The 144,179-nt window shown below is 29.1% G+C and overlaps 12 protein-coding genes and 3 non-coding genes across 15 annotated transcripts; 7 read left to right on the forward strand and 8 right to left on the reverse strand.

Moving 5' to 3' along the window:
* Positions 1–8,849: 8,849 nt before the first annotated feature.
* Positions 8,850–9,456, forward strand: LOC124943839 (transcription factor bHLH155-like). Its single transcript, XM_047484300.1, has 2 exons — positions 8,850–9,294; positions 9,379–9,456. The coding sequence occupies exons 1-2, from the start codon at positions 8,953–8,955 to the stop codon at positions 9,454–9,456; spliced, it is 420 nt and encodes a 139-aa protein (XP_047340256.1). The 5' UTR covers positions 8,850–8,952.
* A 722-nt stretch (positions 9,457–10,178) lies between these two features.
* On the reverse strand, positions 10,179–10,252 carry TRNAV-AAC. Its single transcript has one exon. It is a non-coding gene; the product is annotated as a tRNA-Val (tRNA).
* Positions 10,253–14,955: 4,703 nt separating this feature from the next.
* Positions 14,956–18,314, forward strand: LOC124941710 (probable serine/threonine-protein kinase WNK6). Its single transcript, XM_047482059.1, has 7 exons — positions 14,956–15,681; positions 15,767–15,804; positions 15,892–16,119; positions 16,207–16,427; positions 16,508–16,665; positions 17,245–17,605; positions 17,681–18,314. Exons 1-7 carry the CDS (start codon positions 15,598–15,600, stop codon positions 18,070–18,072), a joined length of 1,482 nt encoding a protein of 493 aa, XP_047338015.1. The 5' UTR covers positions 14,956–15,597; the 3' UTR covers positions 18,073–18,314.
* Positions 18,315–21,548: 3,234 nt separating this feature from the next.
* LOC124941310 (oligopeptide transporter 7-like) lies at positions 21,549–26,839 on the forward strand. The gene is made up of 7 exons (XM_047481611.1): positions 21,549–21,794; positions 21,906–22,396; positions 22,475–22,572; positions 24,630–25,199; positions 25,259–25,514; positions 25,583–26,020; positions 26,361–26,839. The coding sequence occupies exons 1-7, from the start codon at positions 21,758–21,760 to the stop codon at positions 26,709–26,711; spliced, it is 2,241 nt and encodes a 746-aa protein (XP_047337567.1). The 5' UTR covers positions 21,549–21,757; the 3' UTR covers positions 26,712–26,839.
* Positions 26,840–28,915: 2,076 nt separating this feature from the next.
* LOC124942432 (molybdate-anion transporter-like) lies at positions 28,916–32,792 on the reverse strand. The gene is made up of 8 exons (XM_047482944.1): positions 32,404–32,792; positions 32,150–32,294; positions 31,901–32,069; positions 30,952–31,222; positions 30,182–30,450; positions 29,875–30,090; positions 29,365–29,473; positions 28,916–29,282 (listed from the first exon to the last, which is right to left on the reverse strand). Exons 1-8 carry the CDS (start codon positions 32,552–32,554, stop codon positions 29,227–29,229), a joined length of 1,386 nt encoding a protein of 461 aa, XP_047338900.1. The 5' UTR covers positions 32,555–32,792; the 3' UTR covers positions 28,916–29,226.
* Positions 32,793–42,629: 9,837 nt separating this feature from the next.
* LOC124943840 lies at positions 42,630–43,607 on the reverse strand. The gene has a single exon (XM_047484301.1). It carries the CDS (start codon positions 43,605–43,607, stop codon positions 42,630–42,632), a length of 978 nt encoding a protein of 325 aa, XP_047340257.1.
* A 1,740-nt stretch (positions 43,608–45,347) lies between these two features.
* LOC124942557 (2-keto-3-deoxy-L-rhamnonate aldolase-like) lies at positions 45,348–46,466 on the reverse strand. The gene is made up of 2 exons (XM_047483084.1): positions 45,901–46,466; positions 45,348–45,837 (listed from the first exon to the last, which is right to left on the reverse strand). The coding sequence occupies exons 1-2, from the start codon at positions 46,393–46,395 to the stop codon at positions 45,487–45,489; spliced, it is 846 nt and encodes a 281-aa protein (XP_047339040.1). The 5' UTR covers positions 46,396–46,466; the 3' UTR covers positions 45,348–45,486.
* Positions 46,467–49,325: 2,859 nt separating this feature from the next.
* On the forward strand, positions 49,326–49,406 carry TRNAL-AAG. Its single transcript has one exon. It is a non-coding gene; the product is annotated as a tRNA-Leu (tRNA).
* Positions 49,407–51,451: 2,045 nt separating this feature from the next.
* Positions 51,452–51,532, forward strand: TRNAL-AAG. Its single transcript has one exon. It is a non-coding gene; the product is annotated as a tRNA-Leu (tRNA).
* A 9,211-nt stretch (positions 51,533–60,743) lies between these two features.
* LOC124942556 (2-keto-3-deoxy-L-rhamnonate aldolase-like) lies at positions 60,744–63,210 on the reverse strand. The gene is made up of 2 exons (XM_047483083.1): positions 62,459–63,210; positions 60,744–61,279 (listed from the first exon to the last, which is right to left on the reverse strand). The coding sequence occupies exons 1-2, from the start codon at positions 63,122–63,124 to the stop codon at positions 60,899–60,901; spliced, it is 1,047 nt and encodes a 348-aa protein (XP_047339039.1). The 5' UTR covers positions 63,125–63,210; the 3' UTR covers positions 60,744–60,898.
* A 1,061-nt stretch (positions 63,211–64,271) lies between these two features.
* On the reverse strand, positions 64,272–66,469 carry LOC124942601. The gene is made up of 5 exons (XM_047483133.1): positions 66,289–66,469; positions 65,997–66,218; positions 65,841–65,920; positions 64,721–64,796; positions 64,272–64,623 (listed from the first exon to the last, which is right to left on the reverse strand). The coding sequence occupies exons 1-5, from the start codon at positions 66,397–66,399 to the stop codon at positions 64,504–64,506; spliced, it is 609 nt and encodes a 202-aa protein (XP_047339089.1). The 5' UTR covers positions 66,400–66,469; the 3' UTR covers positions 64,272–64,503.
* Positions 66,470–74,786: 8,317 nt separating this feature from the next.
* Positions 74,787–77,283, forward strand: LOC124941802 (methionine gamma-lyase-like). Its single transcript, XM_047482154.1, has 2 exons — positions 74,787–75,581; positions 76,577–77,283. Exons 1-2 carry the CDS (start codon positions 74,816–74,818, stop codon positions 77,155–77,157), a joined length of 1,347 nt encoding a protein of 448 aa, XP_047338110.1. The 5' UTR covers positions 74,787–74,815; the 3' UTR covers positions 77,158–77,283.
* Positions 77,284–93,133: 15,850 nt separating this feature from the next.
* Positions 93,134–95,550, forward strand: LOC124941570 (endoglucanase 1-like). Its single transcript, XM_047481911.1, has 6 exons — positions 93,134–93,358; positions 93,618–94,040; positions 94,165–94,257; positions 94,353–94,514; positions 94,596–94,707; positions 94,802–95,550. The coding sequence occupies exons 1-6, from the start codon at positions 93,161–93,163 to the stop codon at positions 95,296–95,298; spliced, it is 1,485 nt and encodes a 494-aa protein (XP_047337867.1). The 5' UTR covers positions 93,134–93,160; the 3' UTR covers positions 95,299–95,550.
* Positions 95,551–98,892: 3,342 nt separating this feature from the next.
* Positions 98,893–100,766, reverse strand: LOC124943841 (NAC domain-containing protein 43-like). The gene is made up of 3 exons (XM_047484302.1): positions 100,586–100,766; positions 100,236–100,504; positions 98,893–99,582 (listed from the first exon to the last, which is right to left on the reverse strand). Exons 1-3 carry the CDS (start codon positions 100,755–100,757, stop codon positions 98,893–98,895), a joined length of 1,131 nt encoding a protein of 376 aa, XP_047340258.1. The 5' UTR covers positions 100,758–100,766.
* A 24,798-nt stretch (positions 100,767–125,564) lies between these two features.
* Positions 125,565–128,351, reverse strand: LOC124941965 (glucan endo-1,3-beta-glucosidase 11-like). Its single transcript, XM_047482357.1, has 2 exons — positions 127,126–128,351; positions 125,565–125,927 (listed from the first exon to the last, which is right to left on the reverse strand). Exons 1-2 carry the CDS (start codon positions 128,272–128,274, stop codon positions 125,856–125,858), a joined length of 1,221 nt encoding a protein of 406 aa, XP_047338313.1. The 5' UTR covers positions 128,275–128,351; the 3' UTR covers positions 125,565–125,855.
* Between the last annotated feature and the right edge of the window lie 15,828 nt (positions 128,352–144,179).

Genomic DNA, 144,179 nt, shown 5'->3' on the forward strand with positions numbered 1-144,179 from the left:
TAAATAAAAATTATACAATAAAATTATATAAACGAATTTTTTAATATAATATATTAAATTTATATATTATTATAAAGAAATAATCTTATTATTCTTATAAAATATAGTGAAAAAATAAATATATTGGTGATTTAATATATTTAATTATGTTTATAGTGTTCGAGGCAGAATCGGGGTGAAATCGGGGCGGGTTGGGGCGGGGGACACAAATACCATCCCCGTCTCATCCCCATTCGATTTCAGAAAAAAACCGTCCCAAACGGAATAATTCAGTTCGATTTTCGCGGGACAATTTTAAATTGTCATCTTAATATCTAATGATTTGATTCAACTAAGCGAAACTCAAAATGAACCAAATGTACATAGGACATGAGATGTGTATATATGTAAAGGAAATTCCTGAGTATATAGAGAGGAAGAATTAAAATGGAAGAAATTTAATAAATATAATTAGCGTATATAGAGATGAAGAATTAAAATGGAAGAAATTTAATAAATATAATTAGCTAGGGCAGGATATGAGGTAAGCCTAATAAACTCACGGGTTATAGGATAATCCATTTAATAAAAAAAATATTTAGTTAGGACAATCAATTTTATTTTTTCCCATAAGTGGATGGGACAGCCCAATTCTGAGGTCGACGCTGAATATAATAAGGAGATACTAGTTGACGAAGTAAAAAAGATTATTGAGAAGAAGTTGACAAAGATCGCCAAATGTTGGTTTGAAAGTGCATCATCAATTATGACATGAAAACTAAAAACATATATGAAAATGTCGCACCAGATTTCAGTTCAAGTGGATCTCAATTCTTACATGAACTTAGATCTTGAAGAATGAGATTTTGGGACTCTTCACTCTTGTGTTAACAATTTTAATTTGTATTTTCTTATTAATGATTTGATTAATTAACACGTGTTGAACTTATCATGATTTGAATTATCAATTTTTGTTTTTTTTATTTTTTATTGTAACTTTCTAATTTTTTGTGATTTCTAATTATTTAAAACAAAAATAATTTTAAATAAATTTGAAAAAAAACATTCAAACTCAACCCAGACATAATTTCATATGCTACAAGTACAACTCAAATTGGATAAACTATTTTTAATTATTATTCATATTCAAATATCTTTTAGGGTAGAGAGTCTCTGGTCAAATATAGTTATGTTTCATTGTCTTTATGCGGAAAAAATGGTTTTGAAACTGTAAGTAGTTCATAACTAGGTCAAAATAAGTGTAGTTGGTAAAAGAACATTCATATCATGATCCATCCTAATAGATTCATTTCATTACTTTTTTCTCTTAATTTCTTTTATCCTACAATTATTTCTATTCTTCCAAATCAATTTGATTTTATCATGATATTCACTTCAACTTAAGGTAAATATCAAACTAATGACGTTTAATTATTCTCTTAGAAATCATTTTTGTCACTTAAACTACTTAATTTTCTAGGTTTTATAGGGTTAGAGATGGTCGATATGTATCATCATGTGTTAGTGGTCCTATCTAAAACTACAAGATTAAAAAAGGTTGATATTGAAAGACATAATTATAAACCAAATATAAAAGGAGAAATTGTAAAGAAAAAAAAAACAACAAACAAACAAAAAGATAAAGCAAGTAATGAAATGAATCTCCATTTTTTAAGCTAGCAAATGATCATGAGTCCCTTAACCTAATGCCGTAATAATGATTGCCTAACGTTAATAGAACAAACACATTCCATCAACCTGTCGTCGTCGTCTCGAAACCCCTCCATTAATGGAGGCCAGCCAAGTTTCTCCATCTATCTTTAATTAAAGTAAAAGGGAGGAAACTAATAATAATAGTTACATAAATTTAATTGATTGAGGTTAAAAATCTTTACTTTTTTTTACAAAACAATAATTCATTAGTACATTCTCTTACATTCTTACATTGTCGTTACGATTAACGACGGTTAAACCTATTTGGAACCTATTTGGAACTTATTGTAGAATAATTTGAGAATAAGTTTCAACATATTGAGTATTTGTAGAAACTTTCATTTTTGTGTTTGATTGAGTAACTTGGTTTGATAAATAATTAGTGGTTCTCTATCCCATCATTATGTAGTGAATTATATGGTTGGAAATTCTTACGAGTAATATTGTTATTTTGTGGAATTTGATATTCCTAGCCTCCCTAAAGTCCTGAGTTTGAGTCCGTTAGGCAGCAAATTTTACGCTTAGTTAAGTGTGTTTGCGTACTTATGTTATGTACTTAACTCGCGGTCCCATTTTTTTATTTCGTGGAGTTTGCATCGATGCTTTACTTGATTGTGTTAAATGAAATAGTTTTTGGCATTGTCTCGACCTTACCCAAAAAAAATATCATGATTTTATGGTCGAATTTGATGGTTATATGTTGGAGCCGCTGTGAACGTCACTTTAAGGCTAGCGACTTTTTTTAGTTTCAAGTTGGATTGTATCGGAGTTCATAGATGATTTGTGATAGTTAATCTGGGTGTAGGTGTTGATTATGAGTAGTACTCTAATAACATGGTCTTGACTCCACATTTCTTCTCATTCTTCGTTTTCGATTTCTTTTTAATTTTTTTTCCGTCAATTTTTCATTCATTCTTGTATATAATGAATTTGGTTTAAAATAAAATAAATGAAATATAATATTAAAATAAGGAGAAAACAAAATATTATAATGTGTTATTTTAATTCGCTTTATTTATTTATAATTTGATCCAATTTATTAATTAAATTGTTCATTTATATATATGTTTGATAGTGTAAAACTAGGTTAATTATTCTCACTAATATCATTGAATTTATAGTTTAATTTTGTAACTTCGCTATAATTGATGAAGCATAAGCTTATAAATTTGTCCAAACTATGTCTTGTCTTGTTCAAAATAGTACAAACATAAACTAACCTTTTATGCGACATAACAATTAAGGAGAGAAAGAAAAAGATGATTACTTTATTATATGTGAGAACAAGTCAAGATTCGCGGCCAAAATGGGGAGATATTTGGATGGATTAATTAATGGATGGAAAGCTAATATATTTTATTTTACTTTTTAATATTGAAGCCTCCTTCCAAAAAATAGTTTAAATTTAAAATTTACTCGGGCTAAAAAACTCCTGCCCATGTAGTTTAATTAGTATGTCATGACTAATACTCTAACTTAACTTAAGACGTTTGAAGTAGAAATAGAATGTATGACCTTTGATTTTTTAAATCATTTCACTCAAATTAAATTAGTGAGTTAAGACAGCTAATAATATTTATCTTACTAAAAACATTATGTGTAAATTTAAATCATCATTCTTTTGATTATGTAATTGTTATGGTGCAATTTAAATCATCCTTCTTTTTTTGATTATGTGATTGTTAAGACAGCTAATAATGTTCCATGCATCACATAATCAGCAGTTCTTGATGTAAATACTATATTTCAATTCTTGCATGTTCTTATAGGAGTTTTATTACTAGTATTCGCCCTGGCTAGTTTCTGATTATGTGTCAAGATCATCATCTTGTCCAAATTGGTCCATGGTACAGGAACTGAGGGGCAAAACAAGCGAAATAAGAATCCGTTCAAATACAATGCAAGCACAAATTACATTCCTAAGGTCACATTCTCCTCCCACCTTCGGATTCAATAGTAGACATGTATGTTAGGTGAACTAGATACATTAGCGTGTTATGAATCTTATTTTTTGTATGAACGTTTTATTTTTGATACCTATGTTTTATAGATAATTGTTATCTAGTAATATTGTTGATTTTGGTATTGCTGATATTTGATATGGTTGATATTTGGTATGAACAGGGAATAGAAAAAATAAATATTTAAAAAAAAAAGACTATCAATAGTTTTACCTATAACGATTGGTTTTACCTTTTTTACCAACAGTTTTACGTATAATTGTCAGTTTTATTTTTTTACCGACAATTTTACCCATAACTGTCGGTTTTACCTTTTTACCGACAGTTTTACCTATAATTGTCGATTTTATCTTTTTACCGACAGTTTTTGGGTTATCACGACGGTTTTTGGAACGTTGTCAGCGAACTTTTACCAAAAATTTACTAGCTGTCGGGATAACCCCTTCCATTTTACCGACACGGGTAATACCGAGAGATGCCGACGGATATTGAAGTCGTCGTATATAACTTAATACCTGACAGTTTTATGGGTTTTAAGGACGGCTAATACCGTGGTAAATCCCCTATTTTTTGTTTTAAATAAACTCTTACTCATAAATTCAATCACACAATTAATTAAGGATTTTTTTTCTAACAGAGTAGGAATCAAATAAAGTGAATGTTATATATATCAAAAGTATATTAATTTGTCTATGTAGTAATTAATTAATAATGTTAGTTGACTTTCATGTTACAACAAGAAAGTATTGAAGATGAATGGGCACTAAGATGACAGTAATTAAATGATGCACTATACTAGTGCTACAATTTTCTCATCAATACTAAAATTGTATTTAACTTAACCCTTTGTTCATAGGATTCTTTGCAAATCAACTTTACTTTTTTATTTTATTTAGAAAGATATATAATATGACTCGTGAGTTCAATTTAGAGCATTTTTTAATGAAATCAAATCTTAGACATTTTGGTATCTTAAGATAACCATATTTACACCGGTTTACAATATCTCTTTCAAAAAAATATATCGCAAAATTGATGATCAGACGTCCTCTCCCCGCTCTCCCATGTAGAGTCTACGGTTAATGAAAGTGGCGCATTTGGATGAGTCGGACCAATCAACTTTAAGACATTTGAAAATTTCGGCTATTCTTCCTTGGTAGATTCCCTTAAGTCTAGGGTGACGAGGTAGAAATTTGCTCCTATTAGGATATAAAAGAATAGATTCAAATCAACAATGTGACTAATTATAGAATATTAGGTTAATACAATCATTTATTTTCTAAACATAATAATCTAAATAAATAAACAATGTAATATAAAAATTAGTTGTGAAAACTTATATGTTGAAGAAGGTAATTCTAGTATATATATCTATCATTAATTAATTTTATATAATCAAATGTTAATAGAAATTTTTAATTTAGTAAAGAAATTATGATTAAGGCACAATATCTAGTTTTGATCCTGCAATAAGTGGTTACCATTAAAGAATTATAATAAAATGTTTTCAAATAAAGCAAATTGATCCGGTAATAAGTGACAACTAAATAATTAATTTTAAATTAGAGTGCTTTGATATAAAGCAAAGATTGATGTGAGATAAATTAGTATATTATTTAATTAATTAAGACTAATATATTATTATAAATGTTTTGATATATCATATCAGTCCAAGTTCCATAATTTTTACGGGAACATTGTTTATAAAGAGTCTCGTTAAAAAAGAAAAGATAAATATACTATTTCATTATTTAAAAAAAAATATAGGAAGATACCAAAAACAAATATTTATTATAATAAGGGGAATTTTCATACAAAAATTAATTTTAAAAAGTATGATAAAATTATAATTATTTACCTAATTAATTAACTCATTATAATAGTTTAAGTTTCAAAAATTGTTCTTTAAAAAAATAAAATTTATTTTTATTTTTATTTAAAACATATTAAATTAAAATAAATGAAAAATTATCTCTAAGTTAAACAACTAAAATCATGATGTTCTATTCTTTATATATACTTTTATTTTAAATAAAAGTATAATTAATTATTACAAAAAGACAAAGAAAAAAAACTGACATAATGATAAACAAATTTTGAATATATGTAGATCAGACATAAATTTGCTTCATTCAAAAGGTATTTAGGTTTATTTTATGTGATTTTTAATTAGACTATTTATTTTATTAAAAAAAACAGATTGGTACACTAACATGTTTAAAACTAATATATATATTAAATTTTAATTAAGATGAACTCTAAAATTCAACGAAGAAATATTATTAAATTTATTAATATATATTATTTTTTAAAAAAATTAAAAATAATATTTCATATAATAAGATATTAAAAATATATATTAATTTATTTATTTTTTGTCCAAACCCAATTTGGAGTTCCAAATAGGAATATAAAGTCAAACAGCCCAATGATATTTATGTTTTTTTTTGTTAGCAACTTACAAATATTTAATAGTTCACATCTTTATCTCCCCACCGCCCAAGCTAGCATTAATTCATTATATTAAACTAGTTTTTTTTTAATTTGCATAAAGTTTACTATCGATTTTATGTCTTCACTTTAATCTACATACTTTTCCATATCAAATGTATAAAAATAATGACTTAAGTATTTTTTTGACTTTGTAGTCCAAACCCTTTGTTCTTATATATGTTTTTTTGTTCATTTTGTTAAAGTGCTCTGGAATTCGATAATTTGCATGTTTTTGTTCTTAAATTTTTGTTTTCATTTTTTATTCCTCTATTATATTTTACGTTATCATTCATTGCATAATGACCAAATATTTTGTATCTTATTTTCTTTATATTATGTTAATAAATAGTAAAATTTTGTAAAAAAATAAATAAATGAATAATGAACTTGTACATAATAATTAATCATAATAAATGATAAAATTTAACTATGTTATCCTATGCCTATAATAGGATGAGAAAGAATATATTGGATTAACTCATTTCTCACCTACCCCACTATATTATGATGTTTTCTAATCTTCTTTTTACAATTAGACAAATACAACATAATGAGGCATCAAAGTTGAGGTCATTAGGATGTCTTAGCCATCGAGGTCATGTCTAGATCCAAGAGGGTCTGGGCGTCGCACTAATGTTGTCTGAAAATGGGTCAAAAGCGTCACACTAAGGTGTACAATTCTCGAGTTTTACCTGCTTCTATTCCTACCTAAGTGGTTTCATTTTATAGAGATGCCTATGTTTAATAGGGAAATTATGCTTTCAAAACAAAAGTCTATAAACAAAAAGTTTTTTGAAAAGCATTAGCCTACAATATTGCTAGTTGGGGGACATTTTTCACTTTCACGGCACCTATCGAAATGTCCAACGTTCATTATCAATACCCGAATAAAGACAATTTACATTAACATCCTCGATATTCAATAAATATTATTTTAAGACGTAAAATTTTTATTTTTATTTTTATTTGGATTACATCATCTCTCATTGTTTTGCATTCAAATGTGTGTAAGATTGGAGTCATGCTTAAATATATTTAAAGGCTATGTAATTGTTGAAACATATGCATCAAATATAAAGAAAAATAGTATTAAATATTTCACATATTGTAAATTAACTTCTGATATATAAATATTTCCATTAAACAAACATTGTTTTGCAAGAAAGAACACCAAAAGTAATTAAATCTATCTCAATAGTAAATAATTATAATAAGTTGAGATTCCATTCCAGATTTTCCACAAAACAAAATTAGTTTGAATTGTAAAAATAATTATAAAAGATAAAATGGTTCGTAATTAGTTAGTGTGATATTATTAGTTTAATAATATGTGTATTATATATTTTATTTATTTATTTTGTTTATAAAGGAGAATTAGGGTAATTTGGTAGGTATATCAAAAATGTTTATTCATATTATATAGTATACCAAAAAAATGCATATGAAAAATCATACTTACACTGTATCGAAATATTTTGTCGATATATCGAAAATTCGATATTGTATCAATATTATATCGTTCATTTAGGAAAAAATCGTGTAAAATAAAATAGTACTAAAGTTATAAGTTAAGACATCATTGTTTTATTGAGAAAGAAGTGAATTTATTGATGTTAGAGAGTAAATAAATATTTTGATAATTAAACCTCAAATATGTTAGAAGTGGAAAATGAATTTACTATAATGTATTAATTTAAAATTAAGACTTAATTACTTATAAATATTATATATATGATTTATAATTAAAATTTTGAAAACTCATCCAGATCATTTTGATTTTTTACCATAATATATCGAATTTTTCAATAAAAATAGATATTTTTGATATTTTAGGTAAGATATATATTATATAACTTAAGTAAAACTTGTTTAATCTAGGTTTTTTTTTCTTTAAGATTTTTATCATTTTTTATTATAAATTATCTTTATCACATTAATAACATTCTAAGTTTTAATCATTAAATCACTCCTTTAATCAATTAAAATATTCTTATTTTATTTACATTAAATTTAAATTTTAAATACAAAATTACTTTCTTTCTTTCTTTTTTATCAAAAACAGATTTTTTTTAAAACCCAAAAATTCAATATCAAACAAAATCTAGAGCATTCTTTTAATAAATAAAAAATTGAAGACTTTTTATGATTGAGATGGCATGCATAAATGTGGAAAGATCATTGTCCCTTGAAGCTCGGAGGCGCCCATCAAGGAAAAACCTACTCTTCGAAATCGTCATACCTTCAAACTTACTTCACTAAAAAGGATCTATCTTTCTTCACCTACCCATTAACAGATTCAGAATTTTGAAATCGTCTATTCGATCTGTGAAATGGGTATTGCAATTCGCGATTCATCTCTTCAAAACAAGCTCACTACACTTTGCAAGAACAATGGATGGTCTTTCGCTGTTCTTTTGTTCTTTGATCATCGAAATCCTTCGTAAGTCTCCAATCCCTCAATTCCCTAGTTGCAATTCCAAAAACTGATATGTATTTTCTTGTTTAGAATCGTTGGTCAAATCGAGCACAAATGGGTATTCTCAGATGATGATGGTTTTATGAATAATGAGAATCTTGAATTTCAACACCATTTTGAGAAAGGAATAAAGGTAAAGGAATCTATACTGTTGTTCTGTTTGTGATTTGAATTGACAGAAATATGATTTCATCTATTTTCATTTCAGACAGTTGCTTTAATTGCTCTAGAAACTATTGGATTGCAGATAGGCTCAATCAAGAAGGTGGGTTTTTGTTCTTTTGGGTGTTTCAATACTCAACAGGATTATAAAGAAGAATTTGTTCTTCAATGTTTGTGCAGATTTATGAAACGAATGAATTTGTTGATCGGGCTAAGAGATTTCTTAAGGAGATAGAAGATGATGACACATTTTCATCTGTAAACAGTTTGATTTGTAATTCAGAACTATTTCATCCTCAATTTACCTCATTTTTCGATCAACAAAACATGTCATCACAAATAAACGAAGAAAAACTCGAAGATTCAATGGGTGTAAAGGAAGAAGAGATCATCAAGAAACGTGGGACTTTGTTAAGAAGTGTCAAGAAAAGGGATAAACAAAAAGGGACTCGACAAAAGCTTCGCGAAAGAATTGCAGAGCTGAGAAAACTCATTCCAAATGGTGGAAAGGTGACTTCATTTTACCTGTTGTAATGCATTGCCTTATTTTCTTTGTTTATTGAAGAGATACTAAAAATGAAACTTGTGTATCAGATGAGCATTGATTCTTTGTTGGTTCAAACTGTTGAACACATGTTATTACTTGAAGGTGTGACAAATCCAAAGAGATAGAGGTAAAATTATCTCGATTTTATGAAATTTTCATTAAAATCTATAGATTTTATATCTTCGGAAGTAAAAAAAATACCAATTCCATCGCCCATTTGAAGATTTAAGTTGGAACTAACTCGTTCTCTATGTCGCTTTTGTCTTATGGTTTTCAATTTTTTTTATTAATCTAGATGAATTATGAATTCGAGAATTCATTTCCTGAGACAGCAGAGACAGTTTTGAATGAGAACAACAAATCGGGCATTCTTTGTTGTCGAATTTTGCTTAACTGGTAAGAATCTTACCCATTGTTGCATTTTCTTTTGGAACAAAATGTTCAATAATATGTTTTAGTAATTTAATTCAATTATACATAGAACAACATTTTAAATTCAAATAATCCAAATAAAAAAGATTGATGATTTGCAGGAGAAGAACAAGCGCCTAACCGCGACTATACCTATCTCCTCCCTTCATCGGCTCGAGGGCTACTTTCTCGATAGAGATTATTACAGTTGCATTTCTGTAAATGTGTAAAGTTCGAGTTAACTGAAAATTTTAAACAAGAAGATATTGCTACTTTTGTTTAATTCTCCAATTAACCTATCTAATCTGTAATTTTAAAATTGAATAAAAGCTCATTTTGCTAGTAAAAAGTTTCAATTCCATATTTTCTTTATAAAATATAATTTATTTTATAACAAACATAAAAAAAAAATTAAGATTATAATTCAAAAAAGAAATGGCTTCGCCCGGGTTCGAACCGAAGACCTTCAGTGTGTTAGACTGACGTGATAACCAACTACACCACGAAACCTTTGTTTTAATTTAAATAAATAAACCATTTTAGACTCATAACTGTACCCTTGACAATTACAAAATTTTAATATAAGCCTCAAACATTTTATTTCTTACTTTTATTTATGTACATTTGAAATCTCACCTTTTGAACATAATTATTTTAAAATATAAATTCTTAACATAAAAATTCAAATTATAAAGTCATTAATCAAAATAAAATACTTAGAGTTTTTATTGTTTGAAAAACTAGAATTTAATACCAAGAAAAGAGTAGCATAATATGGCATCAAATTCTTTATTTTGTTTTTTTTTTATCAAATTTAATAAATCTATCTGTATTTATTAAGTTAATATATTAGGAAAATCTTGTTATATTTTTAAATTATTTTAGCATTTCCTTGTATTATATATATGTGTGTGAAATTTAACAAATACAACTGGAGATTTTTAATTCTAAAAATTGTATTTCTATAGTTTTTAAAATTTTAAATAATGAATATGCTATATATTTAATAGGTATAAATAAACATGTTATATTTTTATGCATATAGTTATGGTCATTACTTCAACTAGCATGAATCCCGTGCATTTGCGCGGATGAGAATATATATAAAATATTATTTATTTATAAATATTTTAGATAAAATTAAATTTCATTTTAAACTTAATATTAACTTATATTTTATCCGTTCGACACCCACTTAACCCCTAAATTGACCATCATCTTGTGACCTCACACTTTCAAATGCTCGTCAAACCAACCATTAATTCCAACCTCACACCCGACCTCCATCTCGTGACCTCAAACTTTAAATGCTCACCAAACCAACCACTAATTCCGACCTCACACTTTCAGATACACAAACCAACCACTAATTCCGACCTCACACTTTCAGATGCTTATCATTTGTTTAAAAGTTGCGCCACCATATATTATAGTCAAGAATACATCGTTGAAAATATAAATTTGCATGTTTTGGGATTCGAAACTTGGTCTTCCACATGAAATGTGAATACTTAAACCGCTAGATTACATATGATTGTTGAAATAATTTTATTATTGTGTGTATGCATATTTATTTTGTATTTAATATTTATTAACAATTAGTTAACCACCACCCGACCTCCATCTCATGATCTCACACTTTTAAATGCTCGTCAAACCAACCAATAATTCCAACTTCACACTCGACAAATCACTCACCACCTGACCTTCATCTTGTGACCTCACACTTTCTTTCAAATGCTTGTCAACCCAACCACTAATTCCGACATCATACTCGACAAACCACCCACCACCCAATAATTCCGACTTCACACTCGACAAACCATCCACCACCCGACCTTCATCTTGTGACCTCACACTTTCAAATGCTCGCCAACCCAACCACTAATTCCGACATCACACTCGACAAACCACCCACCACCCAATAATTCCGCTTCACACTCGACAAACCACCCACCACCCAATAATTCCGCTTCACACTCGACAAATCACCCACCACCCGACCTTCATCTTGTGACCTCACACTTTCAAATGCTCGTCAACCCAACCACTAATTCCGACATCACATTCGAAAAACCACCCACCACCCAATAATTCCGACTTCACACTCGACAAACCACCCACCACCCAATAATTCTGACTTCACACTCGACAAACCATCCACCACCCGACATTCATCTTGTGACCTCACACTTTCAAATGCTCGCCAACCCAACCACTAATTCCGACATCACACTCGACAAACCACCCACCACCAAATAATTCCGACTTCACACTCGACAAACCACCCACCACCCAATAATTCCGACTTCACACTCGACAAACCACCCACCACCCGACTTTCATCTTGTGACCTCACACTTTCAAATGCTCGCCAACCCAACCACTAATTCCGACCTCACACTCGACAAACCACCCACCACCCGACCTCCATTTCGTGACCTCACACTTTCAAATGCTCGCCAACCCAACCACTAATTCCGACATCACACTCGACAAACCACCCACCACCAAATAATTCCGACTTCACACTCGACAAACCACCCACCACCCAATAATTCCGACTTCACACTCGACAAACCACCCACCACCCGACTTTCATCTTGTGACCTCACACTTTCAAATGCTCGCCAACCCAACCACTAATTCCGACCTCACACTCGACAAACCACCCACCACCCGACCTCCATTTCGTGACCTCGCAATTTTAAATGCTCGTCATACCAACCACTAATTCCGATATCATACTCGATAAACCACCGACCACCCAACCTCCATCTCGTGACCTCATACATTTAAATGCTCGTCAAACCAACCACTAATTCCAACATCACACTTTCATATGCCTATAATTTGTTTAAAATTTTGCATGTTCTGGGATTCAAACCCTGATCTTCCGCATGAAATATGAACACTTAAACCGCTAGACCACTTATGATTGTTGAAATAATTTTATTATTTTGTGTATGCATATATATTTTGTATTTAATATTTATTATCAATTAGTTAATTTTTATGTTAACATAAAAATTATTTATATTATTATATGGATTAATGTGGTGCATGTTTACTTTAAACATTATTATATATATATTGTTATTATTAAATATAAAAATAAATATGTTATGTAATATTATATATTTTAATATAAAATTATTGATAAAAAAAAATTATATTATTAATGAGAAAAAAATATAAATATTTATATGGTAAGAGAGAGTAAAAAAATACTTAATAATTAAATTAAGAGAGAGAAATATATATATATTAGGAAAGAAATTATATATATATATATATATATATATATATATATATAATTATTTGGAATATAATTATTTGGAGAGAGAAAATAATTAAGATAAATAATTATTAGGAAAGAGAAATTACCTTATTTGTTAATGATTGTGGAGAGAGCGTGTATTACACCTCAACCATTTTAAATTAAGTGTTATTAGATATATATAGATTTACAGTATTTTTAATAATAATTGAATAATCTTGTAAACATTTTTTTTTCATTTTAAACTGTAAAAGTTATTTATTATATGAATATTATAGAATAATCGCACACATTTGAATCCGCAAAATCACAACTTTTTAATTGTATAATAATGAAACTAGTTAATTATAATTATAATCCTAATCTAATAAATAATATTTTCCCATGTGATTGAAATAGAAATTACACAAATCTAAATACAAGATGCTAGCAAAATTATTTGACTTTCACACACACAAAAAAGTTGCTTTTTAGATTTTATGTGATAAGTAATTTTTTGAGATTGTTTGTTTAAATAATTTTTAATTTTTAATTTAATTCTTTAAGAGATAAAAGTACATTTATAGATTAATAAAAAAATAAAGATATAACTAGAGTTAAAGTAATTTAGATGCAATTTGTTTAATATTTATTGATGAATTGCTAATTGAATTTAGAATTCAAAATCATTTGTCATAATATAAAATATAGAACAAAAAATCCACAATGATAATTATAAGGGCTAGTTTAATATTGGGTTATTTTACTTTTAAAAAAATCATCCAATCAAATCTTATTTTTTAATTTTAATCAATTAAAATAATTTATTTTAATTTATAAAATTTAAATATAAAATATCAATATAATTCAACTTTTTTATATTCAACTTTTTAAAGTTCAAATAATCTACTTTCTTATCTAATGAACTTTTTTTAATTAATAAAAATCTCAATTAACCCCAAATTGTTTAATTAAAAAAAAACTAACTCTTAAAACTTGTTTGATCATGGATTTTAGAATTTTGACACTTTTTAAAAAAAACAATATTTAATAAAAATAAGTAAATTATTAAAAATAATTGTACAATAAATTATTAAAATGTTATTTTATATTTAAAATTTAATAAGTATATTTTATTTTTTTTAATAATGAATTAAGTGATTTAATGTCTAAATTAATAATATAAAAAAAATAATCTAATAAAACCAATATTAAACCAGCTTTATTCAAAAACAAGTAAAAATAAAAGAAAAGAATAATTCCACTCATTTGTTTCTACCTATTATTTTAATTTTTTATGCACATTACTTGACTTATTTTTAAAACTTTAAGTTATTTTTTCAATTTAAATAACTTTTGAAGGTTTAATACTATAATTAAAAAAATAATCATCGATAACAAAAACTCGTAATTTTGATACAATATATTAATAATTAAATTGTTAAATTTAAAATATTAAAATATTTTATATTTAAAATATATATTTTAAACTTTTTTATTAAAAAAAAACTAAATTTCTCAAAATAAGCATTGTTTTTATAAATAATTTCAAACCAAACCAAATTTAGGGATATTAGAATTTGTGTGTACATTTTTTTATTTAAAAACTTACTTATCATATACTTTATTTATTTCCAACTAAAGTTCAATATATTAATTAAAATACTAATTCAACCAATTAAAAACTTAAATGACATCATTTTTTTTACCAAACATAAATATATTTTTTAAAATATTAAATCATAATAATTCAATATTAGTTAATAAAAACCCTACTTGCACAACCACACACAATTCCAATTTAGGGTCAAGACTATTTCCATTTTCAAATTTTTATTTTGATTTTAATTGAATTTATTTGAGAATTTATAGTGAAAATTGTTTTGATTTTATAAAAAAAGTGAGTAAAAATAGAATTAAGAAATGAAGTCAGAGCTTATGAATTAAGCCACCGGCAGTAGGATTTGTAGAAATTTCACGCAAACTCCCATTTTTGATAATCATCCTCTTTCCGTTACCAACCTAATTCAATAATCACCCATTTCTGGTTTTGAATTTCTCTCACAAACCCTAGAAAGCTTTTTCTATCCAATATGACTCTGCTTTCGATTTTCATCTTTCTCTTCAATCAACCCCCTTTTTCATAAGGGTTTTTTTGTTTTGGGTTTCATTCATCTAATTCTCGAATACCCATCAATTTTTTTTATAGATTCAAAGATAGATATGGGTTTCATTTTGACTTTTCATATATGATCGATACAAAATTGAGGCTAAAAGATGGACATTTCGGAGGGACTTGACGAGGAGGGTACGATGATGTTCACTGGTAAACAAGAGAGAATTGTCGGCACCTCAAACAATAAGATGGATTTCGTCGGATATCAATTTTGGTTTCCGTCTTCCATTGATTCGTATTCTGTTGCTTGTGAGGCCTTCTCCGAATGTATCAAGTTTCTCTAACTCCGAAGTCCCGATCTGAGAGTGCTGCCGACTTTTTTTCTTTTCTTTTTTCTTCTTTCTCTGTCTCTGTGTTTGTGTCTGTGTCTGTGTGTGTGTGTGTGGTTGTTCATTCTTCTTCACTCAGGAAGAAGAAGAAATGCTGATTGGTTCTGGGAAATTGATGCATGATCCTGATGAGGGTGAAATAGTTGAGAAATCTCCAAGTGGGAGATTTGTTCGGGTATGATGATGAATCTTTCAATTTTGAATACTAAAAAGTTGAATTTATAAGTAAAAGACTGATCTGTTAGATGTACTTCTTTCAGTATAATGAAATTCTGGGAAGAGGGGCCTTCAAGATTGTGTATGATTTCATATGGGTATCTTCAATTTCTGCTTTATTTATCTATCTGTTCGTGTTTACTAAGTTCATTTGATTGTTATGTTCTAGATATAAGGGTTTTGATGAAGTTGATGGAATAGAAATTGCATGGAACCAAGTGAGTCTTGATGATGCTTTAAGAACTGCTGAACATTTAGAAAGACTTTACTCTGAGGTTCATTTGTTGAAGACACTCAAACATGAAAACATCATCCGTTCTTACTGTTCTTGGGTAGACAATGAAAGCAAAACTATCAACATGATTACTGAATTATTCACATCTGGAAGTTTGAGACAGTGAGTTTTTTTGCTTTTTAACTGTTAAATAAATCCCTTTTTTTTCGTGAATTGTTTGTCTTAGGTTGGTTTCCATTACAATTCTAGATATCGTAGAAAGCATAAGAGTGTTGATATGAAGGCGATCAAGAACTGGGCAACACAGATTCTTCACGGGTTGAGTTATCTCCATGGGCATGATCCTCCTATCATTCATAGAGATTTAAAGTGCGATAATATATTTGTTAATGGGAATAATGGGGAGGTTAAAATTGGAGATCTTGGTTTGGCTACTGTAATGCAGCAGTCTACTGCACGGAGTGTCATCGGTTAGGTTTTTTTTGTTTTGTTTTTTCTTTCTGGTTTGTGTGGGTTATAGGGTTTGTAACAAAATTCTTCATGGCTACAGGTACTCCTGAATTCATGGCTCCTGAACTCTATGAAGAGGAATACAATGAACTCGTTGACGTATACTCATTTGGCATGTGCGTGTTAGAGTTAGTTACGTGTGAATATCCTTATAGTGAATGCAAGAATCCGGCTCAGATATATAAGAAAGTCACTTCTGTAAGTTTCTAAATGTTATTATCATTTATTATACGAGTACAATGAACTGCTCAAACTGAACCAATCTTTCAATTGATGGTTGAAGATTCTGAAAACCGTTGCCTAGATGAATATTTTGTCCCAAACAAAACATCACTGTGGCCTTTATTCTAAACCAATCTTAACTGGTCTTATAACCAACCGAGCTGAACTGGTAGTTTAATCACCAACCGAATGTTGAAGATTTTGGAAAATGGATAGACAATGGTTGGGATGAATTTTTCGATGAATAAGAAGACTCAAACAAACCGATTACAACCCACCACTATATTTCTTAGTGACCTATTTTATTTAGTTTCCTTTCATTATCAAGTAATCCAAGCTTAAACAGTCCAATTAATTCCTCTCATGTGAGACTTTGACTGTCGAAGAATAGCTTTCAACCCTACTCTGTTTCTGAGTGGCCTTTTAATAAAGTCGATTGCTTTGAATAACCTACCAAACCGAACCGATTGTACAACCGTCGGAAAAGCTGATGACTCAACCAAACAGCTTATTACAATCCTACTATATTTCTGAGTGGCCTTTACTTTTTTTCAGGGTATAAAGCCGCTAGCTTTGAATAAAGTGAAAGACCCCAAAGTGAAAGATTTCATCGAGAAATGCCTTGTTCCAGCATCCATGAGATTATCTGTTGAAAAGTTATTGGAAGACCCTTTCCTATCCATTGAATCAAAAAAGGATTCGCCTTTTTCTTCCAATTCATTATCGTCGGAGACAACTTCTTCTATGATGGACATAGACTCAAAAATCAGTAAGCTTTCGATTAGCACTGAAACTGTACTTGCTGATTCTGTTCTAGAACTCGAGAAATATTTGGGAATGAACAAATACGTTATAAAAGGCGAGAAGTACGACGATGACTCCATTTCATTAACCCTACGTATGGCCGACTCATCCGGTTAGTATTGTAAATAGAAATAAACTCTGCCATCTTGTTTTTCCCTCTTTCAGATAATAAAGTTACTTTTTACAGGTCGGATAAAGAACATACATTTTATGTTCAACCTGGATTCAGACACATCTGTTTCTGTTGCGGGCGAGATGGTGGAACATTTAGAATTGTCGAACGAGGTTGTGGATTTCATTGTCGAGTTAATCGATAGCCTGCTCACGAGAATGGTGCCTTGTTGGAAACTGGCTTCTTCTGAGTCTTTCGAAGTTTATACAAACGACGATATATCTTTAAGGAGTTGTTCAGCTGTGATGAGCGAAGTAACCAAGAATTTGGAGCTGAAGGAGGAGCTCGACGCGATAGAGGCTAACTATCACGAGTCGCTACTAGAACTCGCTAGGATGAGAGAAGAGGCGGTTGAGAATGCGAGAAAGAGGTGGATGTTGAGGGAGGGAAAACAACTTATTGCGTGAGGATGAGCAGATTGACGGTAGTTATTGTTTCAAGTTTCTTTTGTGTGTGTTTTTCTTCTTTTAGTGTATAAATGCTACTCTTGATCTGTAATATGGATTATGGAGTAGCTCTTTACAGGGGATGTTATGGTTTTCAATTGATTTATGTGTTTGAAGTTTGAAATTATCATTCTTCAATTGTCAATGTTCTTGACAATATAGTACAGTTTTTTAAGGAATCCCAACTATGGATTTGTTTGATATTTTGAGTGATAATTAGTTGGTTCTTAATTTAAATGATATAAAAAATTATTTGATAATACTTTATGATTTTCATATGAATTTATTTGAAATTATTAATATCAAACTTGTGGGGAATGATATATGTCCATTTCTATCAGTTTTTTAGTGTAGGACCAGGATACAATATTATTGATTGCAAGATACCAAAAATTGTTAAAGTTAGTTGGCTTCTTAGGCATTGTTTGATTTGAATTTAATTTTAATATATGTCATTTTGATATATATTTTTAAATATTTAATAAAAAATAGGCTGTTTAAGATAAATTATTAAAATGTTTTTTTTATAGTTAAAATTTTAATTTTTTACCAATTAAGGTTATTTTGATATTTTAGTTAATTAAATATATTTACGGGTTATAATGATAATAATGTTATCTAGAATTATTTTAAAAAAATAAAATACCATCAAATTAGCTCTTTGGGCAGGTTTGATGTAGGTTTATTTGAGATTCTTTTGAGATTTTATTCCATTTTTATAATTTTTCTCTATCAAATCCCTGTCATTCAAATAATGTAATTATTCACTTAATCAACTAAAATGTATTTATTTTATCTTTAAAAAATACAAAATATTATTATAATAATTTAATAAATTAAAAACTCAAATAACTTTTTTTTTTGTTAAGTTTCTTTTGACAAAATTTTAAAAATTCTTAAAAAAAAAACAATATGAAACAAGCCCAAATTTGTGCATTTGTTCATTTTTATTATTAAAAAAAAATTGGGAAGTTAATAATGGTTAGACTCTTACTTCTATTTTAGCGTTTTTTTTTTGTTGAATAATAGTACTTCATATATATACTAACTATTATAGTTTTTTTACTTTTTTTTTTTGTATTTACTATTATATTGATCTTTTAATATTTTTTTTAGATGTTTAAACGATAAAAAGTTAAGTTGAAATCATTTAAGAATTAAAATTTACTATTTGAATATATTTTTATTCATTATGAACAATACAAATATTTGCAAGATAGTGCAAGTGAAAAAAAAATCATTTTTAAAAGACTAAAGAATTTATGTTTGATTCTAGTTAAAACATTCTAAATTGAAATTGAAAGAGGCTAATATGGTAGATGTTGTATTAACTTGTTTTTTTAGAATAAACTTTGGTTTATAATAAAACAAAAAAATAAAAATAATCTCATTTTAAAATAATTGGAAAATGTGTCATCATATTTTCCAGACATTTATTCTTTAAATTCTAATAAGTTAATTAGTCAAAACATCGGATGCATGTGTTTATATTTCATGATCATATTTTATAGTAAGTTAGTAAAATATAAAATATATTAATATTTAAAATATTATAAAAGAAAATAATATAAAAATATCTTGTCAACTAATTTTTTGAAAAATGTTGATAGGGGTAAGTGAAGCCACGAAGGCAAGAACGGTTGGTGGACCTTATTAATTTGGTAGCGGACAAAATTAACACATTTTGCTATCAAATTTTAATCACTAAAATTAACATTTTTGGCTTAATTTTATTCCAATTTTAATTTGGACCTCATGTTTTTATTTTTAAAATTTTATATTATTTTCTTGTTATTATCATTTGATCGTCTTATAATTATATCATATTCTAGTTTTATTTCAATTAGAGACTTAAATGTTTCGCCCTTAAAACAAATGTTTTACTACTTTTCTTTTATCCTTAAAATCAATCAAAATTTTGATGTGTAAATCAAATTAGGCGATGAATAACAATAATAATAATGTTGCCTAACATAATCATTATAGAGATATTTATGACAATATCTAATACTCCATAATAAATGTAGATGCGTGAAAGTCTCACTCTCAATATTAGTTTAATTTGACTTTAAATATGAAAATTATGATTATATAAACTTGTGCAATAATTTTAGTGAATAAATTATAACGTATAAATAAAATTAAATATTTTTCAATGTTTATTGAATAGGGGTCTATGTAGGGCTTTATCTCACTTCGAAATTTATTTATTATTAAAATTTTATGATATAAATGTGAAATTACTTTCTAATTTTTAAATTTTTTAAATTAAATATATTATTTATTTTTATCTAATTAAAAAAAATAAAACTTATATTTATCTACTCTCATTTTATAATTATTTTTTTATTATTTATTTAAAACTATCAATTTTTTTTTTCAAACTCACCTAAATTCGTACATGGTCGCATTCTCATAGTTAGTTTGGTATTTAAATATTAATAAACTTATATGACCCAATATATAAACTAGAGCGAAATTATATGTGAAAAAAATAAACCATTTTGTTTTTAAACCTAAATAATTTTTCTTTTGCAAACACATTTTAGACAAGAAATTGAGTTCCACAAACTTAAATTTTTGTGTGTAAGTATAATATAATATAATAGTGTTAATCAACAAATTATTGAGTAATTGTAATATTATTGCGTATTGTTATTCAGGTCAATGCATTTTACCAAAAAAAAATATATAATAATTTAGACAAAAGAGTTTAACAAGTTAGCTCAAATGGTTCTAACAAACATCAAAGCTCTCTAGACTCCTTAAATTTCTAAAAAAAAGGGTCCATGAAAAAAAAAAAAGTAGTGTTTTTTATATCATCACCATCTTAATCATTTTTTTTTAATTTGAGAAAAAAAAAATCAAGAGTAATTTTATTTTTATTTAATATAAAATATGTAATTAAATTATACAAAACTTATGTTTTAAGTGAAAAATTGAAAAAAAAAAAATTAGAAAAGATAATTGATTATTTTTTAACCAATATAATTGATTTTTGATAAAATAAGAAGAATGTAACATATTAATTCAAATATACTATCACTCTCTAACTACATATTTTAGTTACCATCCCAATTAAAGAAAAATAGTCGAACTTTCAATAATCGTAGAAATCTGATGCGTATCATACATAATACTATTATTATGACGTTTTCTGAGATTTGTTCATACAACATTGTGGAAGGAGTTAATCATTATTCTCGAATATTTACGAGCTCGATAAATTATTATGTATCGATTTTTTTTATATTTATTTATTTATTTATTTTCATGTAATTAAAATTTTAATTTTTAATATATATTAATTTTTTTTATTAATTTATCATATTATAATAAACAAAGAATAATGATTAAATCTGATGATTACAAATTTAATTGAGAGAAATTTATGAAAATATTAATTGATACAAATAATTTAAGAAAAGAATCTCTCCCCCAAGCTGTCATCTCTCTCAATCTCTCTCTCTCTGGTTTTGGTTGGTCAGAGAGAATCAACCTTTCATGCCTTGGATTCTTCCTGCATTTCCATTATCAGATTCACAGAATTGCACTGAATCTTTCTCTCTCCCTCTCTCTGTGTGTTTTCCTCCAAAAATCCACTCCGATATCACGATAGACGACGAGTACGGACAGAGAAACCGCCATGGATGAATCCGTATACGAAATAAACGCACCTCTAAGTAAGCTCCTGATCCATTTCTCCATCCATTGTTTGTTTCTTTGTTCGTTTCCGATTTGATGATAAAATCAGTAAATGTCGTATCTAATAGCTTTAATTTCAATTTAATCAGTAACGCAAGATGAAACACAAGAGAATCCATCAACATCGAGTTCAAAATCCACCGAATCATCAGAAAATTCACCAGTTCAACAAGTCGCACTCACCGTTCCAACAACCGACGATCCATCTCTTCCCGTTCTCACTTTCCGAATGTGGATTCTCGGAACTCTATCCTGTATCCTTCTATCGTTCCTGAATCAATTCTTCTGGTACAGAACGGAACCGTTAACAATAACCGCAATCTCAGCTCAGATCGCGGTTGTACCTTTAGGTAGATTAATGGCAGCAGGAATAACAGATCGGATATTCTTTAGAGGAAGTAGATTTGAATTCACGTTGAATCCAGGTCCGTTTAATGTTAAAGAACATGTGTTGATTACGATATTTGCTAACTCCGGCGCCGGAACTGTTTATGCGATTCACGTCGTCACGGTTGTTAAGGTGTATTATAAACAGCACATCACGTTTTTTGTATCTCTCTTGGTTGTTATAACTACTCAGGTTAGTTTGTTTGTTTGTTATTTTTCTAAACAGGATTATTTGAAAATAGTTGTTTAGGGTTTGAAATTTGAATGACAGGTATTAGGGTTTGGATGGGCTGGTATTTACCGACGGTATTTGGTTGAACCGGCGGCTATGTGGTGGCCGGCGAATCTTGTTCAAGTCTCCTTATTCAGGTAACTTAAGATCTCTTCTTGTTTATAATTTCATTATTATGTGCATATACATGTTTATTAGCTAATATTTTACAATAGTTGACTAAAATCCCAATTAAATATATTAAAATGGGAAACGTGATTCTTACTGAAAATGAAATTTTATTGATACCAACTTATTTGTTTAATAAGAAAAACTATGTTAAATTATCATTAGATTTGTGTTTTTGGAGTTGATTTTAATTGATTAGTTGTGGATTATAAATTGTTGAATGTATATATTAGATATTCAAAAAATCAAACAGAGTCATGATGAAGTATAATCGAGTAGTTTACTAAATTTATCTAAAAAAATCAACTAAACAAATAAAATTTTGATTTTTAAAAATAGTCAACTATTAGTTGTGAGTTAAAATTATACTCCAATCAAAGCACAATAACAAAGTATTATACAATTATAATTTAAATTTGGAGTAGAAATGATAGATTACTAAAGGGAGACTATTTAAATTTTGAATTTTTTAGTGACAGATTAACGGGTTTAACAAGATTAATTTGAAAATGATTGGTTCCAGGGACGGATCTATATAGGGGTTCGTCCACGCCCACCCAAAAATAAAATATTTTTTTTTTGGGAAAAATGTAACATTATTTTCTAATTTTAAAAAAAATTAATATAATTCATTATTTATTTATCTAATTATAAAAAAAAAAAAAAAAGTAAAACTTATATTTATCCAAAATTTTCTAATTATTTTTTAAGTTCACATAATAATTTTAAGTTCACATGATATAGAGTTTAGTGTGAGTTAGTATGTAAAGTCAAACACAAAACTTTATAAAAAAAAAATTTATAAACGTGTTTGCAGTGTATTTGAATATTAAATATTGATCCAATTTTGATACATTTATTTAATAAGGTTAAACGTGTGTTGCAGAAAAGAAAAACAAAATTTACTTTATCCTGGATGTGACGTTATAGAAACATTTACTTTATTTTTTTTTTTATTTTTTGTTTTCTTCAGAAATTGAAATAATTTTTTTTTGGTACTGTATTTTAGGATTATTACAGAATTTTTCTATTAGGGTTGGGATTGAGATTTTTTAAAAAATCTAGAAGGAGAAAATAATAATGATTGGTGATGATTTTAAGAAATTGATGATTATTTTTTGTAAAATGACTTAAAGGGTATTGATATATAAATAAAATAAAAAATAATAATTTAAAATAGAGAGTATTTTAGTATTTTGGTTAATGAAATGAGTGATGTAATTGTTAAAAAATAATTAATTAAAAAATTAATTTTGTTTAAGTTTTTAAAATAATTCAAAGAAAACAAGGCCTTAGACATTGGGTTATGTAATAATAACTGAATTTGTTTTTGTTTTTTTGTTTTTAAGATTAGTTGATAATATTTTAGATTTTTTTGTTAAATTTAGTGTGTTAAGATGTTAGGATTAGTCAACTACTTCATAAAATTTCATCCCAACTGTTTAAATCGTCTTTGGTGGTTTTGGATATAATATATGTTTAATCCATTTTATCAATTTTAATCTTTAAATATTATTTCAAAATTCATTTATAAATCAAATGCAATGATAAATAAGAAAAAAAAATATAAAAAAGGAAAATCTTGAAAAAAACTTTTTATAATTGTGAAAAAGTATTTTTTTAAAATAAAAATTAATTTTAAGAGGTTAACACTATTACCATATTCATAATTAAATTTAAGACTTTTATTCGATTGAGCAAAATTCTTACTATCTATGGATTAGTTGAAACTAAGTTTGTATAAGAAAACATTCATAAATGTTAGTAAAAACACTTTTCTTGTCAAATATTTCATATCTTGATTTAAATGTTATAATTTTTAGTTATAATTTAACTATATTTATAAATTTATTGTTGTTTTTTTGGTCTAAACCTTTATTCAGATAAATTTAAACTCTTGTTAAATAGTAATTAAGATTTACTAGAGATAATCAAACTAAATAATTTTTAAATTTATTAGTAAGTAAATATTCAATTTTACAAAGTTTATTATGAATATTGATTTGTGACTTCCCTATTGAAACAGAGCATTGCACGAAACAGAAGAAAGGCCAAAAGGCGGGTTAACACGAACTCAGTTCTTCCTAATCGCTCTCGCTTGCAGCTTCGCTTACTACGTTTTTCCCGGCTATCTCTTTCAAATGTTAACCTCGTTTTCTTGGGTATGTTGGATATTTCCTTCCTCGGTATTGGCCCAACAACTCGGGTCTGGTCTTTACGGTCTTGGGCTTGGAGCATTGGGCTTTGATTGGTCCAGTATCTCATCATACCTTGGAAGCCCATTAGCAAGCCCATGGTTTGCCACAGCCAATGTTGCTGCTGGCTTTGTCTTAGTAATGTATGTGTTAACTCCAATAACTTATTGGTTCAATGTCTATAAAGCCAAAACATTTCCCATATTCTCAAATGCCCTTTTCAAGTCTAATGGTACCAAATATAACATATCGAGCATAGTCGACTCCAATTTCCACCTCAACCTTGAATCATACGAAGAACAAGGACCTCTTTATTTGAGTACTTTCTTCGCAATGACTTACGGTGTTGGATTCGCTGCCCTCACCGCCACGATCATGCACGTGTTTTTGTTTCACGGAAGGTAAATCGTGAACATTATCTTCAAATTATGTGAATTTCTCTAAACAGTTAGTAATACAGGGAAATATGGGATCAGACTAAAGCGAGTTTGAAGGATAAAGGAATGGATATACACACGAGATTGATGTCACGATATAACCAAGTGCCGGAATGGTGGTTTTGGGCAATGCTTGTGGGGAATATTGGTGTTACAATATTTGCGTGCGAGTATTACAATGAACAACTTCAATTACCGTGGTGGGGTGTTGTCTTAGCTTGTGCCATTGCATTTGTCTTCACTCTTCCTATTGGAATTATCACCGCAATCACAAATCAGGTACGATGTATCATTCGAGTTTCAATATAGATATAACACATACTAATATTTATTTGAATTGTGAATAGTCGCCAGGATTGAATATCATAACAGAGTACATAATAGGATACATCTACCCAGGATATCCAGTTGCCAACATGTGTTTCAAAGTATATGGATACATAAGTATGTCACAAGCAATCACATTTCTTCAAGATTTTAAACTCGGTCATTACATGAAAATCCCACCAAGAACTATGTTCATGGCACAAATTGTGGGCACTCTCATAGCCGGGATAGTTTATTTGAGCACTGCATGGTGGTTATTGGAAACAATCCCAGATATTTGCACTTCCGATTCTTCCATTTGGACTTGCCCATCCGATACTGTCTTTTACGACGCATCTGTCATATGGGGATTGATTGGACCGCGTCGTATATTTGGCGATCTCGGCACTTATAGTGCTATCAATTGGTTCTTTCTCGGCGGTGCTATTGCTCCAGTTATTGTATGGCTTGCTCATAAGGTAATTGTCACTTTTTATCATACACTCCTTTTTTTTTTCATATTGATAGTAACTAAGGGAAATCTTGACAATAGTTTTGATCATAGTAAATTAAAATAAAAAACAATGAAACAATACAAATAAGGTTGAAAATAATCTAGATTATAATTATTTTTAAAAATTTACTTTAAAAGCATGATTGTCACAAAAACATTAGTTTCTATTGCAACATATATAATAAAACATTATTCAAATATTAAAATAATTGAATTTTTTTTATTTTGAATGTTTACCCTATATACCTTATTTGTGTTACTAAGTTTATCTCGGTGAGCCACGTTAAACTTGTGTCTTTCTTTAGGCGTATCCGGAGAAGGAGTGGATACGGCTAATAAACATGCCGGTATTGATCGGGGCAACGGGAATGATGCCTCCGGCGACGGCGGTGAATTACACGACGTGGGTATTGGTGGGATTTTTATCTGGATTTGTGGTTTATCGATATCGACCGGAGATGTGGAGGAGGTATAATTATGTGTTGTCGGGGGCTTTGGATGCTGGTTTGGCATTTATGGCGGTTTTGTTGTATTTATCTTTGGGATTGGAAGGTATTGATCTTCAATGGTGGGGGAATAATCTTGATGGTTGTCCTTTTGCCACGTGTCCTACTGCTAAAGGAGTCAACGTCCAAGGTTGTCCTGTTTCATCTTAATTTTAGTAGTTGAAACAATTCAAGAACATTGATTTTTTTTTATATTTAATGAAACCTGTGTAAATTATTATTTGTTTGTTTGTGTACTATACTCATGAACACATATATTTGTTTTCAATTTTTCACATAATGTTGTTTCTGTACTTAAATTGAGAAAATGAATCTAGTAAAATTAATAATAGAACAGTATTATAGTGATTTTTAAGATAAATAGGGAGTAAAAATTAATAAATTAAATAAAATTATGTTTATTATCTCAAATGCATTCCAATTTATTTGGTATTTTATAGAACTATAAATAAATGACTTATGAGTTTTTAATTTTCTAAAAATAATTGAAAAATATTTGGAGATTGAGAAATTTCTCTTCATTTTGTTTTTAAATTGACTATTGTAGAAAATTATTTATTCTTATCTATAGGATTGACCATGTAGAGATTTTATTTACTTGGATTTTAAGTTTGTCGAATTTTCTAAATAAATAGATAACAAAATTTAAAGATGGAACCGGTGTCTTTGAAATGTTAAGTAAATCTAATTTTCTTAGTACTATATTTAATATAAAAAAACTCAATCTGCTAATTTAAATAGTAAGAGTGGTTCACTTATATCACTTAGGCCTGGTTCAGTATGTGTTTTTAAAAAAAATCCATACAAAATCAAATAAGTATTACTTTATCTCTTTTTATTCGTTACATCACTCAAATCATTAATCAAAATACTAAAATACCTTCTATTTTAAATTATTATTTTTTATTTTATCTATATATATTAATACCCTTTAAGTCTTTTTATTAAAAATAATTATTATCTCCTCAAAATCATCATCCATCATTATTTTTTTTTCTCTCTAAGTTTTTAAAATAACCCCAAACCGAACGAGCTCTTAGTCTAGAGTCTCTAGACATATTACTTTTTCATGACTATCTTATAAAGTTGGAAAATTTATAAATTAAAAATAAATATAATATTTATAAGGACTAATAAAATTATAAATAATTAAATGATAAGTCTTGTATTTACATGAACAAAAACGGGAAATTTGATGAGATGATCCTAATCACTTTTTGACCGGCGCATAAAATAAATGCGTTGGTGACACCTTTTTTTTTGACGAAAATGTCCCAATTGTGAGACGCAATCGGATGCGGTGTAAAAATTTTTATTTTTTATTTAAAAAAAAAACTCGTCTCGCGAATATCGGTTGCGTCTCGCGATTGAGGACGTCTCGCGACATGCGCGAAATCGTTTAAAAAAATGAAAAGGTGTCACCAGCGCCTTTTATTTTAAGCGCGGGTCAAAAAGTCAAATAAGTGAATCATTATGATCATTTCGTCAAATTTTCCACAAATAACATATTTGTTTCGAATTTTTAGTCAATATTGGATTGTTCTGTGCTTCAATTGAAAAAAAAAATATTGTGTATCTAAAATTTAAAAAAATTATAATATATTTGTGTTATAGTGATTTATTTAGATAAATTGACAATAAAATATAAATTTATTATCTGCATTCCAATTTCCTTGGTATTTTGAAGAACTACAAATAAATGTTATTTGTGTTAAATTTCTAAATTTTAAAAAATAACAATAGTAATTTAAAAATATTTTGAAATTGAGAGACTCTCTTCATTTTATCTTTATATTGACTATTGTATAAATTTATTTATTCTTCCCTATAGGATTCTACAATACAGGGATTTTATTTCCCTAGTTTTATAGTTTTTATTTTTTATTTTCACAAATATGGAAATTTTGCCAATGAAATTTTGGTATCGAAATTGTTATAATCTTATAAACTAACTCTATCTCAATTGAAAAGAGTAATTTTAAAAGATCAAACATTACGAATTCGAAATCTAAAATTTAAGTCTCAAAAAATAACGTTAAAATTTAAAAGATCAAACATTACGAATTCGAAATCTAAAATTTAGGTCTCAAAGAATAACGTTAAAAAAACAATATATTTGAGGTAAAAATGTAAAAATAGCATTATCGATGAACAAGCTGAACCATCTTGTAAATTTTCCCGATTTAACCCACGGTGAGTTTTCACTTTAATCTAAATCTACTCATAAACTCGACAAAATAAACTCAAAGAGTTTGACTACCTTACCTTATGATTAGTAATTTAAATACTCTTGGCCAAATGAAAAAAGAAAAATTAACTTTAATAGATGCACTATTATTATGAAAGGGAAATGTAATAAAACTATATTTCCTTAGAAGAATAACAGAAGATTGTTCAGCCTTGTCTATTAGTTACCCAAAATTAAGAATATAAAATAAAAAACAGAATAGATTTCAGAAACTAAAGCCTATACTAATAATAATGTCTCAAACCCTAATAAGCAAAGTTTCAATATTAATCCAATACAATTGCTCCATTTAAATCTTTACCCTCTTAACACAGATGGATAAATTAAATAAATCATATGATTCTACAATTTATTTGCCATTTTCCCGAAAAACGTGTTTCTTCGTTGTTGTTGTCGCCATCATGACATACCCGTAGTTTATGGGTTAAACGGTTCGTCCTCTCCTAGATTGGTCTCCCTCCATTCTTGAGGCTCTGTTCGAATATGCGAAACAAAAATATGAATAATAATATCTAAATTAAATGAAATGAAAATGTTCGTTTTAATTGGACTTACTTGGCTTTTGAATTTCGGAAATCACCATCAAACGCTTCTGCAATATACACGCGACTAGAAGGAAGAACGAACACATCCCGAACATGAACATAATCGGGAAGGCATCAACCTTAAAGAGAAAAAAATATGTTACACATTGTCAGAATCATGATCCAAATAACCAACTTAATATCTTTTTAAAAAAAAAAATTAATTTCAATAAATTACATCAAATAAACAAGTTTCCGAGCATGTTTATAAAAAAACTTTACTTTTATTTATGTTTATAAAAAAAACTTTACTTTTATCTGTCCTATCACTTAATTTATTAACTAAAATATTAAAAATAATTTTAATTTCAAATTCAAAAGGAAATTTCAGTAATTTAACCTACATAATCCCCCAAAACCTATTTATCATCAAATAAGATTTTAATTTCATGACTTAAATTTTGTTCAAATAACCCTATGCATGAAACAAGTTCTAATAATATGAATGTTTAGGGTTTTAAGGATGAAGTATTTATCTTACGTTGTATAGCACGACACACACGAAGATGTTGAGAGGTATTCGGAAGAAGTTCATGATCGTGCTTCGAGCCTCTTCGGGAATATATTGAGATCTCATCTTCATGATTGACGGCCAGAATATCCCCACACATGCCTCGAAAACGCAGAATCCAATAAGCTGGACCGACCCTGAGAACGTTATGCTACCACCTTTCACACCCGTAGATGGTAACAAGAACTGTTTTCATACATAACATAACAAACCACATTATTCCTCTTAGCAAAAAAAAAACAAATTATTGAGATTGAAACAAATTATTGAGTCTTACACTTGTTAAGACAGGAATAAAGAGAGCCACAGATGCAATACCGAACACGAACTGCATATAGCTCTCGACTCTGAGAGTCGATGAAGGAGTCATCAATCTGGATGCGGTTGAGCTTCCCAACATCGAAGCCATCATGAAAGTAGCAAAAATAAAACCATGAGGAATGTCTTCTCCGTTTGGACTAAGAGCCGGGGTCCATAGGAATACAAACGTGTACATTGAACCTTCGAATAATGATTGGATGGCACCGAGCAATGCGATTTTTCCATCTAGTTCAAGAAAAAACACAAAGTTAAGGGTGGAATACTGAGTTTTTATTGTCAATCTGAAACATAAATGCTGAATTAATCAAATTAAAATATCTAAATTTTAAGTAATTGGTAATATAACTCATCTCATAAAATGTGGAGCTAATCTAGGTTTTGGTAAAACTCATCAAATGAATTGATTTCAAATAAGGACTTAATAATATAGATTAACTAACAAGTTGTACTATGAAACACTGTCTAAATTTGTTGTGCTAGCTTATTACTCCAAGATAAAACATAAAACAAAATTCAATATATTTTTTTTTTGAAAGGGAACTTGAATGTTCTATGATCTAAAACGATCCTAAATAACCAGACAAGTTTGGTTGTATGAGTTCTTACGTAGAAACTTTAAATGTTTTATAAATACATCTTTCTCTTTGGATCGATGTGTGTATGTATGATGTCACACTTCTATCGCAGCCAACAAATCTTTAAAAACAGTTGGTTCAAGAGATTAACCTGAGGCAATGATGACTGCGGCGTCCTTGAATTGTGTAAGAAGGTCCTTGTTTTCAGAAGGGTCGCCATAATTCTCAGTCCAAGATGACATGATAATTGCCATCCCAACAGCAAGAAAACAGGCAGCCGCATCAAAGGGAGCAACGGGTCCAAGGGTTAATGTCTCAACAAGGAGATTCCCAAACAAACCAGCCAAAATTGCAACCAACCCATTGCCAAGAAATATTGCCTTTGAGAATGTCACTGACAGCCATTGTTGATCATAACCTCTCTGTACAAATCAATCAAAATCATATATAAAACACAATGATGACAATGACCCTACTCACAAAAAAACATTATCAAGATCCATACAATCTAGATGAGAAACTGTCAATAAATTTAGAAATAGTCAAAATAAGTTCTTACTTCATCTTGTAAAAACACTTATGTTTCAATATCTAGATCATAATTCAGCCAATACATTCTAAATCTATGTCAGCCTAAGTCCAGTTTCCAGATGAGAAATCTAACGACCAATATAAGATCTTCTTCACCTTGTAAAAGCACTTATGATTCTATATCACGATCCAAATCCATACAAGAAACAACCAATAAAAACACAATGATGACAATGACCCTACTCGCAAAGATCCATACAATCTATATGAGAGACTGTCAATAAACTTAGAAATAGTCAAAATAAGTTCTTCACTACATTCATATAACACTTCATCTTGTAAAAACACTTATGTTTCAATATCTAGATCATAATTCAGCCAATAGATTTCTAAACCTGTGTCAGCCTAAGTCCAATTTCCAGAAGAGAAATCTAACAACCAATGTAAGATCTTCTTCACCTTGTAAAAACGCACTTATGATTTTATATCAAGATCCAAATCCATACAAGAAACAACCAATAAATTTCTAAATTCCAGGCATCAAATACATTGATAGAAGAACACTTCACCTTGTTGTGTTCAGCAACTAGCCACGATTCGAATGCGGAAAACAATAGAGAAGTGGCGATTCCTCCCAAAACTCGGCCAACCATTAAGACCTTATATTGAGGAGAATGCTTAGTGATGCAGCTTAGTATGTAAGTAATGCAGTAAGTAATACTTGCCCTCTTCCTTCCCCTGAAATTTGTTTAACCAAAATCAAATTCCTCATTTTTCATTAAAGAAAACAAATGAAGAAAGTGTTAATATTTATTTACTGTTTATCAGCTAGAGATCCAACAATTGTTCCAAATAGCATTGAAGATCCAAACCCAGCTATAAAAAGCTGTCCAATCTCTCCTTTTGTGAATCCATACACACTGTAAAGATAATACACATACGGCCCCTGCAACCAATCACCAGCTGCAGCAAAATTCAAAATTTTTAAACCAGATCTGATTGTTCGAGCCACGGATCCAAACAATTCAACTCAGATCTGAAACGGAAATGAAAGAAATGATAGAATGCATACCCATCATAAGAGAGTAAACAACAAGATAATTGTTCTTGAATGAATTGAAAGCAGAGGAAGTATTGATGCGATCTTTGCTTGTCTTGCTGAGCTCCAATGCAAGAACAATCGCTCCAAATCCACCGAAAACAAAGTAGTAAAAGAACTCCATTGTTGATTCTCTGTTTTCGAAGATGAATCAATGGATCGATCGATCTGGGTATCGGTAGAAATATATCAAGTGTGAATCTTGTGTATAAGTAGTGCGTGCCAGTGCCTTGCTTAAACGGTCGTTAGTAAAAAACTATAAATATAATATGTGTACGTGTAGAGGGAAGAGAGTGGTGAGAGAGTAACGTCATCTTCATCCCTTCGATAAGGACTGGTCAATTGATTTCCATTGCAACCGACGGATTCATCTTGGATCTGAAGCCCCTTCTTCTTCAATTTAAAGAACCAATTTTTTATTCAATTAAAGTCAATGGATTTTTTGGATTTTGATGCTTTTAACCCTTATTCTATATCTTGATTTTTATAATTATTTTCTGAATTTTTGTGAGATTAAAGATTTTATCAAATTGTTAGAATTAGGTAAATGAAAATTAATATTTAAAGACTATTTTATTCTTTATGATATCATTTTCTAATATGTAATGAAGTTAATGATAAGATTTATAAACTCTCTGTTTAAAATGTTCTCGGATGGATTCACATTATTAGTAAGTTGATCGATATGTGTAAGAGAAAAATTGGGACACGCCAGCGAGCGAAATAGAGATAAATGGTTAAGAGTTGGGATAGAAACACTAAGTTTTTTCATGGAATCTTTAACGCGCAAAAGAAATTTAATATGATTAATTTGACCTCGATCGATGGGAAATTCATGAAAGTGAACTAGAAATCTATGCGAGTGTTGTCAAATTTTATAAGTTTGTTTGAGGAGTCATTTAAGATCAGACATAAACTGAATGATATTATTTTTTATTCAACTAATATAGCGTAAAAACATATGTTGAAGGCTTATTTTTCGACGAAAGAGGTTGATGAGGTCATTAAGGGTGCAGAAGTGATGAAGCATCGGTCTGCGACAAGTTTTTTTGGTATTTTTTAAGAAGGCGTGACATTTTTTAAAACTGGAATTATAGAAACAATTTATCATTTTTCATTATTTGACAAGAGTTAGAACTATATTTTGATATGTCTCATTCGTAAAGCTTTATGGACTATTGATGTAAAGAACTTTAGGTTTATCATCTCGTTTTGTCTTTCAATAAGTTTGTTGCAAAATGTTTGACCAACATGTTGCAAAGGGTGTTAAAGAGAGTCATATCTAGTAATCAGATAACGTTCATCAAATGTTAACAAATCTATGATGTCGTATTAATAATCAATGAGTACAATGACTTAACTAATTTAGGAGGTGACAAATGTGTTTTTGTCAAGTTAGACATTGAAAAAGTGTATGATCATGTCAATTGAGAGTTTTTGTTTGCTGTAATGGACATAATAAGAATGACTGCAAAATGGATTGGTTGAATTATATTTACCTCTCGATGGTTAAGTTTTATGTCATTGTTAATAAGAGTTCTTAGAGATTTTTCGAGAGCTCCCGATGGATTAGACAAGGTAATCCACTATCTCCTTTCTTGTTCGTCATTATTATGGAACCCTCTAAAAAATGGTGTCTTTCGCAGAAAACTCGAGACTCGTCTGTGGAGTGAGTTGTGGGTTAAGAAGATATCATTTTTTAATATCACATTTGTTTTTCGCTATTGACACGCTTTACATGGTTCAAGATACCTACATGAATATTAAACACCTTTAGGATATTTTATGGTTATTCGGTAAATGTTGCGGTTTTTGAGTTAATCTTAATAAGTCATACTCAGATTCTGTTTCGAATAGAAAATGACGAGGTTGGAAAATGTATTGAGTTCAAAATTTGTGGTCTTATGTCAACCTATCTTGGTATGTCATTGGGTGCTAAATTACGATCTAAGGTCTTTTAGGACCCGATTATCACTAAAATTGAATGCAACTGTCTAGATGGAAAATCAAAATAATCTCGAAAATGAGTTGGTTAATCATCATTAAGAGGGTGTTGTCTTTTATGCCCACATATATGATGTCTCTATTCATTCTCCATAAGAGTGTAGCGGTGAAAATGAAGAGAATAATATATGTATTTATGGGAATCTTCTAACTCATCGTTTTATTATATAGTTAGTTGGGATAAGGTTAAATGTTTTAAAGATCAAGGAGGTCTAAATATTCAAGATTTTGTTTCTTTAATAAGGCTTTTCTATCAAAATTGTGTAGTAGATTTGCAATGGAGTCAAATAGTCTTTGATCATCGATGATCATATGTAATTATGGTCATGATTGATCTGGTTGTTTCACTAAAATGTCTAATTATCCAACGGGGTATAGAATTTGGAGACAAATTTATTCTATGTGGAAAATTTTTGTGAGCATTCTATATTCATTGTGGGGGATGGTTCTTCGATCAGTTTCTGGGATGACATTTGGTGTAGCGTCAAGAGTTTAGATACGACGTATCCTAAGATTACTTCCATTGTTATATGTAAAAATATCACAGTAGAAGGCATGTTTGACCACCGGTCTAGTGGTTTCGTTAGCTGAATTAGATATATAAAGAAATTAAACTTATATTGGTTTTATTCTATAATAATGTTTTACTTTTGATAGGACACAAACAAGTGTCCCCGTCTGAACAAGAAGATATGCGTTGACAAAACTTGAATAGTTTTCATGTGGGACATTGCTACAATTTGTTCGCTAATATGATTACATGTCATTTTTATTGGGAGAAACATTGAGAGTCAAAGATTCAATCCAAGATCTTGTTATTTGGATAAAGCGTTATTCACGGTGGTATTTTTACAAATGATATGTGTATGAAAAATGTTGTATTATGGTTAGTCGTATGTGTCACCAGAAAGTTAAATCGACAACTCACTTACTTTTATATTGTCGAGAGTGACTAGTATTTGAAGTCTTTTGTAAAATATTACTGAGATTCATTGGGTAGTTGCTGAAAAGTTTGGATTAATGTAGCCGATATGGCATGCCTACATAATTGAGTTACCTTTTAATTTTTTTTGGGTGAATATCTCATTGGAGAGAAATCGTCAAACTTTCAATGATCGTAGTCGTCCGATATGTATCATTCATAATGCTCATCGAGAAAAACGATTAACTCCCTACCGACTTTCCAGAACGAGTCTCAAAAAGTGTAATAATAATATTTACGAGCTCGATAACCTATTGAGTAACGTTTTTTAATGTTGTGTTGTGTTTAAACGATTTTTATCATTTTTAATAAACATTTTTATAAAAAAATAATTTATAATACTAACCAATTAAGTTATTCGCATCTTATTAAATTAAACTAAGTCTAATTTAATATGCGTTTTATTTTAAAAATGAAGTAATTTTATATAATATTTATGAAATGAATTTATATCAAATTAGGGAGCTTAGTATGTTGTAGTATTTTAAGAATAAAACAACTTAAGCATTAACAAAAAAAAAAAATATATATATATATATATATATATATATATTTAATATTAATATAATTTAAGTTTTGCAGACTCTCATTTCTAATTTGACCGTCCATTATTCATGAATATCAAATATACAATCATACTTTTTAATCATCACATTAATCAGATATAGTCTTTTGATACCCGATAAATTGACATATTAGTGTCGGATGTATGATTGATTCAAATTACTGAGTATTTATTTTATAATAACAATTGTTTGAATTTGTTACTATGTTAATATTTTTTTTAAATATAAATTTGTAGATGTATTTCAATATGCAGGGATGCTTGGTACGTGATTTTTGTACTCAGAAATGAGAAAGGGAATAAAATGAAGTGTTTAGTTGATGAGTTTCATTCCTCTAAACTTCAAGAATTAGCAAAGCTATGAGCAGTTATAGAGAGGGATTGAAGAATAAGAACAAGAGATATTGAGAGAAAAACCCGTAACGGATTTGTGATTTTATTATCTATTTATATAGCCACAAATCCATTATAGGTACCAACTGTGCTAAAGAGGTATCTGAACTAATTTAAATACAATGTGTCATAAACTTTATAACTGACACTAACTAACCAATATATTGTTGTAACTTCTATTAACAAATAATACAATTAGTTAACTCAAGTTAACTAATATTAAACACAATTAACTAACATAATAATAACTATTTCTTCTACACTCCCCCCTCAAGATGAAAATCTTGTAGTTGAAGTTTCTGTCTAAGATTTAAGAATTGATTTGTTTCAAATGTCTTGGTGAAAATATCTGCAACCTGCATACTAGAAGGCACATGTATTAGTGATATAAAACCTGACTTGTATTTATTCCTAACCACATGGAAATCAATATCGATATGTTTCGTTCGTTCATGAAACACCGAATTTTCTGTAATGTGTATGGCTGCTTTGTTATCACAATGAAGTGCAATCGGCAAATCAACCTAAATCTTAAGATCATTAAGAAGATATGTTAACCATTGCAATTCACAAACTGTTGCAGCTAAACTACGGTATTCAGCTTCAGCTGAAGAACGCGAAACAGTTTGTTGTTTCTTTGTTTTTCAAGCTACAAGTGAATTACCAACAAATATACAATACCCTGTTAATGATTTTCTAGAATCTAAACAAGATCCCCAATCACTATCAGAATATGCACACAATTTAACACAATTATTTGATGAATAAAATACTCCTAAAGATGGAGTTCCTTTCAAATACTTGACTACTTGTATAGCTGCCTCAAAATGAGATTTAAAAGGTTTGTTTAAAAATTGACTTAGTTGTTGAACACAATAAGCAATGTCGGGTCGGGTAAAATTTAAATATAATAACCTGCCAACAAGTCTTCTGTATTGGTTAACATCACATAATTCATCATTAATAGGATCATTAACAAGCTTTAACCCTTTTATCATAGGAGTTGTTGCAGGTTTAAAAGTAATCAAACCTAGATCAGAAATAAGATCCAAAATATACTTCCTTTGGTTCACATGTATACCTGTCTCATTATGTATGATTTCTAATCCTAAGAAAAACTTAGCATTACCAAGATCCTTAATGAAATATTTAGAATCAACAATACTCTTAACATATTCAATGTCTTGTAAAGAATTACCTGCCAACAAGATGTCATCAACATATAATAGTAAACATGTAATTTGTTCTTCTATTCTTTTAATGAATAGACAATGATCATTTTCAGATTGTAAAAATCCAATATTTGAAAGACTTTTAGAAATTTCAGAATGCCATTGTCTTTAGGGGTGAGCAAACGGGTAAATCCAATCCGTATTACCCAACCCATATTCAACCCAAATTAAATTTACCCAACCCATAATTCAACCCATATTATTTACTAATATGGGTTGGGTATGAGTTGGGTAACCCAAATTATTTTTATTTTATTTTTTATTTAACATGTATTTGACTCATTTAACACATTTTTATTCATTTAACACGTTTTTCACGTTTTTAACATTTTTAATACGTTTTCACACGTTTAACACGTTTTGACACGTTTAACACGTTTTTGGCACGTTTAACACATTTTTTACACGTTGAACACGTTTTTTTTTATGTTTTTGGCATGTTTAACACGTTTTTAACACGTTTAACACAATTTTGACACGTTTTTTCATGTTTTCGACACGTTTAACACATTTTGACACATTTTTGACCGTTTAACACGTTTTGACACATTTAACATATTTTCACATTTTAGACACGTTTCACACGTTTTTCACGTTTTTGGCACGTTTTAACATGTTTAACACGTTTTCCACGTTTTTGACACGTTTAACATGTTTTCGACACGTTTAATACGTTTTTCACATTATTGACACATTTTTCACATTTCTGGCACGTTTAACACGTTTTGACACGTTTAACACGTTTTCCACGTTTTGAGACGTTTAACATATTTTTGACACATTTTTCACGTTTTTGGCACGTTTAACACATTTTGACATGTTTAACATGTTTTTCACACATTCAACACGTTTAACACACTTGACACGTTGGAACACTGTTTTCATGTTTTGACAAGTTTAACACGTTTGACACATTTTTCACGATAACGACACATTTAACACATTTTGACACATTTTTCATGTTTTTGGCACGTTTAACACGTTTTGACACATATTCCACGTTTTTGGCACGTTTAACACGTTTTCCCCGTTTTTGGCACATTTTGATGCGTTTAACACGTTTTTGACACGTTTAAGATGTTTTCCACATTTCTGACACATTTAATACGTTTTCACACGTTTAATGTCAAACGTGTGAAAAACATATTAAACGTGTCAAAAATGCCAAAAATATGTTAAACGTGACAAAGACGTGTTAAAACTTATCAAAAACGTGTTAACGTGCAAAAAAATATGTTAAACATGTCAAAAATATGTTAAATGTGTAAAATGTGTTAAAATGTCAAAAACGTGTTAAACGTGTCAAAAACGTAAAAAACGTGTTAAACATGTTACAAACGTATTAAACATGTTACAAACATGTTAAACGAGTTAAGAATGTGAAAAACGTGAAAACATGTTAAACATGTCAAAAACGTATTAAACGTACCAAAATGTGAAAAACGTGTCAGATATTTCAAAAACGTGTTTAACATGCCAAAAACGTGAAAAACATATTAAATGTGTGAAACATGCGTTAAATGTGTGAAAAACGTGTGAAACTTGTTAAACATATCAAAAACGTGTTAAAATGTTAAAAAAGTGTTAAACGTGCCAAAAACGTGAAAACCGTGATAAACTTATCAAAAACGTGTTAACGTGTTAGTTATGTTAAAAACGTGTTAAACGTGCCAAAAACATAAAAAAAATGTGTTGTATTTGTCAAAAACGCGTTAAACGTATTAAACATGTCAAAAACGTGTTAAACGTGACAAAAACGTGTTATTAGTATGAAAACGTGTTAAATATGTCAAAAACTTGTTAAACGTGTCAAAAACGTAAAAATGTGTTAAACGTGATAAAATATTAAAAACGTGTGAAAACGTGTTAAACGTGTGAAAAACGTGTTAAACATATCAAAAACATGTTAAAATGTCAAAAACGTGTTAAACGTGCCAAAAACGTGAAAATCGTGTTAAACTTATCAAAAACGTGTTAACGTGTTGAATTTGTTAAAAACGTGTTAAACGTGCCAAAAACGTTAAAAACGTGTTAAACTTATCAAAAACGCGTTAAACGTATTAAACATGTTAAAAACGTGTTCAACGTGACAAAAACATGAAAAACGTGTTATTAGAGTGAAAATATGTTTAAAATGTAAAAAACGTGTTAAACGTGTCAAAAACGTGAAAATGTGTCAAAAATGTTAAAACGTGTGAAAAACGTGTTAAACGTATGAAAAACGTGTTAAATGTGTGAAAAACGTGTTAAACGTGTGAAAAACGTGTGAAAAACATGTTAAACGTGTGAAAAACATGTTATAAGTGAAACGTGTTAAAAATATTATAAACGTGTTAGATATGTGCAAAACGTGTTAAACGTATGAAAAATATGTTAAACATGTCAAAAACGTGTTCGACTTAAAGTTGGAAGATGATTAGTTTATATTGGATTAATAATAGAGAATTAAACTAAATTTATATAATTTGGGTAATTTGAGTAACCCTAACCCAACCCAAATTAAACTCAACACATACTCAACCCAACCCATACTCAACCCAACCCATATTAACCAACCCAAATTAATATTTTGGGTTTGGGTTATGGTTGGGTTTGGGTAAACCCATATTATGCTCACCCCTAATTGTCTTGAAGATTGTTTCAGTCCATATAAACTTTTATTAATTTTACATACTTGATTTGGAAATTCACACTTTAAACCTTCTGGAATAGACATGTACACATCTTCATCAAGACAGCCATGCAAAAAAGCATTATTTACATCAATATGATGCAAATGCCATTTATTTGCAGCTGTCAAAGCAAGTAATAATCTAACAGTGACATTCTTTGCCACTGGTGCAAAACTTTGATGAAAATCAACACCATCAATCTGATTATATCCCTTTGCCACTAAACGAGCTTTGTATTTATTTATACTACCATCATCATGAAATTTTGTTTTATAAATCCATTTACAACCTATCTTTTTCTTACCTTTGGGTAATTGTGTAAAAGTCCAAGTATTATTTTTAATCAAAGCATCAAGTTCTAACTCCATTGCTTCAATCCAATCTGGATTTGAAGCAGCTTGTTTATAGGAAATTGGATCATTTGATTGATCAATATTTCCTAAAAAATCTGTATAAGCTAGATCATTACATACTGTGATGAAAGGAAATGTTGTAGGTAATAAATTTTTAACATTTTTTTTCAATACTTCAGCATGATTAGTATAATCCTGCATCCAGGATGGTGCATGTGAAGTCCTAGAACTTCTTCTTAATGAACTCTCTGGTTTATCAGATGGCAAAGATTTTTTAACTTGAATTTCATCAAAAATTTCAAGTGGAATATTTTCAGTTTGAATGTCAGCAGAAGGTTCAATGATATCATTTTTTTGATGCTCTTCTATGCTTACATTTTCAATTTCATCATAGAAAAAAGATGGATAATTAATAAATTTCTTTTTAGTAGAATCTGATGAATTATTATCTTTCATGAATGGAAATATTTCCTCATGGAAGATCACATCTCTAGAAACAGTTATAATTCCAGTTTCTAATTCATATACATTATATACTTTTTTATTCATGGGATATCCAATAAAGACACACTTATTTCTTGATTTTTGAGGCAAAACATTTGTAACATAGCATAAGCATCCAAAAATTCTAAGAAAATTATAATCTGGATTAGATTTATTAAGCATATAAATTGGAGAATTTCAATCATGTCTTTTCATTGGTGTACGATTAATCAAGTATGTTGCTGTGAGCAATAAATATGGCCAAAATTTGGAAGGCATATTAGAATCAATCATGATAGATCTAGCTACTTGAACTAAATGTCTATGCTTTCTTTCTACAACTCCATTTTGTTGTGGAGTGTATGCACATGTTGTTTGATGAATTATACCAAGATATTTGAACAAATTAGAACACCTATTATTTATAAATTCTGTTCCATTATCAGTTCTAATAATTTTAACTGTAGTTTCATATTGATTTTTAACAAGTGTAAAAAAAATTGTTGTATTTTCTCAAAGACAAGTGTTTTGTCAAACATTAAATAAATCCAAGTACACCTAGAATAGTCATCAACAATTGTGAGCATAAATGAACAATCTAAAATTGATTCTTCTCTATAAAGCCCCCACAAATCAACATTAATTAATTCAAAATTTTTATTTGTTTTAGTAGTGCTATGTGTGAAAGGCAGTCTGTGTGATTTAGACAATGGACAAGTGAAACAATGTTTATTGTTAACAACATATTTTGGAAAAACAGTTTTAATCGTTCCATCCGAAGGATGTCCTAATCTTTTATGAAGAATATGAGAATCAACATCAACATTATTACTAAATTGTTCATTCAAACTACAATAAAAAATATTGCTTTGAGAGTTAAAGGAAATTTCATCAAATATGTCATTGGTAAATTTATCATCCGGGACGAAATAAAGATTCCCTATCATCTTTCCAATTTCAACAACCGATGAAAGCTTATGGTCCTACAAAACACATATTGAATTTGAAAAAATACAATCTGTTTTGTTCTCATCAACAAGTTTGCCAGTAGAAATAAGGTTATACTTAAAATATGGTGCAAATAAGACTTCATTAAGTATTATTCTATTGGAAATTCTAACTGACCCTATTTCATCTATTGATTTGCAAGATCCATCTGCCAAGTACATTAGTCTAGGTTTTTCTAGTTTTCTAACATTATTCATTAGATTTTTATCATTACACACATGACAAGATGCTCCTGAGTCAATTATCCATTTATGTTTATCGCCTATTGAGTTATTGCTACTCATGTTAAGTTCAAACAGAAACGTATGAAAACTTTCATGTGTGTTAAGATTAGAAGACTTACCTGCAGATGTGCCGCTTGAAGATGCTCCAGCAGCCTGCTTTCCTTTCACATCTCTCATACTTTAGAGAAATTATTTATACATATTGTACTCTTCAATTGTTGCATCAGCATAGACATCTTGATCAGATACATTGTTAGTAGCATTGACTCTCTTTCTCTAGTTTTCATTCTGTCTTTCTTTTGGTTGTTTCCACCAGTCCGGGTAACCGACTAGTTTGAAACAGTTTTTCTTTGAGATGACCTTTTCCTCCACAGTGATTGCATATTGAGTTCTTGGACTTAGATTTGTCCAGATAGTTCCTCCTATCATTTCCTTCCCTGACGTACATAGAGCTATCTTGTTGAACACTTCTAGAATAGTTATTCTTTTCCACATTCTGCAGCATTGTAAATGCTTTATACACAGCTGGCCACGATTCTTGCATTAGAATCTGGTCTTTGACATAATCATAATGATCATTAAGTCCCATCAAGAATTGTAACAACTTGTTTTCTTCGTCGTCTTGAAGCATTTCAGTTTCAAGAAAACATCCATCACAATCGGTTTTAGTTCCTCCACACCTGCATCTCCTTACTGGCTTCAAACTAAACATTTCATCCCAAAGAAGTCTAACCTTGGAGTAGTATTCCTCTAGATCATTTCTTCCTTGCTGTAAAATAACAATGTCCTTCTGCAAATAATATCTTCTTGGACCGTTATTTCCTTCATATCTAGACTTCACTTCCAACCACAGATCACGACTGGTTTTAGTCGATTGAAATCTTCTTTGTAGTCTAATATCTATGGTGTTCATTATCCACGCTCGAACCATTGAGTCAACAATTCCCCATTGTCTTCCATCTTCTTGATCAATTGGCCTCGGAAACGTTCCATCAATAAATCCAATTTTAATCTTAGCCGGTAAAGCAAGTTGAATACTCAAACACCAACCAAAATAGGTTTCTCTAGTTAAAACCGCTGTAGTTAGAGTCAAACCTGGATGATCTACTGGATGAATCACTAACGGATCGTTGTTATACTTTCTTTTGACTGAACCTGGTTGTTGATGAGTAACTTGAGGTTCATTGACCGTAGGAAAAGGATTTGTACCATAACTAGGGTTAGGACTTCCGCTGCTTGTTTCGTCTCTGAAATTCACCATATTAACGTCGATTCTCCGATTATGCTCAACGTTAGATAAAAAATGGCTCTGATACCATCTAGACTTCAAGAATTAGCAAAGCTATGAGCAGTTATAGAGAGGGATTAGAGAATAAGAACAAGAGATATTGAGAGAAAAACCCGTAAGGGATTTGTGATTTTATTATCTATTTATATAGCCACAAATCCATTATAGGTAAAAAAAACTCCCAATTGTGCTAAAGAAGTACCTGAACTAATTTAAATACAAAATGTGTCATAAACTTTATAACTGACACTAACTAACCAATATATTGTTGTAACTTTTATTAACAAATAATACAATTAGTTAACTCAAGTTAACTAATATTAAACACAATTAACTAACATAATAATGACTATTTCTTCTACAATTCTAGAACATTGATTTATTTCTGGATACTCAGGAATCATCCGTTTCTCTCTAAATTGGGAGGAATGAATCTCATTCCTTTGTAATGCATTTTTTCTCCCATGATGTTCACTCTCCCACGTTCTCTCTCATAATTATAATTATAATATTATATATATTTTTTCTTTTATAATTAAAATAATAATTTATTTTAATTTATTTATTAAAATAAATTATTTCAATTATTTAAATAATATTGAGAAATTATTTCAAATAAAATAAAATTAATAAAATAAAATTAATATTTTAAAATAATTATAATAATTAATAATAATAAAATTATTTTTATATAATTAATTTTTATATTATATATTAATAATAAAATTATAATAAATTAATTAAAATATAAAAACTTAAAAATAAAATAACAATTTTATATAAAATAAATATTGAAAAAATATTAGAAAAATTAGATATAAAATATTTTAATAAATTCTTTTATTAAAACTGTTATGCAATATTATAGTATATATTATTAAGTAAAATATTATATTTCATTTAATTAATTATTAATATATAATATTTTAAAAAATTTATCTTTATCAATAGATAATTTTTATTTATAAATAAAAAAAAATTGAATCATTCAACTATGTTTTATATTTTTTTATATGTATTTAAATATATATATATATATATATAATTAATATAATAAAATATTAGATATTTATATTTTATTAAATTAGAACACACTTCAATATTTTAAACAATTATAATATATAAATAATAATATTTTATATTTTTAATTAAATAAAATATAATAAAAATATAAAAATATTAATCTAATTCAATTACAAAATAATATTAATAATTTCTCTCTAATATATCTAAACATTAACAATGGAATGAAAAATATCCAAATAAAAATATCACACTATCACTAGTATTGAGAATATTAATACTCATAACTAAACACTACAGTTCTATCAATCATACTAATTCTCATTCCACATATCTATCAATCTCATTTCTATTCCGATTTATTTATTTAAATCAAGTGTCCCCGTAATCACTCTTAAATCAAATAAATACTAATTTTCTCTTCCATTAAATGTTGTTATCTTATCCTATTAAATTTAACATTAAATTTATTTAATACTAAAACATTATTAAATTAAAATTATTTAATAAAACATCATCTCCCTCCATTATAATTAAATTATATCTCATTCATCAAGATTAAGATACATCTATTACATCAAATTCATCTCATGGCAATGTTTTAAAGGAGAGTCGAGATATTTGTTCTCTCAGTTTATTATCATTATATAATAATACATCTTAAGTATTTTTTATCAAATAAAACTTTATTTCTTTTCAATTATTAAAAATTAAGAAAAATTGAAATAGGAGATCCTGATAACCAACAATCTAAATTCTAGATAAAAACAAAAAAACATGATTCAGCAAGACAAGGATAGGATACCAAAACTATCATCATCATCTTCATCTATTCACCATTTTTTCCGGTGTCCTTTAAACAAATCTTAAACCTCTTGACATCTTCGACGGCGGCAGCCCTGAACATGCCCAAATCAGTGGCACCAGAAACCATATGATAGCCTCTTCCCTTAATAGCTTCAGGGCGGTCGTGAGCCATGGCGAATCCAGCCAAATAAGCTTTTCCACCGCCGAGCACCGCCTTCTCCGCCTTTCTCAAAACCTCCTTCACTTTCTCATGACCTGGATTCGATAAATAACCCATGCTCGCGCTCAAATCCAACGGACCCATTTGAATACAATCAACACCCTCCACCGCCGCTATCTCATCTATCTTTGTCGCACCCTCTTCCGATTCCACCTGCCGCCGGACAAAATCATAATATGTTCATCGGATTTGCTTTAATTATTAATGTAAAAATACCTGACACATTATAAGAAGATCATCTTCATAATTACTAAGATAACCAGTATCAATCCCATAAGCAGATGCACGAACAATAGTATGAGCAGATCCTCTAATTCCTTTAGGTGGAAATCTGCAATAAGAAACAGCTTCTCTCGCTAATTTAGGGTTATCAATCATAGGAAACATAATCCCTTGAGGACCCAGATCAAGAGCTTTCTTGGTCCAAGTAGGACAACTTTCCGGAAGTCGGAGAATAGCAGCAGTTCCGGCGGCGGCGAGTGCATGTAGACAATGGAGTGCATCGGAAACTCCTCCGTGGCCGTGTTCCATGTCGACGACGACGTAATCATAGCCGGCGAGACCGGCGATTTCGGCGATTGTTGGGGAGAATGAAAGGAGGAAGATTCCGTATAGAGTTTCGCCGTTTTTGAGACGAGATTTGAGAGATTTTGGAGATGAGATGGTTTCTGATCCATTTGGGGCGGAGGATCGGATCGTCGTCGTCAACATCCCTTCGATGCTTGAATATTGGATCTTGAAGCCAGTTCGAAATTTAAAGAACAATTTTTTATTCAATTAAAGTCAATGGATCTATTGGTTTTCGGTACTAGCTACCTTATTATATATTTAGAATTTTATAACTATATTTTATGAATTTTTTATATAACTAGCATTTTTAAAAAGTTGAAATAAAAATATTCACATCTTTTCGTAGTTTGAACTTCATTTAACTTTTTCTTCGTCAGTTCACCGACCTCCTACCTTCATTTCTCGGTCAATCAATAATATTATTTCTTACCTAACAGTATTTTCATATTACTAATATCGTGACATCACTTATGCATCCAACAATCTCAATAGTAGCAACATCTTTTGCTCTCATTTTTGACAAACTAACCATCTCATCATATCACTAACCTCTTTACTACGATCTGTTTAGTAAATAACTTCTTCGATAGACCGATAATCTCATTCATATATTTAACCACAATATTTTTTATTTTCCAATTAATCTCTCATTACTACTCTCGTGACCTCACTCCGAATATTTTGTACCTCAACCATATCATATCTTTACCACGACCTCTTTAACCTCACTTTGGTAAACTAACCACCAATTCAATCGACCTCTCATCTCGTGACATCACTTTCACACTCTGGTCAACAAACTATCTCATTCAAACATTTAACCACCAATATTCTTTTTCCTAATGGACAACTCTCATTACGAATATCGCGACCTCACACAGTTTCATACGTCTCTTATCACTCGCCAAACTAACCACCAAAATCCCAATTGACCTCTCATCTTGTGACCTCGTGATATTTTGCTACCGACCTCTTATCCCTTGGCAAACCACATCCCAATCTCAATGTTACCAACCACTTATCACACGGTAAAACACATCTCAATCACGTTTTCATAAATCTTTTATCATTGACAAACTAATTTTACCGCCTTTTATCCCTCGACAAACCAACCACAAATCTCAATCACATTTTTACGCATTTCTTATCCCTTGGAAAACCAACTACAAATCTCAATCACACTTTTACACGCTTCTTATGCCTTGGTAAACCAATCACCAATCTCAATCGACCACTAATCTCGTGACTTCATGATCCTTTGTTAATGACCTCTTATCTATAGGCAAACCACATTCCCATCCCACTTTCACAAGTCTTTTATCATTGGAAAATCAATTTTACTGGTCTCTTATCCTCGACAAACCAACCAAAAATCTCAATCATACTTTCACACACATTATTTCTCGACAACTTAGCCACCAATCTCAGTCACACTTTCACATGCCTCTTATCCATCGGCAAATTACCAACCACCAAATCTCAATCGACCTTTAATATTGTGACCTCACAATTCCCCAATCTTTTATCGCTCGATAAACCAACCACCAATCTCAATCGACCTCTCTAATCTCGTGACCTCACGATCAATTGTTACTAGCATCTTATCCCTTGGCAAACCAACCACCAATCTCAATCGACTTCTCTAATCTCTTTATCTAAAAACCCAATGTTACCGACATTTTATCCCTCGGTAAACCAACCACTATTCTTAATCGACCTCTAGGTCGATTGAGATTGATAATTGGTTTGTTAAGAGATAAGAGAGACGTGTGAAAGTTTGCTTAAAATTGATGGTTGGAGGATAATGAGGTCGCAATAATGATATGGTACGTTCATTGTTGGTACTGTTGAGATGGTTGAGTGCAAAAGTGAGGTCACGAGAAATAAGAGTAAAAAGTCGAAGAGGAAGTGGTCAGTGTTGATGAGAAAAAAGTTACATAAATATTTTCTTATCAAATATGTTATTATTTTTTTTATGAATAACAAAAATAACGATGCATGAGAGGAGGAAGACGATCACTAGACTGTCTCAACCATTGAAGCACCATCATATTCAGACCATAGATGTTGACGACGAAAAGGATAATGAAGGGGATGAAAACAATAACGATGACAACCACAAAGAGGTGAGTATTGTTAATATAATTTTTTTTATCCTTGCGTGCAAGGACATTATGCTAGTTTAATTAATATTCTTGAACTATATGTACTAATTACTAAAATAATGTTTTATATGATGTATATTAATGGTAAAATTTATTATACATTATAAATACTTGTATTAAGATATATATAATTAATTAAATATATCCAAATTTGAATTTTGGTAACAAGTAAAAGTTATAAATTAGCTTTCAAAGGTAAACATCCTACTAATTATTGGAGGTTTAGTCATCTGGTAAATTAACTTTAAGGGACTATTTGAAAGCCTAAAGTGTTCATTTATGAAAATACATATTTTTAATATTTTTATCCACTTTGAGTGAGTAAGAATATATCAACAATTTATTTCTTCATTAATTAGGTGGTAAGTGTTGTTCTTAAAAGAATAAAATTACTTCGATTGTCACTTAGAACACTTTAAGGTTAAGAGGAGATAATGTTACCCTCCTACTTTATATTAGTTATCTAGTGGTTAATAAAATAAAAAATATATATATATTACCGATATTGTGGATGGGCATTTAAAATAAAATCTTACATTAAGTTAAAGCATATGTGGTCCGAATGGATTATGGCGGGATACATTAACAATTGATGTTGGGACGTGTGGTTTGAGGCGATGAGATTGGTTTCGTATTAAACATTTGTCTTTCTTCTACTTATTTTATTGTAGATCATTTGGTTAGACAAAAATCCTAAACCGTTTAAATTAATCTATATGAATTATCGACAAAGTTATTATCACGACACTCTCACTCTCGGAAGCCTAATAAAAAAAACTTGTGTAATCAAAAAAGATTTGAAATATTTTGATTGAATTTGAGACAATGTTGTAAGGAATTGATTTGGTCTTAGACTATTTGTATGTTATTGACACAAAATAGTTTTATAAAAAAAAATGTTAACAAGTTGATATGGCCGAGTTGGTCTAAGGCGCCAGATTAAGGTTCTGGTCCGAAAGGGCGTGGGTTCAAATCCCACTGTCAACATATTCCTTTTTTGAAAAAAAAAAATAGATGGATATTCCAAACCACCTTGGGGTCTTGGGTTTGAGCCTGTCAAGCGGAAAGTTATGTGCTTGGTTAAATGGCTAAGTATGTTTGCGGATTATGTGGTTAACCCGCGGGGATTAGTCGTACTCTAAAGGAGAAACGGAAACCAACATTCTAAAAAAATCATATAATGATAGAAATTCATATAGTCCTTCATGTATCTTAAAAGTTGTTTTGTGAGAGTCATTATGATTCATTCTAATTTGGTGAAATTCTACTGTAAGATCAAGCTTAGAATATATTCGATTATATATGCTTAATCTGCGGGAATTAGTCGTACTCTAAAGGAGAAACGAAACCCAACATTCTAAAAAAATCATATAATGATAGAAATTCATATAGTCCTTCATGTATTTTAAAAGTTATTTTGTGAGAGTCATTAGGATTCATTCTAATTTGGTGAAATCCTACTGTAAGATCAAACTTAGAATTTATTCGATTATTATATAATTCATCTAAAAGCTCCTCTATAATTGGAATAGAAAATGTATTCTTAATTGTCATATGATTTAATTTACGATAGTCAACGCATAAACGCCAAGTGTGATCTTTTTTCTTAACCTGAATAATTGGTGCTGCAAAAGCACTATGACAATGTTTAATAATTCATTGTTCCAACATTTCATATATTAATTTTTTCATATGGTCTATGTGGAGGTAATCTTTTTAGTTCTTGAAATAGTGTTTGGAATTTGTCCAGCATGGAATCAAGTTTTTTCCTTAGTTAAATTATATTTATTGTTTGTGGCTAAGGAATTAAAATGATGTTTGAAATGATCATTAATAAGTATAGTAGTGGGTCTTTTATATTTGTAAAAAATATAAGCTCCTAAAATACTAAAGATTTCTGCATCGGAATTTCCTATAAGAGTGACCCTACTATTTTTATGTTTAGTCATAGTAAATTAACTTTAAAGAACTATTTGAAAGCGGAAGTGTTCATTTATGAAAATACATATTCTTAATATTTTTATCCACTTTGAGTGACTAAGAATATATCACAAATTTATTTATTCATTCATTTAGTAGGAATTTTACTTTTAAAAAAAAATAATATAATCCACTAAAGTATTTCACGTGATAAGAGTAGTTCATAAAAGCGAAAAAATTATTTTGATTCTCACTTATCACACTTTAGGTTAAAGTGAGATCATATTAACATCCTACTTTATATTAATTAGTTATCTAGTGGTTAATAAAATAAATTATATATATTACTGATTTTGTGATGTGCAATTAAAATAAAATCTTACATTAAGTTAAAGCCCTATAATTTGCTTAATTTTTTATTTATAATAATTATTGTCCTGATATCAATATTTGAAGTCTTAGGACTTATTCGGTCTAGGTTATTTAAATAACCTGAAGAGAGAGGAAAATGATTATTGGTGATGATTTTGAGCAGATATAATATAATGTTTTTGGTAAAGGATATTGATATATATAAATAAAATAAATAATTATAATTTAAAATAAAAAATATTTTAGTATTTTGGTTAATGAATTGATTGATTTGAAAAATGAGAGGGGGAGTGAAGTGACAATTGATTTTGTTGGGTTATTTGGAAAACCCAAATCTGAACAAGGTCTTATATGTGGTCAGAATGGTTTATGGCGGGATACATTAACAATTGATGTTGCGACGCGTGGTTTGAGGCAGTGAGATTAGTTTCGTATTAAATAATTGTTTTTCTTCTACTTATTTTATTGTAGATGATCATTTGGTTAGACAAAATCGTAAATCGTTTAAATAATCAATACGAATTATCGACAAAGTTATTATCATGACACTCTAGGAAGCCTAATCAAAAAACTTGTGTTGTCTTTCTGTTAGTAGCTTATTTTATATCTAGGAGCTTATAAACAAAAAGATTTGAAATATTTTGATTGAATTTGAGACAATGTTATAAGGAATTGATTTTGTGTTAGACTATTTGTATGTGATTAACACAAAATATATTTATAAGAAAATATGTCAACAAGTTGATATGGCCGAGTTGGTCTAAGGCGCCAGATTAAGGTTCTGGTCCGAAAGGGCGTGGGTTCAAATCCCACTGTCAACATAGATTTTTTTTATTTTTTTGAAGATATTATGTCCAATATCTTCTTAGTGCATAAGGGTTCAATTCCCACTATCAACATAATTTATTTATTTTTGAAAAAAAACTAATAAAGCTAGTAATTTTCTTGGTTCATTATGTCCATAATCTTCTTAGTGAATCATTTCATTTCAACCTAAAATAATAGTGCATAATTGTAAAAATAAATCTCCTCTTCTAGCTTGGAAACAACAAGAGGTGGATATTTCCAGCCTTCTTGAGGTATTGAGTTCAAGCTTGTCAGGCGGCAAGTTATGCGCCTAATTAAATGGTTAAGTGTGTTTGCGGGTTATGTGCTTAACCCGCGGGAATTAGTCGCATTCAAAGGAGAACCGGAACCCATCGTTCTAAAAAACTATAAAAATGATAAAAATGAAATTCATATTATTTAGAATAAGGATATTTTGTAACATTAATTTGAGTGTGAGATGAGAGTATTTTAAATAGCTCATTGTTGATTGAAACTTGAGTTTAGTATGAGATGAAATTGGAATGGAAAATGTCTAACTAAAATACAATACACAACATTTATGAGGATATTTTTCATACTACTTGATTTCGGAAAACCAACTCTAACTTGATGTATATGTTTCAGAAGCATCTTCTAAAATCCTACTTTCAACATATATATTTTTTCGGCCAAAAAAAATAAAGATAGAAATTTTCTTGTTTTATTATGTCCATAATCTTCTTAGTGAATTACTTCATTTCAATTTAAAATAATAGTTTCTGCATTACTATAAAAATGAATCCCCTCTTCTAGCCTAACGAAAACAAGAAGTGGATATCTCTAGCTTCTCTGAAGTCTTGGATTCAAGCCTGTAGCCGACAAGTTATGCACCTGGTTAAATGGTGTAGTGTGTTTGCGGGTTATATGCTTAACTCCGCATGGATTAGTCGCACTCCAAAAGAGAAGCGAAACCCAATATTCTAAAAAAATCATAAAATTATAGAAATGAAATTCATGTTATTTAGAATAAGGATATTTTGTAAAATTAATTTGAGTTCCAGATAAGATACGAGTATTTTAAATAGTTCATTGTTGACCAAAACTTGAGTTTGGTATGAAATGAATTTGGAATCGAAAATATCTAACTAAAATACAATACACAATATTTTTTAGGATATTTTTCATATTATTAGTTTCAGAAAACCAACTCTAACTTGATGTATCTGTTTTAGAAGAATCCACAATGGGACATATTATTCAACCACTTTAAGCTATGTTTTGGGATGCTAGTTGTTAAGTTGATTTGTAATCAAAATCACAATCTTAATTGAGAGAATTCATATTCTTTTAACTATACTTTTGATAAACAAATTACAAAGATATAAAAAAATTGTTGAAAAAGGCTAAAAAATATCTTTCAAGAAATAACCAATCCTAAAATCTTGAATTGTGAATAACAAATATAATACATGAAAAAGATAAACATTTTTTTTCAGAACATACTCATCATTATATACCTTTATAGTATTAATTGCAGCATTCATACAATCAAGTAAGTTAATCTGTATGAATTGTCATTGAAGCTCATTGTTATATTAATATGAGTATCAAAATTGGTAAGAAAAGCAACACATACTCCTAATCATGTTCTATAATATATATCATCAAATAGTCTTTATATTATTCATTTTACTACAAGTGTTCACACTTTGGTCAAATTAACATCTTATTTACATATATTTTTAACCATCAATCTCAATCGAGAAATCTCATGAGCTTACAATCTTTTGTTATCGGCCTTCATCTCAGTAAACCAACCACTAATCTCAATTAAGCTTTCATCTCTTGACCTTACGATTCTTTATTGTTAGTCTCTTATTCTTCGACAAATCAACCATCAATCACAATCACACTTTCACACATTTATTATCACTCGAAAAATTAACCACCAATTTCAATTGACCTTTAATCTCTTGAATTGTGAATAACAAATCTAATACATGAAAAAGATGAACATTTTTTTAGAACATACTCAACATTATATACTTGTATAGTATTAAGTGCAACATTTACAATTAAGTAAGTTAATTAGTATGAATCATTAATATGAGTATCAAAACAGGCAAGAAAAGCAACATATACTTCTAATCATGTTCTATAACATATAACATGAAATAGTCTTTCTATTATTCATTTTACTACAAGTATTCATGTGATATTTTTTCGAATTTTGCGCGTGTGATACATGTTCCTTCTATTTCTCTTTGGTCAAATCAACATCTCATTTACATATATTTTGAACCTCCAATCCTAATTGAGACCTCTAATCTCATTAGCTTACGATTCTTCGTTATCGGCCACTTTCACATGTTTATTATCACTCGGCAAGTCAACCACCAATTTCAATTGACCTCTAATCATGACCTCACGATTTTTTGTTATCATTCTCTTATCCCTCGACAAATCGACCACAATTGATCTCTTATCCATGCATATAATTAACTTAAATCCATAGAAATTTGATTTTGGTTATGTAGCTATTAAAGAAGATAATACATCATTTAATGATGATATTGCTCTAGTGGTAGATGGACACACCCATCAAGTTGATGCATGGGTTCTTGATTATGGAGTTTTGTATCATATTTGTACTCAAAGAGAGTGATTCGAATCTTACAAACAGGTAGATGGTGGTAGTGTTTCTATGACCAATAGTTATATTTGTAAGGTATTTGGGATTGGCTCGATCAAGATTAGGACACACAATGGTAGATTTTGTACACTGAATGAGGTCAGACATGTTCCACTTATTACTAAGAATTTGATATCTCTAAGTATGTTAGATAGTAAGGGATTCTGGTTCAACGGACTCACATATCTCCTCACATATTATTTCCTAATGGACCTCTAATCTCGTAATCTTATACTTTCACTTTAGTCAAATCAAAAATCTCAAACATTACCAATATCTTTTTTACCCTCACTTTAGCCCATCAATGCTTAATCAACCTCTCATCCCGTGACCTTAAAGTATTTCGACTGACCAACCATCTCATTCCACATTTATCTACTAATTTTCATCGAACCTCTCATCTCTTTACCTTACTTCCACTTTGACTAATCAAAAATCATCTCATTCCATATTTATCCACCAATCACAATCGACCTCTCATCTCGAGACCTTATTTTCACTTTGTGAAACAATCTTCTCACATATTTTATAATATACAACCTGACATTCTTATATCCTCACTTCGGCTAACCATACATCTTATTCCACATTTATCCACCACAATCGATCTCTCATCTTCTTAACTTACTTTTACTTTGATTAATTAATCACCTTGTTCCACATTTATTCACTAATTCACAATTGATCTCTCATCTCGATACCTTACTTTCACTTCATTAAACAACTCATCTACTAATATATTTACAATATACAACTCGACCTTCTTATCCTCATTTCGGTTAACCATCAATCTCATTCACGTTTATCCACCCTAAAAATCGACCTCTATTACCTTAAATTTTCACTTAAGTCTAATTAATCATCTCTAACCTTTAATATTGTGACATCACGATCATTTGTTATTGGTCTCTTATCACTCGGAAAACCAACTACTAATCTCCATCACACTTTCACACGTCTCTTATCTCTTTGTAAACTAACAATTAATCTCAACTCACCTTTAACTCGTAACCTCACTATAAGCACTAAAAATTTTACCTACCCAATTTATAAATTTTAAGATAACTATTTTGAATAAATAAAATAAAAATAATTAAAATTAAGGCCAAAATATGATTAAACAATTAATTGGAATAATTATTGTAGTAATTTAACCCCAATTAGTTAAAATAATGGGAAAAAAATAAATAAAATAATTTGAGATAAATGTTGTATTTATTTTATCTCAAATTAATTTTAAGGGGTTAAAAGAAAATAAAAATAAATAATTTAGGATAAATGTTGTATCCATTTTATCCTTAATAAATTATTTATAAGACCCTAAAAATATATAAAAATAAAAATAAAAAGAAATAGGCAAAATAAATATTATGTCTATTTAAAATATTTTATGTATTTCTTGGGTTAAAAATAAAGATAATGAGTTGAAAGAAAAATCAATTTCAAACAAGGCGTAATCTGTTGTAGTCAAAATTGGAAGAATTCGGTGCAGTAGACTCTACAACCATTGGATGAGCGCTCATGATTCATCCAACGAACAATAGAGGACCGCGCAGCCCGCTGCAACGGAGGAGAAGCACTTTTGCGCATCAATAGATCAACTAACGCGCGCCTCAACGTCGTTAGCCCAAACGTTGACGGAACGACCAGACGCAAGGAAGCGTTGATAAAATGTGAACGGAATGCCCATGCGTTCGCATTTCAGTCCGAAACGACATTGTTTCTGCTCTGGTTTGTCTTCTTCCTCGCGACAAAAAACCATGATGATCGATCGAAACTTTTGATTTTCAAAAGTGGAACTCGATTGATACTCAACCAAAACGACTTATTCGAAATCTAAAATGATCACCATACCACGGTGATCATTTCACCTATGATCATAACCTTCATCATCGCCTGAACGATGAAGTTGGATGAAGAACAAACAAAAGTCATTAATGGCGTTTTGAATGAAATTCAATACACTTGGTCGATCAATTGACCTTGTGAGGCTAGCTCCCTCTAGCCAAACTGAAGACAAGGATCACAATCCCAAGCCCTCAATCAATCTCATACAAAGTCCGCCATTAAAACTTTCAAGATTTTCTTGAAAATTTTGAAACTTTGTATAAGGTTGTAAATATTAAATCTAGGCATTCATAGAGATTCTGAAAGAGTTCATGAGTATTCTCCTACTCACAATGAGTTTCCAATCATATTGTAATTCAATTTACAAGTTCAAATTGAATTTTTTTACATTTCAGTTCGACCAGTTTTATATACTGCATAATTGTTTGATTTTTTATTTTAGAACAATCCTAAGATCATTTATAAACTTTCTGTCAAATTTAATTTGAATCAATTTATCCAAATCAAAATTAACCAAATTTGATTTTGAAAATTTTCAAAATCAGGTTTATGTTCTTGAGAATATCCAACATGTTTTTAAGGCTGTTAAGAGAATATCTAGACCAATTCCAAGTAGTCTCGATCATGTTTGATCAATAACTAAAACTTTTATAAAAAAATGAAAATTTCAGTTTTGAATTGGTTAAAACGAATAGCCAGTATTCATGTTTTTGTTTCATTCAATCTCATGAAGTATAAGGAAGCTATTGACAAACTCTTTACACTTAGTTAGACCTTAAAAATCCAAAGCATGTATTTTACTTTTTAAACGGTTTGATTTGAATGGAATATCATCTTTATCGAATGATATATTAGGATGATGTTATAAGTGATCATTAGGACTAGACAAAGATCCCCATGCCATTGGATCAAAGGATTAGAGCCCTAGTCGAAATCATTAAACCTGCAATTTGATGTTTTTGAAGTCCGACCGATGGTTAAACCTATGTTCAATTTCCGACCGAGAAAATCAAACACTCCCCTGCACCCAACCGAGGAATCTCGTACCAGACTAAGAATTTCTAGACCGAGAGCTCTCCTACACTCGACCGATGATTCTTAGCCTAGGACCAAGAGCTCCCCGCATCTCGACTGAGGAATCTCACACCCGACCAAGGATTCCTAGCCTAGGATTAAGAACTCCCTACACCAGATTGGAGATTCTTAGCCTATGACCGAGAGCTCCCCACACCTTGACCAAGAGCACCTAGCCCAGGACCGAGAGTACCCGCTCCTCGATCGAGGGCTCCCCACACCCGACCAAGAGGTCTTGGTCCATGATAGAAGGGTTTTAGCCAAAGACTGAGGGTCGGCACCCTTAACCGAGAGGACCAATCCTAGGGCCTATTTGGTTGGGATTTTAAAATTCAAAAAAAATTGAAGACTCAAACATTTTCTAAAAATCCAAAAAATAAAAAACAATTTTAAAATATTTTATAGAATATTTCACAAAAAAATATTTTGAGAAAGGCCTATTTGGGATTTATTTTTAAATCATAATGTTTTAAGCTGGTATTTTGCAGGTATTTTCCTCAACAATCATCGACATCAATCACAAATATCAACATTTAAATATTATTCTACATTTTTAAATACAAGAAAAATATGTGCATGTTTACGATTGGAAAAATAATTGGTTAAAAAAATAAAATCAATTTTTCAAAAGACAAGATTTTATAAAGTAGAGACTCTTTTTTAACAGGTACGGATGATATAGTGTGAAAGCCCTTTCTCGAGTATCACCAAATACCGAATTTAAAAAAATCTATGGTCAAGTATGCATTTATATACGTATACAAAACATTTTGTTGATTTTCCAATGGACCTCTAATCTCACACTTTCATTTTAGTCAAATAAAAAATCTCAAGCATTACGAATATATTTTTTACCCTCACTTTAGTCTATCAATGCTCAATTAACCTCTCATCTCGTGACCTCAAAGAATTTTGACTAACCAACTATCTCATTCCACATTTATCTACCAATTTCAATCTCACCTCTCATCTTTTTACATTACTTTCACTTCGAAAAACTATCTAATTCCACAATTATCCATTAATCACAGTTGACCTCTCATCTCGTGACCTTATTTTCACTTTGTCAAACAACTCATCTTCTCACATATTTTATAATATACAACCTGACATTCTTATATCCTTACTTTGGCTAACCATACATCTCATTCCATATTTATCCACCACAATCGAGTATTGACCTCTCATCTCGTTAGCTTGCTTTCATTTTGACTAATTAACCATCTCGTTCCACATTTATTCACCAATTCACAATTGTCCTCTCATCTCGAGACCTTACTTTCACTTTATCAAACAACTCATCTCTTAATATATTTTACAATATATAACCCGGCCTTCTTATCCTCACTTCGGTTAACCATTAATCTCATTCGCATTTATTCACCCTAAAAGTTGACCTCTCATCTATGACCTTACACTTTAACTTATAATCAACCATCTCTAACATTACCAATTTCTTTTACCCTCACTTTCACCACCAATCCCCAACCAACCTTTATCATTTTTTACTAACCTCTTATCCCTCGGCAAACCAACCATCAATCTCAATCGACCTATAATATTGCGACCTCATGATCATTTTTTATTGGCCTCTTATCACTCGGCAAACCAACCACAAATCTCAATCACACTTTTACACGTCTCTTATCTCTTAGTAACTAACAATAAATTTAAACTGACATTTAATTTGTAACCTCACTATAAACACTAAAATTTTACCTACCAAATTTATAAATTTTAAGATAATTATTTTAAATAAAATAAAATAAAAATAATTAAAATTAAGGCCAAAATATGATTAAACAATTAATTGAAGTAATTATTGTAGTAATTTAACCCTAATTAGTTAAAATAATGGCAAAAAAATAAATAAAATAATTTGAGATAAATGTTGTATTCATTTTATTTTAAATTAATTTTAAGGGTTAAAAAAATAATAATAATTTAAGATAAATATTGTATTCATTTTATCCCAAATAAATTATTTATAAAACTCCAAAAATATACCAAATAAAATAAAATAAATAGGCAAAATAAATATTATGTTTATTTGAAATATTTTGTGTATTTCTTAGGTTAAAAATAAAGCTAAAGGGATAAAAGAAAAAATAATTTCAAACAAGTCGTAAGGCTAAAAATAAAGCATAATCTGCTACAGCCAAAATTGGAAGAATTCAGTACAGGAGACTCTATAGCCATCGGATGAGCGTTCACGATTCATCCAACGAACAATAGAGGACCGCATAGCCCGCTGCAACGGATGAGAAGAACTTATGCGCAGCAATAGATCAACTAACGTGCGCCTCAATGTCGTTAGCCCAAACGCTGACGGAACGCCAGACATAACAGAGCACTAACAGAATGCCAATGTGTTTGCATTTCAGCCTGAAACAACGTTGTTTCTACTCTGGTTTCTCTTCTTTCTCGCGACGAACAACCATGTTGATCGGTCGAAACGTTTGATTTTTTAAAAGTGGAACTCGGTCGATACTCAACCAAAACGGTTGATTCGAAAGGTGAAATGATCACCCTACCACGGTGATTATTTCACCTACGATCATAACCTTCATCATCCTTGAACGATCAAATTGGATGAAGAATAGACAAAAGCCATTAATGGCGTTTTGACTGAAATTCAATCCACTTGGTCGATCAATCGACCTTATGAGGTTATAAATAGCTCCCTCTGGGAAACCGAAGACAATGGTCATAATCTCAAGCCCTCAATTAATCTCATACACAATTCGCCAATAAAAATTTTAAGATTTTCTTTAAAAATTTTAAACTTTGTATAAGGCTGTAAAGTTTGGATTTTGACATTTATAAAATTTCTGAAAGAGTTATGAGTGTTCTCCAACTCATAATAAATTTTCATTCATGTTGTAATTCAATTTACAAGTTTAAATTGAATTTTTTACATTTTAGTTCGACCAGATTATATATTGCCTAAGTGTTCAATATATTTTTTAGAGAACGATCCTAAGATCATTTATAAGTTTTCTGTCAAATTTAATTTGAATCAATCAATCCAAATCAAAAGTACTCAAATTTGATTTTGAAAATTTTTCAAATCGGGTTCCTGTTCTTGGGAAGCAACCTAAAACATTTCCAACATGTTTCTAAGGCTTTTAAGAGCATATTCAGACCAATTCCAAGTAGTCCCGATCATCTTTGATCAAAAACTAAAACTTAGTTTGAATTGGTTAAAACAAAGTCAGTGTTATGTTTTTGTTTCATTCGATCCCATGAGGTATAAGAAAACTATTGACAAACTCCTAACACTTAATCAGACCTTAAAAATCAAAAGCATACTTTTTACTTCAAAACGGTTTGATTTGAATGAAACACATATCTATCGAATATATATTGGGATGATGTTATAAGTGATCATTGGGACTAGACGAAGCTCCTCATGCGTTTGGATCAAAGGATTAGAGCCCCAGTCGAAATCATCAAAACTACATTTTGAAATTCTTGACGTTCGACCGGGGGTTCAACCTGTGTTCAATTTCCGACCGAGAAAATCAAACCCTCCACTACACCCGACCGAAGAATTTCGCACCCGACTGAGAATTTCTAGCCTAGGACTCTACACTCGAATTAAATCTGAATTCATGTTTGATACAAGCTCATTATTAAAAATTAAGAAGAATTGAAGTAGGAGTTCTTGACAACCGACTATCTAAATTCTAGATTCAAAAAGAAAAACATGATTCCGCAAATACAAGGAAAGGATACCAAAACTGTCATCATCAGCAGCATTTATCTATTCACTCCAATATTTTTTATCATCATCATCATCACCATTCTTGCCATTGTCCTTCAAAGTGATCTTAAACCTGTTGACATCTTCAACGGCTGCGGCCCTGAACATGCCCAAATCGGTAGCACCAGAAACCATATGATAGCCTCTTGCCTTAATAGCTTCGGGGCGATCGTGAGGCATTGCGAATCCGCCCAAAAACGCTTTTCCACCGCCGAGCACCGCCTTCTCTGCCTTTCTCAAAACCTCCTTCACCTTCTTATGTCCTGGATCCCATAAATAACCCATGCTCGCGCTCAAATCCAACGGACCCATTTGAATACAATCTACACCCTCCACCGCTGCTATGTCTTCTATCTTTGACGCACCCTCCTCCGATTCCACCTGCCGCCGGACAAACATAATTATATGTACATCAGATTTAGTTCAATTCAATCTTTCTTATTCTCGTTTCCTTAATTATTATTATCGGGTTCGGGTTGGTAGGTTAGTGGGTTAGCGATATTAACCTAGATAGGTTCAGGATTTGCGATATTAACCTAGATAGGTTCAGGATTAGCGATATTAACCTAGATCGGTTCAGGGTTAGCGATATTAACCTAGATTTGAAATTGACCTGTTCATTGGTAATTTATACTTTTTTTCTATATTTCAGATAAACACAAAGTCTTACTTAAGCAGATTTGAGTGTACACCGGTCATTTAAGGTCAACCTGATTTTTTTACATTACCCTAACTTAACCTGTTTTTTTATTTGTGTTTGGGGTTGTGTTTTTGTGTCGGGTTAGAAAGAAATTGACCTATTTGATATGATCTCATGAACCCAACCCAACCCCATTACCGACAATTTATGAAACTGCTGGGTTTGACGGTTTAGTGTCGGCGATCAGCTAAATCCCCCGACCATGATTAAATTTTAAATATATATTATTTAGTTATAATTTATGACTAATGCCTATAATATTTTTCTTAATGATAAAATTTTCTTGATAAATTTTTAGCACTGAATATACGGATTAACCGACTAATCCAACCAATTTAAAAAACCGACCAAACCAACCAAACCGACAAATTTAGAAAACCGACCAAACCAACCAATTTTCTAACCGACCAAACCAACCAATTTAGAAAACCGACCAAACCAATCAATTTTCTAACCGACAAAACGAACCAAACCAACCAATTTTCTAACCGACCAAACCAACCAATTTAGAAAACCGACCAAACTAACCAATTTAGAAAACCGACCAAACCAACCAATTTAGAAAACCGACCAAACTAACCAATTTTCTAACCGACCAAACCATTTCTAACAAACTAATAAACCGAAACCAACCTCGAAATTGAACATTAGTAAATTGTTTGATATCCAACAAGATAAAAAGATCAATTATTTGTATCAATTTATTCTCAATACCCTATATCCAAACCTAATAAATTTAAACATTCATTAAAATTTTAATTAAACATATATTAATTTATAAATAATTTATATCAATTATAAACCCATAAATATAAAAACATAACTAAATTAATATATAATAACCATGAATGTAAAAATACCTGGCACATAACAAGAAGATCATCTTCATAATTATTAAGATAACCAGCATCAATCCCATAATCAGAAGCACGAACAATCGTATGAGCAGATCCTCTAATTCCTTTAGGTGGAAATCTACAATAAGAAACAGCTTTTCTCGCCAATTTAGGGTTATCAATCACAGGAAACATAATCCCTTGAGGACCCAAATCAAGAGCTTTCTTAGTCCAAGTCGGACAACTTTCCGGCAATCGGATAATAGCAGCAGTTCCGGCAGCGGCAAGTGCGTGTAAACAATGGAGTGCATCGGAAACTCCTCCGTGGCCGTGTTCCATATCGACGACGACATAATCGTAGCCGGCGAGACCGGCGATTTCGGCGATTGTTGGGGAGAATGAAAGGAGGAAGAGTCCGTATAGTGTTTCGCCGTTTTTGAGACGGGTTTTGAGAGATTTTGGAGATGGGTAGGTTTCTTCTGAACCGATTGGGGTTGTGGAAGAGGAGGAGGATCGGATTGGGGTGATTTGATTTAGGGTTTTGAGAATTGGGGGTTTAGGGTTTGGGAAATGGGCGATTGAAGGAGATGATGATGGGGGGTGGAAGAAAGATTGGTTTTTTAGGGTGGAGAGAGATGAGGATGGGGAGAGAGAGTTTAGTTTGGAGATTGACATTGTTGGTGAAATCATGGATGGGATGGATTGGATGGAAGAAGGAAGAAGAAGAAGTGGATCTATTTCTTGATGGAAAAGATATAATTTTTTGTTTTGGGGAGAATTGAAATTATATTTTATTTGTTATAGAATAAAAGTAATTTGTAGATCTAGTGAATTTGTTTTTTTTGTTTTAATTAGTTATTAATCTCTTCTTACCTAAAACTCTTATATGCTATCTAATGAATTAAAATTGTCATAAAACTTTTTTAATAATAATAATAATAATAATAATAATAATAAAATTTTAAAGAAAATTTATTACAAACATTGAAAAAGATTATTAAAATAATCAATTTAAACTAGAGCGGTAAACAAGTCAGGCATCGGGACTAGAGTTCGATTTGAATATTTATATTAGAATTCGATGTTACGCCTAGGGACTAGAGTTCGATTTGAGGATTTATATTAGAATTCGAAATTAGCTCGTATGTATTTTGTTGGAGTGAGGATCTCCTGTCTCAAGAGACTATCTCACTTGCTCCCAAGAGACTATCTCACTTGCTCCCAAGAGACTGTCTCACTTGCTGTCTCAAAGATCAAAACGATGTCGTTTTGATAAATGAGACAAATAAAAATTATATATATGACATAAACCCTCAACCTTAAATTTTAAACCCTAAAAAATTATATATATATATGACATTTTATTTTAATATTCAATTTTCTCTTTCCTCTCTGGGAGGAATGGGACGCAGATCCGAATTCTTTTATTGGGATCACGATTTGCTCGAGCTCTGCTCATTTAGAACTTAGAGGAAGGTTTCAGTCACATTAAGGAAACGAACATTTTTACGAGCCTCTAAACGAACGAACATTATTGCAAATGGACAAGCCAAATATTCTCAAAATCGTTATAGTCGAGATTCGAAAAATTAGCCAGCAAATCAATTAAAGTTAGTAATGACATAATAAAGTGAAATAGTAATATTTAAAACACTATTTAATTTACAGTTAAGAATAAATGTTTTAATAAAATAAAATAACTATATTAATACAAGTTTTAACATTCAAATATACATTTCTAATAACAAAATATTAATAGTAATATAAACAATGAAATAAACATTTTCCAAAAAAAAACAATGAAAAAAACAATAAGAAATAAATATATATATATTTATATAAAAGAATTTTGTCCAATATATGAAAAGTCTATATATGATAAAAATACAAAGTTTTTAACATTTAAATACATAATACTAGTAACACAATCTTTATAATAATATAAAGATTTGAAAATTAAGAAACATATATATGTAAGGTTGAACATGAATAGTCTATGACTAAAGCATTTTTTACTATTGTGACAAAAACATAAAGAAAATATTTGTTCTTAGTTGCATTCACTCATTCTAGTTCTTTGTATCTTCATCATCTTCATGATTATGCAGATTGAATGATGAAAAATGTTTTGCAGACTTACCAAAGAATTGAAAACCTTGAATGTCCCCATTTTTAATGCTTGTTTCAAGCTGCAATAGGGAAAATTAACCAACCATGGTCATATAATGATATAACATAAACAACCCATCAAGAAAATTGAATTGAAGGGTTCTTCTTCATCTTCACCTGGATGTGGATGATGCACAAGATAATACTAGCAATAGGCAACCAGCTATCTTCAGGTGATATAGACAAGTTTGACCTAATAACCCATCACAAAAAAATATATGAAATTAAATCAATCTTCAGGATTCTGCAAATGTAAAAACGCATTTCATCATGTTTTCTCATCTGGGTGTGAATCCGTAAGATTATGTTTGGAAACACATTGTATCTTAAACATAGTCTCGACCAAAGCCAAATTCAGATACTGGGCTATGAGAAAATTCCTTGAAAAGATCAGCAAACTCAACAATTTTCATGGTAATGGAACAGTTGGAGACTTGGAGCATCGAAGATTGGAGATTGCACGATTCCTGGTAAATCCTAGCCAACCACATTTAGGATAAAAGTTCATTTTGCTTCCTAAACTTGCATCATTCATAGGCAGTTTCACAACCATATTCTAATTCTAATTCAGATGCAAAAGTGATTCAAAATGAAGATTAGCAGGAGGTTTTCCCATAATCACATACAAAATATGAAAAATTAACCAGGATGTTCAGGCTAGCTTTCATACCTCGACTAATCCCCAGGGGAGGCTACCACAATAACAAACCACCAATGAATCAATGTAATCATGGTAAGCCTATAAACCAGACTCTTTTGGATGATCACCCAGACAATAACTTGGAAACGCAGGAGAAAGTACAACAAATGACCAATTTGGGTGGGGACTAGCAGACATACGAAGATAATCTAGCAGCTAGACGCGAGAACTCGCTTGATTGTCAAGATTAATATATAAGCTAAACTGAAACCAAGTTAGATTCGATTTGATTGAAGGATGAAGATTGATTGTGAGCTAGTAGCTAGACCAAAGAACACAAATCAGGAAATACAATGAAATGAAACCAGATAATCGAATTAGATAATAAAAGAAGATGAATTGCAGCCTGCAGGGTTTATCCATCTTCAATTAAGATTCATTTCTCCCTATTGAATCAAATGGGTATTCTTATCTCTTCTTCTATCTGATTCTAGTTACTCATCACATCTTGAGCAACTTGAATCTCAATCTCAATTGAAATTCGATCATTTAAGATAAAAAAAAAACAAATTCATTACAGAAGTTCTGAAATCAAACCTTAAATAAGGAGCAAGATAAACAAGAGCATAAACCGCATATCGAATTTTCCCAGTATCCAACCACGCAAACACCCAACTCTACAGAAAAGTAAACAAACAAAAAATACAGAATAAGGAAACCCTAACATACTTAAAACGAGAAGAAAACACTCACCATCCAGTTAAAGTAAGGGATGAGACTAATGATCCCCATAGCAGCAAACCTAGTGTCAGTTGAATCAATCAATGATTGATCTTCCTCCTCCTCTTCAATAGATGGAACGATCGGGAAAACGAACGAATTGAGAATGCAGCCACATATCGCCGCCGCAAATGGCGCGTCAAGTGACAGTTCTGCCCTGCATAGTCCTATTCTAGCCATTTTCCGGCGAGAAAACTACAAACAAACGTTCAAGGTGAAAAAGAAGAAGCGAAATCACGTATTTGAGTATTCTGAGAGGGATTACCAGGGTTGGATTTTGTTTTCGAAGACATGGATAGAAAGGTCTGAGATTTGAGGTTAGAGAAGGATTTAGAGAAGCGGTCGAGGGTTGAGAGAGGATAGTGAAAGAGTGCATAGCTTGATCGGAGCTGAAGCTGCGTTACCGGAAAAGCTTGTAAATTTCTTCGCCGGCGGCGAAGCAGACTAGAAGATTTTGGCTGTAAAGATTTTAAAAGTATAAATAAATAAATTATTTATATTATTGAATTTTCACTTATAAAAAAATGTTATCATTTTATTTGGGATTTTTTTTTTATATATATATATATATATATATATTAAATTTGTATGTATCTAAATTTAGCTCTCAATTTATAATTTTTCTAATCAACAACTTAAATTATTCTCAAAATATTTATATGCGGACCTATTATTTAAGTATAAATTGATATTTTTTCTTGTATTACATTCCCCTACAACTCCGCCTCTATTACAATGAATTGACCAAATATTAAAAAATTCAAACATCTCCGAGATATAGAGGTAGAAATTTATTAAAAGAATGACACTCCTTCATATAGGTTTGGAGTCCATGGATGAGAAGGGCTAGAAAAGCTTGAACTCAATTCTAGTGATGAATATGGGCTTCATTTTTTGTTATCTTATGGGCTCAGCTCTAATTTGAGTCATATTCATCTAGGAGTTGAGTCACATTCATCTAGGAGCCCAATCAAAGATTCATGGGGTATAGTATAAAATACCTTCATTTATCTTGTTCTTGGGAGAGAGTGTCTCAACCCACATGGCTCGATTATCATTTGGGAGGACATGCAAAAACCAGTTTCAGTCTCATTTCTCGAGGACAGATCCTGGTGTGTCCATGGCAGACTTAGCACGTTTGTGAATGAGCACGGAGGACACAATGCTAAGTCTCTATTTCAAAATCATTAAAGAAAGAATTCGATACAAATATGCACACAGTGCCGACCCACAATGTTGGGCTGCCTTAGACCCACATTTTTTAATTTATAAATACAAAATTTTTGTTTTAAATAAAGAGAAGATGAAAAGTGTGTACCTCGAACACTTTCGTTTGGAAATACATCATTTTCATTTATGATCTTAATTGGACCTCGAACAACTAACATTATCTTCATTTTGTCGTAAATACTTTCTCACATTCCCGGATCGTAGTTCACATCTTTAATAACACATTTATCTTCATAATCCTCGTTAATATCTTCCTCTTCCTCTTCCTCTTCCTCTTCCTCTTCCTCTTCCTCTTCCTCTTCCTCTTCCTCCATCAATACATTTTTTTCTTTTTCATTTTCTTCATTAATACCTTCATACTCATTTTTTCATTGATACATTGATCTCTAATATTATCCTTTGTAGGTGGTTCAAAATCTCATATTGAAAAGTATCATCTTCTTCATTATCACATTCATCTCTAATGACAATATTTTCTTCATCACTTATTTTTTTTATTTCTAATAGTGTCATTTTCTCTATCACTTATGTCTTCATCTCTAAGACTCGAACTCCAAGGAATAGAACTTTAATTTTTTGTATTGAATAATTTAGAAATCGAGCGCACCAATGATTTTGTCATGCATCATTTCGTCGTTTGATTCTTTTATTATAAGATCTAGAAGTTTGTTTTTGAAATGGACGAAACCTCACTCTATTTTGATTTATATTCTTCGTCATAACTCAAAAAATACATATATTAAAATAATTAATTTTTTATAAAAATTAACAAATAGTAATTCAACAAACATGTTATGACATTATTTATATATAACATAATTTTAAATCCTAATTTATAAACTTATAATCTAATAACTATTATATTAATTACTAGTTTCTAAGTAACGGGGATGAAGTATTTTAAAACTAAATTTCTAATTTCCTTGGATTATACTAAATAACTAAAATCTATCATAAGCATTAAGGATTAACAATAACATATTAATTACTAATTTACTAAATACCTAATTCAAAAAATCAATATAGTTATAATAAAATATTTAAGTATATAAATTAAAAGATGATTAAAAAAACAACCTTAGAAAATTTGAGAACTAATTCAAAAATTAGAAAAAATTTAATAAAGTTATAGTATATTATGTAGAATTTATAAGTATAAGAAGTTTATATAATTTATAAGAATATATATTAATTTAAGTAGTTTATAAAATTTTAAAAAATATATATTAAATTAAGAAATTAGGAAAGAATAATATAAAATAATTAGATTGTGATGGTCATACTTGAAAAGAAAAAGAAAAGTTAAAAAAGTTACTATTTAAAATGGTAAAAAATGTAAAAAATATCACAGTAATTTTTTTTTAAATAAGAATTGGGCTGCCTAGGGGTGGGTCTGCCCTAGCCCATGGACTTTTCGGGCTTGCCCCTGGGCCGGCCCTATATGCACACTAACTAGTAAGAAAATCCTATAAAGTCTGGAAGAACGAACGTATTTACTCAAAAATGTCGGGAACATTTCAGATGCCAACAAACACTATAACAGGCGACATTATTGCCCAAATTCCCAATAATGTCCCTTTTTTACACCTACAATAATGTCCCTTTTTTACACCTACATATTTCAAGCAAGATGACTTGATTTAAGACATACAGGATGGAAGAGTATAGCATCATTGTATTGTATAATTCATTATCCAACAACAAAAAAAATATTTAGTCACGTTTCTAAGAGGGAAATGTATTCCAAAAACAATAATAATTGAAATCCATTCATGATAATATTGGAGGGAAGCAGGCAGGAAAGGAATCAGATAAATTGGCATGAAAGACAAAAGTAGTCAATGAAAAATCTTTTCTATTTCTATCGAATCAACCAAGAAGTTAAAACTCAACTAATTTCAATCATTTTCTAAATAGACGTTAAGGCCCGTTTTTATCCTAGTGAATACAAGCATTTTCTTACGTTCTTTGTTTCTCTTGAAAAAATCGAGGAGTTTCGGAGGACCTGAATCGAACCTAATTTACAAAATATATATTTAAATGATCTGTAATATCGATTCGGAACCAATAGGTACCCAGACTCGAACTTGACCCAATTTTTTACAACTATTTATTTTTGACTTATTTAACTAATTTTAACTTGCTAATATATTTTTAGTTTTAAACTTAATTTGAATCAAATGAACAAAATTTTAATATTTTTATTCTCTTATTTTCAGTTTTTTCTGCCATAGAAATAGAAACGTAACAGTAAGATCTAAAAAAGTCATTTTAATTATATGAATTTCTTTCTGGCACTCAAAACCTATCAAACCGAAACCGATTTGTTCCGACCGAGAAATTACCTGGAACCGAAAATCAAACTAAATACCCGAACCGAATTCATTCAGTTTGATTTCTTCAGGTACCCAACACAACACCGAACAAATTATCATTTGACAAAAGAGGTCAAAAATAAATTTCAGTGGATAAATCAAAATTCATTTAGAGAAATGGAAATTGTAGTAAAAAATTAAAGTCATACAATATTAATAATCATCCATCTCTAATTAAAAAAAACAAGAGATAGAAAAATAAGACTCGACCTAAAATGACACTTTGTTTTCCCACAACTTAAACTATAAACAAAACTCAACTATATATATTATCAAACAACCCCACAAACAATTTGATATAAACTCTCATCAAATAAAATAGGAGAATTTTTTTTTGTTTGGAGTGTTATCATTGTTACTTCATTATAAAAAAATTTGCTTCCACATATTGTACCTAAAGGACAAATTGGGTGATGGTAATCATAATTAATTTGAATTATGAAGAAATTAAACTCATAATAATATTGTATTTTTTTACTTATAGCTTGACTTGATTTGTGTAAGTCTTTTTTTATGGCTCTTTTTCATGATAACTTTACTAAGTTTGCTAAAATAAACATTAATAAAATAATTTGATCCTTTTATACAAAAAAACAATTTAATCGTGTCCTAGTACCCTACACATTATTTGTTTAAACATGGCCCATCCATGCAATGGGATGACACAACCCAAGTCTTGCAAGGCTTATAAACATGCAGGAGTGGATCCATGTTAGGAGTGAGTTCAGAACAATTCGGAAAAAAAAAAACATGAACTGAGTTCGTGTGCTCGATATAAAAAAATCACCTGAGTATAGCACAAGATTGCATTTCTCTTGCTGCCATGGGTCAACTTGTGAACAAGGTAAATCCAATGGGAACAAAAAAAATGGTACCACATTGAATCTTGCTCATTTGCTTGATCATTGAATTGAATGTTGTAAGTGATCTATTGGAGATAGCATGCAGTCGAGAATGAATATATAAAGTGTTTAGCGAGAAAACAAGCAAGGAATTTAGCACATTAGCTAGCGCAAAATTTGTTGCGCCACAAGCAGAGTTTTCTATTTGCTATGTAAACCAGTCTTCTTGACTTAAGTCAGACCGTCCAAGGATTCCCCCAAGCTTGTAGTTGGTTAAAAATGTGACATACTTTTTTTTTCTTTAAAAAAACAATTTAATTCACTATTTAATTTTATAATCCAAAAAATTTGGCAAAACTTAATTAAGTTCATCTAATTGTGTTTATAATTTATTTTTTTTAAATTCATCTCAATTTTTTTTTAAACTCACCGAACCATAATTCATAGATCCACCTAATTAATAAACATGCATATGTGGCTTACACAAAAGGTACCGACTCGATATGTCAACTTAGTTCATGTTTGGCAAAGACATCGAGAGTTCGACAAAGAACATGTTTCATTGATACATGTCAATAATGGTCCAAGTTTGTTATTGATGATAAGTGTTCAATTCTTCATTTTTATTCTAAAGATTGTTTTGTAGTAAATTTACAAGAATACAAAAAACTTCAAACATTTTTTATTTTTATATATTATTTATCTTATTATCCACATGTTCAAAGAATGGGTAGTGGCCCTAGTATGAGTCATGACTTATCCCTTTAAAGAAAAGAAAAAAAGAATTAATGGTACTCGAATATACTTTAATTATTGAATATGCGCATGAGATCAAATGAGATAAAGTCACAATAATAATGCATTCTTTGTCACCTTCAAAGTTCCCTTATCTTTGGAGGGTACTCATTTACTTTTCTTTCTTTCTTTCTCGTGAATTTAGTAGATAAGGCATTCAAATTTTATAATAAGAGGTCATAATAATGAACATCACCATACTATATATCATATACCATATATTGCTATAGAGAAATCGAAGAATTAAAAAATAAAATTTAGTCATATTTTGTTAAGTTACTCACCTAGGCCAACATATATATAACTTATTATTTAATTTAATATTTAAAAAAATTAGAATTATATATAAAGTTTTCTCTTTACTAGTACACCTATGTTGGTGCAATATCAAGATTTGAACCATTAACCACAATATTTATTAACATAAGTTATTTTTTTAATTATAAATTAATAATTTAATATATATACAAGTTAAAAAAAATATTAGTATTTATTTTTAAAAAAGTTATTTAATATTTAATATGTCAAATTATATGTTTCAATATATTAAATTTATTAATTAATATATATAAGAGTATAATAGTTTGAACTTATTTTTAAGATATTAATTTTATATATTAGAGTCATGTGTAAGATCATTGTCATTGGTAGGTTTATTAGCGGGAATCATAAATTAACTCGCAAATATTGTATTTTTTTAATTGTGTTTATTGTTTATTTTACTCTAAAAGCTAGTTTGATGTTGAAATTATTATCATATTATAAATTTCTATTATATTTTATTTATTTTTTAACCATTGAATGACTTCTTTCATTAATTAATATATTAAAATATTATTATTTTATTTTTATAAATTTTAAATAAATAAAAAATCTAAATCTAAAATAACCCAATTCTAAAACAAGCTCTAACTTTTAAAATGAAAAAAAGATTTGTGTAAGAAAAAATAAACAAGTTCATGGTATATGTATTGATTATGTATTTTTTTTCATCTTATCTTTATTAAAAAGAAAAAAAAAAGTATTAATCACAAAGTTCACGTGAGTGGCATACCCATTTTACCAAACTAGATAAGGAAAGAGTAGGTGGATAGATAATGACCCTTTGACAATCCATTTCCTCATGCATGGGTGTTCTAGAACTTGTTTGAATAGTAATTAAATGATTAAATTAAGCATTTTTATTATTATTTTCAAATATTATAAGAAAATAAAATAAAAATATTTCAATAGTTTAGTTATAATTTGATTCTTGAATGAATAAGGTTCCAAATAACTTTGGATAATAAATTATTTGTAAGTAGATAGTCAAATATGTATAGATAAGAAATGAAAACAATAGTTCAATTTCTTGATAAAATTAAAATAGTTAAATTTTATTTGGAAAAAAATATTAAATCACATCACATTGAATTTATTAATTAAAATATTATTTATTTTATTATTATATATTAATATTTTTAATTTTTTATCAAAAACAAATACCATGTCCTCAAAATCATCATAAATAATCAGGTTATTACTATAACTTAAATTCGAACAAGTCCAAACAAAGTTTAAAGGATTATTTTTAGGTAGGTTATAAGTATGATTAATATTTTGGATGAGAGTTACAACTATAAAAATAATAATAGTGGGCGGTAATTTGGTGTCATAAATTATGTCAAGAATGATGTGAAAACCCGTGATTTAATTTAAATATAACATGAGGAGATAAATTCAAATTTTCAAGTCCAATCATGTGTTACCACATCATTCTCGACATCATTTATAATATCAAATTCTCACTCCCTGTCATTACTCAAAATATAATATTTTTCTCAAATAAAATAGAATCAAACAATCCCTATGACATTCTTCATTTCCAAGACTACTAAAATATGGTAATTTAATATATTGTTGGTAAAAGATTGAATGGAAGAATTGGTTGGAGAGAAACGTGTACCCGATTCATTTGTGTTGATGAATGTGGTTTAGATTTAGGGTCAAATTGGAAGTGGGTTTCAATTTGGCTTTGTAATCTCATTAATATTTTCCAATTTCCAACCCATCTTTAATTTGTACATTTAGTAGTCTTTTTAGTCTTTATGATAAATGTATGAATTTTCCAAGAATAAAGAGAGAACTTCCATCCTCTTTATTTTGAACTTGATCTTTAGACTATTCCATGTTTATCTTTTTACTAAAAGACTAATTGTTTTTCAACTTTTGTAAAAAAAAAATTAATAAATATAATTACTATTATAAACTCATAATTGGTAAGACTTCACAATTGATTGTCAATACTAAGCAAAAATCTAATATTTGAAATTTCTAAATCAATGTGGTGATTGTCTTATTAAAGTTAAGTAAGAAAATTGACCACTATTTTAGCAAAAAAAGAAAAACAAATGGACCACTATATATGGAGAATTAGAGATATATACAAAATGGATTTGTTTAATTCAAATTCTTTGTTCTAATCTTTACAAACATTTTATCTCCCTTAATTAAACAATAATTTAATCTTATTATATATATCATAATAAAACCAAATTACCATAAATTATTCTAAACAATTTTATAATAACCTAAAAATTAATACTAATAATTATTTATACCAAACAAAATATAGTAATTTTAATAAAATAAATATATTTTTTTGCATTTTTCTTTTGTTAAATTATGTCTAATTGGGTTACTACTTATTATGGGTAAATCAAGATTTATGACATATCCTTTTAAACATGATAATTTTTACTTCTTATTAATAAAAGCTCGTTTGATTCAATTTATAATTTTTATGTTTAACTTTTGCGTAATAAACTAACTTAAAAAATTATGATAAAAAACACAACTTTTTCTTTATCCAAATAAGCTGAATATGAATATAAGTTAAATCATATTTACTCTAAAATTATAGAAAATGATGTTTTATCTTAACATTTTAAGCATCATTAACTTATTATTTAAGTAAAATTTATAAATAAATAAATTTTAAAAAATCATATTATTGATATAACTACAAAATTTTAAAAATATCGTTAATCAAAATCATCATTCTGTTCAAATTTGATAATTTTTTTAGAATTAAAAGAAAACTAGCATGACATCCTGCAACCGTGAATCATCGTTTAAATTCAAAATCATCACTCCGACCATAGACCATCGTTTAAACTCAAAACCATCACTCCGCTAAAATTCGATAATTTTTTTAGAATTAAAAGAGAACTAGCATGAAAACTTATAGTCAAAGACCATCGTTTAAACTCAAAGCATTTTTAGATGAAATCGAACCCGTGACATTTTTGGTTTCGTAGGCCAACTCTTATCGTTTAGCTACCTTGATAGATTAAATTAGTGATATTATGTAGATAATATAACGAAAGTTGAAATTATTACGACAATATCTCGTTTTTTATAATTTTAACGAAAAACATAAAAATTTGAATTTCGCGATAAAGAATATTATATTATTATTATTTTTTAAAATATTTGTGTATATAAACCAACCTCTCCTTCATCTTAACACCACCATCTTCAACTTCTCTTTCTCTATCTATTCCCTGCAATGGAGAAAACCGACGTGATTTTCTCTCACGGCAAGAAACGTTCAATTTCCGACGACATCTTAACTCGCGACGATTACAATCTCCACATGAGGAAATCATCACTAACAATGGAGGATCCAGCGGCAGCGTTAGCAAATTCCCGTCACGAATTCGGCGAACACGGCGGCGTAAACATGTCAATCGAAGCATCCGCTACCTTCACCGTAATGGAACCTGAAACTATGCGTCGTATGTTCACCGGCGAATTAGGCGCCGATCGGGATTTCTACATCTACAGTCGACATTTCAATCCAACTGTCCTCAATCTCGGCCGTCAAATGGCCGCAATCGAAGGAACTGAAGCCGCATACTGCACCGCTTCAGGTATGTCCGCGATTTCGTCGGCTCTACTTCAAATCTGTACCAGCGGTGGTCATATAGTAGCTTCGAGATCGCTTTATGGAGGAACGCATACTCTGTTGACGAATTTCTTACCTCGCGTTTGTAACATTACGACTACGTTCGTAGATCTGAGAGATTTGGAAGCGGTTAGTGATTCGATTGTGGAAGGGAAGACGAATGTGCTTTATTTTGAATCGGTTTCGAATCCGACTTTGACTGTTGCTAATGTACCGGAGCTTTCTAGGATTGCTCATGATAAAGGAGTTATGGTGGTGGTGGATAATACTTTTGCTCCGATGGTGTTGTCTCCGGCGAGACTTGGAGCTGATGTTGTTGTTCATAGTATTTCCAAATTTGTTAGCGGTGCTGCTGATATAATTGCAGGTAATTGATTAATCATAATCTCTCTTTATTGATTGTTGCCATTGTTGATTGATTAGGGTTCTTTGAAGATGATATTTGATGATAATGGTGAAAGGTATTGGAATCTCATCATTTTGTTTTTATTTGCATTTTGGAATGATGTGTATGATCAATTGATCATATCTAATGAGGCCAAACTTAACCCACACATCCATTTTTTTTTGTTCTTTTATGAAAATCGTATATCATATCAAAATTTTTGATAGAAATATATCGAAATCTCGGTATACACGAGTAATATACCAAAAAGATTTTGGTACGTGTTATAAGTATTATACATTTAATACAAAAAAAAAAGAATATGGTATAATCTTTATTATATTGTATCGCTTTTTTTGGATATACTAGAAAGATGATATTTTTGATGTTTTACATTAACTAGCTACAATCAATCATATAGTTATATGTGAATTATCGAAAATATTGATAATTTTATCGATCTATATAAAAGGGTGTTAATTCAGGTTGAGTTTTTGGTTTGGGTTCTCGGATTTGGGTTAGATCACACAAAACCGATTTTGATATGATTATTAACCAGGTTAACCATGTTCACATTATTTTGATTCGAACTAAAGAATACATTACCCTAATATTGTTATTTAATGTTTGGTTCGGATTGTATTTTCGTGTCGAGTCGGAGAGTCGGAATTTGTTGAATGTACTATCTTTCTTTAATTTTTTTTAAAAAAAATACTAATATTGTTATTTTTTTGGAATTTTTATATTTATTTATTATAAGCTTTTAAATGTCTACAAATCTTCATCCATTATCCTCAACAGATCTTAATTTCTGAAAACTCTATTTATTTATTTATTTATTTATGTTTAGATGATATTAATTTTATTTATCCTCCTAATAAAAAATATAATAGTTTGTTTGATTTTGGGTTATTTTAATTTTCTATGAGTTGTTTAATTAAAAAATATATATTTATTCTATTGTTTTCAATTAATAGGAGCTGTATGTGGGCCGGCAAGCTTTATAAACTCCATGATGGACCTCAACGAAGGTACTCTAATGCTACTAGGCCCAACAATGAACCCAAAAGTAGCATTTGAGTTATCTGAAAGAATCCCACATTTGGGCCTTAGAATTAAAGAACATTGCAATAGGGCCATGGTCTACTCAACTCGAATGAAGAAACTTGGGCTGAAAGTTATCTACCCTGGGCTCGAAGATCACCCGGACCATGTCCTTCTAAAGTCCATATCCAACAAGGAATATGGTTTTGGTGGTTTACTCTGTCTCGACATGGAGACGGAGGAACGAGCCAACAAGCTCATGAACATTCTTCAGAATGTGACTCAGTTCGGGTTCATGGCTGTTAGTTTGGGGTATCATGAAACGCTAATGTCGTGCTCGGGAAGTAGCACGAGTAGTGAGTTGAGCCCTGAGGCGAAGGAATTGGCGGGGATCTCTCCAGGACTTGTGAGAATGTCGATTGGGTATAGTGGGACTCTTGAACAGAAGTGGAGCCAGTTTGAGAAGGCGCTTTCGAAAATGAATGAGTCGGGTTTCATGCTAAAAAAGAATTGAATTTGTAATGTTATGTTTTAATTTTGTCATTGTAAAAGTAGATTCTCTTTGTTGTTTTGTTGCTTTGACGATGGAATGAATTATGAATGTTGTTTGGTAATGTAAATAAATTAACTTCTTTTTTTGTTTTAAAAGGATAAAAAAAATTAAAAAATATTAACTTTTTATTTTTCTAAAAACAATATTTTTTTTCAAGAAACCCAATGAAAAATTAAATGACTTATTTTTAAGCATCAGTAATAATAGACTAGAACCTAAACATTGTTAATAAAAATAGAATCATTGTAAAATTATTTTCTCTTGAATTCCATTATTATGACTTCACCAACTAGACTATTATTTATGTACTATATTGATTGATAAAAAAAATATGGATTATTTAACTTTTACGGATAATCTTTTTAAACTTTATTGAATATTTAAAATTTAAATTTAATAAAGTATAGTATAAGTATTTTAATATTTTAAACAATAAAATTAAGATATTTAATTATTAGAATAATAAATATTTAAAGAAAAACAAGAGAAATTCTATAGAACTAGTTTGTTTGACAAGAATTTTTAAGGTTTTACCTAATTATTTTAAAATAATTTATATATTTTGTTATTAACTAGATTTATTTATTGTTTATTTAATGTAGCACGATATTCTATAGTTATGATTTCCAATTTCATTTAGAATATTTTAAGAAAGGACATTTATTTTATTTTTTTTGTAAACCATTTTTGTCAATTGAGCATTAGTGTAGTAACTAAAAAATGTTAAAATACGTTTCTTTTATTTAAATTTTAAATATAAAAAAATATAATAATTAAATTAATGAAAAACCCAAATAACCTATTTTATTTTTTTATCAAACAAAATTTTGTTTAGACAAAATTATAACAAACTCCACATAAACCAATATCAAACAAGTTCAATGTAAACATTTTTAAAAGTTTGAATTGAATTTAGCTGGCTAAATAGGATAGAGTAGGTAGGTTTTATTAATAGTTATTTATTTCAATTTATAATAATAATATAATGATTGTTGTTGGTATTATTAATTAATAAATAATGGTTAAAAATAATGGTTGTTTTTTGTGTTGTTTTGAAGTGAAAAAAGAGAATCTTCATTGAAATCAAAAGTCTTTTTACTTGTTGGGTGACGCAAAAAAGTGGGTCTCCTCTCACCCTGCTTTTCAACTGCTCCTCCTTTTTCCCAAATCATAATTCTCACTCTTTTTTATACAATTTGTCCATTTCTATATTTTAAAATTTTAAAAATTTCAATTTTATAAATTAATATTCTCAATTTAACTTACAAAATGTGTAATCTAATATTCAAAATAAAACAATTTAAACATATTAAAATAATTTATTATGTATGAAGTAAATAATTTAATAATTTAATAGTGTATGAAAATTTGGGTCTTTGTTTATTAATTAAACAGTGCTATATTATAGCCTCTCAAAAAAAAAACACAGTAACCCTAACATTGACCAAGACAACCAGTCTTTCCCAGTATTAATAGGCTTTTTAATGTATAATAATTTGTTTTTTTTTTCAATTCTAAACGTTATATTATTATTATATAAGAGGACAGCAAACTTGCATTATACATCACTTTCAAGTTGCTATTTTATTTATTTCTTTTTTTTGGTTTTGAAAGGGACTAAAGTATTTACTATTAAAAAAATCTTAATTAATAAAAAGTGTGAGAATGATTATATTGGGTTGGGTTAGTTTTTTTAAATATATAATCAACAACTTGTTTAATTATTATTGAAAATTTTTGTTTGATAATAAAAGTTAAGTTATTTAGGAATTTTTTAGAATAAATTATCAAAATGTCATTAATATTTTAACTTAATAAATTAAAATAAGAGTATTGGTGTTTCAATTGATAAATTAAATGTTTTAATGATTAATATTAGGGAGGACAATTTTGAACCTACACGAAAATACAACCCGGACTGAATATGAAAATATCATGTTAGGGTCATGTATTTTTTGTTCGGATCAAAATTCTGTTTAACCTGATTAATAATCAGGTCGACCTGAAATGACACAAATTAGACCCGATAATTCGTTTATAAGTTTTCTTTTGTTGAGTTTTGTGTTATTCTTTTCTATTCATCCACTCATTTTCTGTTGTGAATTTTTTTGTGAAGAGAATTTGTGATTTAACTTCATTTTTGTTTTGTTTGATGTTATTTTAATTTGAAACAGTGATATGTAAATTCAGTTTGGTTCGAGTTGAGATAGATAAATGGTCTGGTTAGGCTCGAGTCAATCACAATAGAAAGAAGTTTCAAATTTTATTAATATTATCTTTTATAGACTACTTATGTTCTAGCTTTCAAACAAATGTTTCTTTAATTTTATTTTGTGATATTTTATATTTTATTTTAAAGTTTAAACTAATTTCAAAATCATAACTCTATTCAAATTAAACCGTTTTTAATAATAAATATAACTTAATAAAATTGAAATTTTGAATGTAGTTAGATATGATATAGCTAGAAATAAGGTGGAAATATCTGGAAAGTAAGACGAAACAAACATGCCCTTAACGTTGTTTGGTCCCTTTTATGGCTCTGTAAACAAGGCCTCCTGCGGGTAGTAGAAACAGAAGCCTATGCCTATAAAACCTGGATTCCTATTTTACGTAAAACATTCATTATTCTATTTTCTTAATTAATTATTAAATTGATTTTAAATTTTTTCACTTATTTTATTTAAACTCAAAATTTATTTTTTATAACTTAAATATAAAATATTTAATTAACCTGAATATAATGCTTTATTCAGTTTATTTTTAAATAAAAAATAATTAATGTGAATAAATATATGTCAAAATGATTAAAATAATAAGTTTTTATTTTCATTTTTTTACCTAATCAAATATCATTTTATATTTGTTTATGTAGATATGTATAGTTGATATATATAGTATTTTGTGGAATAGGGTTTGATTCTGTAAACGGTTCGGTACGAATGAATAAATTTTGAACAAAAGGATTGGAACTCGCTGATAAAAAATGAGAGAAAATCAAAGCAATGCCAAGAGCTCCGTCAATCCGTTGTTCATCGATAGACGAAACTCTTTCTTTATAATCTCACGCCAGATACAACAAAGGATGTGAATCAAAGCGCTTAGCGCCCAGAGGAGCAAAGCTCATTTTCTTGTAAAGCTGGGCATAAAAAAAGGCTGGTAGGTTAAAAACGGACTCAATATATTAATCAAAATATTTTTATTTTAAAAAATATATTTTAAAATTATATATTCATATTTTTCAAAATGAATTACCAAAAAAAAGAAATCACTTTAAAATCCATTCATTAACATAATTTTTTAAAATAAATCAATGTTTATTTAAATAACACCTAACCATCTCAGAGTTAGTTTGATGTGAATTTGTTGAATTATTATTTTTTTTTAATTTTACCCTGTTTTTTTATAAATGGTTTTTTCTTCATCTAAAATACTCGTAGGCCTTGTTTGATATTAGTTTATTATAATAAACTCAGATTATTTGAATGATATTAAATGGTGTTGATTTTGAGAAAAATAATCTTTTTTTTAGTAAAAAATTTAAAATGTATGTTCTAAAAAAAAAATTAAAATGTATTAATGTATGTTGATAAAATAAATTTATTTTTTAAAATAAAAAATATTTTAATATTTTAGTTAATTAATTCAAAATTTAATTTGACTAAAGATAATGGTAATGTTTAATTAAGATCGATTTTTTTTTATAAAACCTATTATAACAAACTCTTATCTTATTTTTATAAATTTTAAATATAAAAAGACATTTTATTAATTTAATAAATTTAAAATTCAAATAATATTTTTTTACAAAATCTCCAAAACCCATCTCAATATGGAACTAGTCCTTAATATAAACAATTTATTTATTATATTTAATAATAAATAAATAAAAATAATTATTATTTGGTTTGATTATCCTCATTATTTAGGCATCATCATCCTTCCTTCTTCTCTGATCACCTTTATACTTTCTCTCTCTCACCTCTCTCCCTCTCTCTCTTCCGACCGATTGTTAAGGTTTCATCCAGAAGAAAAATGGCGGAAGCTTGAATCTTTTGAGGGGAATGTTGTCCGGCTCGAGGCCACAAAACAATAGATCAAACTCTCAGATGAATCAAATCTATCTATTGATCTTGATCTTGTCTTGATCTTGATTTTGATGATGATGATGAAGAAGATGAAGATCATCATGGTTTTGTGTCGTCGGACCAGGCTTCATTCCCCCCAATTGCTGCTTCCGATCATCTTCTTCGACCTAATTCATCTTCACAATCTCTGAAAGATGAACTCAGATCTATAATATATTATCCATATTTATACTGTTTATTTGCAGATTGGTGTAATGATGAAAGATCTTGACTTCATTTTTTTTCAGGTGAAGAAGAACATGTATTTGTAATCATTACTAAATCATTTGGGTATTTTTTTTCTTGTCAGTCTTGTGTTTTTTTGTTTAGATCTGATTAAACATCATGATGACTTTAGGAATCTCTTTTATATTTAGATTCTTGTTTCTTTCTCTAGGGTTTCTACTATTTTCCTGATTATTGTTTCAGATCTTGGGTTTCAATTTTTTTAATTTGTTGTTTTTTGCAGATGAAGATGGTCTGTTGAAGATCCAAGTGCAAAACCATTGTAAGGGTATTTGAATCTATATTGAGTTGTTCTTTTTGAGAATCTTTGTTGATGTTTCTTGAAATTTGACAATGTTTTTGTTAATTTGTATGGATTAGGGCTAGGTTTGTTGTGTTTGAGAATGTGAGATTTGATGATATCTGGGTTTTTTTTTGTTTTGTTTGAAATTTAGGATAATTGGTTTGTTTATAGAAATTGATTATGAGATTGAATTGAAAAAAAAAAAACAAAGTTTGATAATGTTTGTCAAAAGATGTGTGTACTGTGCTTTTATCTTGATTGATGTGATTGGGAGTACTGCAAAAATAAATGAAGTTTTTTTCAACCATTTTCACAGTCTAGGGCCTTGTATGATTTGGTTATTTAGAATTTTAATTGCTTAAAATATTATAATATCTTTTTATATTTATAATTAAATAGATGAATGTTAGACAATAAATATGAGTTTTTGGTGAGAGTTCTTAAATAATTAACATCAAACAACCTCTAAGGGCTGGTTTGATTTTTGTTTATAAGATTTTTATGAATTTTGTCTAAAATATAATATGTTTGTGATAAAATGTGTATTATTTGATATTTGTTTAAGATAAATTATAAAAATATATTTTTATATATTTATTTTAATATTATAATTAATGAATTAAGTAGTTGGATGGTTATACAATATTAATACAATAAAGAGATACTTTAAAAAAAAAAAAAAAACTTAAAAGTGCTCTAAATGATATAGTGACTTTTTAAAATAAAATACAAAAAAAATCATAAAATACATTAATATCATTCTAAGTTCTAACCACTTATTAAAATATTAAAACAAAATTACTTTACTTTTATTATTTTTTTTAAACCCATAAAAATGGGTGATGAGCCGAGCTTTAAATGCATGTGATTTAAATGGTAAACATAAATATATTGATGTTCTTGATAACTCTTTAATTTTGAAAATGACTAGTGTAAGAAAGAAATAGACAAATAATGTAATTTTTTTTTTTAGAAAGAAGGAAAAAGGATCAAAAAGAGAATGGCGTGTATACTATTACGCCAATTAATAATGGAGACCACTTTTTTTTTATTACATTTCTCAAACAAATTTACTTTATAAGTTTTGCTTAGTTTAAAATAATAATACATTTTTTAATCTCTATTGAATCTCTTCATCACTTTTAGATTTAGAATAAAATCTCAAAGAGCCTGTTTTGAGTTTAATTTTTCTTTTTATATTACTCCATAAAAAGTAAATTATTTGAGTTTTTAATGTGTTGTAAACATTTTTCTACATTGATTCAATTCCTAAAAATTACAAATAATCACCCGTATAATTATTATGATTAAGTTTGAGTTAGGTTAATATAGTGTAAAACATATAAATTCATTCTTTAATAATGTTTCGACTATTACAAATACAAGTAATTAACTTTATCGTGTTTATTATGATGAGTTTAAATTAGACACGATTATGAATATCAAGTTGCTTTTCTTTTTTATCGTGAGATTACAATTGAATCTAAAATTTTTGTGAGTATTCGACTAACTTTCACTTAGACCTTGTTTAGATCGAGTTACTTCAACCATTTTCAAATAACTCACTTTTCAAATCATCAATCAAAAACAAAAATATAATGAACTTTTAATCTTCTAACCTAAATAACAATTTTTTTATAACTCAAACCAAGCAAAACCCTAATGATGGATGAATTCATTAATATTAATAGAGTAGATATTGAGATGCATGAAAAAGTATGATTCTTGAAGATGATGAATGAGGACAATGAATGCTTCATTCATTCATCTATCCATCCATCCATCATATACAAACAACACTGTATGCCCTTTAAATGGTTCTGACCGACTGTTTGTTTTTAGTTTTTTTTAAAAGAAAAAAACTAGGGTTTTGTGTATAGTCGCCATCAATGTGAATGGGCGGGATGGATTCCTGATGATAAAAATTCACATTACCTTCTGACTGTGGCAATTGCAATTGAATAGACAAAAAAATGATATTGATTTGTCAGCTTCAGTTATGCACGTCTTCTCTTCTTCTCTTTACCATCTTAAGACCCTTTCTTTCTGGGGGATCAGACCAGACAAATACACAGATTTCATATCCTTATTGGGTTTTTTACTTTTTTTCAAATTACCCCCTTTTCTTTTCTATAATAAAATCTTATTTGTACAATTAGATTTAGTTTCAACAGTGTCAAATCTTTTGGGTTTATATGAAATTATTCAAAATTATATTTTCTTCATTTGTGTTGAGTTTTCTAGGATGCCCATGTATTCTTTATTGGATTTTCATGAACAACTTACTTTTAGGTAACTTGATCTTGAGACTAAATACAAAATGAAATTTTAGTTATTTATTTTAAACAAAATCACAAATAATCTATTTTTTTTGTCAAACAAAATAATTTTTGCAAAAACCCATTATTTTAATGTTTTTCAATGTCTTTGTTTTTTAAAGTTAGGATTAATTGGTTATCACTTTAAATTAATCATTTAAAATATTTCAAAGAGTGTAAATATATCTGAAATAAGCGTTCCCATTGGATCTCAAATTCATTAAGAAATTGAGATTCAACATAATTTATTACAAACTATGATTTCAACTTGTTTTTATTACAATGTGCATCTAAGGATAAAATAAATAATATGATAAAAACTTTGTTTTTAAAATGTTTATTAAGGCTAAATTAATCCACTATCTTGTGAGTATATTATTAATACATTCTCTAATTAAACTATATATTATATATACTATCCTTCCAATAACATTTTAAAGTTAGTTTAATAATAAAATAAAAAGTATCCCAAAAATTTATATTATTGTGTCAAAATTTCATTTTATATCAAAATATACAAGAAACAATAATGTTTTTTTTTAATTTGAATTATTTTTAATTAATTTATTTGACAATTGACAACAACTTGTGTATGGACTTATCATAGCTAGCTAGCTATGAATCATGTGTGTTTTCTCTTTCATTTTCTTGGATTCATATGCATTGATGTTTTCTTTAAATGATAATATTTTATAATTTAGTACTGTTCATTTTTAAAAGTTAGGGAAATTCATGCCATTCTTTATCCTTCTTTTTTAGGCCTTTTCCTGTAGCATAATTTTAAATAAAATAAAAAATCATTTATTTTCTCATTCAAAATCTTTTCTATTTATTTTATTAAAGCAATACATTTTATTCTTATTTCCAAACAAATTAACTTCAAAAACTTATACCAAATAACTTTAATTTCGAATAAACCAAATCCAGACAAGATAATTGAATAATCATTAATATGCTTTCTAAGTTTGTTGGCTTATGTGTTGGGATTTTCCTATTTTGTATAATCATTAATATGGCAATTATTAAGCCAATACATTAGTGTTAAATTAAAAAATTATCATTTAAATAAATAGATGTCTCAAATTTAATTGTTACTAAGATTAGGGACGACAATTTAAGTTCGTTTGATGATATAGAATCGATTCAAGTCGATCAGATTTTCACCCTTAACCATTAAAATCAAAATAAGGCTATTCTCTTTGTAGTTCATTTAAACTCAATTTTAATAGTGTGTGGTGAAATGTTGAATTTAATTCTTTAAAATTAGTTGATGTACTTGTAAAATAATTCCAACACCATAATCTTCTTAAACAAAATATGTGTTGATATATGCCTCGTTTATTCAGCGTTTAAATGATGCGTTTTACGTTTGCGTAATAAGTTGATACAATAATTTTGCGTAATAAGCTCACACACAAAATTATAATGAAACATATTTTGCGTTTAAACTCAATTTTCTTTATTATCTTTAAATATTCTTTTTTATTTGTTTTTTTATTTATCTTTTTCTAATAATTTTATTCATCATCTCTCATCTATTTAATATATTGTAGTAATTTTATACATTTTCTTTTATATATTTAATCTTTTTCTAATAATTTTAGATTCTTTTTTATTTCATATCTTTCTAATTAGAGAAATGACATGAGAAAAAAATATACAAGACCACAAATTTTACCTGACCTCCGACATGTGTAGAAAGAGAAAAAAGAAAAGAAAAAACCACTATCTTTCAAACCTATCATGTATCTCATTTCTCAACTCTCTCCATTTTTGTTCATTTTTCTATTCGGGCAACTAACGAATTCATTTCATCTTTTTTTCTCTCAATTTTGTGGGAAGAAAATATCTTTTATTCATTTTTTATTATTTAATTATATTATTTTAAATTTTGTATTTTAAAATATTTTAAACATTTTTATATATATCTATATATTTTTATATCATATTTATATTTAATATATTTAAAATTATATATTAATTTTTTTTATAAAAATAAATATATTAATATAATTTATTTTTTAATATTTAAAATTAAATTAATATATATATATATAACATTATATATATAATATTAATTATTAAATAATATTATAAATATAAAAAATAAATAAATTAAACGTATAAACTCAATTAAATCTACTAAAATTTAACGTTTAGATCATATAAACATACGTGAGTCTGACTGAATCTCAACAAAATATTATATATAATCTAATTTGTTCAAATTAAAGAAATTTTAAATTAGTTGTTAATTTATTTTATTTATTATTTTAAACCACTGTCATTTATATCTTGATGTATAAACTTCTTTCAAAAAATAAATTATATATATATATATATATATAATATTATAGTGATTTTATATTTGCACAATCAAAATAAATTACCACTTAAATAATATTTTATGCATACAAAAAAATTAAAAAAAAGGTTTGTAATGAACCTTTCAATTTTAAGATTGCATTTTACTTTCCAATTTAATATAAACACAACAGTTTTACTTAAAATTTCTTTTTTTTATCTGCATTATTCAATTATTTTAATTAATATAATGTTATTTACCATCTTCACTAGATAATTGACATAATGGGCTTCATTGAAGTCTTAAGGTTATTAATGGGCCTCAACATTGGGCTCTTATTATCATTTTGTTTGCAATACATGTACGGCCCAATTATTCTAGTGCTTCATTCGATGCATAATTCCTCATGAACCCAATAAGATTGTTATAACATTAATTTGAGATAATATTTTAAATTATAATTTAATTAAAAATATATTGATAAATTTATAACATAGTTTTGACCCAAATCCAATTATAGAGGAAGGCTATAGTAAATTAGGGAGTACACTACACAAATTGCACAAAATTGGTGCAAAATTGATATTTTATTCCACCAAATAAAAATATTGTCATATTTGAAAGTATGTTGAATTCCACCAAAAACTTAAATTTTGGGAAAATCTAAGAAATCTGTTTGCATAAAAAATGAAATTATCAATAATTTTGTTTTTTTTATAATTCGAGTTTAATTTAGGAGAGAAATTACCGACTCATAATCTTGACTCATCCCTCTAATTTAAAAACTTTTTAACTAGTAATAAAAACCTAATACATTTGATTTTTTCAGTTGAAATATCCCTAGTGTATGGATGATAATGAAATGGAGTTGACTTACCATATATTGTGGTTCTACTTGGCAGATATTCTTTAAAACCCTTTCCGTCTCTGTTTAGATTGGTTTTGAGGTTCTGAATTCGAGTCCAAATACCATCACACCCTATCCTTAGTCAATCACTTGTAAAACCGAGGGAAAACCGCCAAAAACTTGGAATAAGAAATATAACTGATATTTGGCCTAATGGGTTAGTGGGGTTAGGAACACATGTTATTTTAATTTCAAACTAAACATAAAAAAAATATTTTTCTTAACCCATTCTATTATTAGTCTAAGAATGTCCCGTGAGGGGCTCTTCTTACTCGATGTCAAAACATTTAATTGTAATAGTAAATTGAATTGGAAGTTTATAAATAAATAAATTTCAACTCTAAGTTATTGTTATAATTAAATAAACTCAAACCTTATCGGTGGCTTGTGACAAAAGGCTAGTTAGCCCCACAACTCGATCATGTGTAGATAAATCAAAAGTGCCCATACCTAGGGTTTGGAGAATCCAATGTAGTATACGTAAACTATTTGTATTAGATTTGTAGGACTATTTAACCAACAAAGAACCCTTAAATTCAATTTAATTTATATCATCCTCCCATACCTTTTAGTTCTATTGACTCTAGACATGTCAAATATTCTATGCAAGAAAAAACATTTTTATTGTTTTTTTAACAAAAATTGATGAAAACCATTCAAAGAATAATTTAGTATAAAATTAATTTTGAGGTATTTTATATATTAGACAATTAAAGTATTCTAACCGGATAATTTTTTTTTTATTTAAAAACCAAAACTTAAATGTTTTTTTAAGCAAAATAAAGTTCACGGATCAAGATTTGCACAATTAGTTTCGTGATAGTACAGGGTAAAATGGACTTTATCTCTGTAATAAAGTCTTAATATATAAATCTTAATTATATAAAACATAACATGATCACAATTTTACATTAATATCAAATAAAATTATAATAAGAGATTGCATTAATAATACAAACGGTCAATAAACATTACAATCTTATTTATAACTTCAATTAATATTACACTGCATTAAATTTGAGAAATGTCAATGTTTCTTGTCTCTTTATGTGTATTTTTTTTATTTATAATTTGTCATTCGAATCTTTTATCCTAGTTGTTTAGTTTGGACAGTTTAACTACTAATTAATTTGTAATATTATTTGTATCATCAATAAACACTAAAATTTTAGTTACACCATTTATAAATTTAATAAATAAAATCAAAATAACTAAAATTAAGGTCAAAAACATAATTAAATAATTGATTGAATTAATTATTTTAATGATTAAACCCTAATTAAATAAGGGTAATGGTCAATAAAATAATTTAAAATAAATGTTATATTATTTGATCACAAATTAATTTTAGAAAAATTAAAAATAATTAAAATAAATAATTTAATATAAATATTATATCAATTTCATCCCAAATAAATTATTTATTAAACCTCAATATATATAAAAATAAAATAAAATAAAAAAATAAATGTCATATTTATTAAAAATATTTTGTATATTTTATAAATAAAAAATAAAGTCAGAGAGATAAAAGAAAAAAATTAATTTCAAACAAACTCTTAGGTTGAAAATGAAGCGTGATCTGCTGCAGCCGAAATCAAAAGGATTCATTGCAACAAACCTCGCAACCGTTGGATGAACGATGAATTTCCAACACCTAGGAGCCATCCACGTAGCCCACTACAACAAAAGCGAGACGCTTTCGCGCATCAACGAATCAGCAGACAAACTTCTCCAACGACTTTAGCCCAAACGTGCGGGGGCCGCTCATCGCCAACTGAGCGCTAACGGAACGCCCAGCATCCGCTCTTAGGCTCAAAACGACGAAATTTTAGCCCTTCCTCAGTGCTCAAACGCGGAAGCTTGAAACGACGTTGTTTCACCCTACGCCTTCGTCTTCCTCGCGAGGACGAACAAATAAGAACGACAACCAACTTTGATTTTTCAAAGATGGAAATTTGTCATTTCTTAACCTTTTGACTTCGTTCAAAAGGTGAAATGATCACCCTACCCAGGTGATTATTTCCCCTACATTTAGAAGCATCATTGATGTCTATATCGACAACTAGCCGGAGAACTACCAAAATTCCATCAATGACTATTTGACTTATTCTAACCCAATTGCTTCACAAACCGACTTCGGGAGGTTATAAATAACCTCGATTAAGCAAACCGAAGGCAAGTGATCTACTCTCATGCCCTCAATCAAGTTTTGAAGAAAATCTGCCATTAAAGTTTCAAGCTTTCTGGAATTTTCGAATTTTTGGGATGCCTTAAGGCTCTGATTTAGGCGTTCAGAAAGCTTTCCTAAGAGTCAAGGAGACTTCTTCAACTCCAAGTAAGCTTTCAATCACCCTTTGATTCGACCTTCCATTTTGAAATTGAAATTTTTATATTTTAGTTTTCATAGTTTTCATACACTGCCTGGTTGTTGGAAAACAATCCTAAGATCATTTATAAGTTTTCTGTTGAAACCAACTCCGATCAAACAACCTAAATAAGAAATTCCTAAATTTGAATTTGAAAAATTTAAAATCGAGTTTTCTGTTATTGAGTTATTGTTCAAAAATATCAACCCAAAAGGTTTTCCAACATGTTTATAATGATGTTAGGAACCTATTTGGACTAGTTTCAATCCATCCCGATAATGTTTGATCAAAAACCAATTTTTTTATAAAAAATAAAAATTTCAGTTATTGAATTAGTAAAAAAGAATAGTCAATGTTCATGTTTTGGTTTCATTCACCATATAAAGCATAAAGAAACTATTGACAAATTTCTTACTCTGTATTAAAGACTAAAAAAAAAAACACATTTTTTTTTACCAAAACCATTTGATTTAAATGGAACCCTTCCTGATTGAATGATACATCGAGAAGATGTTATAAATGATCATGAGATCTATTGGAAGCTTCCCATGCCCTTAGATCAAATGATCCAGGCCTCAAACGAAAACATCAAAACCTGTAGTTTTGATGTTTTTGAGGACCGAAAAACCTAGCCCATGTTTAGCCTCGACCGAGGGAGTCAGATCGAGAATCAACGAACCTAGACCAAGGATTTTAGCACCCTGACCGAGAATCTCTAAACCTCGACCAAAGGGGTCGGACCGAGAAATCCCGCACCCGACCGAACATCTTCGCACCTTGACCGAGGGGTTCCAACCAGGACTGAGGATTTTTATCTCTGAGTGATGAAAATTGCACCTAAGACCGAGAGAACCGATCCTAGGGTCTGTTGGGTTCCACTTTTTTTTTTATAATTTTTAATTTTTTTTTAGTTTTGGAAACCTAAACCATTTTCTAAAAATAAAAAAAAAATAGAAAATGATTTCAAAATATTTTTATAAAAAATATTTTGATAAAAACTTGTTTGAGATTATTTTTAAACCATAATGTCTTTAAAACTGATATTCTTTAGGTAGATTCCTCTCATATCATCATCATAATTAGCAAAAGTTACCAACATTTAATATTATTGCTACAATTTTAAAAATGCAAAAACTCGTACATTCTTAAGACCAGAATAATAATTGGTTAAAATAAAATGTTATACAATTAATTTTCAAAAGCCAAGATTTTATAAAATAAAGAACGTTTCTAACGGGTACGAATGATGTAATGCGAAAGCCTTTTTTCAAGTATTACTAAACTACAAACCAAAACGAAACTCTGGCTAAAACTACGTTTATATAGTTATACATTTTTATTGATTTTAAACTAAAAATCAATTAACGACTCTTTATTAAACGAATAATCTTTTAAATTAATTATTTTTAATTAATTTACAAAGATTTTTTTAATCAAATTTTTATTTGATTATTTCAAATCTAAAAGATTATTTGAAATTTGATCAAAAATCAAACTGTCGAGACTCGTTTTATAACTCTTTTAAAAATAATGTTTTATTTAAAAGATGTCTAACACGTAAACTGATATTAAAATTTTTCGAATACCGAATTTTTTTGGGACAAAGATTTTCCGGGAATTACAAACACTAAACACTATTAAAATCACACATATATATATATATATATATATATATATATATATATTAATGTGAATAAAGTATAAACGGTGCTTTGTTTACAATTAACGAGTCTTTGTTTATAATAATAATCAAATTTGTGACATTTAATTTTAAGATTTTTATCTTTAAATTATTTTATTTTGATTAACGTTTAGTATGGTTAATTTAACTAGAAAAAAAGAAAGACAAAAAAAGCATAAAATAAAAAACTTAAATTATAAACCCTTTAGTCATATTTTATTTAGAATTATTTAAGTGATAAAAGTTGGTCACTTAAAAAATTATAAATTAAAATAAAGATTATAAATTATGAAGGTAAATATTGTTTAAATTTTTTTAAATAAAAAAATGTAAATAATTATTTAATTTGAAAGGGTAAAAATACAAGACACGTGAATGGCAACATGAATGTATAAGTACAAAAACAGGTCCCAATAAATAACTTGTCCCGTGACATAAAACGAACGGTTAAGTTTTCAACACATATTTTTATTTTATTTTTATTTTGTCTCTAGCTTATTTTGATAAATTAATATATTATTTTAAATAACTTTATATAAAAAATATTTTAAATAATATATTACTTGGGATTAGACTTTTATATATATATATATATATAAAAGACCAATAATTAGAACTTGTTTATTGGGATATTTGGAATTAGTTATATATTTTCAAATAATACATTACAGAATCAATCATCACTTATTTAAGACCAATATTCAAATTATAAAATAAAAATACTTTCATTTTTTATAACATTAAAAATATTAAACACAGTATATATATTTGGATTATCTTTATCCAAAATATCTTATTATTTTTATTATTTTTTATTATTTTTTATTATTTTTTATTATTTTTTTTTGTAATAAATAAGATTAATATATTTTCGGAATTATTCTATAAGCCTAGATCAAACAAGGCCTTAGAAAAATAACAATACAATCCATTAATTACGCCGCCTAAACATATGATAATTCCAACACATGTCTTACGTTATCAACTTCAACGACTATAACGCAAGATTTAATCAACTTTACGTTACTAACATGGAAAATAAACTTTTTTTTTTTTTTTGATAATTTTCATTTTATGCTCTTCATGTTTTTTCTTCATATGATTCAGTTATGTCACACTTCTGGTGCTTTCATTTTACATTTTTTTTAAGTTAATGTGTCGAAATTTAAATGACAAATATCTATAATATACATTTCTTTAGTTAGAAAATAATAATTTATTCATACTAACGTTTTATTTGATAATAAAGTTTATTACTTAATTACTATTAAGTTTAACCAATTAGTAACAATATTTGAAAACGTTAAGAAAAAATCTCATTTTGTATAACTTTAACAACAAATAACCCTAAATTATAAAGTTTAAAAGAAGTGTTCGATATCTCAATTGGTCTCAACAACAAACCAAATTTTAACGATTCGAGTAAATAACAACTATGTTTAATACATCGACCCGTTTTCACAATTATACTATTTTGTTTGTTATCAACCGTTTGTTAATAAATGAAATGATGGTCGGGTGCGGTTACATATATATGCATGTGATAACCAATAATTTCAACTTCTTTCATTTCGTCTTCTTCTTCACGTCTTCCCATCCCGTTTGAAAATATTTATTTTTTTCCAAAAACAAAATTCCTGTAATTTGGCGCAGCTGATCCCGTGAATCAAATGACCATAGAAAATTACTATAAATACAAATCCATCTTCATTAATCATCAAAACAACAATGGTTAAATTCATTTTCTTAGTCCTTATTTTCTCTCTAATCTCATCTTCCATTTTCGCCTTCACCCCACAAGATTATTCAAATGCCCTCGAAAAATCCATTCTTTTCTTCCAAGGCCAACGCTCCGGCCACCTTCCGCCCTCTCAACGTCTCAAATGGCGAGCTGATTCCGGCCTCTCCGACGGTTCCTCTAACAATGTATGCGCACATTTTCGTTCTAATTAAGTTCAAACTTGAATCGTTTTTATTAAATTTTATTTCAACTTTGAGATTGTCATATGAAACTCTAATTATTAAAGTTAGCTTTTAAAAAATGGACAAAAACTTATGTTATCTTATTTTTACTTATTATTTTTGTTTTTAAATTAAGTGATATTTAGTAAGTTTAGATGTCATAATTCAATAACTTTAATTTTTTCTTAATTTAACTACTTGTTTGGATAATTTCAAATTTCAGGTTGATTTAGTAGGAGGGTACTATGATGCCGGTGATAACGTTAAATTCGGTCTCCCAATGGCGTTTACGACCACAATGTTAGCATGGAGCGTTATTGAGTTCGGAAATTCTATGCCGAATCAAATAGAAAACGCTAGAGAAGCTGTTCGATGGGGATCTGATTATCTTCTTAAAGCATCAAACGCAATCGCAAACGCAAACGCTGATATTTTATATGTTCAAGTAGGAGATCCGAACCAAGATCATAGATGTTGGGAGAGACCAGAAGATATGGATACTCCTAGGAATGTGTATAAAGTAACAAATTTAAATCCCGGGTCGGATGTCGCAGCTGAAACCGCAGCCGCGTTGGCGGCTGCGTCCATCGTTTTCAGAGACTCCGACTCTTCTTACTCTCTAAGATTACTAAACGCGGCCAAGAAAGTAACGTCTCTAAATTTAAATTATTTCTCTTTAAATCTCTATAGAAAAAAAAAACAAATAATCTTATTAAAAATATTTTTTTTTTACATATTTAAAATAATGATCAATATTTTTGTATGAATAGGTTTTTGAATTTGCGGACAAGTATAGAGGATCTTATAGTGACTCTCTTGGATCAGTTGTTTGTCCATTTTATTGTTCTTATTCAGGATACCATGTAAGATTTTATTATTCTTTCATTGAAAATATATTAATGAACATGATTAAAATTAAATTTATTATTTTTCTTGTTAAATATATTTGATTAAACAGGACGAGCTTCTATGGGGAGCTTCGTGGTTAAATCGAGCATCGGAGAATGGCTCATATTTATCGTATATCGAATCGAATGGACATACTTTAGGTGCTGAAGAAGACGATTTCTCTTTTAGTTGGGACGATAAGAAACCTGCTACCAAGATTCTTCTTTCAAAGGTATCATAATTTATTTTTAATATTTTTTAGATTGATTGTTTAATTTGTGATAATTAAGTGTTAATTTAAGTTTATATGTAGGGATTTTTGGAAAATAATATACAAGAATTTCAAATGTTTAAATCACATTCAGATAGCTACATTTGTTCTCTAATTCCTGGTTCCTCAAATTTTCAGGCACAATATACCCCAGGTAAATTAAATATTCATACTATTAAGACATGTTTAAAAATGTTACATTGTATTTTTTTCTAATAAAAATATTAATTATAAACCTATTATTTTAGGTGGACTTCTATACAAAGGAAGCGAAAGCAACCTCCAATATGTAACAACATCCGCCTTTCTCCTCCTTACATACGCCAATTACCTCACCACAAGTGGTGGTGTCGCAACTTGCGGTTCAAATTCCATAACTCCGGCCGATCTCATATCCCACGCAAAAAAACAAGTAGACTACATTCTCGGCGATAACCCTGAAAAAACCTCGTACATGGTTGGTTTTGGTCAAAAGTACCCTCTTCACATCCATCATAGAGGATCGTCATTGCCTTCCGTACATGATCACCCTAATCGTATTGCATGTGGCGATGGATTTAATTACTTGTACGCGAATTCTCCGAATCCTAATGTTCTAGTTGGAGCAATAGTTGGTGGACCGGATAATAGGGACAATTTTGCTGATGATCGGAATAATTATCAGCAATCTGAGCCAGCAACTTATATAAATGCGCCATTTGTTGGGGCTGTCGCTTTTTTCGCGGCGGGAGGGATAGTTAGATGAAGATATGGGATGTTGTCTTTGTGAGATTTGAATGTGAAAATCAAATATAAAAGTGTAAAATGTATGATAATATAGAAAATTGAAAGATATGTATGATATAAAAGATCAATTTAATTTAAATATGGAGAGTGTCAATTTGACAATTCATCCTCTATCTATACATTTGATTTCTAAAAACTTTGTAACTATAGTTATATATTATGCAATTCCATTTTTATTAAAAATACATGTCATATGTAGTTACTTTATTTTTCAATATAACTCAATCATATGGTGGACTCTATATCTTTATTTCACATTAATGAAAGTAAAATTTGTGCTATAATACTTTATAACTTAATATAACCACAAAATGGGCTTCATTGAAGCATTTAAGGTTATTAAAGGGCCTCAATAGTGGCTCTTATTTTCATTTTGTTTTCAATACATTTACGGCCCAATACTTCTAATAATGGTCTTTCTTTAATTCATTTTTATGTTTAAAATTTTAATTTAATTAAATATATTTATAAATTTATTAAATCTTTTAGACCCAAATCTAATTCGAGAGTGATTTCAAATGAGTCAATGTTTAATTTGATGCATTTTTTTGTATGAACATATATTAGTTTTGATCTAATTCAAATAAAATATTATTTGTCATTGAGGTATCATTTAATTAGAAGAAATATAATATATTTTTATTTTTTTATTTGAGCTTAATCACGGGATAGCTAACAGATCTCACACTAACAAATTTACAAGATAAGACTCATTTTAACTATCAATTATTGAAACTAAAATATGTGGAGCCTCAGTTACAACCATTTAGTTTATATATGCAATTTTTCGAGAGCAGTTACTCTACTACCGAATTCCATGTTCTCATGTTCCTTCTTACGGGGAAGGGACAAAATCGTAAAAAAAAATTGTTACGATTATATTTTTTATGATTTTTCCCACACCTAAGAAAAGAACAAGGTAGCATGCAGATTTGATAGCAAAGGAGCTAATTTCTAAATTTTCCTATGATTGATATTTGTTTGGATCTCATTCAAATAAATATTATTTGTTAGTTAAGTGTCATTCAATTCAAAATTAATTATACATTTGAGTTAAAAATATATATTTGTTCTAAGATATTTTAAATTATATATCTTTTATTTTATATATAGTTTTAATAGTCATTCATTATATAAAAATGAGATTCATTTAAACATAAAGATACATATCAATTTCTAGAGAAAAAAACATAGTTCTCAAATAGATTATTGTCAAATTTTTTTCTGGTAATTTTTAAAGATTTCTTTATGAAGGTGATTGAAAAACTATGAAACTCTGATTTTCTTGTACCGTCCTATTTAATGAGAACTATGTTTTATAAGGTATTTTAATTTTTTTTATAGTAACTTTTTTGAAGAAGTTAGAACTCAACAGTTCACACTCATATTAGGAGTATCTTACTCGTCGGGTAGTGAAGTATCTATCTATGAACCAAATTTTTATTTTAATAATATATCTCGATCTCGAACTCGACGAGTATCTATATTTGAATTATCATCCCCAATTCGTCGGGTACTCAATCACTGACCGGTACCCAATTACCCAATTAAAATGTGAATTTATATTTGTAATAAATAATATTAAAATTAGTAATATCGAAATTTTAAAAATACAAATGAAAATATTACTTAGTTATGCTATAAATGTTAAAAATATAACAACTAGAGACTTGAGTTAAACAAAAAGTGAAGTCTTGATAGAGAAATTAAAAATGATAATATATTATTGTAATGTGTAATATGTGAAAAATTCATTTTGAACTTGAATATATATATATATATATATATATATATATATATATATATATATATATATATATATATATATTCAAGTATTGAGTTTGAGTTTCATACACTTCTTATTTCTGAACTCGAACTCGTTCGGATAACCCTTTTTACTCTCCATCTCTAATTCCCAAACTCAATTTAAAATACATGAATTTGATGATCGGGTATCCACGAGTTCGGTTATACGAGTACCCTTTGTTACTCATAGTCTTAAGTGAAAATTGAATTCGTGACTCTTTTAGGAACTAATTTTTTAGTTTTACCATTTAAACTACCTTAGTATGGAGGACAATGACAAGAACGAGAAATGTATTTATTATTCCTATCCTGTTTTATTTCAAAGATTTATTTTTATTATAATCCTTGCCCTGTTCAATTTTGGAGAAAATGCAGGACATCGTTATACCATATTCTCTTAAAATATATATAATTAAATTATATACACATATTTTTTAATATAATATATATTGTAATATATATTAAAAATTCATATTATTATTATTATAATATATATATATATATGATTTTATATATTTAAATGTGTTTATATAGTTCGGGTGAGATCGGAAAAGGGGACACAAATAATATTACTGCTCCGTCACGATCTACCGATCAAACCGAGAAAAATCGTCCTTAACGGGACAATTTAAATCGAAAACCGCAGGATGAATTATAATTGTCATTCTATACATTAGTGGGTTGATTTAATTTGATTTTTATTGTCAATATTCTCTAAGTTACTAATTTTTCTTTTAATTGTGTTTTGAGAAAAAAAAAAGTTAAATATTGGCTCAATTAGACAAATTTGATTTATTTATCTAAATTCCCAATTCATATAATATTTCAAGTGGGACTATTTTGTATCAGGCTCTCATATTTATCATGTGGGTTTGATGAAACAAACCACCAACCAGATATTAATTAAGAAAAAAATGGTTGTAAAATCTGCTCTAATGATGGGTGATGATCATCCCATTGATGGAGTCCACTCAACTTTTCAAATTAAATTCAAAATTCAATGGATCAACAGCACAATCACTCATTTTTTCCCCACCTTTACTGGCAACAACTTAGTCATTGACTTTGTTGAAATCCTTGGAATCTTTGTCCTAATTGAATACATATGGATCATGCATGTCTAAGTTTTTATTCTTTTTAAAATATTCTATGAAAAAATTAAATATTTCTATAAAAACAAGTATATTAATTAGATAAGATTTTGTTTGAAAATATATAAAACTCGAGTGAAACTGAATTTGAATAGAAACATTATATAAATAAAGTATATTTCATAAATTATTCTAGTTAAATTGGTATTTGAAAGAGATACTTGACATAAAAAATATTTTTAAACAAATTTATAATTTTTTTGAGTTCAAACTCAAATCTAGATGAATGTTGTGTTTTATTGACTAATGGAACTAAATTTTTATTCTATGATTGACTTAAATTTCATCTACTTTTTTTAATTTGTAAGATGATTATATTTCATGACAAACTTCATTTGTTGGATTGTTTTTTAAAATAATTTTGTGACATTTGCATAAATTTGAATTAATGAAACGGTTTTATTCTATTAAAAAAGATATATTACTTTTTTTGAAATAGCGTGATAATATTCATATATATATATATAATACAAATCATACACTTTTATTTTTCTCAACTCTATATATTGTATACCCTTGTCTACACGAAAATAGTAAATGTGGTGACATCTCAATCTAACACATTATTTATTATATGTAAATTCGATAAGATCATTCTACCCTGATAAGTGGCATAAAGGGTCTGATGTTGACGAGGATCGAACGAAGCTCCATAGGTCAATCTCGTCGCCATACACCAATCGAGGGGATTCATGAAGTTGATTTATCTCATCTTGTTCTTGTTTGTTTTCACCAAGTTCATGATCGTGATGATCCATTGAGTAAGACATGTCATTTATGTTGTTGAATTGTTTGGATGAATCAAGTTGGCAATTTAATTGGGACGCGACAAGCCTATCCATCTCAGCCCAATCGTTCATGTCCTTAGCTGTCCAATTTGAGGATTCGCCAGTTTCCACAACACAAACGATATCTTCATCAAGTGGTGAATCATGGTTCGACTTAATCACACCGAAGTTTGCATTATCTAGCATCGGAAGCTGCGAGTAGTGGCGATATTGAGTTAGGCCTTGATCACGATCGTGAGCCCGATCAGCGACGAGTGGTGGGAAATGAATATTGTTATTGGGCTCGTGCTCATTTTTGCATGTCGAACGACGGCCAATGTATGTAAGTATTTGATCCAAAACAGCGTCATCGGTTGGCATGTTAATCTTGTTTAGGGTTCTTGAAGAATCCATTGAATGATGTGTTGCAATTTGGGGAGAATCCAAGGCCTTGTGATAATTCTTTTTCTTGAATACTCTGCATACCACCCAGCCTTCCTCCGGCCCCAAATCTCCAGCCTGGATTTGTGGGGAAATTATAATTGATTGAATATAATGAACCATGCATGTGAACTTTGATTGATTAGAAAAATGTGAATAAAATATTGCAAAAGTCAATCCATGTCTTGTTTTCTTGTAAAAATGATAGAAAGCAAACACTTTTCTGAATAAACAATTTATTACATATTAATCACTAAGAATTCACAAAAGTCGAAAGTTGTAAATCTAAATGAAAACCTTCGATTTGATACAAAATTCGGAAAAAGTTCCATAGTAAACTAAAATAAGATGACCGTATCATAGTCAAGAACATTCTTCGAAAGGGCACGTCTCTTCGTTAATGAAAATTGTATAAATCGCAATGAAAACTCAAATAATAATGAAAATTTTAAATATAACTTATTAGGTAAATAAATCAAGAGTCATAAAAGACAACTAAATCTTGAAAACCCACCAATTTTTAAATTAATATTTACATAAAAGAGTGAAATAAAATAAAAACAAAAATAAAAATCTAACAAAATTCCAAATTAAATTGAATTGTGTTCTTTATATTATATAGTTTTTATTTAAATGAAATTAGGATGATATAGTTTAGTTTCTTTATAAATGAAATTTGGACTACCTTGAAAAAAAGAAAGAATATATATGAAAATGTATATTAGACTTACATTAGCTTGATCTTGTGGATCATCTCGCCTATATTCATGCATTATCCAATCGGACTTGAGACCATGAGGAGCTCGGCCTTTATAGAAGACTAAAGTCTTTCTCATCCCGATCCTCTTCAACCCACCATATATAACCTTATCCCGACCTGTCGCCTTCCAAAATCCAGCAGCTGTGGCTCGGTTGGTTCGTGTCCCGGTTGGATATTTCTTGTCCTTATGACTAAAGAAATACCAATCGTTTTGAGGACCCGAACCAATCTTGCATCTTTCTATAAATTTTTTAATTAAGACTTAAATTAGTTACATGTAAATTTATATTAATATTAAGGAAATGAAATGAAATGAATTACCTTGAATGTCCCAAGGTTCGAGTTTATTGAGATCAATGTCGCGTATAACATCTAGGTCAATCTTTTGGTACGCGACTTTCTTGCGTAAGTAGTAATGAAGAAGCTCCTCCTCAGTTGGATGGAAACGGAAGCCTGGAGGAACCTGCGATTGACCATTCACCGATAAGTTCATAGGTTGTTCTTCCAATGACATTTGTTTTTTTTTTTTAGTAATTCACAAGAAAGAAGGAAGAATCAAGAAAAGGGTATTGAGATAAAGAGGTGAATTGAGTGGGGAAAATGGAAAGGGAGAGACATGATGATTTATATGGGTTGAAGAAATTATTGCATGGAAAAGTAAATGGACTCTCACATTGACATGTTTTTATGTCTAGGTGTTAGGTGGGTAAAAAAAATTGCTTCATTTTGAAACTTGTCACATTTATTCTTATAACAAATTAATTACTTCTTCCATATAGTTGGAACTGCCACCACTAGAAGCAAACAAATTCCATTTCGTCATTTGCGATAGGGCGCTGATTTTGTTGTAGCAACCCGATCGATCGAGAATTTGTAAAACTCGTTTAACTCGTTAATAATGTATAATTTCTTTAAATGATTCGGAATGAAGACTCGAATACGTGTATTTGATGTGAATTTGATTATTTAATTAACAAAAAATTAAAAAATATTTATTGAGAAAGTGTGGTGGGTCCGAAAAAGAGCGTTAGGGGAAAAGGGTGTATGAGCTGAAGTAGTGACATTTGACCTTAAAAAATCTCATGAAAACCATACAAGGAACAACCATTTTATTCATTTTTATGTTTCTCTCTCACACACAAACACACATTTAAGGTACGTAAGTGTGTGTATCTGTTTGATTTGTTTTGTTTTATACTTGCATGTTTGTACGTGTTTCAAAACAGAAAGTGCATGATGATGTTATTATCATCAAGGTATAATAAATTAACTGCAAATTTTATAAAATTTAAATCAAATTAATTATTAAACATATTAATTATTTCAAAATTAATACAAATCAATAATAATGAAATACTTTTCATGAGTTTTGTCTCTATTTGTTGAAATCTGGTTGTATATATAGAGTGCTAAATTAATATTAAGTAATACACTAGTTTTTTTTTTTTAGACACAGAGCTTGTTACAATGAATTATTGGGATAAAACTCAGTTTTTATTCTAAAATCTGACTATCACATCATCAATTTAATCAATCTATTTATCTCTTAAAATACCAAAATTATCTCTGACTTTATTTTAATATAAATTAATTATTAATTAAAAATTTAGAAAGATAAAAAATAATTTGATCAAAAATAAATAAAAACTAATTTTTTCTTACTTTTAATCAAACAAGAAATTTAAAAAAAAAAAACTCAAACAAAACCTACAAAACCACTCCCTCGAACAAACATCTTTGTGGTATGTTCTGTAATAGGATTAAATTTGTGCTAATTTTATAAATTAGGTGAAAAAAATATAATTTTAACAAATAAATTATCACAAATAAATAAAATAAAATCTACAAACACGAATAATCTCAAACATAATAAAGAATAAAATAGAATGGTTAAGCGTAACAATTCACAAATATATATAAACATTTATCGAATAAACTAAATACAAATTTGCCCTAAAAGCTGGTTTGATATTGAGTTTTTATTAGATTTTACCAAAATTCAATATTTTTCTTTCTTTCAATTCATCTATTCTATTCTATGACTTACTTTATCCACTAAAAATACTTTTTAGTTAATAATATTTTACTCATCTTTCTATCTTATTTATTTAAATGGTAGGATAGTTCAATCTTAAAAATAAAAATCAAATAAAATTTTACCAAAAATCCAGATAAAAATTCAAAGAAATCCAAGATCAAGCAAAATAAATAAAATAGCACTTTGGGTGGGGGGATTATATATTTTTTAGTACATGTTTAAATAAAAGGTGAAAATATAGTTTAGAGTAGTTTTCTTTTTTTCATTAAGCCTGGGTAAATGTCAAGTTGGGTTAAACTAATTATTTTCTTTAATTTGTTGTATATATGTAAATGGGTTTTTCATTTATTAAAATAAGGCTCTAAACTAATTAATCAAAAACTCTATATGTGATAACAAAATGAATCATATTGGGAATTTTGGTTGAGAAAACAATATTTTTTTAAAAAAAAAACTGATAAAGAAATTAAGTTAACTTAATTACCTACATAGGGAATTAATTATGACCTAATATTGAGCTTTTCATGGACACTATGACCAATCATGTTCCATCTCATATTGATCAAGAAAGGTCAAATGGATGAAAATGTCTCTTAACCAAATTGTAGGTGATGATGATGAGGGAAAAGAGACCTTCCTTTCCACATTCCTTTTTTTTTTTTTTATTATTAGAAAAATATTCTTAAATCAAAACAATATGGTAATCTCCATAAAATAGTGGTAGAAATCTCTAATTATAAGATATGCAATTTTACAAAATTATATTAGAGTCCGAGTTTATTTTTCTCGAAACTTAACTTACATTCTTATCTTGTAATCCCAAAACCATGCTAGGTTTTATGCCAAATTAAATTTTCTTTTACAATTTATATGAAATTTTGGTTAGAGAATATTTATATATTAATTAAGCATGATTTATCATAATTGAATCTTTGTTAAGCATGACATATAAGATGACTTTAAGAGGCACAAATCCTTAATGTATATATTAATTTATTAATATTCCTATTAACTACCGTTAATGCAACCACCATCTTTAATTATTAGTTATACATGCACTTGTCCTTTTGCTTCTAATTATTCCAATCCTTGAAGCCTTTTTATGAAATTCATTCCATCTTAAATTTTGAGAGAGAAAGAAAGTGAAAAAAGTATATAGTAAAATGAGAGAAAAAATGAAAGGTAATTTTCTAAAAATGATAAATTATTTCTTACAACATATTAATGTGATTAGAACAAACTTCATAACAAAACAAGCCCCCAATTATTGATTCCAATAATAGAAATTATACTATTAGTACAAAGGATGTTAATAGATAATAATTTATTAATATTATGTTTATTTTTGTTAATTCCATAGAATTTATTTTATTTTAATGCATTATTGTGGTTTTTAAGAAAAAATTGAGATGCATAACAATATAGGGTTAAAAATTGGTATATATATATATAGTTAATTAACTAATTTATGAGTAGTTTAAATGCTAGTTGAAACTAAACAAACAGGATCTAATTTATTTACCGACATGCACGGTTAAACCATCTTTCTCACAATGGAAAATCCGATTCTAATTAAAGGTCAATGTGTTCAAACTTCAAAACCCTAATGATGATTATCTATCTAGGTAATTATGTTCCAATTAATTCTACAACTAATAATTGATTTAGCCCAAAATTTGACAAAGCAACAACTTCTCACTAACCAGCACCACTAATGATCAATTTAAATATCAATTTTTTACCAATTGGTAATTAATTAGTTGATTGATCCTTCTAGGTAATTAGTTAACTAATTCCCATTTTTATACAAATTGGGTAGGATTTGTGTATTTGCTCCTAGTGACCAAATTAGAGTTTGGGATGTAATTGTATTTTTTTTTGGGAATGAACTTAAAAAATAAAATTTATAGATAAAATGAGTGATAATGGTGAGTTTGGCTCCTTCTTTTAAATTTAAAAAATAAATATTGAATTAAATTAAAAAAAAAATAATAGGGGAAAAAATAATTTAAAAATGATATATATATAAAAGTCTTGAATGCTCATGAGTGTAAGATTATTATCAATTAAAACTATATAATTGTTTTGTTTCAAATTCAACCAAATTTAATTGGTCTTTTTAATTAATAATTATATAAATTATATGCTGGTACATAAAATTATAAATTTAAATCAATAATATTAAGTGATATCGTGGATAAAGTGTACATAATAATAAAGACTAAGGTTCGAATTTCACTATACACAACTTTTAAACTATTATAAAATTTTTATGATGAAAGGGTGATTATATTTTTTAATAGCAACGTTGGTTTGCGGAAATGAAGGTAAAAAATATGAGATAGTTGTGGTGTAAAATTCTCACTAGATTATTTGTGGAAATGAAGGTAAAAAAAATGAGATGGTTGTGGTGTAAAATTCTCATGAGATTATAGATGGATTGGGATTGGTGGTTAAAAATATGTGAATCATATATTTAATTGACTAGTGTAATGTCACGAGGTTAAAGGTTGATTGAGATTGGTGGGTGTCATGCCAAGAGATAAGAGACGTGTAAAAGTGTGATTGTTATGTGGTTTGTCGATAGATAAGAGAATGTTAACTAAGGATTGAGAGATCACGATATTAGAGATAGATTTAGATTTGTGTTGATTTGCTGAGGGATAAGAGACGTGTAAAAATGTGATTGTGAGACACAACTTTTAAACTATTATAAAATTCTTATGAAGAAATGGTGATTATATTTTGTAATAACAATGTTGGTTTGCGGAAATGGAGGTAAAAATTATAAGATGGTTGTGGTGTAAAATGTTCACGAGATTATAGATCGATTGTGATTGGTGGTTTAAAATGTATGAATCAGATATTTAATTGACCAAGTGTAATGTCACGAGATTAAATATTATTTGAGATTTGTTGGTGGTATTCCAAGAGATAAGAGATGTATGAAAGTGTGATTGTGATGTGGTATGACGAGGGATAAAAGGATGTTAACAAATGATTGTGAGGTCACGAGATTAAAAGTCGATTGAGATTTGTGTTGGTTTGCTGAGGGATAAGAGACGTGCGAAAATGTGATGGTGATTGATGGTGATTGGTTTGTCAAGGGATAAGAGACGCGTGAAAGTGCGGTTGAGATTAATGGTTAGTTTTCTAAAGGAATAAGAGACATGTGAAAGTATGATTGGGATTGATGGTTAGTTTGTCGAGAAATAAGAGGTCGATAACAATGGGATTAGTTGTTTGTTTGCTGATAGATAAGAAACCAAAAACATATGAGATATTTGTGGTTAAAAAATACGAATCAAATATTTAATTAACCAAAGTGTGAGGTCATGAGGTTAAAGGTCGATTGAGGTTGGTGGTTGGTTTGCCGAGGGATAGGAGACGTGTGAAAATTTTCTTGATATTGATGGTTGATTTGCCGTGAGATAAAAGGTGTGTGAAAGTGGGATTGGTGGTTGGTTTGTCAAGGGATAAGAGGCCTGTGAAAGTTTGATTGAGATTAGTGATTAGTTTTTCGTGGGATAAGAGGTCGATAACATTGGTTTTTCGAGAGGTAAGAGACGTGTGAAAGTGTGATTGGGATGTGATATATTGAGGAATAAGAAGCCAGTAACAAAGAATTGTGAGGTCACGAGATTAGAGGTAGGTTGAGAATGGTGGTTGGTTTATATAGGGATAAGAGGCATGTGATGTGTGATTGGATTGGTGGTTTGTTAATAGAGGGATAAGAGACATGTGAAAGTTTGATTGGGATTGGTGGTTTGTTTTTCGAGGGATAAGAGACATGTTAAAGTGTGATTGTGATTGGTGGTTGGTGATTAGTTTGTCGAGAGAAAATAGACATGTGAAAATGTGATTGGAGGTTGGTTTTTCGAGGGATAAGAGGTTGGTAATAAATGATTGTAAGATCACGAGATTATAGCTTGATTGGGATTGGTGATTGATTTTTTGAGGGATTAAAGACATTTGAGTGTGAAAGTGTGAGGTCACAAAATGAGAGATCGAATGGGGTAGTTGATTTGTTGAGAGATAAGAGGCCGGTAAAATTGGGATTTGTGGTTAGTTTGTCGAGGTATACAAGGTTAATTCAAGTTGGTGCTTGATTTGCTAAGGAATAAGATAGGCGTGTGAAAGTGTGATGGTGATTAGTAGTTGGTTTGTCGAGGGATAAAAGGTGTGTGAAAGTGTGATGTCACGATATATAGAGGTTTATTGGGATTATTGGTTGGTTTGGCGAGAGATAAGAAGCGTGTGAAATTAATGAGGTCACAATATTGGAGATCATTTTGAATTGGTGGTTAGTTTGTTGAGGGATAAGAGGTCGGTAACAAAGAATTGTAAGGTAATGAGATTAGAGGTCGATTTTAATTGGTGGTTGATTTGTTGAGAGATTAGAGACATGTGAAAGTGTGAGGTCACGAGATGAAAAGTCGATTGGGATTGGTGATTAGTTTACCAAGGGATAAAAGGCTGATAAGATTGGAGATTGGAGATTGGAGATTGAATTTTTGAAGTATAAGAGGCTGATAACAAAGGATCGTAAGGTCACGAGATTATAGGTCAACTGAGATTGGTGGTTAAAAATATATTTGAATGAGATATTGATTGACCGAAGTGTGAGGTCACGAGAATAAAGGTTGATTGTGATTGGTGGTTGGTGATTGATTTGTCGAGGAATGAGAGACGTCTGAAAGTGTGAGGTCACGAGGTAGAGAGGTCAATTGGGATTTTGGTGGTTGATTTGGCGAGAGATAAGAGACGTGTGAAAGTATGTGAGGTGACAATATTAGTAATGAGAGTTATCCGTTGGGAAAAAATAATATTAGTGGTTAAAAGTGTGAATGAGATGGTTGGTTAACCGAATTGTGAAATCGATGTCACGAGATGATAGGTCGATTGGATTAGTTGTTGGTTTGCCAAAGTGAGGATAAAGAGGTCATAGTAATGATATGAGACGATTGATGTACAAAATACTCAAACTGAGTTCACGAGATTAGTAATGAGAGGTTTATTGGAGAACAATAAATATTGGTGGTTAAATATATGAATTAGATTTTTTTTTGTTTACTAAATAGTGAGGGTAAAGAGGTTTATCAAAAGTGAGGGTAAAATACGTTGGTATTGTTGAGATGGTTGAGTGTAGAAGTGAGGTTACGAGAATAGTAATATGATAGATTTATTAGGTATGAAAGGATATTGTTGGTTGACCGAGAAATAAGGGTAAGAGGTCAAAGAGGAAGAGGTCGGTGAGCTGGTGAAAAAATGTTAAATAAATGTCTCCTTATTAAATTTATTATCATTTTTTATTAATAACAAATACAATGATGAATGAAAGGATAAAACGACCACTAAGTTGTCTCAACCAATTAAGTCTATCATGTTTAGACCATAAATCTTAACGACGAAGAGGATGGTAAAGGCGATGAAAAAATGACGACGACGACAAATATGTGAGATTGTTTATTTCAATTTTGTAAATTAGAATTTTATTAATAACGCATTAAATTGAAGATGAGAGACTAGAATCATGTTAGTTTATAATTCAAAATAATAATAATATTTTAATTAAGATAACCAAAATAATCAAATTTAAAATGGGTAACTTCTTCATAGTACATTTTAAGTATATAAATTTTTAAATCTCATCATCTCTCAAATATATTACATTATATCACTTAAGATTATCAATTTATGTTAACATAACTTTTTTAAATTGACTCAACATATTTATATCAATTTACAATACATATATAAATCAACTAGCATAGACGTCTTGCGTTGTAAAAATTATTTAAATAATTTTAATTTTAATGTGAAACATCAATCTTTATATTATAATTTTAAAATATATATTTTTAATTTAAAATTAAAGACCACGGTCACATATTTAAGAGATTATTTAATAAATATTCAATTATATTAATAAATATTATATGGTCAAATAAAAAAAAACAAATCACATAAGGACAAAATAAATATTCAAATAAAATAAAACTATATTATTTAGTTGAAGAAGGTAAATATGTCAAAATTTATAGTACATAAATAAATATTTTATTTCATTTTGGATGCATTTATAATATTAATTCTCCAATCTTCGAATTGACCATTTAAAAATAACGTACAAAAATGATAGAAAAAAAATGATAGTAAAATGGACATAAAATATAATCACATTAAACTTATATGGTTCTATTAGATAAGTTAAGAATGTCAAAATTTGAAATAAGTAAACATATATTTTACCTAATTTTGAATGTGTTTATCATTTAAATCTTGGCGGGAGAGAAGGCGAATATCACTTAAATTCTAACCACAATTCCCTCTTCATACTCATATGCACATATAACTCATTCATTCCTCAAATTTGCAACCACATATACCACGACTTCCTCTTCAATTCGACCACCATTCTCTCAAATTTGTACCCGCATATACCACTATACATTTACCTTCAAAGATGTCTTGTGTTAACACCCAATCTCAATTCAAATAATTATTAATTCATTCCTTAAATTCACACCCACATATATACCACCACAACTCATTATTTATTCATCTCTCAAATTAGCACTCACATATACATAATTGAAGTTTTCAAACTATCCTATACATCTATCAAACTAATAGTAAAATAGGCATAAAAATGATATATTAAAAGATGATAAAATGTACTTAATTTAGGAAGAATCATATAACTCATGAAGAACTTTATCCTACCAAATAGATTCCTTCAAGGATTCCATTATTAACGGCATTCAATTTAGCATTCCTCAATCTCTTTAATTTGAATTCACATATATCATCATATCTTATATTTAAGGATTCCATTATTAACAGAATTGGAACCACCATTCATCCATCCCTCTAATTCAAATTTATATATTCTATCATATCTAATTCTTCAAATATTACATTACTAACGATATTGGAACCACCATTCCTTATTGAGATAAGTGTTAGTATTAATTTTTATATTTTAATAATACTAATGATACTTATCTATTTTGCAAATAGTTATATTTGTTTTAGAATTAGTTATTTCATTATTATAAGTTAGATGTGGATTTTAAACATTATAAGATAGTCTAAGGGCTAAAGTGATATTTGTATATAAACTTTGTCTATCGGTATATCACCCTTGTAACCTTTTTGTTTTGTTGTTGAAGCATCAATAATACAAAGTCAGTTTTTTTCTTGTTCTTGAGTTCTTGGCGATTCTATTCACTTTTCTAAGAGATCTTATATGAAAGTACCAGATCTCTATGGTATCAGAGCACTTCGACTTTGAAGGAGACGATCTACTTGAAGACACAGAAGAGGAGGACAAAGACACACATCAAGGTAATCTTACAGAATTTGGGGGAAACGTTCTTAAAAACCCTAATCACGGAGAAACTTCTTCTTTGAATCATTCTTCTCCAGATTCATCAAGAATGACAACCAAGAAGAGACATTGTACAGATCCACTCTACATATATAGTGGAGAAATTCCAGGTGCAACCCTAACTTCTACAGTACTAACTAGGGTGAACTATTTTGAATGGAGCACAAGTGTTGAACTATCATTGACGGCAAAGATGAAGATGAGCTTCGTTGATGGGTCTTGCACTAAACCTGAAGATCCACAAGATGCGATACTTTGGAAAATGATTGATGTCATGGTCAGATCTTGGATCATGCATACAATTGAAAAGAAAGCAATAATTCATTTCCAAAGTGCAACCCCATCAAAGGAGTTATGGGATGAAATCAAGTCTAAGTATGAGGCAGATAACTGGCCAACTCAATACAAGTTAAAGAAGGACATCTGTACAGCTAAATAATGTAATCTTGATCTTGAAGATTACTATTCTAAAGTTAGATTGTTTTGGGATGAACTGTTACATTACAGCCACACCGAAGATGTACTTGTGATAGGAATCAATAGAATTGTGTAGGTTGTAAACTATAAAAGGAAGTTATAATGGACTATGAGAAGAGCAATTTGCTCCTTTTCCTTATGAGTTTAAATAATTCTTATGAGAATTTAATAGATTCAATATTGGCCATGGAATCAAAACCAACTGTGTACAAGGCATTCACAATGTTTCTTAATGTTGAGAAGAAAAGAAACATTAATATGGAACAGGACATATATACTTCAGCAATGTTTGTGAAAGAAAATTCCTACAGCAATTCTAGAAGAAATCGAACTGAAAATGTGAGGCAAAGAAATAAAAAGGATGCTACAAGATCGTGGGCTATCCTGAATGGTGGACAAACAAGAGAAGGAAGAAGGCATGTTCATATATAGCTAATGCAGCACATTTTGATGAAGAAAATGATTTAGTACAGATTTCAAAATCTCAATACAAGGAAATTCAGATGAAGGCTATCAAGGAGGGAAATGACAAAACAGCAAGTACATTTAAAGGAAAAGGAATTGCATTGATCATGACTTCGTTGTAGTTAAGTCTTCGAACTCAAAGTTTTTCATATCAACTATTTATGAATTAAGCATGAGTTTAAATGATCTGGAAAACAAAAGGCATGTATGGTTAATTGATTCAGGGGCAAGTAGTCATATATGTAACAATAGGAACTTTCTAACTGAAATTAGACAAACTGAAAAAGAAAAAATTCTTATCTAGTAGATGGTTCAAAATAAGATTATAAATGAAATTGGTAATTTGGTATTAAATAACAAAATTACTTTAAAGGATGTACTGTATTCACCTGATTTTAAATACAATTTATTATCTCTTGCTAAACTAATTAGAGATGAGAAAATGAATTGTATTCTTTCTGAAAATAATTGTGTGATGCAAGACCTTAATCAGAACATCTCGTTTGAACTTGGAAAAGGATTAGGAATCTATTTTTTTGTTCTTCTGCAAATAAATTTGATTTAAAAGAAATAGTTTCTAGTACTTTTAATTCCTTTTCTGTTAATGATTGTTACAAGATGCACCTAAGATGTGGGCATCCTTCAAATAAAGTACTCAATTTCATTTGTTCAAATTCTGCAAATAAAGTTCCTCATTGTGAGACATGTTTACTTTCAAAATCTCATCGCTTACATTTCCCTACTAACACAACTATGACAAAAGATGTTTTTGATTTAATTCATATAGATCTTTGGGGTCCCCACAAAAATGAATCTTTCACAAAAATACCTTATATGTTAACTATTGTTGATGATTATTCAAGATGCACTTGGATTTTTCTTCTAACTGATAAAACTCTTGTTTTCAATAAAATTCAAAATTTCTTTTTTCTAGTCAAAAATCAGTACAACAAAAACATTAAGAAAGTTAGAAGTGATAATGGAACTGAGTTTGTAAATTTGAAATGCAAAACTATTTTTGAACAAATAGGAACAATTCATCAAACAATATGTGCTTATACACCACAACAAAATAGTGTTGTTGAACGAAAACATAAACATTTTCTTGAAGTAGCTAGATCACTAATGAGTTATTCTGGTTTGCCTATAAAGTTTTGGCCCTTTTCACTTTTAACATCTGCTTATTTGATAAATAGAATGCCCACATCAACATTGAATTGGAAAACACCTTTTTATGTGTTACATGAAACTAAAATTGATTACACTATATTTAAATTTTTGGATGTCTATGTTATTGGTTAATACATTTCCACACAAACCAAAGTTTGAAAATAGAAGGATTAAGTGTGTTTTTATTGGATACCCTTCAAACAAAAAGAGTTATCTTTTATATAACTTTGATTTAGTTGAAATAGTTACATCTAGACATGTTATTTTCTATGAAGAGAAATTTCCTTTTAAAGAAGGCACAACCATCACAAATCAATACACAAACTATGATCACATTACTTTGTTTTCTGATTCCAATAATATTTCTAATGATGAAATATCACAAACAATTGATGAATTTAATTGTGACGTGTTCAATTTAGAAAATCCTAAATTCATAGACATTGAGAATAACAAAGTCAAACCTAACTCTATTGGAACAAATATATTTCTAAATGAGAATAGTACAGATGATATTGATTTAGAAAATATTTGTAGAAAATGTTCTAGGATCAGATCTTCTCCAACTTGGATGCAAAAGTATGTTGCAAACCAAGTTGAAACAGAAAAAAAACAAAGGAAATACACTCCTAAAACTTTTCCTTTTCACATCTCTAACATAAATGAAGAATACATAAAAAAAATTTTATCAAACATTGATCTTCACAAAACTCCTTCAAACTACAGCAATGCATCTAAAGATCTAAAGTGGATCAAAGCAATGAATGATGAATTAGATGCTTTGAATTTAAATCAAACTTGGGAAATAACTAATTTACCAAAAGATAAAAAGGCAATTGGCTGTAAATGAGTATACAAAATAAAATTGAATGCTGATGGTACTTTAAACAAATGCAAGGCACGACTAGTTGCAAAAGGATACAATCAGAAAGATGGAATAGATTTTCATCATTGTTTTTCTCCCGTAGCCAAAAGTGTTACTATCAGATTATTTATTGCTTTAACAACATTTGAAAAATGGCATTTACACCATATAGATGTAAATAATGCGTTCCTTCATGGAAATCTTGAGGAAAACATTTATATGAAACTGCCACCAGATTTATACGAAATCTAAAACATGAAAAACAAAGTTTGCAAATTGAGAAAAAGCCTTTATGGTTTAAAACAAGCTTCTCGACAATGGTATACCGAATTATCTGTATTTCTTATAGAATCTGGTTTTAATAGATCTGAACACGATCATTGTTTTATTTCAAACGAAATGATTATAGTGTAACATGTCTATTAATATATGTTGATATCTTAATTTCAGGAGATAATCTTGAAGATATTTCAAACAAAAAAACTTATTGATTCTAAATTTCCAATTAAGGATTTAGGAAATGCAAAATTCTTTCTTGGGCTGGAAATCAGTCAAGACAAAAACGGTATATATATAAATCAAAGAAATACATTCTTGATTTAATAGATGATACAGGAATGATGGGATGCAAACCTGCTAAAACACCAATGGTAAAGGGTACCAAATTTGAGAATGAATCTCAAAATCCTTTAGAGGATCCATCTCAATATCGAAGACTAATTGGTAAGTTTTTGTATTTAAACTACACACGTCCAGATATTTCATATATAGTACAACAACTTTCTCAATATATTCATAAACCACTTATGTGTCATTAGAATTCTGCTCTTTACTTGGTAAGATATCTAAAAGGAACTGTTTCAATTGGAATTTTTTATCCTTTTCAAAACAAGATATATCTTGAAGCATTTTCAGATTCAGATTGGGCTTCTTGTATAAAAACTAGAAGATCTATTACAGGTTTTTGTATTTATCTTGGTAATTCTATTATATCTTGGAAAACTATGAAACAAACAACAGTTTCTAGATCTTCTGCTGAATCAGAATATAGAAGTTTAGCTACAACTGTTTGTGAATTACAATGGATATCTTACATTTTGAAAGATTTAAAATATGAAATTCCTTTACCTATTTCATTATATTGTAATAACCAAGTTGTTATACATATTTCAGAAAATCTTGTTTTTCATGATAGAACAAACATTTAGATAATGATTGTCATGTAGTTAGAAATTAATATATATCTGGTTTTATAAATCTACAACATGTGAATACTAAAAGACATGTGACTAACATTTTTACAAAAGCACTTGATTTCCCACAATTTGAGATCTTGAGGACTCGACTATTTATGCAAGATATTCATTTTGAGGGGGGAAATTGAGATAAGTGTTAGTATTAATTTTTATATTTTAATAATACTAATGATACTTATCTATTTTGCAGATAGTTATATTTGTTTTAGAATTAGTTATTTCATTATTATAAATTAGATGTGGATTTTAAACATTATAAGATATTCTAAGGGCTAAAGTGATATTTGTATATCAAACTTTGCCTATCGTGTTTTGGTGTTTGGTGTTGAAGCATCAATAATACAAAGTCAGTTTTTTCTTCTTGTTCTTGAGTTCTTCGCGATTCTATTCACTTTTCTAAGAGATCTTATATGAAAGTACCAAATCTCTATAACCATTCCTTCATCCATTTAATTCGAATTCACATATTTCATCCTATCATATCCTTCAAAGATTCCCATTATTAACGCTATTCGAACCACATTCATTCATCCATTTAATTCTCATTCACATATTTCATCATATGTTATCCTTCAAAAATTCCATTATTAACGGTATTTTAACCATCGTTTCTTCATCCTCTAATTCGAATTCACATATATCATCATATCTTATACTTCAAGGATTTCATTATTAACGACATTTGAATCATCATTCTTTCATCCTCTAATTCAAATTTATATGTTCCATCATATCTCTTATCCTTCAAAGATTCCATTATTAACGATATTAGAACCACCATTGCTTCATCCCTAAAATCATATATTCCATCCTATCTTATCCTTCAAGAATTTCTATTATTAATGGTATTTAAACCAACATTCTGTGACGATACTAGGGAATATTTGGAGAATTGAAAGAAGGGGATGAGAAGACAGTAAGAAGAGTTGCAAGAATAAGGAAGAAATCAAGAAGACACAAGGTGAGAGGAAAATGTAACTTCATAGAAAAAATTAGTCAATGTTAAACTGATGGATCAAAGTTATATAAATAGCTTTGTAATCCGATAACTTTTGTTTTTAATTAAAAGAATAATAACTTTATTTAATTTTATCATAACTTCAGGGACTATTTTATATTTATATAATATATCAACATTAGGTTTAGGTTTCATTTGTTACACAGCCGTTTCTCCATTTGAGTTCTTCGCTGCTTCTTCTAGGTTTACTCCCTTTCAACTCTTCTGTTACAGGTACATCGAGGCTTTGAGTTATATTCGTTACAATACTCCCTCCATTTGAAGACGGACGACCACAGCGCCTTCTTCGTCTCCCTTTGGTTTTCCAGCTAAGATCTGGATAATCTGTCGCAATCTGGTCAGCATCTTCCCAGCAAGCTTTATCAGGTTCGTTGTCGCTTCTTTGAACTAATATTTGGTGAATTGTCTCTCCGTTTCTCAAAGTAAATCTTTCATATAATATTGCTGTCGGTATATGTGTAGAATCGTTTATGTCTGATAGATCTGGAGTCGTGAGATTATTCCCGATTTGTTTCTTCAATTGCAAGATATGAAAGACATTGTGAATTTTGGCATTGGGTGTAAGTTCAATTCGATACGCTACCTGACCAACCTTGTCAATGATCTTGAATGGACCATAAAATTTAGGTCGAAGTTTGTGATGTCGTTCCTGAGTCATTGTAAGTTGTCGATATGGGTGAGCTTTCAGGTATACTTTTTCTCCTACTTCCAGTACTGCAAATTTGTGTTTTTTATCATAGTTTTGTTTCATCCTATTTTGTGCTCTTAAGAGGTGGAACTTGGCTAAACTAATTGTTTTTTCTCGTGCTTGCAGGCTTCTGTCTACATTTTCGTTAGTGGAGTCCCCTGCTAAGTATGGTACATGAACGGGAGGAGGGTGACCATATACGAGTTCAAATGAAGATACACCAATTGCTGAATAAAAATTTGTGTTGTACCACCATTCCGATAAAGGTAACCATTTAACCCACGAATTTGGTTGTTGTCCCACCATACATCTAAGATATGTCTCTAAACATTTGTTAATGATTTCCGTTTGTCCGTCTGTTTGTGGATGATAGGCTGTAGATAAAGCTTGAGTAATTCCTTGTAGTTTTAAGAATGCTTTCCAAAATGAACTTAAAAACACTTTATCTCTATCGCTTATAATGACTTGAGGCATTCCATGTAACCTGAAAATCGAATCAAGAAAAACAGTAGCAATTGTTTGGGCAGAATAAGGATGTTTAATTGGCATAAAATGTGTCATTTTTGAAAGTCTATCAACAACTACAAATATAACAGTTTTGCCTTGAGATTTAGGTAACCCTTCTATAAAATCCATAGATATTTCAGTCCAAATAAGATTAGGAATAGGAAGAGGTTGCAAAAGACCATTAGGGAGTGTATTACTAGTTTTATTGATTTGACAAATATTGCAATTTCGAATAAATTCTCTTATATCTTTTAACATTCCTTTCCAAAAATAGGCCAATTGCATTCTTTTGGAAGTTGCAAGCACTTCAGAATGTCCTCCCACAGGGGAAGAATGCATAGACTCAATTAATTCCTGTCTTAATCTTTTATTGTAACCAACTACCAATTTGCCATTTCTTCTAAGTTGGTTGTCTAGGTAGGTAAAATCTGGATGAGAATTTGGATTGTTTTTTAAGTCTAAAATTATCCCTTGCATATTTATGTCAGTTGTCCATGATTCTGTAATTTGGTCAATAATAGGAGATTGGTATATAGAGAAAGCCCACAATTGCCCTTCTCTTCTTGAGAGGGCATCTGCCACTATGTTTTCCTTTCCTTTCTTGTACATAACTGTAAAATCAAATCCTAATAATTTGTAGAGCCACTTTTCTTGACTAATTGTATGAATTCTTTGTTCTAAAAGGTATTTAAGGGGCTCATGATCTGTTTTTATGATGAAAGGTTTAAATTGTAGATAGGACTTCCATTTTTTAACTGCAAATATTAAAGCTAGTAGATCTTTTTCGTATGTAGGTAATAGTTTGTTAGAATGAGCTAAAGCTTTGCTAATGTAAGCAATTGGTCTATTTTTTTGTATGAGAACTGCACCCATGCCTACATTACTTGCGTCAGTTTCTACTATAAATGTCTCTTTAAAATCTGGGAGTCCTAGAACTGGGGGTGAACACATGGCATTTTTAAGATTTGTAAAAGCTATTTCTGATTCGTTGGTCCATTTAAAACTGTCTTTCTTTAATAAATTAACTAAAGGTTTAGCTATAAGACCATAATTACAAATAAATCTTCTATAGTACCCTGTTAAACCTAAAAAGCCTCTTAAAAGTTTGAGCGTAGATGGTATAGGCCAATTTTGCATAGCACTTATCTTATCAGGATCAGCCTCAACTCCTTGAGCAGAAATAATATGTCCCAAATAGTCTATCTTTTTACATGCAAATGTACATTTAGATCTCTTTAAAAACAGATTATGATGTTTTAAGGTATCAAAAACTATTCTTAAGTGCATTAAATGATCATGCCATGTTATACTATAAATCAATATATCATCAAAGAACACTAATATAAATTTTCGAAGATAAGGCTTAAATATAGTGTTCATTAAACTCTGAAATGTAGAAGGAGCATTAGTAAGACCAAATGGCATAACAAGAAATTCATATAGTCCTTCATGTGTCCTAAAAGCTGTTTTGTGAGTGTCATTAGGGTTCATTCTAATTTGGTGGAATCCTACTGTAAGATCAAGCTTAAAATATATGTGACTATCATGTAATTCATCAAAAAGCTCCTCTATAATTGGAATAGGAAATTTATTTTTAATTGTCATATGATTTAATTTACGATAGTCAACACATAAACGCCAAGTGTGATCTTTTTTCTTGACCAGAATAATTGGTGCTGCAAAAGCACTATGACTATGTTTAATAATTCCTTGTTCCAACATTTCAGATACCAATTTTTCTATTTCTGTTTTTTGTATTGCAGAGTATCTGTATGGACTAAGACTAATTGGAGTTGATCCCTCTTTTAGGTGGATACAATGATCATGTGGTCTATGTGGAGGTAATCCTTTTGGCTCTTGAAATAGTTCTTGGAATTCGTCTAACATTGAATCAAGTTTTTCCTTAGGTAAGTCATATTCATTATTTGTGGCTAAGGAATAAAAATGAGGTTTGAAAGGCTCATCAATTAGTATAGTAGTGGGTCTCTTATATTTGTTAAAATTATGAGCTCCTAAAATACTACAGATTTCAGCATCAGAATTTCCTCTAAGAGTGACTCTACCATTTTTATGTAAGAATGAGAATTTTTGGTGTAAAAAATCACAATGTATGTCTGAAAGTGACACCAACCATTCAATGCCTAATATAACATAATATTTAGGCATTGTTAGTACTCTAAGATCTGTCATGAATTCATAATCCTGTATAGTGCATAATATCTGTTGATACATAAGACAGCTAGGTAATTGATTTCCATCAGCAACAGATACTGAAAAGGTAGATGTCTTAATCAATTTGTCTTTAATATGAGGAAGCCATTTAGAATTTATGAAATTATGTGTACTTCCTAAATCGATTAGTATTTCAACATTTATTTTTCCTATTTTTCCAGGAAGACAAAGAGTTCTATATGATGATGGATCATTGATAGCATTCAAGGATATTCCCGATAATTCATCAACATCTTCAGCTAGTGGATCATCTAATTCAGGTTGTGATTCATCTATAAGTTCAGAGTTTTCCAACATATAAAATTCTCCTTTACATTTATGAGTAGAATTAAATTTTTCGGTACAATAATTACACTCATTTTTTGCTCTTTTTTTTTGCTCTTTTTTTGCTCTTTTCCTTTACATCATTGCCGTCGAATTTAGGAAAGTCGATTCTGGTGAAACTTTTGTGTATATGGTAAGGTCTATTATTCCTATCTCTTGGGTTATGATCATAATTGTTGACATCATATCCAATTTCTTATAATCCTTTCTACGATTATTATTATTCCATTGAAATTTTGTTGGCTTAGGAGTAGGTAATAAGGGAGGTCCATTATTATGTAGATAGACTTTTAAAGAATCATATGTTGCTTCTTGAACTCTAGCCATTGCCATAGCATCATTCAATGAATTAGGATGTAAAAGTCTCACAGAATTAGCAATTTCCTTTCTTATTCCACCTAAGTAACAGTTTAACATGTAATCATTCGGCATTAGGGGAAGCCTATATAAAATCTCAATAAATTTATCGTTATGCTCATTAATTGGACCGACTTGTTTGAGATTCATTAGTTCACCCATAGGATCATCAAAAATTGTTTGTCCAAATTTTTTCTTAATTTCTGTTTTAAGAAAATCCCAAGTAATAACAAAATTTGCATCTAAATGATTTCGAAAATTTGTATACCATAATCTTGCCTTATCTTTGAAATGTAGACGAACAATTCTTGGTTGAATATCAAGAGGAGTATTATCGACTTCAAAAAACTCTTCAGCTGCATAAATCCATCCATCAACATCATTGCCGTTGAATTTAGGAAAGTCGATTCTGGTGAAACTTTTGTGTATATGGTAAGGTCTATTATTCTTATCTCTTGGGTTATGATCATAATTGTTGACATCATAGAATTCTCGTTGTTCTTGAGGATTGTGATGACGTCTTCCATCTCGATCCGGATTGCCTACAGGTTGTTCTTGAGGATCGTGATGACGTCTTGCATCTCGATCTTGATTGTCTTTAGAAAGTTCATCAAGTCTTGATAATATTTGTTTCATCGTTTCCTCGGTTCTTGTTTGTTGTTCTATCCATTTGGATTCAAATTTGTATACTAAATCCTCGGTATGCTCAAGCATTTTGATTTGCTTATTTACTTTTTCGTTGAGCACGTTGACACGAACATATAACTCGTCTGTTTCTGTATTTGATTCTTCAGGATCTGATCTTGATCTAGTTCCCACCATTTTGATCTGATCTTGAAGTTGCTTCTTGATGAGTAAAAAAAATTGCACAGATTTGAATGAGGTCGGAGGGTCTTTTAGCTCTGATACCAATGTGACGATACTAGGGAATATTTGGAGAATTGAAAGAAGGGGATGAGAAGACAGTAAGAAGAGTTGCAAGAAGAAGGAAGAAATCAAGAAGACACAAGGTGAGAGGAAAATGTAACTTCATAGAAAAAATTAGTCAATGTTACACTGATGGATCAAAGTTATATAAATAGCTTTGTAATCTGATAACTTTTGTTTTTAATTAAAAGAATAATAACTTTATTTAATTTTATCATAACTTCAGGGACTATTTTATATTTACATAATATATCAACATTAGGTTTAGATTTCATTTGTTACACAGATGTTTCTCCCTTTGAGTTCTTCGCCGCTTCTTCTAGGTTTACTCCCTTTCAACTCTTCTGTTACACATTCATTCATCCTCTAATTCGAATTCACATACACCAGGTTTACTCCCTTTCAACTCTTCTGTTACACATTCATTCATCCTCTAATTCGAATTCACATACACCATCGTATCTTATACTTAAGGATTCCATTATTAACGACATTTAAACCATCATTCCTTCATCCCTCTAATTCAAATTCACATATCCATCACATCTCATATCCTTCAAAGATTCAATTATTAACGGCACTGAAACCACCATTCATTCGTCCCTTTAATTCGAATTCAAATATTTTATCATATCTTATCCTTCTAAGATTTTCATTATTAACTGTATTTGAACCACCGTTCCTTCATCCTTTTAATTCGAATTCACATATTCTATCATATCTTATCCTTTAAGAATTTCATTTCTTAACGGTATTTGAATCATCTTTTCTTCATCCATCTAATTCGAATTAACATATTCTATTCTATTATATTTTATCTTTCAAAGATTCATTATTAAAATCACAACTCTTTCAATCTTTTAAATTTGCACTCATATATAAATAATCATATATATAGAGAGTAATTATAGGGAAAGTGAATCTGGGGCCGCAAAAGTCCGCGAAAATAGAATATTCTATTTAAACACCAAATATTCTCTCTTCTCTTATTAATTAATTTCTCTCTCTTTCTCTACGAATTAATTAATTTATCTCTATTTTCTCTCATTAATTAATTAATTTATCTCACTAATTAATTTATTTAAACTCTAAACCCTAATTAATATCTCTACGTATTACGGGGAATAGAAATATTAAATAAACATAATAAAAATAAAAAAATTATAATAATAAATATATATATATATAATCATCATTATATTTTAATCTTTATAACACACACTCTAAAATTCACACCAAGTGTAACTCAAACCAATATCAAGAGTTTGAAATGTTAATCATTTAACCATATTGAGCTACTTGTGATTGTTGAATTCAATTTATAAATTTATGTATGTATATATTTTTAATAATTGTTAATGAATAAGTCCTTCCATTTTTAGATTGCAAGTTCAAAACTTATATTTAACATTTTTATTTTTATTTTTTTAATTTAATCGTTTCAAATTTATGAATAGGTCAACCCGATTCAAATATTCATTTATTCTTATATATATATATATATTTAAATTAACTATAACTCTTGACCTAACAAATAAAAAAAAAATTAAACATAGTTAATTGGATAAATATTGAATGTCAACTTTCATTAAATTTAATATATTTGTATGTTTTGCTTTCCTTTGTATTTTCTTACCTAGTTAGCACTAAATGCAATTCTAAAATTAAAATATAAAATCTCAATAGTATATATAATTGATTAAAGTGTAATACATACATTTCAGGTTGTAAGTACAATACTTATATATAATATATTTAATTTAATTTTTTAAATTAAATTGTTTCAAATTTATGGGTAAATAAACTCGTAATCCTATTTTTATTATATATATATATATATATATATATATATATATATATATATATATTCATGGTTTACTCTATTAATCAAATAATTAAATATTTTTTTTTTACCATTATCCTTTCATTAATGAAAAATATTATTTTAAATTAAAAACAAAAATATTTAAATAAATTACTAAAGAATTAGGTTTCCTTAAGTATGTCCCCAAACTAGGGTTGTAAACGAATCGAATCGAAGCGAATTTTACTGTATTCGATTCGTATTCGTGAAACTATTCGAATATTCGTATTCGTATTCGAATTTTTTTCGAATAATTAATGTGATTCGTATTCGATTTGAAATTGATATTCGTATTATTCGATCCGATTCGAGTATTCGATTCGATTTTTTTTAAAACATAGGTTTTGAGTGATTAGCAGTAGAATGACTAAATGTAAGTTTCAAGTTTTCAACCGAAGAAATGTATATATGTACTAGGGTTTTAGAATAAATAATATTTATAAAATTAAAATTAATAAAATAGTATATATATATATAATCGAATATTTAATCGAATATTAGCGAATATCGAATCGAATATCTTGATTTTGTATTCGTTTATTAGTCGAATCGAATCGAATATTTTTATTCGAATTCGAATCACAAAATTACGAATACGAATATCAAAATTCGAATACGAATACCGAATCGAATCAAAAGTATTTGATTCATTTACAACCCTACCCCAAACAGATCCGTTTAATTATGGGCTGACATATTAATGACGTTTGTAAAGAGTTTAATAAAAAATTAATGGAATTAATGGAATTTTAGGTATCGTTTGATTTGGGTTATAGGATTATTAATTATAAATATATATTATAAAATAATTAATTTTATATTAATATCTTTTATAAATTTGCAAATTATGAGGAAGGGTTAACGTCATAAATTCATAATATATATATATATATTGGATTTGATTTTTAAACTGTTGTTAGTTTTGGTTTAAACTCCCATTATCAATCAAATTCGAAACCTTTTTTACCAAGTAAATAATGAAAAGTATTATTATTTTTAACTAACTATACTAAATTAAATGTAATTTAAATATATATTTTAAAATAAAAAGATCAATGTTTTAAGCCTGAAAAAAAATCTTATTCTTTACAATAATAACTATTTAATAACAATTAAGTTTAAAATATATATTTTTATAATATAAGTTATTATCTTTAAATAATTCTTTAATTTATTTTAATTAATAAAATAAATCATTTAAAATAAAATATTTATAATATGTTTAAACTTTTTTAATTTATAAAATAATTAATTTAAAATAATTTTAAAAAATATATATACATAATTACTGAGTTGTTGTTCAAAAGTATATATTTTAAATAATTTAATTTGTTACTCAGTAAAATATTAGCACGGTTTTAAATTTAAATATATATTTTATTTAATGTATAACATTAAAATTATGAAATTAGATTATTATATATAAAATTTTAAAAAATAACTAATTTTAAAAAAATTCATCATTTCCGTATGACTAGGTAAAGAGACGTGGAGTACTTCGGGCACAATAAAAAATATTTAAAATAATATATATATATATATATATATATATATTTAAAAAATGTTTGAAAATAATATATTATAAATATTTTATTGTATTATTTATTTTATAAGTTTAAATATTAATGAACTATTTAAATATAATAAATTAAATTATTAAAATTTTAGTGGATTCAATTAATATTAAAATGTTATATTTAAAAAAGATGTGTTATATTTTCAAACTTTAAATTTATACCACGTGTATAACGGCTTACATAAATTCATGTTAACAAGTTTTACCTTTTCAAATAATTTCATTCTTTTTTTTTATAAATAGCTAAACAAAAACATATTCTTTTGAAACCTAATTATTTCTCTACTGATCTCTTTTCTCCTATCATTCTATCCATCCCTCTTCAATGTCGAAGAACAATGTTGATCTAACTCTTCGCCTCGGGTTCTCTGAATGGCATGATAATGAGCCTGATTCGCGGGATAATGAGCCTTTGGTGGATCTTTCTGAATCGCAGAATAATGATCCTTCGATGGAGCTCTCTGAATCGGAGGACAATGATCATTTGGTAGAGCATGTTGACCTTCAATTACCAGTACCTCAAGGGAGGAAATATTTACATTTCAATTTTGATGCCGCAGTAAAACACTTTCTTAGGAGTCTGGATACTAAAAAATACGAGTAATTTTTCAATTTCTTAGAATTTCTATTTTATTTTAAGATTATATAGTTATTTAACAATCTTAATTGGTATATTTTTAATAAATTTGTTTATTTATTTACATGTAATATTATGATATCAATATTCAAATATCTCTTTTTATATTAATTACTTACTTTTTTTTCAGACAAATTGGTGGTGACCTTCCACGAGAACCTCCTCCTCAACCTTTAGGAGCACTTAATGTTGATTTTTTGAACCATCCTGACCCTATACCAATAGTACAACCATGTAATAAGAGGATGCGACTGAATTGTGTCAATCTCAAACCCGGCAAAACAATAGAGATTGACCCTCCATTTGATTGGGCCACCGATCGTCGTGCTAAAGTGCACACTATTGAGTAAACGATCGATAAACTTCTTAAACTCTTCAAGTTTTTCCTATTTTCTTAAGCATATTTATATTATTTAAAAAAAATAAAATATATTTTATCTTTCATTGAAAATATGAAATTTTGATTTCTTTATTTTCTTGTTATAAAATAATTTATAATTTTTGTTCTTCAAGATTATATATTTAGTTTTTCATTGATATGAAAATTTGATATCTTTAAGGATATAGATACTAAGTTATTTAATAGTATTTTTTATTCTATGAATTTTATTAACATCTTTTGTGTTTAATTTCATACCTTATATCACTATATTTTAAAATTTTATTATTATTTTTTATTCACATTAATAAAATAATACAACTCTTATGAAATATGTTTGTTTACTCTTTATTTTATTTGAACTCCATAAATATTTTCTTATTCAAGTTTTGTTTCATTTCAGATATCTTCTATCAAAAGATATTAAGCAGATTTCAGATAAGGTCAAGTGTAAGAATTGTGAAAGAGAGTTTAACATAAATTACGATATAGAAACTTTCAACGAGATTGAAAATTACATCATCTTGAATGATAACCAGATGAACAACCGAGCACCAAACAAATGGATGGATCCGACCTTACCAAATTGTGAATCATGTGGAAAGGAGAATAGTCTTAAACCCATAATTGCAGACAAGAAAAAGTCCATCAATTGGCTTTTCTTATTTTTGGGTTCTTTTTTAGGTTGTTGCACATTGAAACAACTTAAGTATTTTTGTAAGCACACAAGGAATCATAGGACCGGTGCTAAAGATCGCCTCTTGCATGACGCGTATATTGAGCTTTGCCAACAACTAAAGCCTAGCACTCCTTTAACGATTCAAAACTAATTTGATTTGTTCTCCGTTATTTTTGTTTTGACCTATTAGTTTTTCATTATTATTTTGTTTTGGTTAGTATTTATTTATGTTTTTGAACAATGTTTGAGAAAGGGAATGGATAAGTTATTATTTTTGAAGATTGATATCCATTTATTATAATTACTTTTTTTAACTCTTCTTTTCTATGTATTTTTTTTTTGTCTTATTTAGTTTTTGCTCTTACATTGGTCAAGATTATGGATTTGATTTATCAAATATATATATAGTATTATCAAACCTTAGAATGCATTAAATACAGGCCAAAAATTAATTTAAAAAGAAAATACAAAACAATTGAATTCTCACGTGGAATCAATATATAATCTCTTACTACTACTACTAACATGAATAATTAATTATTTAATTATTAGACTATAATAATTGCCTCATCTAACTAGCCGTTGTAGATCAAATCTTAGGGATAGAAATAGAATATTTAGTGGCTTTTTGTTTGTTCTAACTCTAATATTAAATAATAAATAAAAACATTCAAAAAAGAAAGAAGAATTACCTTATATGGAGGGGCATAATAGGAATTAAATAAGAATATAGGCACTTTTAAAAGCTCAATGCCACTAATCCCATCATTGTCACCACCATCACAACTTCTTTTAAACTTATGCCAATTCCCTGAAATTATAAACAAAATCAGAATAAAAATTTAATACATATACAAAATAAATAAATAAATACATCACAAATTTTACTAAAAAATAAATTAATTCGAATTCAATCTTTTCCAATGAACATTAGTCTTGAACAATTCTCAATTAAGGATGACATTTACCGTTCCATATTCATTCGGTTTTGAAGAATCCCGAGACACAAATATTATTTGAATAATATACTAGATTAGTTTATAAATAAATAAACAAAGTACGTTTAAACCAAGGTCATTTTGGAAAATGACCCTATCTATACCATAACGGATTTTTAATATGATATATATTGAAAAATTATATATTTTTTTAAAATAATAAACTTAAAATTCTTATAAAATATAAATAATAAATAAATATATTTAATTATGTTTATTGTGTTCGAGATAAAATCAATATGAGATCAGAACCGACGACACAAATATTAGTCATGTCTCATCTTTGGTCTACTACTAAAATCATTTAGGCAATTTGGATCGAAAACCGCCCTTAAAGCGCAATTTGGATTGAAAATTGAGAGGCGCAATTTGGATTGAAAATTGAGAGGCTCAATTTGGATCGAAAATCGCCCTTAAAGAGTAATTTGGATCGAAAATCGAGAGGCTCAATTTGGATCGAAAACCGCCCTTAAAGAGTAATTTGGATCGAAAATCGAGAGACAAATTGTAATGGTCATCTCTATGCCCAACATAGTTTATAGTTTAAATTGAGCAACATCTCTGCTCCTGTTCCCTCTCATATGGGAAGGGCAAAATCGTCAATAAAAAAATTACTATTTTGCCATCCTGTAAGAGGGAAGAGTTAAAAGGCAATAATCTCAGATGGTTTAAATTATGAAACAAAATTTTAGAATATTTTTTATTTAAACAACCTAATATTTAATAACATAAAAAACCCTAAATGAAATAACTTTATTAAAAAAAATAAAATAAATTTGAATAGCTCCCAAACAAGCAAGTGGAATCGGCGCCTACTTTCTGTCAGTTACCGACTTACAGTCAAAAAAATGACAAAAGCAACCCTCAATAATAGGGCTACGTGTCAATATCCTATTAGTTAACCGACTCCGAACTTTAAAATTTTAAAAAAAATTAAAATAATAAAGAGAGAGGGAAAGTAAAAAAAACTAATATACGCAAATATAACCAGCGCAAGTTAGCAAAACTTACCGCAGAAGAAGTAATATTTAAATAACCAGTCGATGAGTTTTCCGGCGCCGGCAACGGCGAACGGGAGGAAGAAGACGATGATACCGATCCGCCATGGCTGGTAGTATTACCAACAGACTGTAAACTCGAAAGACCTAAAGGATATGCCGGCGTACCGTCCGGTTTAAACAAACCGTAATTCCTCTCCGACGTAGGTCCCGGCTTCATATTCTCGTTAAACAGAGCAAAAACGTAGATGTTCAGATCACAATTAGGTCTCATCGGCGTACCTTTCTTCTGAGAAATGAGTTTCATCAGATTACTATTATATTTCTTAGCATTCTCCGGCGTTGCTCCGTATTCATTCTCATCTCCTTTAGACGGCCATCCTGTTTCCGAGATCTGAACCGATTGTCTTTTGAATCCAATCGAGGATAAAGCTGAATGAACAGCGTCGATCTGTGCGAATAACATGTTATCGTAATGAAGCTTAGTTACAGGATCAACTACTCCTGAATTCGGTTGAAACAGAACGAAATCAATTGAGATCTGTTTCGGACTATCCTTATACGCGAAGTACGGATACGCGTTGATTAAAAACGGCGATCCTGTTTTCGTTAAGAAACTCACGATCTGAGTTATCAAACCAGTTAGATCTCGTCGGAATGAACCTGATGATGGTGGATATGAGGTTTCAAGTAAGGCGAGTGAATGCGCGGTTGTAACGGAAACCTGTTTGTCTAGATGAAGAGAGACTAGAGCGGAGTGTACGTTTTGCATTGCTGGAAGGAGATCGGAGTTGAGATTTGTATCGTTGAAGGTTAATACTTCATTTCCGACGGTTATACAAGTGATGTTTGTTGAAGGAAGGTAGAGTTGAACATTTGATTTTACCCAAGCTATGGCGGTTTCTGGATCTCGCATTTTGGATAAGTATTCGTTGCCAACGCCAACGATGAATTCGATTCCTGTGTTTGCGAATGCTTTGAGGACTTGTGGATTGGCGTCGTATAGTTTTACTTTGTTGGCGCCGATTGAGTGGACGAGTGGAACTACGTTTTCTGGTGACGGTATGTTGTTTGCTATACGGCCGTAGTTAACTCCGATTGCGGTGATTGTTGATGGTAAGAGGATGAAGATGAAGATTGGTGTTAGGATTCTGAAGTCCATTTTTGGAGAATCTTACTGAAATGGAGATCGAACCAGAGATAGAGAGAGAACTGTGAAGGAGGGTTTTGAGAAGAAGATGATGATGATATTATTGCGTTCTTTATTCTTTTACTTTTTTCTGCTTTTTTGTTGTGCATAAATCCATCAGTTTATTTGAAAATAATTAGATAGTTTTTAAAGTGGAATGATATTTTCCGATCTTCGGGCAAAAGCAAGGGCACGAATCCGACCTCCCCGTCACGTGTGACATTTTGTGACTCGAAATGTAATTTTTCGGGATATTTTTAATTTTTCTCTCTTCTACCCATATGACATACACTTATTTTCGTCGGATTCATGAACTTATTTTCACAGTAACTTCCTTAGTTTAATATTTTTATTTATTTTTATTTTTAAAACTATGAAAAGAATGAATGATTAGTTACACAGTATTAAACAGATTTGATGTATTATTTTGGTCGGTTTGTTTGATGGTGGGTTATTTTATTATTATTTTTTATTTATTTTTTTAAGAAAATAAATTTTAAAAAATAATTGAGAATAGGAATAACAATGCCACTTGAGTGGATATTAAACCCGAACAAAGTTGGCCAAAAATGGGGATGGGGATGAGTAGAAGGTGGAGGAGTTTAGGATGGTAATTCTTTGCTCTATCCAATTCTCATATGAGATACATAAAATTATAATTTTATATTATTATATGTGTAAACACTAAAATTTTAATAAATAAATTTAAAATAATTAAAATAAATGAAAAAACATGATTAAAATAACTAATTGAAATAATTATTATATTAATTAAATTTCAATTAATTAAAATAAAGGTTAAGAAAAATAAATAAAATAATTTAAAATAAATATTATATTCATTTTATCTTAAATTAATTTAAAGGATAAATAAAATAAAATAAACTATTTATTTATACTAAATAAATTATTTATAATACTCTAAAAATATTATTAAAAATAAGCATTATAAATATTATGTTGGTTGAAAACAAAGTCAAATGGATGAAAAAAAAATAATTTCAAACAAGTTTTAAAGTTGAAAAAAAATCTGATAAGCGCTGAAATTAAAAGAAACCAGTGCAGTAGACCCCACACTTATCGGATGAGCGCTGAAATTAAGGATGACAATTTGAAATCGTCTGGCGGTAACCGAATTGTCCCGTTTAGGACGATTTCCCCTAAAATTGAACGGGGATGGGGAGGGGATGGTATTTGTATCCCCGCCCGTCCCGATCTCACCCTGATTTCGTCCAAACACTATAAACACAATTAAATATATAAAATCATCAATATATTTATTTATTCATTATATTTTATAAGAATAGTAAGTTTATTTCTTTATAATAATATAAATTTTTAATATATTTTTTAAAAAATCCGTTTATAAAATTTTATTGTGTAAATTTTTATATTTATTTTAAATATTTTATAAATGGTGTCCCGCGGGGGAACAAGGCGGGGATAGTATTAAAAAATCTCCGAATATAAACGAAACGAATATGGTAAATGCATTCCCTGCCCCGAACCGCCACATTTTCATCCATAGCTGAAATCACATCCAACGTCCATAAGCTAGCTGCGTTTGCGCTTTGGCTAGAAACAACGTCGCTTCAAGACCCCCTCAGCGCTCAAACGCAAAAGAGGCAAACAACGTGGTTCCGCTCTGGTTTGTCTTCTTCCAGGCGACTAACAGTATTGATGATCAGGCGAAATTTTTTAGTTTTTCAAAAGTGGAATTGGGTCGATACTCAAGCAAATTGGCTCATTCAAATGATGAAATAATCACTCTAACACGGTGATCATTTTACCTACGATCATAGGCTTCATCATCGCCTAGACGATCAAGTTGGATGATGAACAGACAAACGTCATTAATGGCGTTGTGTTTGAAATTCTATCCAATTGATCGATCAACCGACCTTGGGAGACTATAAATAGTTCTCTTTAGACAACCGAAGACAAGGATTAGAATCTCAGCCCTCAATCCATTCCATACAAAATCTAACATTAAATTTTCAAGCTTTTCTTGAAAATTTCAAAATTTTGTTAAGATTATAAGGCTCGATTCTGGGTAGTCTCAAAGTTGCTAAAAGAGATTATGAGTGTTCCCTAAATCACAGTAAACTTCCAATCATGTTATAATTCAACTTATTAATTCAAATTAAAATATTTATATTTCAGTTATACTAGTTTTTATGTATTATTGTTTGTTCAATTTATTGATTGGAAACGATCATGAGATCGTTTACAAGCTTTCTATCAAAACTAATTCAAATCAATCGTTCAAATCAAAAGTACCCATATTTGATTTTGAAATTTTTCAAAATTGGTTTTCTGTTATTGAGTTATAACTCAAGAACAGTAACCCAAAAAGCTTGCCAACACACTTCTAGGGGTGATAAGAGTATATTCAGATCAATTCCAAGCAATCTCGATCATGTTTAATCGAACTCTCCCCTGCACTTGATCAAGAAAACTCGCACTCGATCGAGGAATTTTTAGCCTTGGCTTGATTTTCATCTGAGAAAACAAGCCCGACATAGTTTTTCACTGAGGAATCTTAACCCCAACTAAGGACTCCCCTACACCCGACCGATGATTTCTAGCCCTGACCAAGAACTCTCAGTACCTGACCGGGAATTTCTTTCCCCGACCGAGAGCTCCCTACACCTCGATTGTGAGTTTCCCTACACCCGACCGAGGGATCCTTGCCTTGATCGAGGATCTCTCACACCCGACCGAGGGATCCTAGCCTTGATCGAGGATCTCTCACACCCGACCGAGGGTCTAGCACCTGAGTCCGAGGGATTTCAACCCGTGACTAAGGGATCGACACCCTTGACCGAGATGACCGGTCCTAGGGCCCGTTTGGTTGGGATTTTAATGTTAAAAATTGATTTTTTTTATATTAAAAGCCCCAAACCAATTTCTAAAAATTTGAAAAAAATGGAAACAGTTTAAAATATATTTAGAATATTTCATAAAAAAATATTTTAATAAAAGCCTGTTTGGATTTATTTTTAAATTCCCTTAAAACTGATATTTTTCAGGTACTTTTTTCGACAATCATCGACATCAATCGTACGTACTAGAATTTAAATATTATTTTATAATTTTAAACTCAAGGAAACTTGTGAATATTTAGGATTTGAAAAATAATTGGTAAAATAAAACGTAATAAAATCAATTTTTCAAAAGCCGATATTTTATAGAGTAAAACCGTTTTTTAACAGGTACGGAGGATTTAATACAAAAGCCTTTTCCGAATATCACCAAACAGTGAACTTAAAAAAATTTATGGTCAAACGTGCATTTATATACATATACAATAACGTTTTTATTGATTTTAAATTAAAAATCAATTAGCGACACTTTTATCAAATAAGATAATCTCTTAAATTAATTATATTTAATTAATTTAAAATAAACTACCTATACTAATCAAATTTTAGTGCGCCTAACCTAAGTAAGTTACTATAAACATTATTAATAATAAAATATCATGATTTTTTTTTTCTAAATACAACTACATATAGATGAAACTAGTTTTTAACTAAAATAAAGTTTAAACAAATATTTCAATATCTCTATCTTCTTCATTTAGTATTCTTTTGAAAGTTTAATCATTAAAAGTTAAAGAGAATATCTGAAAGGTTATTCAAAATAAGTATTAAAAAAATATAAGTATCTGAATGAACTTCAAATGTACCAAATGTATCTGGAGCTAGAGTAAACACTTCTCTATATAAGGCCTTCCTTATGTTTCACCGTGTTGCTATGAAATGATATAAGATAGTATGGTAGTTGGTCTATTCAATTCGCATCTTCGCGTAAACTTTTGAACCACTTCAATCGCACGCCTATTCTTGATAAGGCGGGGACTTTTATTTTTTTTCCTTTCTTACTTTTTTACAATAACTTCCTTTGACTTATCTTTTAACTTTATCTTTCTCGAAAACTTATAAAGTCGATTGTAAACGTGTAACGTATTCTTGATAATCGTCGTAGTTCACATTTTTTGAAAAGAGATAATTTGGATTGAAAATCGATCGACAATCGTTCTTACTTAATTGAAAGATCGTGAGTAAAAGATTAATAATTGAATTATTTCTTTGAAAAAAATAATGTTTTTTTATATACCTTTACTATTTTGTCATATTTTTGATTTATTATTTCTCTTTGCCAATGTTAAACTTACTTTTCATTATTCCTAATATATTGATCATTTTTATTATAAAAAAATTATCTTATAGTTTAATTTATATTAACTATTAGAAAATAATATTGAGGAAGAAACATAAGTTTTGTCTTTCTCCTTTTAACCTTTTCTTAAATAATTCTTCACCTTTCCCCAAGTGTCTAAGCACATGGCAAGGTTTCCTTTGGGAGGTTGTAGCCTTGTATGATTATTACAATATAAAATTTTGTCTATTTGATAGGTTAATTTAAGCCAAAATATGAAATAAATAAATTGATTTTGGAAATAAAAAGATTTAGTCCATCCGAGGGACGATTTTTTCGGTTTGATCGAGAGTTGAATGAAGATGGTATTTATATTTCTCGTTTTTAATTTCACACAGAATACTAATAAACATAATTAGATATATAACATCAAAATATATTTATTTATTTAAAATATTTTATAAGTCTGCAGATATTTTCGGAAACTAATTTTGGAAGTAGAATAAGTATTCGCCTCTTATCTGTTTCATTGTCATCTTTATTACCCCCAACCCGTTCTAATATTAAAATAATTATTTAAAAATAATAATAATAAATTGAATTCTTTAAAAGCGGTTGGGGTCTCATTAATTAATATACATTCTGCCTTATCTTGATAATAATAATATAAACATAGAATAAAGTATTCTATCTCTTGCTTTTCCAACACATTACGAAATCGGCGCTGTTCCTTTCACACCTTTTAATAAATCTCATTTTTTAACAAATAAATAATATATATATTATTGACATTTGTTTCCTCAAATCTAATTATAATATTACAATAGCTTATTTGATATGTCATTCTTTTCATTTTAATAAATCAAAATTATATTTATCAAATTCAATTATATATTTTCTTATAAATATAAATAAAATCACTCTCATTCTTTATTTTATCATTTGTGAAATTGATTGTCATTTTATCAATATTAATTTTAAAACATGATTTTATATATTATTTGTCCGTATAACTTCAATTAGTTTTATTAATCTTGAAAAATCTTAAATTATTCTTAGATGATGACCCATTGTAACTTATCAATTCAATTTATATTAATTGAGAATGAGATATTAAATAATAAACTTTTAAGACAAAATATTCACTCTAAATCCCTTCTATGATAAATTTAGTACAAAATAGGCTAACAATCTTATAATTTTAGTTCTTATAAACAAATTTAAAGAATAAACTAACCCAAAATGGCACAATCATATAAATTCAATTAATATAAAATGTTACCTCAATTGCTCACTGAGTACTTAGTACAAAAATCCGATAAAATATTTAACAATTTTTTATTTCAAGCAAATATTGTGTAACGTAGATTATGTCTTTTAGTATATAATTAAATAATTTATCAAAAATCTTTAACCTAAATTTATACATAAAAAATGAGCTTAAAAAATATAAACAAATCTAGACAAACTTGGTATTACTTATTTGGTTCATTCACTAGAATTCTTTCATTCATGAATCTTTTAAAAAGTTGAATAAAATATCTTTAAAAAATAATAATATATTCTAACTTTTCTTTTCTTTTCTTTCTATGGAATCTAATGCTTTTTATTTTATTTTTGTTGATAAAATCTAATAACAGACTTAAAGCCTAAAAGACAGAAGTAGTGCTAAAGTCACAACAAGTGGTGATACTAAATTCATTATTTTATACTTTTTCTTTTTCTTTTGCTAAATATATTTTTATTTCAATACAAGCTCAAGTTCCTCATGCACCGACATAAATAACCAATTATTTCAAAACAATATTTTTTTTAAATATTTTATATGAGATATCAAGTTGAGATATAATATAATTGTACTTTTTTTTAGAAAAAAAATAAAATCTTAATACTATTTCTATTAAGCTTATAAACGTGAATTGATTGCGTAATAAATTGCTACAATGATTTCAACGAATAAATAAAATAATTCGAAACAAATAAGAGAAATAAACTAGAACAATTAAATGTATCAAATATAAATATTGTTATCAAACATATCTGATATCTATATATATATAATGATGCTTAATTTTTAAAGTGTCCGGATTGCCGGGTCGAGAGCTGTGGTTAATTTGGATACTTGGGTCGGATTGTGGGTTGACCCGTTTTTAAATTTAAAACGGTTAAAAATAAAATTAAAAATGCTAGAGGTATGTTTCGAACTTGCAACCTAACAAAATAAGTACAACTCTTTAACCAACTAGGCTACAAAGACTTTATATTTTAAATTCAACACCAAATTTGATAAACGCGGGACGTTTTAATATTAATATAAGTTCAACTTTTTAACTAACTAATATATAATGATGTTGAGTAAATGGATACTTGGGTCGGATTATGGGTTGACTCACCCATAAACTTAAAACGGTTAAAAAATGTCAAAAAATGTTATCCGTAATTTGATAAACGCGGGACGTTTTAATATTAATATAAGTTCAACTTTTTAACTAACTAATCTATATATATATAATGATGCTTAATTTTTAAAGTGTCCGGATTGCCGGGTCGAGAGCTGTGGTTAATTTGGATACTTGGGTCGGATTGTGGGTTGACCCGTTTTTAAATTTAAAACGGTTAAAAATAAAATTAAAAATGCTAGAGGTATGTTTCGAACTTGCAACCTAACAAAACAAGTACAACTCTTTAACCAACTAGGCTACAAAGACTTCATATTTTAAATTCAACACCAAATTTGATAAACGCGGGACGTTTTAATATTAATATAAGTTCAACTTTTTAACTAACTAATCTATATATATATATAATGATGCTTAATTTTTAAAGTGTCCGGATTGCCGGGTCGAGAGCTGTGGTTAATTTGGATACTTGGGTCGGATTGTGGGTTGACCCGTTTTTAAATTTAAAACGGTTAAAAATAAAATTAAAAATGCTAGAGGTATGTTTCGAACTTGCAACCTAACAAAACAAGTACAACTCTTTAACCAACTAGGCTACAAAGACTTTATATTTTAAATTCAACACCAAATTTGATAAACGCGGGACGTTTTAATATTAATATAAGTTCAACTTTTTAACTAACTAATCTATATATATATAATGATGCTTAATTTTTAAAGTGTCCGGATTGCCGGGTCGAGAGCTGTGGTTAATTTGGATACTTGGGTCGGATTGTGGGTTGACCCGTTTTTAAATTTAAAACGGTTAAAAATAAAATTAAAAATGCTAGAGGTATGTTTCGAACTTGCAACCTAACAAAATAAGTACAACTCTTTAACCAACTAGGCTACAAAGACTTTATATTTTAAATTCAACACCAAATTTGATAAACGCGGGACGTTTTAATATTAATATAAGTTCAACTTTTTAACTAACTAATATATAATGATGTTGAGTAAATGGATACTTGGGTCGGATTATGGGTTGACTCACCCATAAACTTAAAACGGTTAAAAAATGTCAAAAAATGTTATCCGTAATTTGATAAACGCGGGACGTTTTAATATTAATATAAGTTCAACTTTTTAACTAACTAATCTATATATATATAATGATGCTTAATTTTTAAAGTGTCCGGATTGCCGGGTCGAGAGCTGTGGTTAATTTGGATACTTGGGTCGGATTGTGGGTTGACCCGTTTTTAAATTTAAAACGGTTAAAAATAAAATTAAAAATGCTAGAGGTATGTTTCGAACTTGCAACCTAACAAAACAAGTACAACTCTTTAACCAACTAGGCTACAAAGACTTCATATTTTAAATTCAACACCAAATTTGATAAACGCGGGACGTTTTAATATTAATATAAGTTCAACTTTTTAACTAACTAATCTATATATATATATAATGATGCTTAATTTTTAAAGTGTCCGGATTGCCGGGTCGAGAGCTGTGGTTAATTTGGATACTTGGGTCGGACTGTGGGTTGACCCGTTTTTAAATTTAAAACGGTTAAAAATAAAATTAAAAATGCTAGAGGTATGTTTCGAACTTGCAACCTAACAAAACAAGTACAACTCTTTAACCAACTAGGCTACAAAGACTTTATATTTTAAATTCAACACCAAATTTGATAAACGCGGGACGTTTTAATATTAATATAAGTTCAACTTTTTAACTAACTAATCTATATATATATAATGATGCTTAATTTTTAAAGTGTCCGGATTGCCGGGTCGAGAGCTGTGGTTAATTTGGATACTTGGGTCGGATTGTGGGTTGACCCGTTTTTAAATTTAAAACGGTTAAAAATAAAATTAAAAATGCTAGAGGTATGTTTCGAACTTGCAACCTAACAAAATAAGTACAACTCTTTAACCAACTAGGCTACAAAGACTTTATATTTTAAATTCAACACCAAATTTGATAAACGCGGGACGTTTTAATATTAATATAAGTTCAACTTTTTAACTAACTAATATATAATGATGTTGAGTAAATGGATACTTGGGTCGGATTATGGGTTGACTCACCCATAAACTTAAAACGGTTAAAAAATGTCAAAAAATGTTATCCGTAATTTGATAAACGCGGGACGTTTTAATATTAATATAAGTTCAACTTTTTAACTAACTAATCTATATATATATAATGATGCTTAATTTTTAAAGTGTCCGGATTGCCGGGTCGAGAGCTGTGGTTAATTTGGATACTTGGGTCGGATTGTGGATTGACCCGTTTTTAAATTTAAAACGGTTAAAAATAAAATTAAAAATGCTAGAGGTATGTTTCGAACTTGCAACCTAACAAAACAAGTACAACTCTTTAACCAACTAGGCTACAAAGACTTCATATTTTAAATTCAACACCAAATTTGATAAACGCGGGACGTTTTAATATTAATATAAGTTCAACTTTTTAACTAACTAATCTATATATATATATAATGATGCTTAATTTTTAAAGTGTCCGGATTGCCGGGTCGAGAGCTGTGGTTAATTTGGATACTTGGGTCGGATTGTGGGTTGACCCGTTTTTAAATTTAAAACGGTTAAAAATAAAATTAAAAAAGCTAGAGGTATGTTTCGAACTGGCAACCTAACAAAACAAGTACAACTCTTTAACCAACTAGGCTACAAAGACTTTATATTTTAAATTCAACACCAAATTTGATAAACGCGGGACGTTTTAATATTAATATAAGTTCAACTTTTTAACTAACTAATCTATATATATATAATGATGCTTAATTTTTAAAGTGTCCGGATTGCCGGGTCGAGAGCTGTGGTTAATTTGGATACTTGGGTCGGATTGTGGGTTGACCCGTTTTTAAATTTAAAACGGTTAAAAATAAAATTAAAAATGCTAGAGGTATGTTTCGAACTTGCAACCTAACAAAATAAGTACAACTCTTTAACCAACTAGGCTACAAAGACTTTATATTTTAAATTCAACACCAAATTTGATAAACGCGGGACGTTTTAATATTAATATAAGTTCAACTTTTTAACTAACTAATATATAATGATGTTGAGTAAATGGATACTTGGGTCGGATTATGGGTTGACTCACCCATAAACTTAAAACGGTTAAAAAATGTCAAAAAATGTTATCCGTAATTTGATAAACGCGGGACGTTTTAATATTAATATAAGTTCAACTTTTTAACTAACTAATCTATATATATATAATGATGCTTAATTTTTAAAGTGTCCGGATTGCCGGGTCGAGAGCTGTGGTTAATTTGGATACTTGGGTCGGATTGTGGGTTGACCCGTTTTTAAATTTAAAACGGTTAAAAATAAAATTAAAAATGCTAGAGGTATGTTTCGAACTTGCAACCTAACAAAACAAGTACAACTCTTTAACCAACTAGGCTACAAAGACTTCATATTTTAAATTCAACACCAAATTTGATAAACGCGGGACGTTTTAATATTAATATAAGTTCAACTTTTTAACTAACTAATCTATATATATATATAATGATGCTTAATTTGTAAAGTGTCCGGATTGCCGGGTCGAGAGCTGTGGTTAATTTGGATACTTGGGTCGGATTGTGGGTTGACCCGTTTTTAAATTTAAAACGGTTAAAAATAAAATTAAAAATGCTAGAGGTATGTTTCGAACTTGCAACCTAACAAAACAAGTACAACTCTTTAACCAACTAGGCTACAAAGACTTTATATTTTAAATTCAACACCAAATTTGATAAACGCGGGACGTTTTAATATTAATATAAGTTCAACTTTTTAACTAACTAATCTATATATATATAATGATGCTTAATTTTTAAAGTGTCCGGATTGCCGGGTCGAGAGCTGTGGTTAATTTGGATACTTGGGTCGGATTGTGGGTTGACCCGTTTTTAAATTTAAAACGGTTAAAAATAAAATTAAAAATGCTACAGGTATGTTTCGAACATGCAACCTAACAAAATAAGTACAACTCTTTAACCAACTAGGCTACAAATGCTTTATATTTTAAATTCAACACCAAATTTGATAAACGCGGGACGTTTTAATATTAATATAAGTTCAACTTTTTAACTAACTAATATATAATGATGTTGAGTAAATGGATACTTGGGTCGGATTATGGGTTGACTCACCCATAAACTTAAAACGGTTAAAAAATGTCAAAAAATGTTATCCGTAATTTGATAAACGCGGGACGTTTTAATATTAATATAAGTTCAACTTTTTAACTAACTAATCTATATATATATAATGATGCTTAATTTTTAAAGTGTCCGGATTGCCGGGTCGAGAGCTGTGGTTAATTTGGATACTTGGGTCGGATTGTGGGTTGACCCGTTTTTAAATTTAAAACGGTTAAAAATAAAATTAAAAATGCTAGAGGTATGTTTCGAACTTGCAACCTAACAAAACAAGTACAACTCTTTAACCAACTAGGCTACAAAGACTTCATATTTTAAATTCAACACCAAATTTGATAAACGCGGGACGTTTTAATATTAATATAAGTTCAACTTTTTAACTAACTAATCTATATATATATATATAATGATGCTTAATTTTTAAAGTGTCCGGATTGCCGGGTCGAGAGCTGTGGTTAATTTGGATACTTGGGTCGGATTGTGGGTTGACCCGTTTTTAAATTTAAAACGGTTAAAAATAAAATTAAAAATGCTAGAGGTATGTTTCGAACTTGCAACCTAACAAAACAAGTACAACTCTTTAACCAACTAGGCTACAAAGACTTTATATTTTAAATTCAACACCAAATTTGATAAACGCGGGACGTTTTAATATTAATATAAGTTCAACTTTTTAACTAACTAATCTATATATATATAATGATGCTTAATTTTTAAAGTGTCCGGATTGCCGGGTCGAGAGCTGTGGTTAATTTGGATACTTGGGTCGGATTGTGGGTTGACCCGTTTTTAAATTTAAAACGGTTAAAAATAAAATTAAAAATGCTAGAGGTATGTTTCGAACTTGCAACCTAACAAAATAAGTACAACTCTTTAACCAACTAGGCTACAAAGACTTTATATTTTAAATTCAACACCAAATTTGATAAACGCGGGACGTTTTAATATTAATATAAGTTCAACTTTTTAACTAACTAATATATAATGATGTTGAGTAAATGGATACTTGGGTCGGATTATGGGTTGACTCACCCATAAACTTAAAACGGTTAAAAAATGTCAAAAAATGTTATCCGTAATTTGATAAACGCGGGACGTTTTAATATTAATATAAGTTCAACTTTTTAACTAACTAATCTATATATATATAATGATGCTTAATTTTTAAAGTGTCCGGATTGCCGGGTCGAGAGCTGTGGTTAATTTGGATACTTGGGTCGGATTGTGGGTTGACCCGTTTTTAAATTTAAAACGGTTAAAAATAAAATTAAAAATGCTAGAGGTATGTTTCGAACTTGCAACCTAACAAAACAAGTACAACTCTTTAACCAACTAGGCTACAAAGACTTCATATTTTAAATTCAACACCAAATTTGATAAACGCGGGACGTTTTAATATTAATATAAGTTCAACTTTTTAACTAACTAATCTATATATATATATAATGATGCTTAATTTTTAAAGTGTCCGGATTGCCGGGTCGAGAGCTGTGGTTAATTTGGATACTTGGGTCGGATTGTGGGTTGACCCGTTTTTAAATTTAAAACGGTTAAAAATAAAATTAAAAATGCTAGAGGTATGTTTCGAACTTGCAACCTAACAAAACAAGTACAACTCTTTAACCAACTAGGCTACAAAGACTTTATATTTTAAATTCAACACTAAATTTGATAAACGCGGGACGTTTTAATATTAATATAAGTTCAACTTTTTAACTAACTAATCTATATATATATAATGATGCTTAATTTTTAAAGTGTCCGGATTGCCGGGTCGAGAGCTGTGGTTAATTTGGATACTTGGGTCGGATTGTGGGTTGACCCGTTTTTAAATTTAAAACGGTTAAAAATAAAATTAAAAATGCTAGAGGTATGTTTCGAACTTGCAACCTAACAAAATAAGTACAACTCTTTAACCAACTAGGCTACAAAGACTTTATATTTTAAATTCAACACCAAATTTGATAAACGCGGGACGTTTTAATATTAATATAAGTTCAACTTTTTAACTAACTAATATATAATGATGTTGAGTAAATGGATACTTGGGTCGGATTATGGGTTGACTCACCCATAAACTTAAAACGGTTAAAAAATGTCAAAAAATGTTATCCGTAATTTGATAAACGCGGGACGTTTTAATATTAATATAAGTTCAACTTTTTAACTAACTAATCTATATATATATAATGATGCTTAATTTTTAAAGTGTCCGGATTGCCGGGTCGAGAGCTGTGGTTAATTTGGATACTTGGGTCGGATTGTGGGTTGACCCGTTTTTAAATTTAAAACGGTTAAAAATAAAATTAAAAATGCTAGAGGTATGTTTCGAACTTACAACCTAACAAAACAAGTACAACTCTTTAACCAACTAGGCTACAAAGACTTCATATTTTAAATTCAACACCAAATTTGATAAACGCGGGACGTTTTAATATTAATATAAGTTCAACTTTTTAACTAACTAATCTATATATATATATAATGATGCTTAATTTTTAAAGTGTCCGGATTGCCGGGTCGAGAGCTGTGGTTAATTTGGATACTTGGGTCGGATTGTGGGTTGACCCGTTTTTAAATTTAAAACGGTTAAAAATAAAATTAAAAATGCTAGAGGTATGTTTCGAACTTGCAACCTAACAAAACAAGTACAACTCTTTAACCAACTAGGCTACAAAGACTTTATATTTTAAATTCAACACCAAATTTGATAAACGCGGGACGTTTTAATATTAATATAAGTTCAACTTTTTAACTAACTAATCTATATATATATAATGATGCTTAATTTTTAAAGTGTCCGGATTGCCGGGTCGAGAGCTGTGGTTAATTTGGATACTTGGGTCGGATTGTGGGTTGACCCGTTTTTAAATTTAAAACGGTTAAAAATAAAATTAAAAATGCTAGAGGTATGTTTCGAACTTGCAACCTAACAAAATAAGTACAACTCTTTAACCAACTAGGCTACAAAGACTTTATATTTTAAATTCAACACCAAATTTGATAAACGCGGGACGTTTTAATATTAATATAAGTTCAACTTTTTAACTAACTAATATATAATGATGTTGAGTAAATGGATACTTGGGTCGGATTATGGGTTGACTCACGCATAAACTTAAAACGGTTAAAAAATGTCAAAAAATGTTATCCGTAATTTGATAAACGCGGGACGTTTTAATATTAATATAAGTTCAACTTTTTAACTAACTAATCTATATATATATAATGATGCTTAATTTTTAAAGTGTCCGGATTGCCGGGTCGAGAGCTGTGGTTAATTTGGATACTTGGGTCGGATTGTGGGTTGACCCGTTTTTAAATTTAAAACGGTTAAAAATAAAATTAAAAATGCTAGAGGTATGTTTCGAACTTGCAACCTAACAAAACAAGTACAACTCTTTAACCAACTAGGCTACAAAGACTTCATATTTTAAATTCAACACCAAATTTGATAAACGCGGGACGTTTTAATATTAATATAAGTTCAACTTTTTAACTAACTAATCTATATATATATATAATGATGCTTAATTTTTAAAGTGTCCGGATTGCCGGGTCGAGAGCTGTGGTTAATTTGGATACTTGGGTCGGATTGTGGATTGACCCGTTTTTAAATTTAAAACGGTTAAAAATAAAATTAAAAATGCTAGAGGTATGTTTCGAACTTGCAACCTAACAAAACAAGTACAACTCTTTAACCAACTAGGCTACAAAGACTTTATATTTTAAATTCAACACCAAATTTGATAAACGCGGGACGTTTTAATATTAATATAAGTTCAACTTTTTAACTAACTAATCTATATATATATAATGATGCTTAATTTTTAAAGTGTCCGGATTGCCGGGTCGAGAGCTGTGGTTAATTTGGATACTTGGGTCGGATTGTGGGTTGACCCGTTTTTAAATTTAAAACGGTTAAAAATAAAATTAAAAATGTTAGAGGTATGTTTCGAACTTGCAACCTAACAAAATAAGTACAACTCTTTAACCAACTAGGCTACAAAGACTTTATATTTTAAATTCAACACCAAATTTGATAAACGCGGGACGTTTTAATATTAATATAAGTTCAACTTTTTAACTAACTAATATATAATGATGTTGAGTAAATGGATACTTGGGTCGGATTATGGGTTGACTCACCCATAAACTTAAAACGGTTAAAAAATGTCAAAAAATGTTATCCGTAATTTGATAAACGCGGGACGTTTTAATATTAATATAAGTTCAACTTTTTAACTAACTAATCTATATATATATAATGATGCTTAATTTTTAAAGTGTCCGGATTGCCGGGTCGAGAGCTGTGGTTAATTTGGATACTTGGGTCGGATTGTGGGTTGACCCGTTTTTAAATTTAAAACGGTTAAAAATAAAATTAAAAATGCTAGAGGTATGTTTCGAACTTGCAACCTAACAAAACAAGTACAACTCTTTAACCAACTAGGCTACAAAGACTTCATATTTTAAATTCAACACCAAATTTGATAAACGCGGGACGTTTTAATATTAATATAAGTTCAACTTTTTAACTAACTAATCTATATATATATAATGATGCTTAATTTTTAAAGTGTCCGGATTGCCGGGTCGAGAGCTGTGGTTAATTTGGATACTTGGGTCGGATTGTGGGTTGACCCGTTTTTAAATTTAAAACGGTTAAAAATAAAATTAAAAATGCTAGAGGTATGTTTCGAACTTGCAACCTAACAAAACAAGTACAACTCTTTAACCAACTAGGCTACAAAGACTTTATATTTTAAATTCAACACCAAATTTGATAAACGCGGGACGTTTTAATATTAATATAAGTTCAACTTTTTAACTAACTAATCTATATATATATAATGATGCTTAATTTTTAAAGTGTCCGGATTGCCGGGTCGAGAGCTGTGGTTAATTTGGATACTTGGGTCGGATTGTGGGTTGACCCGTTTTTAAATTTAAAACGGTTAAAAATAAAATTAAAAATGCTAGAGGTATGTTTCGAACTTGCAACCTAACAAAATAAGTACAACTCTTTAACCAACTAGGCTACAAAGACTTTATATTTTAAATTCAACACCAAATTTGATAAACGCGGGACGTTTTAATATTAATATAAGTTCAACTTTTTAACTAACTAATATATAATGATGTTGAGTAAATGG

The sequence above is a fragment of the Impatiens glandulifera genome, chromosome 6 (genome assembly GCF_907164915.1).
Source record: "Impatiens glandulifera chromosome 6, dImpGla2.1, whole genome shotgun sequence".
NCBI classification, from domain to species: Eukaryota; Viridiplantae; Streptophyta; class Magnoliopsida; order Ericales; family Balsaminaceae; genus Impatiens; species Impatiens glandulifera.

Coding starts and splice junctions, on each gene's coding strand:
- LOC124943839 (XM_047484300.1), top strand. CDS start 8,953: ATGTTTGTGCAGATTTATGAAACGAATGAATTTGTTGATCGGGCTAAG. Junction 9,295..9,378: donor TCATTCCAAATGGTGGAAAG/GTGACTTCATTT, acceptor CTTGTGTATCAG/ATGAGCATTGATTCTTTGTT.
- LOC124941710 (XM_047482059.1), top strand. CDS start 15,598: ATGCTGATTGGTTCTGGGAAATTGATGCATGATCCTGATGAGGGTGAA. Junction 16,428..16,507: donor TACTGCACGGAGTGTCATCG/GTTAGGTTTTTT, acceptor TCATGGCTACAG/GTACTCCTGAATTCATGGCT. Junction 17,606..17,680: donor ACGTATGGCCGACTCATCCG/GTTAGTATTGTA, acceptor TACTTTTTACAG/GTCGGATAAAGAACATACAT.
- LOC124941310 (XM_047481611.1), top strand. CDS start 21,758: ATGGATGAATCCGTATACGAAATAAACGCACCTCTAA. Junction 21,795..21,905: donor CGAAATAAACGCACCTCTAA/GTAAGCTCCTGA, acceptor CAATTTAATCAG/TAACGCAAGATGAAACACAA. Junction 22,573..24,629: donor GTTCAAGTCTCCTTATTCAG/GTAACTTAAGAT, acceptor CTATTGAAACAG/AGCATTGCACGAAACAGAAG.
- LOC124942432 (XM_047482944.1), bottom strand. CDS start 32,554: ATGGAGTTCTTTTACTACTTTGTTTTCGGTGGATTTGGAGCGATTGTT. Junction 32,070..32,149: donor GGATCTCTAGCTGATAAACA/GTAAATAAATAT, acceptor AACAAATTTCAG/GGGAAGGAAGAGGGCAAGTA. Junction 30,451..30,951: donor CGCAGTCATCATTGCCTCAG/GTTAATCTCTTG, acceptor TTCTTGAACTAG/ATGGAAAAATCGCATTGCTC.
- LOC124943840 (XM_047484301.1), bottom strand. CDS start 43,607: ATGGTGAATTTCAGAGACGAAACAAGCAGCGGAAGTCCTAACCCTAGT.
- LOC124942557 (XM_047483084.1), bottom strand. CDS start 46,395: ATGTTGACGACGACGATCCGATCCTCCGCCCCAAATGGATCAGAAACC. Junction 45,838..45,900: donor ATCTTCTTATAATGTGTCAG/GTATTTTTACAT, acceptor GTCCGGCGGCAG/GTGGAATCGGAAGAGGGTGC.
- LOC124942556 (XM_047483083.1), bottom strand. CDS start 63,124: ATGATTTCACCAACAATGTCAATCTCCAAACTAAACTCTCTCTCCCCA. Junction 61,280..62,458: donor ATCTTCTTGTTATGTGCCAG/GTATTTTTACAT, acceptor GTCCGGCGGCAG/GTGGAATCGGAGGAGGGTGC.
- LOC124942601 (XM_047483133.1), bottom strand. CDS start 66,399: ATGCACTCTTTCACTATCCTCTCTCAACCCTCGACCGCTTCTCTAAAT. Junction 66,219..66,288: donor GAAAACAAAATCCAACCCTG/GTAATCCCTCTC, acceptor GTTTGTTTGTAG/TTTTCTCGCCGGAAAATGGC. Junction 64,624..64,720: donor TGTGCATCATCCACATCCAG/GTGAAGATGAAG, acceptor TCCCTATTGCAG/CTTGAAACAAGCATTAAAAA.
- LOC124941802 (XM_047482154.1), top strand. CDS start 74,816: ATGGAGAAAACCGACGTGATTTTCTCTCACGGCAAGAAACGTTCAATT. Junction 75,582..76,576: donor TGCTGCTGATATAATTGCAG/GTAATTGATTAA, acceptor TTCAATTAATAG/GAGCTGTATGTGGGCCGGCA.
- LOC124941570 (XM_047481911.1), top strand. CDS start 93,161: ATGGTTAAATTCATTTTCTTAGTCCTTATTTTCTCTCTAATCTCATCT. Junction 94,041..94,164: donor TACTAAACGCGGCCAAGAAA/GTAACGTCTCTA, acceptor TTGTATGAATAG/GTTTTTGAATTTGCGGACAA. Junction 94,515..94,595: donor CCAAGATTCTTCTTTCAAAG/GTATCATAATTT, acceptor GTTTATATGTAG/GGATTTTTGGAAAATAATAT.
- LOC124943841 (XM_047484302.1), bottom strand. CDS start 100,757: ATGAACTTATCGGTGAATGGTCAATCGCAGGTTCCTCCAGGCTTCCGT. Junction 100,505..100,585: donor CGAACCTTGGGACATTCAAG/GTAATTCATTTC, acceptor AAAAATTTATAG/AAAGATGCAAGATTGGTTCG. Junction 99,583..100,235: donor ATCCACAAGATCAAGCTAAT/GTAAGTCTAATA, acceptor CCACAAATCCAG/GCTGGAGATTTGGGGCCGGA.
- LOC124941965 (XM_047482357.1), bottom strand. CDS start 128,274: ATGGACTTCAGAATCCTAACACCAATCTTCATCTTCATCCTCTTACCA. Junction 125,928..127,125: donor TAAATATTACTTCTTCTGCG/GTAAGTTTTGCT, acceptor TTATAATTTCAG/GGAATTGGCATAAGTTTAAA.